Source organism: Drosophila biarmipes, unplaced genomic scaffold (assembly GCF_025231255.1).
Source record: "Drosophila biarmipes strain raj3 unplaced genomic scaffold, RU_DBia_V1.1 ptg000017l, whole genome shotgun sequence".
NCBI classification, from domain to species: Eukaryota; Metazoa; Arthropoda; class Insecta; order Diptera; family Drosophilidae; genus Drosophila; species Drosophila biarmipes.
In genome coordinates, this window is record NW_026114535.1 from 3,379,287 (window position 1) to 3,523,465 (window position 144,179).

General features: G+C 37.0%; 1 protein-coding gene and 1 long non-coding RNA gene across 5 annotated transcripts; both read left to right on the forward strand.

Moving 5' to 3' along the window:
- The first annotated feature begins 5,850 nt into the window (after positions 1-5,850).
- LOC127012064 (uncharacterized) lies at positions 5,851-55,356 on the forward strand. 4 transcript variants are annotated; one of them, XM_050890248.1, is made up of 6 exons: positions 5,851-5,966; positions 6,028-6,087; positions 6,289-6,690; positions 54,626-54,674; positions 54,736-54,792; positions 55,059-55,323. In XM_050890248.1, exons 3-6 carry the CDS (start codon positions 6,625-6,627, stop codon positions 55,112-55,114), a joined length of 228 nt encoding a protein of 75 aa, XP_050746205.1. In that variant the 5' UTR covers positions 5,851-5,966; positions 6,028-6,087; positions 6,289-6,624; the 3' UTR covers positions 55,115-55,323. The 4 variants fall into 4 exon arrangements, 3 of the variants coding, with proteins under 3 accessions (XP_050746205.1, XP_050746203.1, XP_050746204.1); XR_007765510.1 differs by lacking the exons at positions 54,626-54,674; positions 54,736-54,792; positions 55,059-55,323 and adding an exon at positions 6,746-7,002 and having other exon boundaries at positions 5,872-5,966; XM_050890246.1 differs by lacking the exons at positions 5,851-5,966; positions 6,028-6,087; positions 6,289-6,690 and adding an exon at positions 53,541-54,018 and having other exon boundaries at positions 54,605-54,674; positions 55,059-55,356.
- On the forward strand, positions 12,060-19,778 carry LOC127012066 (uncharacterized). The gene is made up of 3 exons (XR_007765512.1): positions 12,060-12,523; positions 14,071-14,159; positions 19,666-19,778. It is a non-coding gene; the product is annotated as an uncharacterized LOC127012066 (long non-coding RNA).
- Positions 55,357-144,179: the final 88,823 nt, after the last annotated feature.

Consider the following 144,179-nt stretch of genomic DNA (forward strand, 5'->3'; position numbering starts at 1 on the left):
ACCTAGCAGCTATTTAAAATTGTGGTTATAAGGGTGGCGTCAGATTTAGGTATTTTGGTCATTTGTGGGCTTCAGAGTGGGCGTGGCACACTTTTTTGAAGTCAATCGATAAGGTTAATACATTTTAGTTAAAATTATTTTACTAGCATGAAATCTGTGAAGCCCAGAGTTTTGGTAGGTTTTAGGCATGTAGTGTGGAAAGAAAATCATTTGAAAAATGATTTATAAATTCTGTCTTACGATAAAAATATGTATTAAGACACATAAAGGTTTCCACTTTTTATATTCTTGGGAATACGAAGTGTGTTCAAAAAGTAAGGTGACTTTTCAAATTTTGCGGGCAACATATTTTTGATTATCTATTTTTTTGTTTTGTTATGTTGGTACACTCTTCCCTAACATCTGTACCAAGTTTCAATTGAATCCCCTTTTTTGTTTAGTTGTGAGAGGTGTAAAAATAACAAGTTGTTTTGCGTGCTCAGCGATTTTTTGCTCTCGAAAAGTATGGATCAAAGGATTTGCATCAAATTTTGTGTAAAAAATAAAATTAAGTGCTCCGAAACACTTGAAATGTTGACAGTGGCATACGGTGAAACTGTTCTGAGTAAAAAAATGTTTACAAGTGGTACAAACTCTTCCAAGATGGCCGGGAAGATGCCAATGACGAGCCTCGCTCTGGACGCCCAAGCACGTCAACAACTGATGAAAATGTTCAAGCAGTGAAGAAAATTGTTTTGGAAAATCGTCGAATCACTATCAGAGAAGTTGCTGAAAATGTCGGTATATCGCTGGGCTCGTGCCATGAAATTTTTTCAAACGTTTTGGGCATGAGTCGTGTGTCAGCGAAGTTTGTTCAAAAATTGCTGAATTTTGACCAAAAGAACCGTCGCATGAGCATCGCTCAAGAGCTGTTGGATGACGTCAACGACGACCCAGATTTACTCAAAAGGGTTATAACTGGTGACGAATCATGGGTATATGGTTATGATATCGAAACCAAAGCCCAATCGTCACAATGGAAGAGCCCAGGTGAGCCAAGACCGAAAAAAGCACGCCAAGTTCGATCATATGTCAATGTTTTGATCACTGTATTCTTCGATTACCATGGCGTGGTGCATCAGGAGTTCTTACCATATGGTCGTACGGTCAATAAACAGTATTATCTGGAAGTTATGCGCCGTTTGCGAGAAGCAATACGAAAGAAACCTCCAGAATTGTTGAAAAACAATTCATGGCTTTTGCATCACGATAATGCCCCTGCTCACTCATCTTTGCTGGTGAGAGATTTTTTGGCCAAAAACAACACCACAATAATGCCTAAGCTACCATATTCAAGAGCTCAAGGCTATACCGAAAAGTACTTATGGAAAGTGCTTTGAGGATTGGAAAAACCGTTGGCATAAGTGTATTGTATCTGAGGGGGATTACTTTGAAGGGGACAACATTAATATTAATAAATAAATTAATAGTTTTTCTTGAAAATACAAAGTCTCCTTACTTTTTAAACACACCTCGTATTTTAGAAATAATTTGTACTTTAATTTTTAGATAAATAAATCAAAAGAAAATAAACTAATACAGATCGTTAAAACAAATTACCTCTTATAATATATATACTTTTAATATTACATAGTACTAATTATTTCCTACGTTTTCTTCCATTTAGATAATAAAAAAGAGAGAACGCGCCGTTACTCAAATAACAAACTTTTAGAAAATATCGAACTTTAACAACATTTTTAAACTCCATGTTCCCCAAAAATTTTGTTTATCCGTACCATACGGAAGGCATTATTATTTACATTACGATATTAATTAAAATATATATTTTATATTTTACTTACTACAGAATACTTAATAATAATATAACAAGCTATGTTAAATTGGGCGTGGCACATTTTTACGACTACGACTAACAGGTATAGAAATATGTATTTAACACTTTGATTTTCCATCAAAAAACTTTATAAAACTAATTTTTAATTGTTGCCAACTAAGTTAGTAATATAGGTTTCACATAACTATTTATTTTATCAATAACCATTCCTGTTTTCTGTCAAAAAGTTAATTAAATAAAATTGTATTTTTGAAACTATTTAATTCTCAGCCAGTAAAGTAGTAGTATTAAAAGTGGGTAACTACTTTTAATACTAATGGCTGCTAACCCCCAAAACAGATTTATATTTTTTTAATATGGATTACAAGAACATCCATTTTTAAGATATTTCCATTCTTCTCTATCTAATATCCTTCTTTATTTAAATTGATTTAAAAATGTTTTGCATATTTCGGCCCCTAGCCACACCCACATTGTAACAGATTTGACTTTTTAAGTGACTCTCCCTGATTATGACCTCCCGCTTTTAAAACTTCCTCTTTTTTATTTTCAATATACTTCAAAAAGTCCTTACTGTAATGTTTTTTTTTTGTTTTTAAATTTAGGGTTTTTACTTATTAATTCATTCATCTAAAATACTGATTTGATTAAAATTCCAAACACTGAGTAGAAGACATCAAGATGCACATATAATATTTGTAGTTACATTTTCTATTCACAAATTTTCGCTGGTGATTATTATTTTTTATCAAGAATGGAATGAATTTTCTCCTGCATTGAAAACTGGTTTACAATGTAATAGAACTAACTTTAAAGGTATCTGTACTGCACAAATATTTACATCTCTTCTAATCACTTTTTACAAAAAAATTCAGAAAGCTCATCATTATCATTTTCTTTTGTATTGCAACATGATTGTAGATATAAAACTCTAAAAATATAGTTTTACGTGTATTTTAAACAACTATCAATTTCCATCTCCGTTAGCACACTAAAAAAATGTTAGTTTTAGACAACTTTAGGTTTTTCTAATCTCATTAACAAAGGGATTGCTTTAACTAGAACAATTTCAGACGTCAGTTATATGGCACATTACATTGGGGCTCTTACCCAAACAACATAGAGCCGAGAGCTAATTTCCAAATAACTCTTACAGACCAGAGATATATGCGTAATCAGCTACTTCTGTCAAGTACTCCTCCAAATTATTCCCACTCAAATCAGTATCACTCAATCTTTTTTGAACGGAAGCTGAATACATACAAGCCGATATTGTAAACATAGGATATTGTGAACATAAAAAAAGCTCCCAAGAGCTAAGAGATCATGAAGATCCCTAAAGTCCACTTATGTTAACACCAATATGCGGATGAATTTAGATTTCAGATTTAATTTACAAATTGCATCATTCTTATTTGGGACTCTTTTGAGTCGAGCAGAGCAATCCGTTTTTGAGTACCGAATCGAGCAGTTGAATAAATCGAGTTAAAGTAAAAGAAAAGTAAATAAAATAAGTTTGATCTATTAAAAATTTTTACTAGGGAATAAATATTTATAAAAATAAAAAAATAAAATTTTTATCAAATAAATTGGCGGTCAACGTGGGGCCGAGTGATTAAAATATTGGAAAACAAAGCTTTAAAATATTTGCTAAACTAGTTTTAAAGTGAAAAAGGAATTTAGCGCGGCAAAAAACTAGATACAATCGACTAAAATATAAAGCTTTTTTGATAAAAATAAGGAGGAATACCCTTAAAATTGAAAGAACAGACAAATAATAAAATAGTTTGTGTTGATCAATAAAAGCTAAATAATCCCAAATGACAAAATAGTGATCGTAAGAAGAAAATCACTGCTCGGACCATATATAAAATAAAAATAAACAAAAACCATCAAAACATATAAGAATCAGTAAAAAACCATTTGATTCAACAACATAAACAAAAACCATCAAAACATATAAGAATCAGTAAAAAACCATTTGATTCAGAAAAACCATCGGCAAACAAAATATTTAAAGAAAACAGGCTGAAGCGCAAACTCTCACGAAAAATAAAGATTGAAAAAGAAGGAAGATCCCAAGTAAAAAATCTGTAAGCCAAAAAAGATGGACGACCACATGTAGAATCATCAACCAAAGAGGGATGATCCCAACAGGATCAGCTAACAACAAGAAGAAAAATCAGCAGGACAATTCGTATGTGATAATATTTATACCCTTGCACAGGGTATAATGATTTCAGTCAGAAGTTTGCAACGCACGTTTCCGACACCATAAAGTATATATATTCTTGATCAGCGTCACAAGACGAGTCGATCTAGCCATGTCCGTCTGTCCGTCCGTTTCTACGCAAACTAGTCCCTCAGTTTTAAAGCTATCGGGCTGAAACTTTCCCAAAAGTCTTCTTTCTATTGCAGGTAGTATAAAAGTCGGAACCGGATCGGACAGCTATATCTTACAGCTCCCATAGAAACTATCGGGGAAAAATTAAAAAAAAAATTATATCTTTCGTGTTTTTTAACATATACCTTTCTATGCTTGGATATAACATTTTTAAATTAGTTCTTAATTTCGAATTAAATTGTATCAAAATCGGACGACTATATCATATAGCTCCCATAGGAACAATCGGAAAATTTGTGGTAAAATAATATTGAAAAATTATATCTTCGGTGTTTTTTAACATATATACTCCTACGCTTGGAAATAACATTTTTTATTTGGTTTTGAACTTTGAATTAAATTTTATCAATATCGGACGACTATATCAAATAGCTGCCATAGGAACGATCGGAAAATTAGTAGGAAAACGTGAAATAAAAATTATTTCTTTTGTGTTTTTTAACATATAACCTTATAAGCTTGAAAATAACATTTTTTAATTAGTTCTGTCATAGGAACGATCGGATAATTGGTGGGAAATTATGTGAAACAAATTATATCTTTGGGGCTTTTTGACATATTATCTTATTATATTGGGAATATAAATTTTTATATTTTTAAGAATTTCGAATTCAATTTAATAAAATTATTGATTATTTTTTATAACTGCAAGGGTATACAAACCTAAGCTTGGCAAAGTTAATTTCCTTTCTTGTTTTTTTTATTATAGTTGAAATTTTCATGTTTAAATATGCAAAAGTCACATATATAATTATGCAAGCATACATACATATATATTTTCTTAAATGGATGTGTATAACTAGTAGACGCATATTCCAATGTGCTCTAAGTGTGCATTTTCATTTGTTCATTGCGGGTTGTCTGGTTAATACTTAAATGTATTACTTATTTATTAACAAAAACCATGGGTTATTGGCCCAGACTTGAATAAATAGTAATGCTTTGACTGTTACCATGTAAAAGTGTATAACAGTGAACTAGTGATATGTGTGTGTGTGCATACAAATATGCAATTCTACATATGTATGTACATATATGTACATGCGGAGCAGTCCATAAACAAAAAGAAACGATTACTGACCAATAGAAAAAATTAAAAATTGAATTGTTTTTGTTTAATTTTTGATAACGCTGCGACAAATTCGCTGAAAAACATTTTTTTCTACTTACACAGAAGAAGCACGCATACATTTAACCATTCCGCCGGGATCTTTCTAGAGGCGCTTCGACAAATTTGCCGCGAATTTCCGCTTTGCGGTGGGACGGTGTTACCAGACAGTGCTGCTGCTGAAAGACATTGTTGCTGGACAGTGTTAAGAAATATTATTGCTATTGGTAGAAATTGTTCCAGTGAAAAGTTGTTGGAAATTATTGCTTTAAAAAGTTGCTTGAAATTGTTGCTGAGGAAAGTTGCCAGGTAGTTGTTGCGTTATAAAGGGAAAATAAATATCAAACCGTTTGACGGTGACAAATATTCAATATTTTAGAGTAAGAGCGCTGTTAAAAGAGCATAGATGAAACGCATTAAGAAGTGACTGATGAGATAAAAAAAGCAGAACGAAAAGCAAAAAGTTTAATAATTGAATACTTAAGTGATAAGAGGTGCAAAAAACATCGATGAAAACATCGATGCATCGATGTTTTTTGAATTTTCCAAAACATCGATGTTTTTTTGACCATCGATGTTTTTGTGCTGTCACTATCAAGAAAACAAGCAAAGAAGACGTACGTAAATGAGCAGATTTTGTTATTTTTGAAATATATTATTAAAGTTATTCTTTTGCAGGAATAAAACAATCGATTAGTGGTGCAGGCGACGGCAGAAAGATGGACAAATTCCTGATGCGTAAGTATTGTTTAAAGTAACTTACAATTTGTGCAAATGCAGTCACATGTCGTACATATTTGCGTTTATATGTATGTGAGGCAACTGCGCCTACATTTTACATGTGACTGCTCTTATGTTCTTGTTTGGTTAAGAACTGAACCGAAGTGCTACATATATGTATATATAAGCTATTACTGAAATACATTTTGTATGTTTTAGAATCAACAAAGGAAAACTGTGACGCTCCTTCTCATTAATTATTCCCATGAAATGCGAAATGCAAATGCAAATTTCAAGTCTAAAGAACACTTTTAAAACACCGGAAGTGATACTAGCTTTTGATGCCATAGATGGACGTTTTACAGAGCGTTTTGCCCACTATGAAACCCGCACCGTGCCACAGATTGCCACTATAATTGACCTTAGGTTCAAGAAACTTGGTCTGCACCGGAAAACCCTGCACCAACAAATCCGGCCGAATCTTCTGCTTTTTTCCGAAACTTGCAACCGAAATTGCATCCCAAAACAGGTACAGCTCGTTCTGAAGCCATTGTGATGCTCAGGCAGCATATGGAAACTGCGAACGAACCTGAAGTCTGCGAGCCTTTGCAGTATTGGAATGTAAGTTTCAAAATTGTGTTGCCATTATTTTTTTATTAATTATTTATACTTTCAGGAGTCTTCGAACAGTATGGCGGCCTTCAAAGAGAGAGTAAAAAAAATTTATGTGTGTGCCTGCCACGTCCTGCGAGTCTGAAAAAGCCTTTAGCAAAGCTGGACAAATTATTTCCGACCGCAGGACCAGCCTTAACCCAGATATTGTTGATAAATTAATGTTTATCAACAAAAATTACCAATATCTGAATAACCAATGATCTCATTTGTTGTTATTAATTAAAGGCAAAAGAAATAAATATTTGTTTTTTAACCGTATGTCTATTTATCTATTTAACTTATTTAAAAAATATTTTTTTAATTTTTAATAACATCGATGTTTTATCGATGTTTTGGGAAAAACATCGAAAAACATCGATGTCACCATACATCGATGTTTTTGCACCTCTATAAGTGATGCCTTCTTATCTTTTGGTAACAATGAGAGCACTGCTAAGCAGATTTTTGCAAATTCAAATGCAATTTACGAGAAAAGAAGCTTGGCTTTGCAACTATATCTGCGAAAGAAACTTTAAGCCATGAAATTAAAAGGTGGCTCTTCACCCCTCAATCATTTTAACTTCTTCGATGTCCTCATTACTGAACTTATCGCATCATGAGCTAAATGATATGAATAAAATTTCCAGTTATGATGCACTTATAACGGCAATAGAGACTCTATCTGAAGATAACTTTACATTAGCTTTTGTAAAAACTCGACTTCTTGCCCAAGAGATAAAGCTTAGAAGTATTAGTAATGATACGAGTGTTAAAGTCTTGCAAGCAGTATGTAAAAAAGAGTTCAAAGATATAAAATTTAAAAATAATCCAACGCAGAAGTTCAAGAAAAAACTGTTCAAGCCAAGTTTCAACCCGAAACCAAAATGTTTTGCATTGCGGTAAGCCAGGTCATTTAAAGAAGGATTGTTTCTTTTTAAAAAGGCAGCCAAATCAGAATTTTTATGAAAACAAAAGAAAGGAAGGGCAGTCTCAGATGGCAACAGCAGCAACAACCCAACCAGATAGTAGTTTTGTCTTCATGTTGAGAAATGCAACTTCCAATACAAGGACAAACGAGCCTGCGTTTATACTAGACTCAGGAGCATCAGACCGCCTAATAAATGACACAGCATTGTTCTCCGAATATGCCATCAAATGTGAAAATCGAGATTGCCAAACGCAGAGAGTTTATCTACGCTGCAGCCAAGGAAGTTGTCAATATTACCAGCTGCGGAAACCAATTCACCTTGCAAAACGTTTTGTATTGCAAGGATATCCCACACAACCTACTACCGGTAGAGAAAATGCAGGATACAGGCATGACCATTGAATTTAAACCTGGAGGTGTAAATATATCTTAATCTAAATTGGCCTTTAATGGAATCTTTGAGTACAATGTACCTATTATACAATTTCAATTGAACAGTAAAATATTTACGTCTTAAATTTCAAATAGTGCTGAGTATCGATTATGGCATGAAAGATTAGGTCACATTAGGTCAAATTTTTAGAAATACAACGAAATAGTCTTTTTAAAGATACTAATATTTTAAGCAATATTAATTTAAACCATGAATTATGCCATTTATATGGCAAGCAATCAAAGCGAAGAGCGAGGCTCAGTTCGGAAAGTTTGTAACAGGTAGAAGAAAGCGTTTTCGACCTTATAAAGTATATTGATTCTTGATCAGGATCACTAGGCGAGTTGATCTAGCCATGTCCGTCTGTCTGTCTGTACAAAAATTTTAACTGAAATGTATTTGTCTCATCAATACCTATCGATTAACCCAACAAATTGTGCCACGTTCACTGTAACGCCTACCAACCGCCCAAAACTGTGGTGGCTACAATTGTCGCGATAGAAAATTTTTTTTTGCTAAAACGTATTTGTCTTATCAATACTACCGATTGACCCAAAAAAAAATTGGCCACGCCACTCTAACGCCGACAAACCGCCACAGTTGCCATTCTAGAATTCTTTTTTTTGACGAAATTTATTTGTTTCATTAAAATCTTTCGATTGACTTAAAAAAATATTTGGCACGCCCACTCTAACGCCCCAAACTGCTAAAAACGCTTGAAGCTGTCTGCCGCCATAACATATACCAAAATAGCCGGTAGATGGCGATTTAGATTATTTCTTTGCTGCTTATATATCTCCATTTTAATTTTTCTCCCTCAAGCTCAGTGACGGGTATCTGATAGTCGAGGCACTCGGCTATATCATTCTTCTGACGAAGCCATTGCCAACTGCACGGTTTATTTCCCTAAGAAGCCAGCTGTGACTTTCTGAATAAAATAATTACTAACTATGTGAACTATTGCTGAAAATGCATCACCTTTTGTTGTTAATTTCAATTTTCATACTTACTATGTCTTAAGTAATTGAATCGAATTCGTATACTTGGTAATTTTTTTAAGTTGATGTCATGAAGTTCTTGTCATTAATTTCAATTTTCATATTTGCTAATAATCTCAAGTAATTGAACTGAGTTTATATCCTGTTTAATTCCATTTATCCAAACCTTTACTTATGTTAACTTTTTTGGCGAATGAAATAAAGAAACAAATTAAAACTAAAGTACAAACTCGTGTCAAGAATCGAAGTGATAATCAATGTAACTTTTGATTCGGCGTGTTGAAATTTGCGTGCTCAAATATGCAAAAGTCACATAGATAATTATGCAAGCATACATATATATTTGCCTAAATGTATGTGTAAAACAAGTAGACGCACATTCCAATGTGCTCCTTCTTTCTCGCCTGTTCGTTGTTTTTTTGCCCTCTCGATATTCTTACTCACTTCTTTTCTGGCGTTGAGAGCGTGCAGTTCAAAAAACCTAAGTGTGCATTATTATTTGTTCATTGCGGGTTGTGTGGTTAATACTTAATTGTATTACTTATTTATTATCAAAAACCATAATTATTATATAGAAAATTTGTAAAAAAAAAGAAAATAAAAAACGAAGTGGAAGAATTAATTTATTATTTAAAAAAAATTCTGAAGATGTCACAATCTTTAAACAGTTGGTCTGAAACAACTACAAGACTCCACATGAATCCGCCTCAAGAACTAACCAATTATTTAACGGTAATAGGATAATATGCCAGAGGGAGTGAAATATTTCGTTTGTGCCCAATCGGAGGGGGTAGGCGACTGCTGAATGTCTCCTTGATACAAGGGGGTGTAATGAGCACCTTGTCGCTGGCACGGGGTTGCGCGATAGGTTTGTTAAACGGGGTATATGATAGTTAGAACATTTCGCGGTACAAGGGCTTATCGTGATCGCCTTGTCGCTGTCACGGGGATGCAAAGGATGATCCGGGATTTGGACGCGGGTTAAATCGCTCCGCTAGACATGGGGGGTAGTGAGCACTTTATCGCTGGCACGGGAATCGGATATACGGACAATCTCGTCGATGCCTTTATTGTTCTGTTGATTAGGGCTTAAATATGATTTGACCTAACGTTAGTATATAAGATATCTGCTGTGTACGTCGTTCACGTTGAGGGCAACTTTGGTCTACTTTGGTTGACCGACCGAGGTGACCCCATTTCTTTTTGATGACTGTGTAAGCGGTGCTAAATGTTACCACCTGCTGCTGTGTCAACAATACCCGGGCTGGTGATGTCTGCGCTTTGTTGTGGCTGGTCGTTGTTCCGTGTAAGCAGTGCAGTGATGACGATCTGAGTCAAATGATATACGTCGTATTCTTCCTCGTCAACTAGTGGTACCTTTCTATAGAATATCAGAGTTTCGTCTAACTCCTGGACTTCGGAGACCATCACCTGACATTTCATCCGTAGTGGTTTTCATCACATTTATTGTACTATCTAAGATTGACGTCTAATTTTTCAGTAAATGTGTATTGTATCTTGAGAATGACATCCTCCATATTTTGTGCATACTTAGAGTCCAGCACCCCAAATAGTCCATTGGCGAGATTCTCCACCTGATTTAGAGCTCCTCTCCGTTGCCGATGATGATCGAACAGTTGTTGGTCATCATATAACTCGCTTGCCTCTTGTTTGACTAAATTAACTACTGTTGGGCGGGATACGCTACAGCCTTACTAGAGTCTGCCATAATTGCCACAGCACGGGTGGTGTTGGCCAGGCATTATGAGTCGGCACATAACCTTGGGCATCTTCGAACAACTTCTTTAAATATTCAGCTGCCTACCTGATCGTCCAGTGGTAGTATTGCCAGTCGATGAATTGCTTTCGTGAATTCTTCTGCTGACATCCGGAGGTTGACGACTCTGACTTTCCCGTTCTTTCCAGTGTGTACCGTTACCACTCTTACTAGTGGCCATTGCAATGGTGGTATATCATCTTTAAGTCTCCTACGGTCACTGCCTTTCGTTTCCTTGTCCATTTTGATCGATTTCAAAAATCCTGCCTGACCTTGTCTATCTGTTTCCATCTGGTTATCTTATTTCCTTTATATGAATATCGGAAGATGCAGTCAGAGTACCTTGTCGCTGGCACGGGGTTGCGCGATAGGTTTGTTAAACGGGGTATATGATAGTTAGAACATTTCGCGGTACAAGGGCTTATCGTGATCGCCTTGTCGCTGTCACGGGGATGCAAAGGATGATCCGGGATTTGGACGCGGGTTAAATCGCTCCGCTAGACATGGGGGGTAGTGAGCACTTTATCGCTGGCACGGGAATCGGATATACGGACAATCTCGTCGATGCCTTTATTGTTCTGTTGATTAGGGCTTAAATATGATTTGACCTAACGTTAGTATATAAGATATCTGCTGTGTACGTCGTTCACGTTGAGGGCAACTTTGGTCTACTTTGGTTGACCGACCGAGGTGACCCCATTTCTTTTTGATGACTGTGTAAGCGGTGCTAAATGTTACCACCTGCTGCTGTGTCAACAATACCCGGGCTGGTGATGTCTGCGCTTTGTTGTGGCTGGTCGTTGTTCCGTGTAAGCAGTGCAGTGATGACGATCGGAGTCAAATGATATACGTCGTATTCTTCCTCGTCAACTAGTGGTACCTTTCTATAGAATATCAGAGTTTCGTCTAACTCCTGGACTTCGGAGACCATCACCTGATATAAGGCATGCAGGGTGTCCTGAGTCACAGCTAGCCGTCTTCCTTTTGGCAGTTCAGCCTGAATCTTTATAAGCTCTTCTCGCAGTTGCGTTACGGAGATTAGAGCTGTGCTAACTACACCTCTTGTTAGCTCAGTTACGATATTAATCTCGGCTGTATGCGCCCTCTTGATGTGGCCTGCTATTAGTGTTAGCTCTGATGTTATTTGGGCTATGATTCCAGTCCTTATAGTATTCTCTAGATTAGTGACTTGTGCTTTCATGTGTCTAATCCTATGTTACATTTCATCCGTAGTGGTTTTCATCACATTTATTGTACTATCTAAGATTGACGTCTAATTTTTCAGTAAATGTGTATTGTATCCTCCATGTTTTGTGCATACTTAGAGTCCAGCACCCCAAATAGTCCATTGGCGAGATTCTCCACCTGATTTAGAGCTCCTCTCCGTTGCCGATGATGATCGAACAGTTGTTGGTCATCATATAACTCGCTTGCCTCTTGTTTGACTAAATTAACTACTGTTGGGCGGGATACGCTACAGCCTTACTAGAGTCTGCCATAATTGCCACAGCACGGGTGGTGTTGGCCAGGCATTATGAGTCGGCACATAACCTTGGGCATCTTCGAACAACTTCTTTAAATATTCAGCTGCCTACCTGATCGTCCAGTGGTAGTATTGCCAGTCGATGAATTGCTTTCGTGAATTCTTCTGCTGACATCCGGAGGTTGACGACTCTGACTTTCCCGTTCTTTCCAGTGTATACCGTTACCACTCTTACTAGTGGCCATTGCAATGGTGGTATATCATCTTTAGGTCTCCTACGGCCACTGCCTTTCGTTTCCTTGTCCATTTTGATCGATTTCAAAAATCCTGCCTGACCTTGTCTATCTGTTTCCATCTGGTTATCTTATTTCCTTTATATGAATATCGGAAGATGCAGTCAGAGTACCTTGTCGCTGGCACGGGGTTGCGCGATAGGTTTGTTAAACGGGGTATATGATAGTTAGAACATTTCGCGGTACAAGGGCTTATCGTGATCGCCTTGTCGCTGTCACGGGGATGCAAAGGATGATCCGGGATTTGGACGCGGGTTAAATCGCTCCGCTAGACATGGGGGGTAGTGAGCACTTTATCGCTGGCACGGGAATCGGATATACGGACAATCTCGTCGATGCCTTTATTGTTCTGTTGATTAGGGCTTAAATATGATTTGACCTAACGTTAGTATATAAGATATCTGCTGTGTACGTCGTTCACGTTGAGGGCAACTTTGGTCTACTTTGGTTGACCGACCGAGGTGACCCCATTTCTTTTTGATGACTGTGTAAGCGGTGCTAAATGTTACCACCTGCTGCTGTGTCAACAATACCCGGGCTGGTGATGTCTGCGCTTTGTTGTGGCTGGTCGTTGTTCCGTGTAAGCAGTGCAGTGATGACGATCGGAGTCAAATGATATACGTCGTATTCTTCCTCGTCAACTAGTGGTACCTTTCTATAGAATATCAGAGTTTCGTCTAACTCCTGGACTTCGGAGACCATCACCTGATATAAGGCATGCAGGGTGTCCTGAGTCACAGCTAGCCGTCTTCCTTTTGGCAGTTCAGCCTGAATCTTTATAAGCTCTTCTCGCAGTTGCGTTACGGAGATTAGAGCTGTGCTAACTACACCTCTTGTTAGCTCAGTTACGATATTAATCTCGGCTGTATGCGCCCTCTTGATGTGGCCTGCTATTAGTGTTAGCTCTGATGTTATTTGGGCTATGATTCCAGTCCTTATAGTATTCTCTAGATTAGTGACTTGTGCTTTCATGTGTCTAATCCTATGTTACATTTCATCCGTAGTGGTTTTCATCACATTTATTGTACTATCTAAGATTGACGTCTAATTTTTCAGTAAATGTGTATTGTATCCTCCATGTTTTGTGCATACTTAGAGTCCAGCACCCCAAATAGTCCATTGGCGAGATTCTCCACCTGATTTAGAGCTCCTCTCCGTTGCCGATGATGATCGAACAGTTGTTGGTCATCATATAACTCGCTTGCCTCTTGTTTGACTAAATTAACTACTGTTGGGCGGGATACGCTACAGCCTTACTAGAGTCTGCCATAATTGCCACAGCACGGGTGGTGTTGGCCAGGCATTATGAGTCGGCACATAACCTTGGGCATCTTCGAACAACTTCTTTAAATATTCAGCTGCCTGCCTGATCGTCCAGTGGTAGTATTGCCAGTCGATGAATTGCTTTCGTGAATTCTTCTGCTGACATCAGGAGGTTGACGACTCTGACTTTCCCGTTCTTTCCAGTGTGTACCGTTACCACTCTTACTAGTGGCCATTGCAATGGTGGTATATCATCTTTAAGTCTTCTACGGCCACTGCCTTTCGTTTCCTTGTGCATTTTGACCGATTTCAAAAATCCTGCCTGACCTTGTCTATATGTTTCCATCTGGTTATCTTACTTCCTTTATATGAATATAGGAAGATGCAGTCAGAGTACCTTGTCGCTGGCACGGGGTTGCGCGATAGGTTTGTTAAACGGGGTATATGATAGTTAGAACATTTCGCGGTACAAGGGCTTATCGTGATCGCCTTGTCGCTGTCACGGGGATGCAAAGGATGATCCGGGATTTGGACGCGGGTTAAATCGCTCCGCTAGACATGGGGGGTAGTGAGCACTTTATCGCTGGCACGGGAATCGGATATACGGACAATCTCGTCGATGCCTTTATTGTTCTGTTGATTAGGGCTTAAATATGATTTGACCTAACGTTAGTATATAAGATATCTGCTGTGTACGTCGTTCACGTTGAGGGCAACTTTGGTCTACTTTGGTTGACCGACCGAGGTGACCCCATTTCTTTTTGATGACTGTGTAAGCGGTGCTAAATGTTACCACCTGCTGCTGTGTCAACAATACCCGGGCTGGTGATGTCTGCGCTTTGTTGTGGCTGGTCGTTGTTCCGTGTAAGCAGTGCAGTGATGACGATCTGAGTCAAATGATATACGTCGTATTCTTCCTCGTCAACTAGTGGTACCTTTCTATAGAATATCAGAGTTTCGTCTAACTCCTGGACTTCGGAGACCATCACCTGACATTTCATCCGTAGTGGTTTTCATCACATTTATTGTACTATCTAAGATTGACGTCTAATTTTTCAGTAAATGTGTATTGTATCTTGAGAATGACATCCTCCATGTTTTGTGCATACTTAGAGTCCAGCACCCCAAATAGTCCATTGGCGAGATTCTCCACCTGATTTAGAGCTCCTCTCCGTTGCCGATGATGATCGAACAGTTGTTGGTCATCATATAACTCGCTTGCCTCTTGTTTGAGTAAATTAGCTACTGTTGGGCGGGATACGCTACAGCCTTACTAGAGTCTGCCATAATTGCCACAGCACGGGTGGTGTTGGCCAGGCATTATGAGTCGGCACATAACCTTGGGCATCTTCGAACAACTTCTTTAAATATTCAGCTGCCTGCCTGATCGTCCAGTGGTAGTATTGCCAGTCGATGAATTGCTTTCGTGAATTCTTCTGCTGACATCCGGAGGTTGACGACTCTGACTTTCCCGTTCTTTCCAGTGTGTACCGTTACCACTCTTACTAGTGGCCATTGCAATGGTGGTATATCATCTTTAAGTCTTCTACGGCCACTGCCTTTCGTTTCCTTGTGCATTTTGACCGATTTCAAAAATCCTGCCTGACCTTGTCTATATGTTTCCATCTGGTTATCTTACTTCCTTTATATGAATATAGGAAGATGCAGTCAGAGTACCTTGTCGCTGGCACGGGGTTGCGCGATAGGTTTGTTAAACGGGGTATATGATAGTTAGAACATTTCGCGGTACAAGGGCTTATCGTGATCGCCTTGTCGCTGTCACGGGGATGCAAAGGATGATCCGGGATTTGGACGCGGGTTAAATCGCTCCGCTAGACATGGGGGGTAGTGAGCACTTATCGCTGGCACGGGAATCGGATATACGGACAATCTCGTCGATGCCTTTATTGTTCTGTTGATTAGGGCTTAAATATGATTTGACCTAACGTTAGTATATAAGATATCTGCTGTGTACGTCGTTCACGTTGAGGGCAACTTTGGTCTACTTTGGTTGACCGACCGAGGTGACCCCATTTCTTTTTGATGACTGTGTAAGCGGTGCTAAATGTTACCACCTGCTGCTGTGTCAACAATACCCGGGCTGGTGATGTCTGCGCTTTGTTGTGGCTGGTCGTTGTTCCGTGTAAGCAGTGCAGTGATGACGATCTGAGTCAAATGATATACGTCGTATTCTTCCTCGTCAACTAGTGGTACCTTTCTATAGAATATCAGAGTTTCGTCTAACTCCTGGACTTCGGAGACCATCACCTGACATTTCATCCGTAGTGGTTTTCATCACATTTATTGTACTATCTAAGATTGACGTCTAATTTTTCAGTAAATGTGTATTGTATCTTGAGAATGACATCCTCCATGTTTTGTGCATACTTAGAGTCCAGCACCCCAAATAGTCCATTGGCGAGATTCTCCACCTGATTTAGAGCTCCTCTCCGTTGCCGATGATGATCGAACAGTTGTTGGTCATCATATAACTCGCTTGCCTCTTGTTTGAGTAAATTAGCTACTGTTGGGCGGGATACGCTACAGCCTTACTAGAGTCTGCCATAATTGCCACAGCACGGGTGGTGTTGGCCAGGCATTATGAGTCGGCACATAACCTTGGGCATCTTCGAACAACTTCTTTAAATATTCAGCTGCCTGCCTGATCGTCCAGTGGTAGTATTGCCAGTCGATGAATTGCTTTCGTGAATTCTTCTGCTGACATCCGGAGGTTGACGACTCTGACTTTCCCGTTCTTTCCAGTGTGTACCGTTACCACTCTTACTAGTGGCCATTGCAATGGTGGTATATCATCTTTAAGTCTTCTACGGCCACTGCCTTTCGTTTCCTTGTGCATTTTGACCGATTTCAAAAATCCTGCCTGACCTTGTCTATATGTTTCCATCTGGTTATCTTACTTCCTTTATATGAATATAGGAAGATGCAGTCAGAGTACCTTGTCGCTGGCACGGGGTTGCGCGATAGGTTTGTTAAACGGGGTATATGATAGTTAGAACATTTCGCGGTACAAGGGCTTATCGTGATCGCCTTGTCGCTGTCACGGGGATGCAAAGGATGATCCAGGATTTGGACGCGGGTTAAATCGCTTCGCTAGACATGTGGGGTAGTGAGCACCTTATCGCTGGCACGGGAATCGGATATACGGACAATCTCGTCGATGCCTTTATTGTTCTGTTGATTAGGGCTTAAGTATGATTTGACCTAACGTTAGTATATAAGATATCTGCTGTGTACGTCGTTCACGTTGAGGGCAACTTTGGTCCACTTTGGTTGACCGACCGAGGTGACCCCATTTCTTTTTGATGACTGTGTAAGCGGTGCTAAATGTTACCACCTGCTGCTGTGTCAACAATACCAGGGCTGGTGATGTCTGCGCTTTGTTGTGGCTGGTCGTTGTTCGGTGTAAGCAGTGCACTGAACAACTGGTCGTGTAAAAAAACGAGAATAAGCTTTAATTTTTTGCCAGTTGTTGATATGTTGCTCGTTCCGTATACTTATCTACTGTTTCAGTTTGCATACGGGAGGACGACCCGTCTGCCACAAGGATTTTATCGCATTTATCCTGGTCCAAGCTGCTTCGTCGGGGACATGTACTGTGCACCCGTAGTCCGATTGACTTCAGTGCCTCCTTTTACTGGATGATGGGTCCGTTTTGGTTTTAGGACGTGATGTCGTGTCCCTTCACCGTAGTATCAGCTCTATCTTGCGTGCCGACGTGTCCTGGGATGATGATTCAGATTCTGGTTTTGAATGAATCCGATCCATATGTACTTAAACTTAATAAAGTTGCTGAGTTTTCCTACTCATTTATGTCTTCTTTCCCTCTTTTTTTCTGAGGTTTCATATATCATCTAAAATGCCCGTGTTATGCCCGTTGCGTTTTATGGAACTTGAACTCTACCTGTATCTCCAATTCTTGCTCTTTACTGACTAACACTCCTGGGTTTTATATATGCTACCACCATCTTACGGTCTTGATTAGTTCTTCATGTGGACCTGTTATAGATGGCCTGCGTGGCCAGTGACGGTGGAACCTGGCTCGGTTATCTTTCTTCCTCAAGGCCGTTTTGCTGTTGTCCGGTTGGCCGTGCTTGCTGTTACCCTGCGTGATCGTCCAGTGCCTGTTGCTGATCCGCTGGCTATGTACTACGATTTGTTCAGTGACTCGGGTCATGAGCTATGTTCCTCCTTTTTTTTTTAATAAATATATAAATAATAAATATATATTTTGTTCTATTCTGTATTCACTTATGTGTGTACATGATGATCTGTTTCGTGGTGATCTTTTGAAGGATCCTTTTTGTTTCCCTAGACTTGTTGATGAGGACAACAACTGCTGCTTGGTATCTCAATTGAATGGGTGACCATTGTTGCCGTGCTTTTTTCTATTGTCTATTGGATGGACGGGTAACGTAATCACAGGACTCGTCGCAATGCAGTCGGCCTTGATTGTCAAGATTCCACCATTTCGGACCTGTATTTTTCTTCATTCTTAACTACAAACATAGGCTAGCGTTGTTTTCTTTGTGTTACCAAAAATCCATGCGTTTGGAACATCGAGAGGATACTATATGCATGTTGTGTTGATTTTTTAGGGACCACAAACCATTTTTTGTCCACCGTGAATTGCCGCCAGCGTTCATTTTAATTATTCGTGTGATGTCCCTTACGTTGTTTTCCTTACATTGCACAATACCGGTCCTCTTGAAATTTTTGTGCATTGATTCAAGTCATTCATGGTTAATGCAAATTGATGGTCCCTATCACCAATCGCGAGATACTTAGTGTCTGTCTTTCTTTCAAGTATCTGACCTTGGATGACGATCGGAGTCAAATGATATACGTCGTATTCTTCCTCGTCAACTAGTGGTACCTTTCTATAGAATATCAGAGTTTCGTCTAACTCCTGGACTTCGGAGACCATCACCTGATATAAGGCATGCAGGGTGTCCTGAGTCACAGCTAGCCGTCTTCCTTTTGGCAGTTCAGCCTGAATCTTTATAAGCTCTTCTCGCAGTTGCGTTACGGAGATTAGAGCTGTGCTAACTACACCTCTTGTTAGCTCAGTTACGATATTAATCTCGGCTGTATGCGCCCTCTTGATGTGGCCTGCTATTAGTGTTAGCTCTGATGTTATTTGGGCTATGATTCCAGTCCTTATAGTATTCTCTAGATTAGTGACTTGTGCTTTCATGTGTCTAATCCTATGTTACATTTCATCCGTAGTGGTTTTCATCACATTTATTGTACTATCTAAGATTGACGTCTAATTTTTCAGTAAATGTGTATTGTATCCTCCATGTTTTGTGCATACTTAGAGTCCAGCACCCCAAATAGTCCATTGGCGAGATTCTCCACCTGATTTAGAGCTCCTCTCCGTTGCCGATGATGATCGAACAGTTGTTGGTCATCATATAACTCGCTTGCCTCTTGTTTGACTAAATTAACTACTGTTGGGCGGGATACGCTACAGCCTTACTAGAGTCTGCCATAATTGCCACAGCACGGGTGGTGTTGGCCAGGCATTATGAGTCGGCACATAACCTTGGGCATCTTCGAACAACTTCTTTAAATATTCAGCTGCCTACCTGATCGTCCAGTGGTAGTATTGCCAGTCGATGAATTGCTTTCGTGAATTCTTCTGCTGACATCCGGAGGTTGACGACTCTGACTTTCCCGTTCTTTCCAGTGTATACCGTTACCACTCTTACTAGTGGCCATTGCAATGGTGGTATATCATCTTTAGGTCTCCTACGGCCACTGCCTTTCGTTTCCTTGTCCATTTTGATCGATTTCAAAAATCCTGCCTGACCTTGTCTATCTGTTTCCATCTGGTTATCTTATTTCCTTTATATGAATATCGGAAGATGCAGTCAGAGTACCTTGTCGCTGGCACGGGGTTGCGCGATAGGTTTGTTAAACGGGGTATATGATAGTTAGAACATTTCGCGGTACAAGGGCTTATCGTGATCGCCTTGTCGCTGTCACGGGGATGCAAAGGATGATCCGGGATTTGGACGCGGGTTAAATCGCTCCGCTAGACATGGGGGGTAGTGAGCACTTTATCGCTGGCACGGGAATCGGATATACGGACAATCTCGTCGATGCCTTTATTGTTCTGTTGATTAGGGCTTAAATATGATTTGACCTAACGTTAGTATATAAGATATCTGCTGTGTACGTCGTTCACGTTGAGGGCAACTTTGGTCTACTTTGGTTGACCGACCGAGGTGACCCCATTTCTTTTTGATGACTGTGTAAGCGGTGCTAAATGTTACCACCTGCTGCTGTGTCAACAATACCCGGGCTGGTGATGTCTGCGCTTTGTTGTGGCTGGTCGTTGTTCCGTGTAAGCAGTGCAGTGATGACGATCTGAGTCAAATGATATACGTCGTATTCTTCCTCGTCAACTAGTGGTACCTTTCTATAGAATATCAGAGTTTCGTCTAACTCCTGGACTTCGGAGACCATCACCTGACATTTCATCCGTAGTGGTTTTTATCACATTTATTGTACTATCTAAGATTGACGTCTAATTTTTCAGTAAATGTGTATTGTATCTTGAGAATGACATCCTCCATATTTTGTGCATACTTAGAGTCCAGCACCCCAAATAGTCCATTGGCGAGATTCTCCACCTGATTTAGAGCTCCTCTCCGTTGCCGATGATGATCGAACAGTTGTTGGTCATCATATAACTCGCTTGCCTCTTGTTTGACTAAATTAACTACTGTTGGGCGGGATACGCTACAGCCTTACTAGAGTCTGCCATAATTGCCACAGCACGGGTGGTGTTGGCCAGGCATTATGAGTCGGCACATAACCTTGGGCATCTTCGAACAACTTCTTTAAATATTCAGCTGCCTGCCTGATCGTCCAGTGGTAGTATTGCCAGTCGATGAATTGCTTTCGTGAATTCTTCTGCTGACATCCGGAGGTTGACGACTCTGACTTTCCCGTTCTTTCCAGTGTGTACCGTTACCACTCTTACTAGTGGCCATTGCAATGGTGGTATATCATCTTTAAGTCTCCTACGGCCACTGCCTTTCGTTTCCTTGTGCATTTTGACCGATTTCAAAAATCCTGCCTGACCTTGTCTATCTGTTTCCATCTGGTTATCTTACTTCCTTTATATGAATATAGGAAGATGCAGTCAGAGTACCTTGTCGCTGGCACGGGGTTGCGCGATAGGTTTGTTAAACGGGGTATATGATAGTTAGAACATTTCGCGGTACAAGGGCTTATCGTGATCGCCTTGTCGCTGTCACGGGGATGCAAAGGATGATCCAGGATTTGGACGCGGGTTAAATCGCTCCGCTAGACATGGGGGGTAGTGAGCACCTTATCGCTGGCACGGGAATCGGATATACGGACAATCTCGTCGATGCCTTTATTGTTCTGTTGATTAGGGCTTAAATATGATTTGACCTAACGTTAGTATATAAGATATCTGCTGTGTACGTCGTTCACGTTGAGGGCAACTTTGGTCCACTTTGGTTGACCGACCGAGGTGACCCCATTTCTTTTTGATGACTGTGTAAGCGGTGCTAAATGTTACCACCTGCTGCTGTGTCAACAATACCAGGGCTGGTGATGTCTGCGCTTTGTTGTGGCTGGTCGTTGTTCGGTGTAAGCAGTGCACTGAACAACTGGTCGTGTAAAAAAACGAGAATAAGATTTAATTTTTTGCCAGTTGTTGATATGTTGCTCGTTCCGTATACTTATCTACTGTTTCAGTTTGCATACGGGAGGACGACCCGTCTGCCACAAGGATTTTATCGCATTTATCCTGGTCCAAGCTGCTTCGTCGGGGACATGTACTGTGCACCCGTAGTCCGATTGACTTCAGTGCCTCCTTTTACTGGATGATGGGTCCGTTTTGGTTTTAGGACGTGATGTCGTGTCCCTTCACTGTAGTATCAGCTCTATCTTGCGTGCCGACGTGTCCTGGGATGATGATTCAGATTCTGGTTTTGAATGAATCCGATCCATATGTACTTAAACTTAATAAAGTTTCTGAGTTTTCCTACTCATTTATGTCTTCTTTCCCTCTTTTTTTCTGAGGTTTCATATATCATCTAAAATGCCCGTGTTATGCCCGTTGCGTTTTATGGAACTTGAACTCTACCTGTATCTCCAATTCTTGCTCTTTACTGACTAACACTCCTGGGTTTTATATATGCTACCACCATCTTACGGTCTTGATTAGTTCTTCATGTGGACCTGTTATAGATGGCCTGCGTGGCCAGTGACGGTGGAACCTGGCTCGGTTATCTTTCTTCCTCAAGGCCGTTTTGCTGTTGTCCGGTTGGCCGTGCTTGCTGTTACCCTGCGTGATCGTCCAGTGCCTGTTGCTGATCCGCTGGCTATGTACTACGATTTGTTCAGTGACTCGGGTCATGAGCTATGTTCCTCCTTTTTTTTTTAATAAATATATAAATAATAAATATATATTTTGTTCTATTCTGTATTCACTTATGTGTGTACATGATGATCTGTTTCGTGGTGATCTTTTGAAGGATCCTTTTTGTTCCCCTAGACTTGTTGATGAGGACAACAACTGCTGCTTGGTATCTCAATTGAATGGGTGACCATTGTTGCCGTGCTTTTTTCTATTGTCTATTGGATGGACGGGTAACGTAATCACAGGACTCGTCGCAATGCAGTCGGCCTTGATTGTCAAGATTCCACCATTTCGGACCTGTATTTTTCTTCATTCTTAACTACAAACATAGGCTAGCGTTGTTTTCTTTGTGTTACCAAAAATCCATGCGTTTGGAACATCGAGAGGATACTATATGCATGTTGTGTTGATTTTTTAGGGACCACAAACCATTTTTTGTCCACCGTGAATTGCCGCCAGCGTTCATTTTAATTATTCGTGTGATGTCCCTTACGTTGTTTTCCTTACATTGCACAATACCGGTCCTCTTGAAATTTTTGTGCATTGATTCAAGTCATTCATGGTTAATGCAAATTGATGGTCCCTATCACCAATCGCGAGATACTTAGTGTCTGTCTTTCTTTCAAGTATCTGACCTTGGATGACGATCGGAGTCAAATGATATACGTCGTATTCTTCCTCGTCAACTAGTGGTACCTTTCTATAGAATATCAGAGTTTCGTCTAACTCCTGGACTTCGGAGACCATCACCTGATATAAGGCATGCAGGGTGTCCTGAGTCACAGCTAGCCGTCTTCCTTTTGGCAGTTCAGCCTGAATCTTTATAAGCTCTTCTCGCAGTTGCGTTACGGAGATTAGAGCTGTGCTAACTACACCTCTTGTTAGCTCAGTTACGATATTAATCTCGGCTGTATGCGCCCTCTTGATGTGGCCTGCTATTAGTGTTAGCTCTGATGTTATTTGGGCTATGATTCCAGTCCTTATAGAATTCTCTAGATTAGTGACTTGTGCTTTCATGTGTCTAATCCTATGTTACATTTCATCCGTAGTGGTTTTCATCACATTTATTGTACTATCTAAGATTGACGTCTAATTTTTCAGTAAATGTGTATTGTATCCTCCATGTTTTGTGCATACTTAGAGTCCAGCACCCCAAATAGTCCATTGGCGAGATTCTCCACCTGATTTAGAGCTCCTCTCCGTTGCCGATGATGATCGAACAGTTGTTGGTCATCATATAACTCGCTTGCCTCTTGTTTGACTAAATTAACTACTGTTGGGCGGGATACGCTACAGCCTTACTAGAGTCTGCCATAATTGCCACAGCACGGGTGGTGTTGGCCAGGCATTATGAGTCGGCACATAACCTTGGGCATCTTCGAACAACTTCTTTAAATATTCAGCTGCCTGCCTGATCGTCCAGTGGTAGTATTGCCAGTCGATGAATTGCTTTCGTGAATTCTTCTGCTGACATCCGGAGGTTGACGACTCTGACTTTCCCGTTCTTTCCAGTGTGTACCGTTACCACTCTTACTAGTGGCCATTGCAATGGTGGTATATCATCTTTAAGTCTCCTACGGCCACTGCCTTTCGTTTCCTTGTGCATTTTGACCGATTTCAAAAATCCTGCCTGACCTTGTCTATCTGTTTCCATCTGGTTATCTTACTTCCTTTATATGAATATCGGAAGATGCAGTCAGAGTCCCTCCGATCAAGAAATGTTCAGGAGTTAAGACAGCCAAATCGCATGGGCTGGAATAGATGGGAGTGAGAGGCCGTGAGTTTATGTCGATAACAACTTTTTTTAGTTCTTCATGTGCCAAATCTGCCGTTGATACCAAGCGAATTAATATATGTTTTGCAGACTTCACTTCCGCCTCCCACAGACCCCAACAATGAGGAGAGATGTTAAAGGGTCGTGAAATTTGTACTCTATCTGTAGGTAATCGACTCAAAGCCTGTCCTAACAACCTTGGCCGTGCCTGACAACAGGTATAACAGATGAGAGTTGTTTTCCCTTTATCGTTCAGAATTACTGTCAAATTAAGCTGCCGATGTTTGTTCTCAAATATAAGGCGTGTTTTTTCGTGGGAAGCTGAAAGTTTTTCATCAAAACATAGATTGCAGTTTTGTAACCGTCCTCCAACTCGCACAACCTTGGTGTCCAGAAATGGGTCTAACGAACGGTACGTATCTGAAACTGCCACACAGTCGTTCTTTTGCAGTTGAGCATAGTAGGCTGGAATGCTATTAATTGTATGGGTTGCATTATTCGTTGTGATGCCCGTGCTCGTTGTTTTTGCGTTAATGGTCCTGTCTCTTTTAGGGAGTCTGGCCGGCAATTGTTGCAAAAACGTAAAATCCAAGATGTTATTCCTACCAAGGTGTCAAACTATCCGCGGTGATTGATTTCCGTGGTCCAATCTGTGACCTTGAATTGACACAGAAATTTATAAGATATGTTCATTTGTTCTGGATTCCTTTTGCTCAGTATGTGCCTATGTTGTGATATCCAAGACTCTTACCGTTTTGTTAAAGAAGCCGGGCCATGGAACCACAAGTCATTCTGTTTAAGCTGAGTTGCTGAGCATCCACTGGAAACAAGGTCTGGTGGGTTGTCCTCTGACGCTACATGTGCCTATTGCTCAGGACTTTTTCGTTCGTGGATTCGAGAAATTCGGTTTGCCACAAACGTGTGAAACGACGATGCTGTTGCGTTTATCCATGCTAAAACTATAGTTGAGTCAGTCCAGTATTGCATGCTATGGATCCATATCCTTAGATCCTTTTGGATTCGTTTAGATTATTTAGCTCCTATCACAGCTGCACACAGTTTCAGTCTGGGCAGCGTTTGTTTTGCTAAGGGCGCCACGTAAGACTTTGCACACAGCAGGCTACTCTCCATTTTCCCCGGTAATTGTGACTATGCAAAGATGCGCAGTCGCAATAGGCGACTTCTGACGCATCAGAAAATACATGAAGTTGAACTGATGTTGGGTTTTCATGAGACAGGGGACATCTTAGAAATTCAATGGTAGCCATTATATGACTATTGTTTCGAAAGATCTGCAAGTGGGCTGTGTCTTCCTTGTCGAATCCAGTATCCCAATATAACAACTTTTGCCATAGTTTTTGCATGAATATTTTTGCTATTGTACTTATGGGGAAGAGTAGGCCTAGTGGATCAAATATTTTGGCCAGCTCGGAACAGACAATCCGTTTTGTGACCGTTCCTTGTTCATAAGGTGTCGCGCGCCCTTGGAGTTTATCCTCCTTAGGATTCCAAATTATTTCTATTTTTATAGCTTCATCCGAAATCGAGATCCAAGGCCTGGTCACTTCTTGGAATATTCTCAAGTAACTCTGGATGGTTTGAACACCATTTCCTTTGCCTGAGGTTTGCTGACTCTAGGATAGTGCAGATCTGTTCTCGTTGCCTTATCGCCTCCTCCAATGAGTCGGCTGCGGATAAACAATCATAATCATAAACGTTTTGTAGAATTTCTGACTTGTGGGTGCTACCTGTGCTAAGTGTTGTAAGCATTTTGTTGATAAGGGGGTCCTGTACTTGAACGTGATTAACTAAAAACAACGCTTTTTACCCAGTGGGGCCTTTCGCCATAGTATGAGTTGGTTTTGCTTGTCTTCAGGATGGACCCAAATCTGTCGATACATTTTTTCAATGTCCGCTGTAAACACGAACTGGTGAGTTCGGAATCGTAACAGAATTGGCAGCAGCTCACTCTGAACTGTCGAGCCAACCCTTAGGATGTTTTATAAACTTTTCCCTGTTAAAGCATCAAAGACCACTCTCAATTTTGTGGTGGAGCTGTCTGGTTTTAGCACACAACGGTGAGGAATGAAATAATGATTCCTTGGTACACCAAATAATGGTATCTCAGTCATGTGATTCATGCGTTCATATTCATCCATAAAGGTCACGTAACCTTCTAGAAGTACCAAATTTAGTTGGAGTCGACGTTCTAGATTGGCGAACCTTCGTTGAGCCAGAGCCATAGCTGATGCCAGCAATCAGATTCAGATGGATGGTTTTCCATTTAATCTGGTAAAATACAGCATTCGATTTTCATTTGAAAACTTGTCGTCAGGGATGACAACACTGCACACTGCTTGTGATGACTGCGTACGCAGTTGATTCTGGAAGTTTTATGCAACATGGAATGGTTTCGTTAATGACAAAACCAGCAGGCTAGTGAGGATTGGCAGCTGCTTGTCTTCTGGTAAGTATACAAGCAGTTGATACACCCAGCAATCCTTGTTATTGCCTGACGACGGTTGTCAGTATCCATTCATCGCAACATGTTGCACGATACCAGGCGGTGTAAACCTGTGTTGCACATTTTACAGCTGCTGTCTCCTGACACTGCTGCCTTGAGCGTCGTTCCAAAAAGGGTAAAACACCTTTCAGCAATGGGACCTCTGTCAGTAAGTTGGCTAAATCTTCGAGTGCCACTAGAGTATACTAGTCCAGTTTTCGACGCACAAGAAAACCTATGATTGGATCCCAGGTTTTTGTACAGATGTCCAAGTTTTTTAAGGTACTCATCGAGTTTTCAAATGACACTTTTAATGCTCTTAGTTGACGTGAAGACCCATATATAGCGGAAAATACTAATATTTTTCCATTTTGATACCGGGCCTTCAAACGTGACCAGGTGTCATCATAACCACCTTGTGAGAAGGCCATATCTGTAAAAACGTTTCTTGCCTCACTACGAAGTGAGCTCTGTAGAATATGTAGCTTTTGACCGGCCGGAATACGGTTTATTATGGACCAAATCCATAAATAAATTATGGAATCGCGGCCAGATTCTGCTTTGATTTGTTTGCTCTATGAACGAGGTCGACATTGCTGTTTCTGTGGCTCCAAAGCTAGACTTGACCGATAAATTTGTAAGGACTTCTTACCTGTTCAATGCGGCCGAGTGTTGGAAGGCTTGGGTTGCTGAGGTGTGATCCTTTGTTGGCGTACTTTTTTGTTACATACTTTTCGACGAAAATAGTATACTTTTTTACTCTACGAATAACGGATATAATAAAAGGGTATTAACTGGAACTGTTAACTTACCGGCTAACAAAACTATAAGATTAAATAAAATAGAGCAAAGTTATTTTTAAGGCTAACGTCAGGACCTTACCCTACTTAATCATAAATGACACAAAAATAAATAAAAAGTTAATAATATTTATTGCCACTGGGGCATCAAAGTTTGAGAATTAAAAATCCTGAACACACCGTTGTCGAATTATACAACCAAAACAATGTTTCTTCTCAACCGCAGTATGCACTTCTAGTCACGCCGCGGTAGAATGCGTTATAGTGAGCGCCTTGTCGCTGGCACGGTGACGCTTTGATGGCGTCACGACGATGGACGAAGAGGCGATGCGGGCACTGCGCTGAGGTTTGAGCTGCCGGAGTTTAGCCGCTACTTGAGATGTGTTACGAGGCCTATTCCCAGAAGTAGAAAGTAGAACCGAGGAGCTATGAGAGCGTTGATAACTGAAGTTGGTAATTGCTTATATACTACTTTGAACACGGAAGTTTAATGACATGAGTTATATTCTAGAGTAGGTCAGTGGTTTTCGATGAATATAACATGTTGATCAGCAATTCTCAGTGGGTGACGCTGAGCGCCTGGTACTGATTTGTTGGGTGCTGGTCATGTTGAGCTCCCTTGGGTGCGAACATTCTCCCCCCATAGAGCTCTTCGCCCAATTAAGGCGTGATGTCTGTTAGCCCTTGACAGAATTGCATTGAAAGCAGCCAACAAATTATTGATCGCCAATAAGCCCTACTTAGACTGCGGAAGTTCCTGAGTATGATTAACATCCTCCATATCTTCTCGATGCTGCTTCACGCTCCCTTTTATGCAAAAAACTGCCTTGTTGTGGCAGCTGTGCCCATGCAGAATTTGATCTTCTTTCTTTAGAAAACCGTTGTGTACATAGTCAAGCTTAGTGCCTTTCGCCAGAGGTTTATTAGGTACTAAACATAGAAATTCAGCAGTTATTAACTTGGCGTACAGGATAACCCCTAAGTTGAGGTCAATGGCTCCAGCTTATTGTTGTTATTTTTCTTACGATTCCAGAGATTTCAATCGGTAAGGACATTTCTTTAAGAAATGGCAGATCTGCCATCCTCCTTGAGATAAGATTCATGTGTGACCCGGAATCTATTACAGCGCGTTGACCGGTAGGTCCTTTTAATAATACACTTGCGGTCGCGAGCAGAACGTGTACTTTATTGCTAGTTAGTCCTTTGTTAAACATTGAACGACGCCGTTGATGGCAGTCTCGACAAGTCGACAGTGTCCCATAGTTTTCAACCTTATGAGCTGCAGTCAAACAATTTGTGTATGTTCTTACTTGGTCCATTTCTTTAAACGGCTACTCGACCTAAGGTGATGTGGTCCTAGTTAAGAAATCTTGCAGCTCTCGTCGCTGCGGAATGGCTGATAGCGGAACGTTCACCAATGTTTTTTCCCAACCGATGTAGTCACGCCGCGGGACAAGGGGGTTATAGTGAGCGCATTGTCGCTGGTACGGTAACGCTTTTATGGCAGGATGATCGCGTCACGACGATGGACGGAGAGGAGATGCGGGCACTGCGCTGAGGTTTGAGCTACCGGAAGTTAGCTGCTTGTTAAGATGTGTTATGAGGCCTATTCCCAGAACCGCGAAGCTATGAGTGTCTTGATAACTAATTTATTCTTATGTTGGTACTTTTTTATATACTATTTGGAATACGGAAGTGTACTAACATGAGTTATACTCTAGAGTATACTTAATAAAAATACTATACCTCATAGATATTTAATGCAGGACCTATTAGTCATCTTGTCAAATGTAGGAAAAGTCAAATACTTTTTAACAATAGACTTTGAATGTGGATTTTATCAGATTTTTATGAATTAAATAAACATTCAGAAAACCTTATTTTTAATAAACCATGAAAAATATAAATTAGTAAGAATGCCTTTCGGTTTAACAAACGCTTCTAGAATATTCCAACGAGTGATGGATGATTTTTTAAGAGAACAAGTGAGTAAAAATGTCATGTTTATATGGCTGACAATATTATATTTTCAAAAACAATTGAACAACATTTCATTAATTAAAATTTTGCTAAAGGCAAACATGAAAATTTCGATTTAGAAATCAAAGTTCTTTAAATAATAAACTAACTTTCTCGGTTACGATGTTTTTGACAATGTGATCAAACCCGATACCGCAAAAATTTATAGAGTTGCAAAATATCCAATCCTTAGTCCTCGTGCAAAAATTACGCAAGATAGCTAAACCCTTAACAAAATATTTAGAAGTCCAAAATGGCAAAGTATCAAAAAAAGCAACTCGTAAAACTTTAAAGTTTGCCGATTCGGCTGAAGGAGCTTTTAATGAGCTTAGTGAAATTTTAATTGCACAAGTAAAACTATACAGCCAGACTACAACAAATTTACCCTAACAACTGATGTGTCTGACTTAGCTATTGGTGCTGTTCTTTCTCAGGAAGGAAAACTAATTATATATTTTAAAAACCCTAACCAACCCTGACAAATATGCATAGCAAATAAAAAGAAACTTTTATCGATAATATGGGCTTTTAAAAATCATCAAATTACTTATATCAATCACGAACCTCTTTCATATTCTATTATTTTATTACTATGTTAAATAATTATTGCACCCAAAATATTCTTGTTTTATCTGATTACTGAAAAGAGAAAATTCTTTCTTATACAGAATTTTTAGTATCCGAATATATTATATCAAATGATTCGGAACTCTCATTCGATACTATTAACATACTAAATTTTTTTATTGAAACAAACAAACTTAAATACAATCCATGGCAAGAAATTGAACCAGAAAGCAATATTTCCGATAATGAAATAAATAATATTCCCGACGATAAAAATACCCTAGCAGAAAATATCATTGGAAAAATCAATTACATTCAATATACCCATTAGTTCCAATGAATCCCAACAATAAAAATACCATAGCATAAAATATCATTGGAAAAATCAATTAAATTTAATATACCCATCAATTCTAATGAATCGTGACGATTCAATTTAGAACGGGGGAGTTATATTACACATTTTTATGGAATCTTACCAAATAATAACCAACTTTTATCGGAGAGCTAATTTCCAAGTAACTCTGACAGACCCGAGATAAATCAGTGGTCAGCTAATTCTGTGAACTATTCAAATTATTCCGCATCGAACGGATGCTGTAAACATCCAAGCGGAAACAAAAAGGTCCCCGGAGCGATTCCTAAAGTCCTTTAATGTAAATACCAATTTCCGGTCGAGATTACTACTATACTATTTTTCGACTCTTTTATCAATAGTTGGGATAAATCCCTTAAGACGAGGTTTGATTATTGATTATTGTACTCGAGGCAGGGCAGTCTGTTTTAAAGTACCGAGTCGAGCACTGGAATAAAGTTTGTGGAGATTAAGTAAAAGAAAATGAATAAAACAAGTTCGACCTATTGAAAAATTTCAATAGTGAATTAGTGTTTATAAAAATAAAAATAAATTTTTTACACTGTCTCAAAATGAGAAAAGGAAAATACAAAAGAAAACAGAAATCAAAGGAAAAGCAAGATTTTTAGCCAATACAAAAATAATATTCAGTGTGTATAAGTGTATGTGTATTTATGCTTAAGGCTACTATATAATCTAAGCGTAAATACTAATAGGATTGCTTAGGGGTGTTACCACTCCATCATCCTGACCGACTAGGATCCCCTGATCCTGGTTTAGTTATTCTTTTATTTTGATCTTGCTTCTAGATGACCGTAAATAGTTGCACACAGATGTCATAATGACCTAATTAGCATAATTAAGTAATAAAAGTGTGGGAAAAAGGGGGAAAAATAGGGGTGGGGGTGACCGTTAGGATGCACACAGGTGTCATAATGACCTAATTAACATAAAAAGGTCACTTAATTAAGTTAGAAAGGGTGTGAGGTGTGAGCATCACCACAAAGAAATGGCGAAAGTGGGTGGGATGTTTTGTCATGTCTTGTCTTGTCTTGTTTTTTTCTCACCCCAAAGGTGTGTGTGAGGAGTGTTTTCTCATGCGTAAAAATGTGTGGTTGTTTAGAGTGATCTTTAGCCTATTAGGTTGTGTAGGAGTGTGTGAGAGGGGTGTTTTGTCATGCGTTTGAACTTGTGATTGCTTGTGTGTGAGAGGGGTGTTTTGTCATGCGTAGAATTTGTGGTTGTTTAGAGTGATCTTTACCCGAAAATGGTGTGTAGGAGTGTGAGAGAGGGGTGTTTTGTGATGCGTACGAATTTGTAAAACGATATTTAGGTTGAGTAGTAGGAGGAGTAGGAGGAGGAGAAGGGAGAAGGAGGAGGGGGAAGTATGTTATATTATGCGTGTCCGTTTTGATGATTCAATTAGGTTTGTTGATGATATCTGTTAGTGTAACCTGTCTTCAGTGGTCTTGTGGTCAAAAGGTGTTAGTTTGAGGGATAATAGACCGCATACTTTTGTGGTGTGAAACAAGCGTGAGTTCGAGAACTTCCCCATCTTTAGCGAGCATTAGCGAGCAATAGATGGGAAAGTGAGCATTAGCGAGCAATAGATGGGAAAGTGAGCGTGAATATCTTCTTACTTGTATCAAGTTAAGGGGAGGGCAATCATAAATGTTTCAATTCTATAGTGGAGGTGGTGGTGGTGGTTCCTATCAGAATATACACAAAAACAAATAAGATCGTTTATTTAATCAAATACGTGTTTATTTAATCATACTCTTCATACTCTTCATACCCAATCATTAATTTCCATTGAGTTTTTCAAACAATACATGTATCGTTACATCAATTTTAAGGCAGATTCTTTTTTCTTTTTAACATGCATACACCTGCAGCTGTAAGGTACGACTTTACAATCATCATATGCCCATGCACAGGAGGATAGGTGTTCCCCATACTTGGAATGAATTACCGGGGTGGCTTCAACATCTTTAAAAAATGTATGAAATGATTTCAACTTCGAAACATGTTCCTTGAAGATCTCACTCCCATGCTTCTTTAAAAACTCTTCAATTTTTGAGGAAATAATTTTTTTTTCTTTCAACGTAATAGGCTAAATATTTATCTTAACCTAAAGTGTGGTGGATATAAATCTTTGTATTATACTTAGAAAAAAGATGTTAAATAATGCAACAGCTGTTGATAGACCCACCGTCGAAAACAAATTCAAAGCAATAGATTTATTTTTTTTTTTGGAATTTCAATGTATGATGAAATTAATTTTCTAACTTTATATTGTTGAATTACAAAATGAAAACAAGCACACGTTTCTATATTATCATTAGAAAATGTACATAAATTTAAATGTTCTCCAAATGTTGTTTTTATAAACTCCTTTACGTCAATACTCATGAACATGTCTCTTGACTCCAGCAGTAATTTTAAGTCCTCTTTTGATATCAAATTTCCAAATGTATTAATAAATTAATTAATTTTATTTATCAAGGAAGAATAATTCGGTATATTAAGATTGTTATTGGAATCCGACATATCGTAATCTTCTTTTCTCGACTCTCAAATTGTGAATGTAAGAATGAATGGTGAAAAGTTGTTGTTGTTAGCAGTTTTCCTTTATGTAAAAGTTTAAGATTTTATGAGCATTGTTGAGTGAGCAGACACCATCTCGAGCATGTAATGAACAATATGGGAAGTGGTTTCCATCCATTATTTTTAGAGAGGGACATCCAATTTCATCAATGTTAATTACATCATCATTTTTAAAAAATTTTTGTAGGAAAACCCATTTTTGATATCCCTTATAAATTATTTGTTTATTTCTATTTATTTCTCTTAAATGCATTTGTGTTTCTTTAAAAAAGTATACACCATCGTTCCAATAAATTGTATGATTTTTTTGTTAGCCAAGTAGCTGTTTTTCTACATTTTTTATTCAATTCAATAAAATTATGTGGAGAGTGTATGAGAAAATTGGAGTTCAAGATTACATTAGATCAAGAACTAGACCATTCAACGCGTTATATTCAACTAAACGATCATGTATCAGCACGCAATATACTTGAACATTTTCGATAGCGGGCTTGCTAAGTTAAATTAAAATCCAAACATCAATGGGTCCCGATTTAACCATTTCATTTTGATATGATAAGTCTATTACGATAATAGCAGCTTTAGTTTAAAATTCTACAGGTGATAGTAAAGGAGATTCAATTCGATTATAGTAACTACTTTGAAACTTGCAATACATTTCATATAGGTGAGCAAATCGGTTTTTCTCATAGTCCAAATTCAAGTCATCGTAGGGATATGTTTCAGAGTTTATGTAGACCTTTAGATTCTTAAATTTTTTGTAATCAGATGGTGATTATCTTTAAATACAATTAAAGCAAATCGTGGACGTTCAGGGTTAGCAGCTAATTTAACATTCCAAACATGATGTGTTCCGTTACTCAGTTTAGGATTAATGTATGTATCCCAACTGCGGAATGCAATCGGTAGATTGGACATTTTATAAAATCATACATTTTAATTTTCGTTGAATCGCTGGGTGTTATATGAGGAATTTTCCAGGTAATATTAGTCATTTTGAGATGATGTTTTCCGACTCTTTGTGCATTCTCAGTTTTATCTTCCTCAAGTACATCATTTAAATTTTTTTATATCAATAGTACTAGTTCACGTTTACAATTTAATACAACTTTTTTGAAATCTTCAGCAAATCCAAGTAGATTTTTGAGGGGTTAAAAAAAGTTACAGTTAGGGCTTAAATTAAAATCGGATCCTCCACTCCATCCAGAATTGTAAAGTCTCTTGCTTTCAAATTGATTTAAGAAAACAAAGTTTTTTATTGTAGAAGTAATACCACTAAACCTTGTTCCGTCTATCTCAACACCATTTATTTCGTAGCGTACTTCATCTAAAAAGTATGTCATGCAATTATTTCTTATCCTCCCAATAACATTTTGTGTTTCTCCCAATAACATTTTGTGTTTCTACCCTTAATTAGGGTAATATCTCCTTGAAAATTTAGAAGACTCTCATGGGGGAGTACATATAAATCTTGATTTTGAATTGTAATACTTATCTCATTATTCGGTTTAAATGATTGTTGATACGGTGAATAACTGTGATATTCTTTCTTCGATATACTATCATCAGAGAAAGCTTTTTCTTTCATTCCACCCCATAATTTTGCCAATATTTCATTCAACCCCATAACTTTAGTTAAACTCGTACTTTGAAGCCCAGTGATTTAAGAATTAACTTGTTTTTTAATGTAAGTGTGTGTCTTTTTACTTTTGATCCTCTCCTTATAATTTATGTTTTAAAGTGTGCTGATGATGGTAGGTGTCACCCCTTTTATTATATATAATCACTGTATTAGTCTTAAATGTAAACGAATTGTATAATTTTCACCGCATCAATTAATAAGTTCACCGTTCTGATCAGTTATGTGTATAGAGAGTGTACTTATTTCTCTAGTGTTGACTGTTTTTTTCTTTTTTTTAGTGGTGGTTTAGTAGTGGTCGGAGCTGTGTTAGCTTACCGAAGTCTGGGACTCTAACCCAGTAAAAACTCCACCCCCTCCCCGCTTCACCGGCGGTATTGCCGTTAGGTATAGGCCATGTTACGAGGTGTGTTCAAAAAGTAAGGTGACTTTTCAAACTTCGCGGGCAACATATTTTCGATTATCGATTTTTTTGTTTTGTTATGTTGGTACACTCTTCCCTAACATCTGTACCAATTTTCAATTGAATCCCCTTTTTTGTTTAGTTGTGAGAGGCGTAAAGGTAACAAGTTGTTTTGCGTGCTCAGCGATTTTTTGCTATCAAAAATATGGATCAAAGGATTTGCATCAAATTTTGTGTAAAAAATAAAATTAAGTGCTCCGAAACACTTGAAATGTTGACAGTGGCATACGGTGAAACTGTTCTGAGTAAAAAAAATGTTTACAAGTGGTACAAACTCTTCCAAGATAGCTGGGAAGATGCCAATGACGAGCCTCGCTCTGGACGCCCAAGCACGTCAACAACTGATGAAAACGTTCAAGCAGTGAAGAAAATTGTTTTGGAAAATCGTCGAAGCACTATCAGAGAAGTTGCTGAAAATGTCGGTATATCGCTTGGCTCGTGCCGTGAAATTTTTTCAAACGTTTTGGGCATGAGTCGTGTGTCAGCGAAGTTTGTTCCAAAATTGATGAATTTTGACTAAATGAACCGTCGCATGAGCATCGCTCAAGAGCTGTTGGATGACGTCAACGACGACCCAGATTTACTCAAAAGGGTTATAACTGGTGACGAATCATGGGTATATGGTTATGATATCGAAACCAAAGCCCAATCGTAACAATGGAAGAGCCCAGGTGAGCCAAGACCGAAAAAAGCACGCCAAGTTCGATCATATGTCAATGTTTTGATCACTGTATTCTTCGATCACCATGGCGTGGTGCATTAGGAGTTCTTACCATATGGTCGTACGGTCAATAAACAGTATTATCTGGAAGTTATGCGCCGTTTGCGAGAAGCAATACGAAAGAAACGTCCAGATTTGTGGAAAAACAATTCATGGCTTTTGCATCACAATAATGCCCCTGCTCACTCATCTTTGCTTGTGAGAGATTTTTTGGCCAAAAACAACACCATAATAATGCCTCAGCCACCTATTCACCGGATTTGGCCCCATGTGACTTTTTCTTATTCCCAAAACTAAAGAGACCTATGAAAGGACGGAGATTTGCAACGATTGAAGAGATAAAGACTGCATCGCTGGAAGAGCTAAAGGCTATACCGAAAAGTGCTTATGGGAAGTGCTTTGAGGATTGGAAAAACCGTTGGCATAAGTGTATTGTATCTGAGAGGGATTACTTTGAAGGGGACAACATTAATATTGACAAATAAATTAATAGTTTTTCTTGAAAATACAAAGTCACCTTACTTTTTGAACACACCTCGTACATACAGCGGGATGGCTACCGATGCATTGCAAACATAAACCATTAATAAGGCTCCTATTGAGTATGTAAAAACTGCAATTAATCTAGGATTCACGGTTTATTCAAACATTGACGTGGGATGATCACATTAATATATCTGTGGGAAAAATGTAGACCTTACTTGACCAACGACTTCTTACCGACCAAAATAATAGGGACAATTACGAAAGTGTACACCTCATAAAATTATAAGAAGACAAGAGCCGTCGAATGTTTATGAAAAACTTATTTTTAGTTCGTCAAGAAGAACCAAAAACATAATGAACTTTAAGTATAAGTACCTATGCACAAGGAGGCAGTTCCTTGTAAATGCTGTTCGCGCTTGAAACCAACTGCCAAACACTATCAAGGCTATTAGTAACGAAACTCAATTTATAAACGCACTGCAAGACAATTTAAGGGCACATCTGACTATTAAACTGCATAATTTAGCATGTTGGATTTTAAATATAGAGAATATAGAAAATAGAGAGAATTGAAAAGTAAAAATTAAAATTTTAAAGCTTAAATTAGCAAATTAAAATAAAAATAAATAAAATTAAAACCTAAAAATTAAAAAAAAAAAAATAATAAAATTAAAATTATAATAACAATGAAACTGATTATATATCTAAATTGTATTCAGTAAGATTAGTAATTATTTGTCCTCTGATGATTTGGGCAGATGCCCAAAATTATAGAGGTGTTTCTAAATTGTCGGCAATTCCTAAAGCATTTGAACGTATTATCACTTTTCATTTGCAACATTTATGTTCCTCGCTTATATCACCGTGTCAGCATGGTTTTGTTAAGCGAAGATCGACCACCACCAACCTTCCGTTAACCACTCTCTTCTTTTGTTAGTGGTGGTTTAAAGCATCGAAAGCCAACTCGGAGCTGTGCTAGCTTACCGAAGTCTGGGACTCTAACCCAGTTAAAACTTCACCTCCTCCCCGCTTCCCAGGCGGCACTGCCGTTAGGTATTACTCCGCCGGGGGGGAATGCCCTAAGGGCTCTCTAGGATTCTATCCTAATGGAATTTCGCAGTCTTTCTGCGATGCGTAGTTTTTTTTTTAGAATTATTGGCCATGTTACATACAGTGGACCAATTTACTTCTGATTCAAGCATAATTTCCACCAGGTTACAAACGGCTGGCGTCCTTCCAACCCTTATGCTCAGATCTCGACGTTCATTTTCAAATCTCGGACAGACAAAAAATACGTGCTCTGCGTCTTCATTATCCGACTCGCAGAGTGGGGAGTGCGGATAACGTTCATGCTTAAACCTATTCAGAAAGTATTTAAAGCATCCATGTCCTGTCAGCAGTTGCGTTAAGTAAAAGTCCACATGTCCATGCTTCCTTCCCAGCCATCTCTGCAGTTGTGGGATAAGCCTATGCGTTCATCGTCCCTTGCTGCTATTTGCCCACCTCTCCTGCCACTTTTCAATGGTAAGTTGTCTGCACCTTTTTCGTAGGGACTCGACACTTTTGACCCCTATGCTACCTGCGAGGATACCCGCTGACTCCACTGCTAGCAAGTCCATCGGTATTACTCCTGAAATAATAAGCGCCGCGTCGTGGGATACCGTGCGGAACGCACAGCAAACCCTCAGGGCACACAATCTGATCTCTGTACGGAATCACCCTCCTGCAAATAACTCCCATTTTTTGTGGCTCGGGCCCATATGGGAGCAGCATACATCAGCGTCGATGTGACAACGCTAACCAGTAATCTACGTCCTGGTTGCCTCGGTCCACGAGTGTTCGCCATAATTCGCAAAATTGCGGTTCTTCCTGCGTTGCCACTAGCGTACGCTAGACGCTCTTTGAAAGAATGCCGGTGGTCGATCATGACACCCAAGTATTTTAAGCTCGCGCGAGATTTTATGGTGGCTTCTCCAATTTTAATAGTGGCCGATTCCACTTTCTGCCTGCTACTTATCAGGACTGCTTCGGTCTTATGAGCTGCCAAGGCGAGACCCTTAGAGTCGAACCATGCGCTTCCCAGCTTCATTGCAGATTCTTTCCGCGTCTGGGAGTTTCTTGGCCGTAACTAATATGGCTACGTCATCCGCGAAACCAATGAGTAGTGCCCCTTCGGGCATCGTGATCCTAAGGATCTCGTCGTACATGACATTCCACAACAAAAGGCCTAGGACTGATCCTTGGGGGACTCCCCCGGTGTCCCTGTGAGTCGATTGCCCGGATTCAGTTTCGTACAGGAGCAGGCGGCCTTCGAAGTAGCTCGCTATTACTCGCATTTAGTGTGTGGTGCCAGCTGGCGGAGTTGAATGCGTTTTTAACATCCAATGTTGCCGCTATGCAATACTGCTTAGTGCCGTAAAACCACCTTTTTCCCTCAATGGATTTGTCTGCGATCTCGCACAGTTTACTAATGGCATCGATTGTAGATAGTCCCTTTCGAAAACCATACTGCATCTCAGAAAGGCCGTTGGTTCCGACAAGGGCACCTTCGGGACCAGGAGTGGATTATTCTTTCAAGAATTTTACCCACCGTATCCAGCATGCAGAGTGACCTATACGAAGAAGGCTCCTCCGCTGGCTTGTCCCCCTTTGGTATGAGTACCAACCGCTGAGTTTTCCAGCGACTAGGGAACACACCTTCTGTTAGGCATACATTATACATGTCAACATACTGTTTTATGTTTGCTTTTATGGCTATTTTTAGTACTTTATTCGGGATTCCATTAGGTCCCGGTGCCTTGTCGTCCTTTATTGTCTTCAGAACCTCAAGGACTTCTTCAGGACTTGTGAGCTTTATGCATCTCGTGTCTACGATCTGTGCTATACGCGCCATACCCTCTTGCTCAAGGAATAGTGTTTAGACTACCCTTCTAGGATGACTGGGCATGTCGGCGACGGTCTACTAAATGCCCGAAGCCGTTTTGTGACGAGTTTATATGCGAAGCCCCAAGGGTTGGAGTCTATTTCTTCGCATATATTATTAAAGCACCTGCGTTTGCTTTCTTTTATGAGTTTTTCTAGGGCTCGTTTTTTTGTCATGTAGTATATCTGTAGTGCCCTGAATTCGAATCTTCCTCTTGCTCGTTGGTATGCGCGTCTTGCTTTATGACATTCTTTCCTGGGTTCCGCAATGGATTGGTTCCACCAGTATGCCGGTCTTTTCCTTGATGGGAGTTTCCCCTTCCTCTGCATAGATGCATCACAGGCTACCTTTGTGTAATCTGCGATGCGGTTTGCCCTTTCGTCTGCTGATTCGTTTGTAGAGAGGTCCTCGAACAACAGCTGCACCATCTCCACGTCTAGCGTTTCTACTTTGTACCCTGCCACGGTCTTTGGAACGCGTGGTGGGCCATTTGTGGACTTAATCGTGCAAATTATTGCCGCATGATCACTACCCATATAGGCGTCATTAACCTCCCAGCTGGAGCCCGAAGCCAGTCCAGCGCTCACAAATGTGAGGTCAATGATGGAACTTGTTCCGACTCTAGAGAAAGTCGGTTTTGTTCCAGAGTTCAGCAGTACTAGCTCAAGTGCGGCGAAGCTCTCCAATAGCGCCCTTCCCCTAGCAATTGTTAGGGGGAGCCCCACGTAGCCCAGGCGTTAAGGTCCCCGATTTTCCCGGGCGTCTTCTGCAATCTCTTCGAGCACAGTTATTGCCTGGGGGAGGCATAGGCTTGGCGGCAGGTAGCAGCTATAGAAAGCTATACTATTCACATGGGCCCTGGCGAAGCAATTTCCGCTTTTTTTCCTGCTAATCTGGCGCCTTGGGTTTCCGCAGCTCCATATTGCCGATTTTTTTGCTACTATTTGCTGGCCATACACCGGAGTTTTTATTTCTGTATTGCTCGCTTATGAGTGCCATGTTTACGTTTTGCTTGATGACATTTTGCTTCAGCAATGATTGGGCAACCTCGCAGTGGTTTAGGTTGATCTGAAGAATCTTCATTAGCCCCTAAGCCCATGCAAAGCCCTCCTACGGACATTTTCCACTCATTGTTGGGTGGTCATAGTCCTTCTCCTTTTTGCGCTTGCAGAGCATACAGCAAGCCTTTGCTTTGCAGCCTCTGGCTTGGTGCTCCTTCGTGCCGCAGTTGTAGCAACATTTAGAGCAGTCCTCCTGGGATCTGCAGTTTTCTGCTATATGGTTGAACTCCATACACTTAAAGCACCTTTTGCGTGTTATCTTTGACCGGATTCTGCACCAGGTCCATCCCAACCTGAGTTTTCCCTTTTCCATGAGACGCCTCCTTATGTCGGACATAACTCTAACTCTGTGGCGGTTTGGGTGCCCCCGTACGCCGCCCGTAGTCCTACCACCGCAGATTCTGGCAGTTCCACATCAAACTTTGACTTAACCGCTTTTGCTCTGAAGCTTTGCGGTTTTTGGGTCAAAGACCTTGTTTAGGACCTTGTTAACAGGTTGATCCGATATACTCGTATATGTTTTTTTTTCAGGTCGGGGTAGATTATTTTTTTATTGAAACCAAGCAATTGTCCAATAGAGTTGTTTCTATTAAAATAAATAGGTTCCTTGGTAGTTGTAATATGAACTTGAAGTGTGTTATTATTACTTTCCATTTGAAATGTTTTCTCAAGATCATAATCTTTTAGTTTATTTTTTAGAAAATCATAAATATCATTGAGTAAATATGATCCTATGGGGAGTTGAATAACTTTATAACCAATATGAAATAGATTATAATTTATATCAACATTGGGTATAGAGTTGTACATATGAAAGTCAATGAGTGCACACTCATAGTCACCATTCGTCAGTTCAATGGGTGGGAAATAAGTTATGTTTGTAATGGGTTCATTACCATTTAATGTAAGAGTGAATGACCTACTCATTTTGGAATCTAATCATGAACTGTAAAAATATATATTCAGCACTTTTGACAAATTTTCATAAATGTATCATAGGACATATCAGAATTTACATTATCACGATATATATGTCGCATATTTAAATCATCTTGTTTAAACATTGTTATCATATTCGCGTTATCACGTATTAGATGTTTTGGAGTATGAGTATATGTTTGACATATGTAAAAAGAATTTATATTTTTGTGACGTCCCATACAAAAATATTCTTTCATATTTGTTGTTTTGTTTTTCACAAGCAACATCATCAAAAATCATAACAGAGTTTTCTATAGCCTTAGCGGGCGGTAAAACTTCTTCATTTTGTGAGAATATATAATATGCCATACCTTTTATCGGTTTAAATAGTTTCTCTAAATACTCATACTTTGGTTGATATAAACTCTTTGAGAATACATATATATTCTCAAATTTAAGTCCGTTTGCACTTTCAATAAGAAAGAGCATAACATTTGTTTTTCCACAGTTTGACGGACGGACAATCAATGCTCCTATTGTATTAGGTAATAAAGAACTATGTCGTGACACTGAATTTTTAAATGATTGATCACCACCCTCGATATTTCTAACACAGATATCTTGTTTTTGACGTATTAAACGCATATTCACGTGTGTAATGCAGTTCATTTGATAAGAAATGCTCCTTGATTAAACATTGTATAAAATGGGTAAAAGTTTTAGTTTTTTAGTGTTGCAGTCAGAGTTCAAACTTTAAACGAGGTAGTGGTATTATCAGCAAAATAATTAACACACTTCCATTTGAAGCACATATTCCTGGCTATAGTTTTTGTGGACCTGGAACAAAGCTTAAACAAAGGTTGGAGCGCGGTGATCGTGGGGTAAATCAATTGGATGAAGCTTGTAGATTATATGATATTGCATATTCACAAAATAAGGATCTAGCTGAACGACATAAGGCTGATGCAGTATTAATTAATAAAGCGTGGGAACGTGTTGGATCAAAAGATAGTAGTATTGCAGAGAAAACAGCAGCATACTTAGTTACAAATATTATGAAAACAAAAAGGAAATTCGGGATGGGTGTGAAGAAGGGAACAAAAAGAAAGTGTAGGAAGACGAGATCAAAGGTAAAAAGTTTTTCAAATGTTATCAAGACAGGAAGACGAGCAATCAAGGTTGCGCCTAAAGCAGTCAGTAATCAATTGGTAGAAATAAAAAAAAATTAAGATTCCTCCTGTCATTAATGTACCGAAAATTGGTGGTGTTGTACCCATTTTGACTGCACTAAGTGCATTAGGTAGTCTTGCCTCTGGTAGTGCAGCCATTGCTAAAACTATTAATAATGCAAATATTAATAATAACAATTAGAAGAGAGTAAACGACATAATAAAAAAAAAATTGAAAGTATTAAGGTGGGTGAAGGTATGTTTCTATAACCTTATAGAAAAGGTTATGGATTATATCTTGATCCATTTAGAGGAAATCCAAAAAACTGATTTCTATCAAATTTTTTAATTTTGAATTTTGACAAAAGTATATTCCACATTTACGAGGTGTTTTTAATACTACCAACTGTGGACACCTGTCCCTCCAATTCTTATCTCTCTATCCCTCCCTAACTTTTTCGTTATGGTCAAGTAATTTCTCAATTCTAAATCAAGAATAAGATAGAAAAAGGAGGGTTAGTTTACCTTAAGGTATAAAAACTCGATCAACAGTTATTTTAACTCACAATTAAAAACCACCTGTAAACAGTCTCAAGTCAAAAGTTTCAAGTTAAAAGTATAAACCTAGATCATCTCACAAACAACAAAACAATAAAACAACAAAAACAAAAACAAACTGCTTAAAAACAAGTACAAATGGTCAATCCGGAAATGATGAAGGTGCTCAAGGAAAACCTCTTGTGAAGCAGTTGAAGAACTGTAGGAATTCATTAAAAAGATGAATTAAAGCAAATAAAAACTGAAAACGTATCAAATTCGCAGGAAACTTTTAAATCTATAACAGAACTTTTACATGAATTACTCACTGAAAATAAAAATCTAAATAAGACAAAAAGTATATTAATGATACACGCAATGTTAAGACTAAGTTCAAGAAAGAGAAAACAAGAGTACCTAAAATTATTAAAAGGGTACAGGAGAGAGTAATTAAAAGTGAAAGTGATAGTGATGCTTAAGTTGATGCTTACTTACAACACTCTCATATAGATGAATCTGTTATTTCTCATCAATCTCTTATAGATGAATCCGATGTTCTGTCTTATATATCTGGTTAAAATGAAAGTGTATATGAAGAAACCGTGGTGAAATATAATATCAACATTAATCAGTTAAAAAAAGAAAAGATTTTAGTTAATAGCTATGGACCAAGAGAATAAAATAATATTTTAATGTCGGGTAATAGTTAGTTTAATTTTTCATAACAGTCCTAATGATTATACTAAGAATGATTTAGAATTATAAAAAAACATTTTAATTAAAACAAGTGCTCACAAAAGAAACTATCAACCAGATGGTCAAATAAAAAGAAATCGTTCAAAAAAATATTCTTCAATTATTAAGCCATTAATATCGTCGTCTTCAGTAAATGAAGAATGTACTGGTTCTGGTTATATGAGACAAAAATTACCACCAAATTATGTATATTGGGATAAACTATATCTAAATCATTTCAACTACGAAGTAAAAGAGTATCTGAGTTGGAAAGTAAAGAAATAAAAATGATAACTCAAATGGAGTATATACATAAAACATTAAAAGAGCTTTTTGATAAATTGGAAAATCTTAACAATATCATAAACGTAAATTTAAAAAAAAACCGCACCAATCATTCGTTCTGATCAGATACAAAGAGATGGAACGATACTTCGAAGTAGTCCATTTTCGCGTCGTAAAAACGAAGAAGAGGTCTTAACAATTAATTTGGATCATACATAAATATACCGTTCTTTCATTATTTATTTTATAATGTCAGTTGATAAGTTTGGTTATTTTTTAAATAAGAAAGAGTACTCAAGAGATATAACAAAAAGTGTAGAAAAATTCCAAAGTATACTCAATGATTATGATGGACATTGATAAGTTTGGTTGTTTTTTAAATGAAGAAGAGTACTCAAGAGATATAACAAAAGGTGAAAAATTCCAAACAAAATTGCAACCAAATTTTATGTTGATGAAAACATGAGTAAACTAAAAACAAAACAGAAACAAGAAATCTTTAGATTAAGACATCGGATCAATAATATTGAGGGAAAAGTTAGTAATATTTCTAAAAAATTGATATTTCTCTTGCAAACTATTAATAAGATAGTAGATAGTAAAAAGTTTGTGAGTAAACGAGATATTGTAAATGAGTTACATCGACCATCATTAAGGGTATTAATGCATATGCATCACGAATAAAGGCTTAAGGTATTTATTAAAAGTAATAGATACCTTTTCTAAATATCGATAGGGTGAAGCAATAAAATCAAAAAATGCGGGAAAATGCAATGGAAAATTATTAAAAATTAAATTGAAATTAAAATTAATCATTACCCAGCATTTAGTACTCTTAAAGTATCTATTGTGGAACGTTTTAATAGAACACTAATACAACTTATGTGGCGTGAGTTCAGTTTTAATGGAAAATACACATGGCTTCAAATATACAAAGAACTGATTAATATAATAATTATAACAGTAGGAAGCATAGAACAATTAAAATGAAACCCATTGATGTGAATGTTAAAAATGAAAAACAGATTTTGATGAGATCCTACAATCATCTAAAAATATTCACAAATGGAGTGTTTAAAGAGGGGGATCATGTACGAATAAGTAAATATAAGCATGTATTTGAAAAAGGTTATTCTCCAAGCTGGACAACGGAAATTTTTCGAATTCGGAAAGTAAAAAAATACATCCCCCACCACATATTTACTTGAAGACCTAAAGGGTGATCCAACTCATGGTGGCTTCTATTAACAAAAAATTAAAAAAACAAAATTCCCTAATAAAAGGGAAAAGATTCTGAAACATAAAGGTGATTATGTGCTTGTACGTTGTCTAGGCTTTTCAAAATCAGAAGATAGTTGAATTCACAAAAAAGACATTCTGTAAAAAACAAGCGAAGGCATAGAAAAATTAAAATGAACGCATTGACGTCTATGCGTGAAATCAAAAAATAGTTCTTCACACCCACAATTTCTATTTATAAAGTGTGAAAAACAAGTTAAGATAAGAATTCGAATGGAATTGATTATATGCCTGTGTGTTGAGTAGGTTAAGAGAGCGTGCGTGTACAGATAAGAATTTTGTATGGAACGTGAACTCTAAAGATTCTAAAACGAAAAGATGATTGTATAGTTACGCACTGTGTATGCTTTTTTAAAATCAGGAGATAGTTGTATTCACAAAAACAACAACAACAACTTGAAGCATAGATCAATTAAAATGTACGCATTAACGTCAATGCGTTAAAAATACTCATGTATATATTTATATATAAACATATACAAATCTGGAGGTTATAAAGGGAAAGAATTTCAAAAAGGTATTCAGTTTTCGTCTATTCGTTCACGCAAGTCAATTTCAGGATCGTTTATTCGTCCGTGCGTGCGTGCGTTGGTTTGTTAAAAAAAATGTCGTTTTTGATAATATTTTTTATAATTTCACTATTCAAAAATAAATCCGCTTTCGAAAATGATACTGGTGCCCAGTGAAATGACGATTTTTGAAAACCCATCATCGACTTCAAATAATTCGATAGGATTATTCATCAATATGCCGAAGTTGAAAAATATTATTAAAATTGATTTGAAATTTGAGATCTTGGATGATAGCCATATTTTTATGGATCTTATAAATAAAACAAGTGAAGAAAGTAATGAAACAAATTTAAAAAGTTTACTCGACATAAAAATAATTAATAATAATAATAAAAGTACTCATCAACTGCAAGCACAACTACACCAACAACATCAACTACATCTGCACCTACAGCAACATCTACAACAACAACAATATCTGCAACAAAAACATCAAACTCACCCAATCTTTTTGATTTTAAAAGTAAAGACACAAGTGTTGAGAAAATAGAAAATAAAAACATAGGAGCTGAAAAATCACAAAAAATTGTTGTGGGTATCAATGATAGTGAGGCAGAATTTCAAAACGTAAGTCGACCACCTAAAATTAGTAATTCATCTCAAGAAATCAATGATAGTGATACCGAATTTGAAAGTGCAACACGAGTTCCTATAAAAAGAAATGCAGGTAAAAAATTAAAAAGTACTGAAAACCTCTCAAATAGAATTTACAAAGAGAGGAATAATAGAGAATTTTAAAAACCAATTTTTTAAACCAATTACAGGTTTAAATCTAGATACTGTTGGTCACATAAATGTTTAGAAGAAAAGAATTAAAAACTCTTCAAAACCAATAAATAAAAATGATTTGGCTATTACATTTTATGTAGATGAGAAAATTAACGAAGCAAAATCACAACAAATGGAAACTATAACTAAATCATTTCATCTACGAAATAAAAGAGTATCGGAGTTGAAAAGTAAAGTAATAAAAACTCAAATGGAGTATATATATAATACATTAAAAAAGCTTCTTGATAAATTGGAAACTCTTAACAACTTTATAAAACCAAATTAAAAAAAGCCCGCACCAGTCATTCGTTCTGATCAGATACAAATAGATGGAACGAACCTTCGAAGTAGTCCATTTTCACGTCGTAAGAACGAAGAAGAGGTCTTAACAATCAATGTGAATGATACATAAATTCGAGTATACCGTTCTTTAATTATTTATTTTATAATTAAAATTTCAGTTGATAAGTTTGGTTGTTTTTTAAATGAGAAACAGTACTCAAGAGATATAACAAAAGATGTAGAAAAATACCAAAGTATACACAATGATTATGATGGACATTTAAATATTTAGAGGAAACGATTTAAAAATTCCCTACCCCCCATTCATGAAAATGATATTGCAATGAAAAAGGTAAACTAGTACAGAATACATCTAATGAAATTTCTAAACGAAATCTTTAGATTAAGAGCTTGAATCAATAATATGAGGGAAAAGTAAGTGTAATCTCTAAAGAATTGGAATTTCTCTTGAAAACTATTAATAAGATAGTAGAGGAAATAAATGAAATAGAAAGTAACATTTTCAATTATATCATTGCACCGACCGCAGTTTTAAAAAGTGAAAAAAGTCTTTAGAGAAGAAACCATTTGTACCAAATAAAATAAAGTAATGAGTAAACGAGATATTGTAAATGAGTTACATGGACCATCATTCAAGAAATTTCGAAGACGTAGAGTTATAGTAATTTGATTTGGTTGAATGGGGGGCATAAGCGTCATCGAATAAAGGCTTTAGGTATCTATTAGCAGTAATAGATACCTTTTCTAAATATGCATGGGGTGAAGCAATAAAATCAAAAAATGCAGAAGAAGTTACAAGAGCAATGGAAATAATAATAAAATCTGGTCGTAAGGTACCAAAGAGTTTACAAAAAGATAATGGAAATGAATTCTATAATAAACAATTAAGAGAATTGATGAAACGGTATGAAATTAATCATTACCCAACCCTTAGTACACTTAAAGCATCTATTGTGGAACGTTTTATTAGAACACTAAAAGAACTTATGTGGCGTGAGTTCAGTTTTAATGGAAAATATACATTGCTTCAAATATACAAAGAACTGATTAATAATTATAACAATAGGAAGCATAGAACAATTAAAATGAAACCTATTGGTGTTAATGTTAAAAATAAAAAACCGATTTTGATGAGCTCATACAATCATCTAAAAATATTCACAAATGAAGAGTTTTAAGAGGGGGATCATGTACGAATAAGTACAACAATGCAGCGAAATCTTTTAGAATAGTTGAAAAAGTTTGAATTAATTATAAAGAAAATTTGATGAATTGAAGCAAATAAAAATTAAAACGTATCAAATTTGCAGGAAACTTTTAAATCTATTACAGAACCTTTACATGAATTACTAAGTGAAAATAAAAAATTAAAAAAGAACAGAAAGTATATTAATGATACACACAGAATAAGTTCAAGAAAGAGAAAATAAGAGTACCTAAATGTAATAAAAGGGTAAAGGAGAGAGTAATTGAAATTACTCAAAACACTCTCATATAGATGAATCTGACATTTCTCATCAATCTCTTATAGATGAATGTGATGTTTCACAACAGTCTCATATAGATGATTTAAATGAAAGTGTATATGAAGAAACCGGGGTGATGTATGTAAACATAAATCAGTTAAAAGAAGAAAATATTTTAAATAATATTTATGGACCAAGAGAAGAAAATATTATTTTAATTATTATTAGAATTAGGAAGTTGAAATTTATGGACTCTTCCCTGGTTTATACTCTTTAATTTTTCATAACAGTCCTAAGGATTATACCAAGAAGAATTTAGAATTATATAGAAACATTTTAATTGAAACAAGTGCTCACAAAAGAAACTATCAACCAGATGGTCAAATAAAAAGAAATCGTTCAAAAAAATATTCTTCAATTATTAAGCCATTAATATCGTCGTCTTCAGTAAATGAAGAATGTACTGGTTCTGGGTATATGAGACAAAAATTACCACCAAATTATGTATATTGGGATAATGTTAATGAACTTGTTGAAAGATTGCAACTCTTAATGGCATCAAAAGCTGCTGATAATAAAAACCATACTAATGAAATTCTTTCAATATTAGAAGAATTGCGTGAAGCAAAAGTAATATATTAATAAAACGGAAAACATTTTCTCATTTTGTTTAATAGCAAAATGTCTATTGACAAGTTTGGTCACTTTTCAAATGTCAGAGATTTTTCCTCACTTTTCAAAAGGGAAGTTGAGAGTCTTACAGGTATAAATCTATGTACTGATGGTCACATAAATGTTCAGAAAAGAGAATTAAAAACTCTTCAAAACTAATAAATGGAAATGATTTGGCTATTAATTTGTATGTAGATGAAAAAATTAATGAAGTGAAATCACATCAAATGGAAACTATATCTAAATCATTTCAACTACGAAGTAAAAGAGTATCTGAGTTGGAAAGTAAAGAAATAAAAATGATAACTCAAATGGAGTACATACATAAAACATTAAAAGAGCTTCTTGGTAAATTGGAAAATCTTAACAATATCATAAACGTAAATTTAAAAAAAAACCGCACCAATCATTCGTTCTGATCAGATACAAAGAGATGGAACGATACTTCGAAGTAGTCCATTTTCGCGTCGTAAAAACGAAGAAGAGGTCTTAACAATTAATTTGGATCATACATAAATATACCGTTCTTTCATTATTTATTTTATAATGTCAGTTGATAAGTTTGGTTGTTTTTTAAATAAGAAAGAGTACTCAAGAGATATAACAAAAAGTGTAGAAAAATTCCAAAGTATACTCAATGATTATGATGGACATTGATAAGTTTGGTTGTTTTTTAAATGAAGAAGAGTACTCAAGAGATATAACAAAAGGTGTAGAAAAATTCCAAACAAAATTGCAACCAAATTTTATGTTGATGAAAACATGAGTAAACTAAAAACAAAACAGAAACAAGAAATCTTTAGATTAAGACATCGGATCAATAATATTGAGGGAAAAGTGAGTAATATTTCTAGTAAATTGATATTTCTCTTGCAAACTATTAATAAGATAGTAGATAGTAGTAAGTTTGTGAGTAAACGAGATATTGTAAATGAGTTACATCGACCATCATTAAGGGTATTAATGCATATGCATCACGAATAAAGGCTTAAGGTATTTATTAAAAGTAATAGATACCTTTTCTAAATATGGATAGGGCGAAGCAATAAAATCAAAAAATGCGGAAAAAGTTACAAATGCAATGGAAAATTATTAAAAATTAAATTGAAATTAAAATTAATCATTACCCAGCATTTAGTACTCTTAAAGCATCTATTGTGGAACGTTTTAATAGAACACTAATACAACTTATGTGGCGTGAGTTCAGTTTTAATGGAAAATACACATGGCTTCAAATATACAAAGAACTGATTAATATAATAATTATAACAGTAGGAAGCATAGAACAATTAAAATGAAACCCATTGATGTGAATGTTAAAAATGAAAAACAGATTTTGAAAAGGTTATTCTCCAAGCTGGACAACGGAAATTTTTCGAATTCGGAAAGTAAAAAAATACATCCCCCACCACATATTTACTTGAAGACCTAAAGGGTGATCCAACTCATGGTGGCTTCTATTAACAAAAAATTAAAAAAACAAAATTCCCTAATAAAAGGGAAAAGATTCTGAAACATAAAGGTGATTATGTGCTTGTACGTTGTCTAGGCTTTTCAAAATCAGAAGATAGTTGAATTCACAAAAAAGACATTCTGTAAAAAACAAGCGAAGGCATAGAAAAATTAAAATGAACGCATTGACGTCTATGCGTGAAATCAAAAAATAGTTCTTCACACCCACAATTTCTATTTATAAAGTGTGAAAAACAAGTTAAGATAAGAATTCGAATGGAATTGATTATATGCCTGTGTGTTGAGTAGGTTAAGAGAGCGTGCGTGTACAGATAAGAATTTTGTATGGAACGTGAACTCTAAAGATTCTAAAACGAAAAGATGATTGTATAGTTACGCACTGTGTATGCTTTTTTAAAATCAGGAGATAGTTGTATTCACAAAAACAACAACAACAACTTGAAGCATAGATCAATTAAAATGTACGCATTAACGTCAATGCGTTAAAAATACTCATGTATATATTTATATATAAACATATACAAATCTGGAGGTTATAAAGGGAAAGAATTTCAAAAAGGTATTCAGTTTTCGTCTATTCGTTCACGCAAGTCAATTTCAGGATCGTTTATTCGTCCGTGCGTGCGTGCGTTGGTTTGTTAAAAAAAATGTCGTTTTTGATAATATTTTTTATAATTTCACTATTCAAAAATAAATCCGCTTTCGAAAATGATACTGGTGCCCAGTGAAATGACGATTTTTGAAAACCCATCATCGACTTCAAATAATTCGATAGGATTATTCATCAATATGCCGAAGTTGAAAAATATTATTAAAATTGATTTGAAATTTGAGATCTTGGATGATAGCCATATTTTTATGGATCTTATAAATAAAACAAGTGAAGAAAGTAATGAAACAAATTTAAAAAGTTTACTCGACATAAAAATAATTAATAATAATAATAAAAGTACTCATCAACTGCAAGCACAACTACACCAACAACATCAACTACATCTGCACCTACAGCAACATCTACAACAACAACAATATCTGCAACAAAAACATCAAACTCACGCAATCTTTTTGATTTTAAAAGTAAAGACACAAGTGTTGAGAAAATAGAAAATAAAAACATAGGAGCTGAAAAATCACAAAAAATTGTTGTGGGTATCAATGATAGTGAGGCAGAATTTCAAAACGTAAGTCGACCACCTAAAATTAGTAATTCATCTCAAGAAATCAATGATAGTGATACCGAATTTGAAAGTGCAACACGAGTTCCTATAAAAAGAAATGCAGGTAAAAAATTAAAAAGTACTGAAAACCTCTCAAATAGAATTTACAAAGAGAGGAATAATAGAGAATTTTAAAAACCAATTTTTTAAACCAATTACAGGTTTAAATCTAGATACTGTTGGTCACATAAATGTTTAGAAGAAAAGAATTAAAAACTCTTCAAAACCAATAAATAAAAATGATTTGGCTATTACATTTTATGTAGATGAGAAAATTAACGAAGCAAAATCACAACAAATGGAAACTATAACTAAATCATTTCATCTACGAAATAAAAGAGTATCGGAGTTGAAAAGTAAAGTAATAAAAACTCAAATGGAGTATATATATAATACATTAAAAAAGCTTCTTGATAAATTGGAAACTCTTAACAACTTTATAAAACCAAATTAAAAAAAGCCCGCACCAGTCATTCGTTCTGATCAGATACAAATAGATGGAACGAACCTTCGAAGTAGTCCATTTTCACGTCGTAAGAACGAAGAAGAGGTCTTAACAATCAATGTGAATGATACATAAATTCGAGTATTAAATATTTAGAGGAAACGATTTAAAAATTCCCTACCCCCCATTCATGAAAATGATATTGCAATGAAAAAAGTAAACTAGTACAGAATACATCTAATGAAATTTCTAAACACTCACTGAAACAAGAAATCTTTAGATTAAGAGCTTGAATCAATAATATGAGGGAAAAGTAAGTGTAATCTCTAAAGAATTGGAATTTCTCTTGAAAACTATTAATAAGATAGTAGAGGAAATAAATGAAATAGAAAGTAACATTTTCAATTATATCATTGCACCGACCGCAGTTTTAAAAAGTGAAAAAAGTCTTTAGAGAAGAAACCATTTGTACCAAATAAAATAAAGTAATGAGTAAACGAGATATTGTAAATGAGTTACATGGACCATCATTCAAGAAATTTCGAAGACGTAGAGTTATAGTAAAGGGTATTAATGATTTATGGCAGGCTGATTTGCTTGAAATGGGGGCATATGCATCATCGAATAAAGGCTTTCGGTATCTATTAACAGTAATAGATACCTTTTTCTAAATATGCATGCGGTGAAGCAATAAAATCAAAAAATGCAGAAGAAGTTACAAGGGCAATGGAAATAATAATAAAATCTGGTCGTAAGGTACCAAAGAGTTTACAAAAAGATAATGGAAATGAATTCTATAATAAACAATTAAGAGAATTGATGAAACGATATGAAATTAATCATTACCCAACCCTTAGTACACTTAAAGCATCTATTGTGGAACGTTTTATTAGAACACTAAAAGAACTTATGTGGCGTGAGTTCAGTTTTAATGGAAAATATATATTGCTTCAAATATACAAAGAACTGATTAATAATTTTAACAATAGGACGCATAGAACAATTAAAATGAAACCTATTGGTGTTAATGTTAAAAATAAAAAAAATTTTGATGAGATCATACAATCATCTAAAAATATTCACAAATGAAGAGTTTTAAGAGGGGGATCATGTACGAATAAGTAAATATAAGCATGTCTTGGAAAAAGGTTATACTTCAAACTGGGCAACGGACATTTTTCGAATTCGGAAAGTACAAAATACAATACCCTCCACTTATTTACTTGAAGACTTGAAGGGTGATCCAATTCAAAGGGGCTTCTATAAACAAGAAATTGTGTAGACTTTTTTAAAATTAGCAGATAGTTGGATTCACAAAAACAACAACTTGAAGCATAGAACAATTAAAATGTACGCATTGACGTCAATGCGTGAATAGACTCATGTATATATTTATATATACATATATAAATCCAGAGGTTATAAAGGGAAAACATTTCAAAAAGTTTTCAGTTATCGTCTATTCGTTCACGCAAGTCAATTTCGGATCGTTTATTCGTTTGAGCGTGCATTCGTTAATTTATTCAAAAAAAAAATTAAGTTTTTGATAATATTTTTTATAATTTCACTAATGAATGCACTTGTGAAAATGTTTCCGGTGTCCAGTGAAATGACGATTATTGAAAACCCCTTTAATTCGAATAATTCAATTGGACTATTTATCAATATGCCGAAGTTGAAAAAAAAAAATAAAAATTGATTTGAAAGTCGAGATCATGGAAGAAAAATAAAATTAATACTAATAATAGTATTAATGAAAACTACAAGCACAGTTGAAGAAAAAATAAAAACAGCTACACCTACAACATTAATATCAAACCAACCTACTTTGATAAGTAGTCTGGAGAAGAAAGAAGAATCAAGTACCCCAACATCTACAACAACAACTACATCTGCAACAACAACTACATACGTAACTATAGCAACATCTGGGGGTTAAATAGATTCTTCACCGTAACATATAAAAGTGCTACGGTAGGTGTTAAATGTCGCTAGAATAATATATATAGAAGATCGCATGTTAAACGTAGTGTAAGTAAATCTAAACTTAGGATTACAAAACATATAACTACTCCTCACCACCAACGAAAATCTAAACGAAATATTAATACCCCCTAGCAACATTAAGAATAAATTGCTTTGATGTTGCTGAAGTTTTAACACATTACCTAATACATGCAGAGAGACAGAAAGATAGGAAAGTATATGAAAGAATTTCGAAAGATGCTGATCTTCTTTCTATACAAGAGAGTAAACGGGAAGAGATAGGAGATGTAGAACCAGGATATCTTAGCGATGGCCCACAAATAAATGAAATAGGTATCGAAACAGCAGAAAAAATTAATGGAATACATTTGAGAAAGTAAAATTTTAGAATCTCAAATGCTAATTGAGTATTTAAATAAACAAGAAAGTGAGATTAGTACAGACAAAATTCTAATTAATGACATTAATGACTTCAAAATAATTAACAGTGATAATATAATATGATTGAGTAGGGAAATATGTTTGTTTTTCAGAATTTAAATAAAGAAGTTGCCAATACTATTTCAAGTGGAGTACAAAAAGGTGAGTTGAAAAATATATATAAAATAATATTTATATATACTAATAATGTTTATATTTTCAGAATTTTATAATATTAATAAAAACGTTAGTAATACCTATTCGAGTGGAGTACAAAAAGGTGAGTTGAATATAATATATAAAAAAAAATATTTATATATACTAATAATATTTATATTTTCAGAATTTCAAAATATTAATAAAGAAGTTACTAATACTATTTCGAGTGGAGTACAAAAAGGTGATTTGAATTATATATACATATATAAAATAATATATATATATATATATATATATATATATATATATATATATAATATATATATATATATATTACTCTACACTAATAATATTTTTATTTTCACAATTTCAAAACCTTAACAAAAGAGAGGTTAAAGACGACACTCTGGTTTTGTATGGTGAGCATGATGATGATGATGTGATGATGACCACGATGTGAAAATTTTCGATTAGGATAATCCAGATAAGATCACCTAGTGAGGACGAAACTATTCTTGTTGAAGGTGGAATAAATAACTACGTACAAACTATTCCTTTAAATTTAGATAAGGATAACGATGAATACATAAAATCAATTCCTTTAAGTAATGACGATGATAAAATCTATATATTAGAGGGTGGTATAAATAGTTATGTACAAACTATACCACTAAATATAGAAGAAAGTAAGCAAATTGAATGTAATTCGAAGAAAACATTTTAATTGTTCTTTAAAATAAAAATTTTATATTATATAAATTTTAACATTTACCTCTAATAAGCAATGTATGTTCTTTAACTTAAAAAAAAATTGTATAATCTTGTTTTTAATTGTAATATTAACCTCTAAATAAAGCAATGTTTGTTCTTTAAAATAAAAATTGTATAATGCTGTTTTGATTTATAATATTTCGTTAATATATTACCTTAAATTAACTTTTAAATAAGAAAGCGATGTTTGTTCTTTAAATTTAAAATTTCATTGCTTTATTTATAATTATAGATTACATTTATTCTTTTTCACAATTTAGTTAATTTAATTATAATTCTGTATAAAACATTTAAATGTACAATCATAAATATTTTTCTTAAATATTTCTATTTTAATGTCTTGATTATTATTTCTATTAGGACAATTCTCTATTTCTTTTATTCCTTGTTCGTAAACATAAACATTTGCATTTATTTCATCATGTTTATTTTCTAATTTGTTTTCTTCTATTTTATAATGTCCATATTGTAATGTATCAATTTTATTTTTTTGTATAACGAGCTTTGTATCCTTCCTCCAGTAGCAACATATTTATGGAATTCTTCCTCACTTCAGGGGAATAGAATATGGGTCCAAAAATAGCTCCATCGTCGAATCCGAACAGTGTTATATTAATTTCTTTATTTATTTCATCACTCAGGTTTTTAACATTTATTGTCGCTTTTTTATTTTCTAAGCAAGAGGGTAGTTTAATATACGATGTTCCTCTTAAATGTGAATATTGATTAATATTCATTGCCAATCGAATGAGATGAATCAATGTACATCCACTATCACTTTCTTGGAATTCCTCCATCCTCACCAAAATTTTTGTGCTCCTTGTATTCGGTTTCTATATTGGAATAGGCAGTGATTATTATCATTCTACTTTGAAATGACTTTATTTCCTTACATTTTTTTTCTTCCTTCAGGAGTGCGTATTTTCCAAAAAGTTAAAGGTAATTTTTATTGATGCATAAATCTCCAACAATGGAAACAAGTAAGGGAGAAAAACTTCTCCTGATACCTCCATAAATCGTGCTGGATAAATCTCATCATTGTTGGTATTTTCATATAGATACTGAATAATCCTTCCTTGGAATCCCGATCTGAATTTTTTTAAATTTTTAAATCCACTGGCTAGATGACATTTCTTTTATGCTGCTCCGTCCGCAGATGATGACTCCATGAAATGTTACCCGACAGGGTAATTCATTTTGATTTGTTATGTTTTTTTTTGTTTTTTAAGTATATTTTGTAATTTTATTTTTTTTACTTCTTCTTTTCACTTTATTATACTTTACTTTAACTGTAAAGTATTTTAACTTAGTTTTTAGTTAGTTTACACAAATTGATTTCAGTTTGCTCACACACACACACAACTCCAATTTGGGAATTTCACAAGTTAGTACATTTTTAGTTAATGTTTTAATTTTTATAGCTAAGATAAGTTTTCTTTAACTTGAAATTTCCGGAGGGTTCGCACGACGATTTAATATGATTCGCTCAACTCGGATAGTTTTCTTAAACTGAACTACTTTCCACATTTCTCCTTAACACATGACTTTTTTGAAAACTTGGAGAGTAACCGTTTTTCTTTTATAATATAAATTTATGAGAAAAAAATGACGTTTTTGACTAAATAAACGACCTCATTTGTTTTTGTGTATATTCTGTTAGGAACCACCACCTCCACTATAGAATTGAAACCTTTAAGATTACCCTCCCCCTTAACTTAATACAAGATAGAAGCAACATACTTTAGATATTCACGCTCACTTTCCCGTCTAATGCTCGCTAAAGATGGGGAAGTTCTCGAACTCACGCTTGTTTCACACCACAAAAGTTTGCGGTCTATTATCCCTCAAACTAACACCTTTTGACCACAAGACCACTGAAGACAGGTTACACTAACAGATATCATCAACAAACCTAATTGAATCATCAAAACGGACACACATAATATAACAACTTCCCCCTCCCCCTCCTCCCTTCTCCTCCTCCTACTCCTCCTCCTCCTACTCCTCCTCCTCCTACTCCTCCTCCTCCTACTACTCAACCTAAATATCGTTTTACAAATTCGTACGCATAACAAAACACCCCTCTCTCACACTCCTACGCACCATTTTCGGGTAAAGATCACTATAAACAACCACAAATTCTACGCATGACAAAACACCCCTCTCACACACAAGCAATCACAAATTCAAACGCATGACAAAACACCCCTTGTGAGGAGTTGAATAACTCCCCACAAATCCCAGCAGCAGATGGCCGGCCGCTCACCAGGTACGCGGCGAATTCGCGTAGTGGCGGCGCGGCGAAGAGCGAGGACGTAGAACGAGAGAGTTTGGAGATCGAGGACGGAGAACGAGAGAGTTTGGAGATCGAGGACGGAGAACGGGAGTTTGGAGAGGAAGAGAGTTTGGAGACAAGAGTTTGGAGAGCGAGAGAGTTTGGAGAGGAAGAGAGGTTGGAGACAAGATTTTGGAGAGCGAGAGAGTTTGGAGAGCAAGAGGGTTCGGAGACCAAGAGAGTTTGGAGACCAACAATGGAGACGGAGAGAGCGGAGACTTGCCGTGTGCAAAAAGGAGTAGCGGGACGCCGCCGGACTTTGGACTTTGGAAAGAAGGTGCCACATCTCAGCAGCGGTGCGGCACACAAACATGTCGCATGCGTCTCCGGGATCAGCGGGACGGCGGCATCAGGCTGGACGGAGGCGGGAGGCAGTGCGTCAAGGACAAGAGGGTCAAACAGAAACCATGGACTTTGGACCCGATGTGGAGAGTTTTGGCGGGCCGTGTGCAAAAGGGAAATACCGGTTCCCAGAGGCCCAATATAAGCCCGCAGGGCGCTGGCAGCGAGATCAGTCAGTCAAGATCAGTCGTTGAGATCAGTCAGTCAAGATCAGTCAGTCAAGATCAGTCATTGAGAAGAGTCAGTCAAGATCAGTCATTCAGCATCAGTCATCCAGTGGAGAGCATACAGTCAAGAGCGAGCAGTCAGTCGAGAGCAAGGAGTCGTCGGAGGCAGCGCCGTGGGAGCCTACGAGGAGCAAGATCGTCACGTCGAGACGTTCGGGATTGGGAATACTAGGAATCTCCGAACTGAGACACAGGTGGCTGAGGTCTAAGGAGGCGCCACACGGCCAAGTTCTGTTCTGCCCTGCCGACGAAGTCCTGGCGGTACGCCTGGAGGGTCTACTAGACTGAGATTTGAAATCGAGAGTAGCAAGCCAGAAGGGAGAGAAGTCCCGGAGCGGCGTAACAGAACCCCTAGAGTAGCGAGCCAGAAGGGAGAGAAGTCCCGGAGCGGCACAACAGAACCCTGAGAATCACGAGCCAGAAGGGAGAGAAGTCCCGGATCGGCGTATACCCTCGAACCCAGCACAGAAGTCAAGACCTACAGCCACCTGTCAGGAGTAGTTCGCAGGACATCGCCACCAGCAAGCAGGACACCACACCGCAACGGCCACGCAAGGAGGATCGAGCCCGCAGGAACGGCACGGACAGTACGCGGAAGGGTGAGGCTAGGGTGGAACGTTCGTTTACACGAGGCACAGAAGCGAAGTGAAAAGCGAGACAGCTTCCTGGCGTTTTGCCTTGACTGTCCGCACGATCTGAGCGGAAGCCCGTGGGACCATCCGGGACAGAGCAAGGGACAGGCGGTCGGGTATCGAGAGGAGTGATCCTGGAGAGCTCGTCAGTCTGTTCACCCTAGTCTGAGAACGGTGACGCTTCCCTAAGCCCGCACGGCTGACCCCATAGCGAGTCTGCGTCGTGGCCTAGCAGTCACCGAGCCAGCCACGTCAGGAGCAATCAGCGGTCAAGGATCTTCGAGGAGCGACAAGACAACCAGCCACGTCAGGAGCAATCAGCGGTCAAGGATCTTCGAGGAGCGACAAGACGACCCACACCGTCGGAGACAGCGAGACGAGCAAGTTTTCAAGCCGACTGCAGTTATACCCGCAATAAACCCACTCCGAACCCGAGAATTATGTGCTTTTTCACTGAACTACTGGGCGGTCACGCTTATATAAATTTGGTGGGACGAACACACACAATCTACTGAGCTAGCCGCACAAATACCGTAGCGAGCAGAAACCGAAGAAATCAGTTCGTTACATCTGGCGCCCAAAACGTGATTATCCCAGCGGTGAAAGCAAAATAAACAGAATGGGAAAGAAGTGGATTTACCGCCTTAAGAAGGAGGACTTCGCCCATGTCGCACAAAGGCTTAATGTCGTCCTGGACGGCAGATTAGAGGACATGAGGAGGACATTGTCGGAGTATTACTCCGAAACAGAGAACGACCCACAACTTGCCGACATCTGGGCTGAGCTGGAAGCCATGTATTACAACAGAACCGGCCCGAGTATCACGCTAACTAACGCTGAAGGGGATAACCTAGTAGCAAGCCTGAGCGTCGACAACATGCAAAGGGAGGCCCACAGGAGAGAGTCAAGCCAGGACAGGAAGACAACGGTGCTGACCTCTAGACACAGCCAGGAGGATTATGCAAGGGTCGCAAAACAAGTCCGCGAGTGGTCATTCAGGTTCGACGGGGCGGAAAACCGTTCGACTTCCTGGAACAAGTCGAATGGTCCACCAACACCTACGGTTTAGACCTAGACATGATCCCCCGAGCAATGCCGGAGTTGCTGAAAGGAAGGGCGTTGAAGTGGTTTATCGCCAACAATAAACAATGGAAAACCTGGGCCGAGTTCATTGAGAGCTTCCATCTCTACTTTCTGCCGAGAGATTTCTTTACAAGGCTGTCGGATCAGGTCAGACAACGAAAGCAGGGTTTCAGTGAGTCATTTAAAGACTACATGATCGACATGCAGACGATGTCGACGCCACTAAACTATTCTGCGAAAGACACCTTAAAGATCATAAAGAAAAACTGCACCCCAAGCCTAAGGATCTTCTTAAGGGCGTACAAAGGGCCGGACATGGACACGTTGATGCTATTAGCCGATGAATACGAAGAACTGGAAAAGGAGCGGGAAGCGTTCGCCCAAGAAAACAAGTTCTCAAAGGCAAAGTCGTCACCACCAACACAGGTCACGTGCAGAAGATGCGAGGAGACAGATAGCCAGGAGACACGGAGAGATGACCAATTTTCACCGCCGCAACGAGTCCCACGACAGCAGGCAACAGGAGCACCACGAGGAGGCCAATGGACGCCACCACAGCAGCAACAGATACAACCATCGAACACGGTGTGGAGACCGCCAAACACAACACAGTGGCCGCGGGGCACGACACACATTGCAGATCCCCATGAGGCCTGCCGAAGGTGCGGCGGCCACGGACACTGGGCACGAGGATGTCGACTCCAACGCCTGCTGTTCTGCTGGGTGTGCGGGAGAATAGGTGTCAGGAGCGTCGAGTGCTGCCAGCAGGCGGGAAATGCCCAGCGACCTCAGCCGCAGAGAGGCGAGCCGGGGTCGCAAGATGCTACCTCTCCAAACTAACAGGCAAGCTAATCGAGGAGGAGCAGCAGTTGTCCGCAGCGGTGACGATTGGAGGAGGCACGTACATGGCCACGATCGACACCGGGGCAACAGCGAGCTTTATAAGCAAGGAACTGGCGGACAACTTGGCTGCCCTCGGGAGGATTACGAGGACACGGCGGCAAGTTAGGTTGGCAGACGGAAGGTGCGGCGGAATCGATGAACAGCTGGAGGTGGAGATCGCATTCGGGAACAAGCGACTAACCATGAACCTGTTGATACTACCAGGGGTAGTGGATTCATTGGTGTTAGGATGGGACTTTCTAACCCAAGTCGGAACCGAGATAAGGTGCGCTGGACACGAGGTGAGAATACCGGCCAGGAACCGACACAATGGGTGGTTTGAGGAGAGGCTATCGGTAGCAGTCGTACAGCAGGAAGCAGAGTATGACGACACAACGAAGTTCCTGGAGGCAGAGATAGCCAGTTTTAAAACCATGACAGGAACGTCGAACATGGCAGAGCATCAAATAACGATGAAGGACGACAAGCCAATAAAACAGCGATACTACCCGGAGAATCCGAAAGTTCAAGGGGAGATCAATGCGAAGGAAGATAGAGCACTCAACCAGCCCATACAGTTCTCCCATCGTGATGGTTAGGAAGAAGACGGGCAAGTGGAGACTGTGCGTCGACTTCTGGCAGACCAAATCGATAAAGGATGCCTACCCGATGCCTCGAATAAATTATATCCTCGACCAGCTGAGAGAGGCACGGTACATAAGCAGCTTGGACCTGAAGGATGGCTACTGGCAAATCCCGCTGAAAGAAAGCAGCAGGCAGTACACTGCATTTACAGTGCCGGGAAAGGGCTTATACCAGTGGAGAGTAATGCCGTTCGGACTCCATTCGGCATCTGCGACCTTCCAGCGGGTGTTGGATCGGGTAATTGGTCCCGAGATGTCGCCGCACGCATTTGCGTACCAGGATGATATCATAGTGATCGGACGCACACTAGAAGAGCACAAGGCAAACTTGAAAGAGGTATTCCGGCAACTGAACATCTGAGATTAAACCCCGAAAAATGCCAGTTTTTCAAGAAGGAGCTGCTGTATTTGGGTCATAGAGTGACTAGCGACGGCATGGTATCGGCGATTTGTACCTGACTTCGCAAAAATAGTCAAACCACTCAACGATCTGCTGCGCAAGGGCAACAAGTGGGTGTGGACACAGGAACATCAGTCGGCATTCGAAGAGGTAAAGGCACGGCTGGTGGCAGACCCTGTACTGGCGTGGCCGGATTTTGAAAAACCATTTGTCCTGCAGACGGTCGCAAGTGATTACGGTATTGGGGCTATTTTGACCCAGGAAACCGAACGTGGCGAAAAGGTGATCTCTTACTCAAGCCGAACGCTTAACGGGGCTGAGAAAAACTACACCACGACCGAGAAGGAGTGTTTGGAAATAGTCTGGGCGATCCGGAAACTGAAGCCGTATTTGGAAGGGTACCACTTCAAGGTGGTAACCGACCACATGGCGCTGAAGTGGCTCAACAGCATCGAGAGCCCTTCAGGAAGGATCGCCAGATGGGCCCTGGAGTTGCAGCAGTATGACTTCGAAATAGCGTACAGGAAGGACGCAGCCACAAAAGTACCCGGACTACGTAATGGAGGGAGACACTTTGTACAGGAACATTCCACACAGAGCAGGCATTGAGGATGTCGCGACTTGGAAGATGTGCGTCCCGAAAGCTCTCCGAGAAGCGGTGCTGAAAGAGAACCAGGACTCACCGGCAGCTGGCCATGTAGGAAGCAGAAGGACAATATCACGTCTGGCAGCCCGGTACTACTGGCCAGGCATGCACCGAGACGCTCGAGCCCACGTAAGAGGATGCGAGACTCAAGCAAATTAAATGCAGGCAGCTGGGAAAATGCTAACGCAGGTGGGCTACAGTGTGCGCAGACTTCGTCGGACCTCTGCCGCGTTCAAAACACGGCAACCAAATGCTGCTGGTGCTGATAGACAGGTTCTCCAAGTGGACTGAATTGGTGCCGCTGCGGAGCGCGACAGCCGAGTCCCTAAAGAAAGCGTTTAGGAGGCGCATCATCGCAAGGTTTGGGGTCCCTAAGGTAGTCATAACGGACAACGGAGTGCAGTTTAACAGCAAAATCTTCAAGAGTTTCCTGGCAGAGATGGGAGACAAGCAACAGTTCACGGCTCCATATACCCCGCAAGAGAACCCGACAGAAAGAGCAAACAGGACCGTGAAAACGATGATAGCGCAGTTCACAGGGCAGGATCAGAGGAACTGGGACGAGAAAAGGCCTGAGATCATGCTGGCAGTAAATACGAGTGTTTCGGAATCCACAGGATACACGCCAGCGTTTGTTACTCAATGCAGAGAACCGAGACTGCCGAGCGCCCTATACGACAGAGAGACCTTGGGAACAGGACGACCCACTGAGACCCCAGGGGAGAAGGCAAACAAACTCGGGGAAATCTTCGAGATTGTAAGGCGGAATCTGGAAAGAGCCTCCCAGGATCAGGCTAGGCATTACAACCTGAGGAGGAGACAATGGACACCAGCGGTGGGAGACGTCGTGTGGGCCAAGGAACATCATTTGTCGAAGGCGGCCGAGGGGTTCGCAGCAAAGTTGCCCCCAAGATACGACGAACCTTACCAGGTCACGGATTTTGCGTCACCAGTAATCTGCAAAATACGGCACGTGAACACAAAAAAAGAGAGGACCATCCACGTGAGCGAGCTGAAACAACAACAAACACAGAACACCAGCGAGCAGCTACAAACAGATACGGTAGACAAAAGGCAAGGATAGCTCCAAGGATACCCGGAGGACACAAGGAAAGGGGTCCAAGGATAGCTCCAAGGATACCCAAAGAACACGAGGAAAGGGGTCCAAGGATAGCTCCAAGGACGCGAGGAGAAGGTCTACAAGGATCTGATTAGGACTGGCAGCAGCAGTCTGCCGAAGGAAGGGGGAGGTCGGCACAGCTGAGAGAGCTGTACCGAAAGTGGCCAACCATCACGGAGAACAGAATACTTACGTAGTGGCAAGGACAAGTGGAAACGCCGGGCTGAGGGGTAGAAAAAAACTAAACTTCTGCCGACAGGTGCACGGGCATAAACAATTTGCAAAATCACCATTCAACAGGGAAGGGGGCGCCTCGATAGGCGGTCGATTGGCACTAGACGATAGTGCGATCGATGGGCACAAGAAAATGGAAATATCGGTGATGATGAACATCGCGGCTCGCAAGTGGCAACGCCGCACCTGCGATATCGATATCGTGAGCAGGCCCTCTGGGTATCGATAGCTGATTAATATCGGTGCCCAGTGGGAACAGATGGAGGATCGGCGCGGGAGATTCGAAATTGCGATACGGAGGACGACCGGCGCTGTGGAAAGGAAACAAGATGGAAAGCGTCGAGGGAGCAACGAGGGAGCACCGAGGGAACCGGAGCGAGATGCGCCCTGACTCAATGGCTAGGATATACAAGGGAACGCCGGAGAGTGGGAGCGCTGAGTTTTCTTAATCTTTCCCGAAGTAAGGGGGGAATGTGAGGAGTTGAATAACTCCCCACAAATCCCAGCAGCAGATGGCCGGCCGCTCACCAGGTACGCGGCGAATTCGCGTAATGGCGGCGCGGCGAAGAGCGAGGACGTAGAACGAGAGAGTTTGGAGATCGAGGACGGAGAACGGGAGTTTGGAGAGGAAGAGAGTTTGGAGACAAGAGTTTGGAGAGCGAGAGAGTTTGGAGAGGAAGAGAGGTTGGAGACAAGAGTTTGGAGAGCGAGAGAGTTTGGAGAGCAAGAGGGTTCGGAGACCAAGAGAGTTTGGAGACCAACAATGGAGACGGAGAGAGCGGAGACTTGCCGTGTGCAAAAAGGAGTAGCGGGACGCCGCCGGACTTTGGACTTTGGAAAGAAGGTGCCACATCTCAGCAGCGGTGCGGCACACAAACATGTCGCATGCGTCTCCGGGATCAGCGGGACGGCGGCATCAGGCTGGACGGAGGCGGGAGGCAGTGCGTCAAGGACAAGAGGGTCAAACAGAAACCATGGACTTTGGACCCGATGTGGAGAGTTTTGGCGGGCCGTGTGCAAAAGGGAAATAACGGTTCCCAGAGGCCCTATATAAACCCGCAGGGCGCTGGCAGCGAGATCAGTCAGTCAAGATCAGTCGTTGAGATCAGTCAGTCAAGATCAGTCAGTCAAGATCAGTCATTGAGAAGAGTCAGTCAAGATCAGTCATTCAGCATCAGTCATCCAGTGGAGAGCATACAGTCAAGAGCGAGCAGTCAGTCGAGAGCAAGGAGTCGTCGGAGGCAGCGCCGTGGGAGCCTACGAGGAGCAAGATTGTCACGTCGAGACGTTCGGGATTGGGATTACTAGGAATCTCCGAACTGAGACACAGGTGGCTGAGGTCTAAGGAGGCGCCACACGGCCAAGTTCTGTTTTGCCCTGCCGACGAAGTCCTGGCGGTACGCCTGGAGGGTCTACTAGACTGAGATTTGAAATCGAGAGTAGCAAGCCAGAAGGGAGAGAAGTCCCGGAGCGGCGTAACAGAACCCCTAGAGTAGCGAGCCAGAAGGGAGAGAAGTCCCGGAACGGCGCAACAGAACCCCTAGAGTAGCGAGCCAGAAGGGAGAGAAGTCCCGGAGCGGCGCAACAGAACCCTGAGAATCACGAGCCAGAAGGGAGAGAAGTCCCGGATCGGCGTATACCCTCGAACCCAGCACAGAAGTCAAGACCTACAGCCACCTGTCAGGAGTAGTTCGCAGGACAGCGCCACCAGCAAGCAGGACACCACTCCGCAACGGCCACGCAAGGAGGATCGAGCCCGCAGGAACGGCACGGACAGTACGCGGAAGGGTGAGGCTAGGGTGGAACGTTCGTTTACACGAGGCACAGAAGCGAAGTGAAAAGCGAGACAGCTTCCTGGCGTTTTGCCTTGACTGTCCGCACGATCTGAGCGGAAGCCCGTGGGACCATCCGGGACAGAGCAAGGGACAGGCGGTCGGGTATCGAGAGGAGTGATCCTGGAGAGCTCGTCAGTCTGTTCACCCTAGTCTGAGAACGGTGACGCTTCCCTAAGCCCGCACGGCTGACCCCATAGCGAGTCTGCGTCGTGGCCTAGCAGTCACCGAGCCAGCCACGTCAGGAGCAATCAGCGGTCAAGGATCTTCGAGGAGCGACAAGACAACCAGCCACGTCAGGAGCAATCAGCGGTCAAGGATCTTCGAGGAGCGACAAGACGACCCACACCGTCGGAGACAGCGAGACGAGCAAGTTTTCAAGCCGACTGCAGTTATACCCGCAATAAACCCACTCCGAACCCGAGAATTCTGTGCTTTTTCACTGAACTACTGGGCGGTCACGCTTATATAAATTTGGTGGGACGAACACACACAATCTACTGAGCTAGCCGCACAAATACCGTAGCGAGCAGAAACCGAAGAAATCAGTTCGTTACACCCTCTCACACACTCCTACACACCCTAATCGGCTAAAGATCACTCTAAACAACCACACATTTTTACGCATGAGAAAACACTCCTCACACCAACCATGCGTGACTAATTAGGGCCATCCCCTTTTTCGACATTATCTATTATCTAGTGAGCCAGGACCCGTAATATCCTACTACTCCTGTGTGACAATCGAAAATCTTTACTAAAATATAATCTCCTTGCTCATATGGTGTTGCCTTTAACCGTTTGCTATTTTTCGTTGCCTCATTAATGTTTTGCAAGTGAGATTCCTTTTTGTGAAGACTCTCTTATAATTTTAATTTTTTTGCTTTTCCTTTGTCTCATTTGTTAATTTTCTTTAGAACTCCGAATATCGTTATACCTCTATGTTAGTTAATCATTCTATGAACTGTGTTTTTTTTTTGCATAATCAATTTCGCCCAGTTCTTTTTCAAAACTCCAACTCGGCTCTAGAGCATCGGACTAGTGCTTCTCTCTATTACTGTTTATCTATTACATTGTAGAGTAGAGTCTTACAAATTTTGTAGTTATCTACAGTAACTAAAATATGTAGCTCTTCAAAAGGTTTGATTGGCTTCTTTTTCAAAACTTCAACTCGGCTCTAGAGCCTCGGACTAGTGCTTCTCTCTATTACTGTTTATCTATTATATTGTAGAGTAGAGTCTTACAAAATTTTGTAGTTATCTACAGTAACTAAAATATGTAGCTCTTCAAAAGGTTTGATTGGCTTCTAAATGTTATGAAAATAGCCTTCGTGCTTGCCCTTCGTTGTTTATACAATACATTCTAAACAATTTCTAATACGTGGTCCTTTCTTTTTAAAGAGTTCATTCGTTTCCATATCTTTAGGAACATAAAATAATAAGGAGTGAGATTGTGTTCAGTATCATATATGTAGAACAGTTTTTGATAAGCCTGCGAAAGTATGAGCAAAGTTCTAGAATGTGGTGTACCTATCTGATTTTTTAGGAACAAGAAAGTATTTTACAGCGACTATACCCTTCCCATCAGATACTTTCCGTTTGAAAAAACTCACACTAGCTAGGCCTCAGTTCTAAATAGTTTCTTGTTAGTTTATTGAATATCTCTTTCATTGTCTACGTTACTTTCTATACCCTTTGTCGTTACGATTATGTGGTCTAAGTACACAATATCCTTCCCTTCTTATATTAGACTATTTAATTTTCTGAAATCAATACATATTCTAACTTCACCTGACGCCCTCTTTACTATTGGTGACACGAATTCAGACTCTCTTGGTCTAATTTATAATTAAACAATGTACTCATCCAAAATCTTTTAAAACTAATTTTTTTCACCATAAGAACGTCGTCAAAGGCTTATGCTAAATGGCTAGCATTAATGCACACCACGGAGCAACAGACACTTAAAGGCCTTACCCAATCACGTGGTCGTCTAAAGGAGATGATGCTATGGTGGCACGGCTAAATCAAGCATTCAAGAGCCTTGAGGAAATAACTGACGAAATGCACTTGTACGATAACGTTGAGGGTTTCAAGGATCCTACCGAAGACTTCCAAGCGTATGAGGAGAAGTACCTGCGCGCGCTTAAATTATTCGCGTCGTTAAAGAGCGACCTTCAGCCAAGCGCCATATCTCAAACGGATCACAACATAGCCACATTGCTGCAACAGCAATGTGAGTTCTTTCAGCGACTGTTGGAGAACGGAGCTCCTACCTTGGCCACTCCGCCGCCTACTGCAGTTTTTTAACTGAAAACCCATTGCCGAAAATCCACATCAAACCCTTGGAGCACCGTCCATAACTAGACCCGCCTGGCAAAGATTCAAAAGTTTCACTACCTTAAGTCTTTCATAATTGGTGATGCGGCCAATCTTCTCAGCCACATGTCCATTACGGAATCAGCGTATGATTCAGCATGGGAACGCCTCAATGAACGCTATGACCGCCCGAGACATATTGTGAACTCCTTACTGGACACATTTATGGGACTGGCTGCTGCCCCCAATGGCGGCAATGAAATCATTCGTGGGCTAGACGCAGTTGGGGAGACCAGCCGTGACTGCCGTGTGATTCATCTTGTGCTGGCTAAAATTAATCCCGACTCTAGAAGGAAATGGATAGAGGACACCATAGCTGCTGCGACACCAACCGTTACAGACTTGTTCAAATTCCTTGATGATCGTTGCGAGGATTTTGCCCACAGTTTTGGTGCATGTCCAAAATTATAATGGAACTTACACAATTTGCCTTTTGCTATAGGATAGCGGCTCTGAGCTATCCTACGTTTTTGAACGCACTTGGGCTCGCACGTTCACCATCAAGGATACTAGTTTCCGGAATATCTTCCGTCAAGGCCGAAACTACCAGAGTGTCACTGCATACGATTGTTGTCGCAACTCATGTGCTCGGCAAAATCACATCATCACTTCAACGGGACGACATTGACGAAGCAGCTTTAAGGATCTACGATGGACTCCAGTTAGCCGATACTTCGTTAAACACATCTCCACCTGTAGACATTTTACTGGGAAATTAACAGTTTTGGTCCGTCCTGTCAGGTGATAAAAAATATGAAACCGATGGAAATATTATTGCCATCAGCTCGATCTTTGGATGGATAATCACTTCTGTTGCAATGCCGCATCCATTAAACGCCAACAAGCTCATGGCTACTGTTGACATAAACGCCTCTCTTCAACGCTTTTGGAGATCGAGGATAACACTGAGCATACACAATGAGACCCTTCGCACGAGAAGGTGGAGCAGCACTTTCTGACCACACATTTCCGAGATCCAGACGGCAAATACATCGTTGAATTACCTTTCAAACTCGAATGCCAAGAGTTCGGAGACAGCCTGCAGGGCTCAGTCTCCCGCTTCTATGGTGTGGAACATCGCCTACAGCGTGATATGGAGCTACGCAAGCAATATTCAAAATTTATGAACGAATATCTAAGCCCAGGTCATATGCGTAAGCTGGCCCCAGAAGAATGCAATACATCAGCCAAAACGTTTTAAATGCCACACATCCAGTTCTAGGAAAGAAGCTGCGCGAGGTATTTGACGGCTCATTTGAAGACGTAAACGGCCACGCTCTAAATGTATGCTTTTCGGCGGATATAGTAAAAACGTTTCGCCATATCTGGATCATATGAAGAGATACTCCGAATGATCCTCTTCAACACTTTCAACTCTGTACACTCACCTATGGAACAAGCTGTGCACCGTTTCTTGCTGTCAGAGTACTGGAACAACTAGCGCGAGACCACCATGTTGAGTGTTCCATAGCGACAAAAATTGTGATTGAGGACTTTTACGTAGACGATGTCCTCACCGGCGCTGAAACTAAAGACGAATTACTTCGCCGCCGCGACGTACTCATCCAGCTGATGTACAAGGCTAAGCTTGAGCTTGGCAAATGAGTGTCTAACAGCGACATCATCCACACCCGGCAAGACGAGTTCCACATAACCAGTGCGGTTAAGGCTTTAGGAATGCAATGGAATCCCCAAGAAGACTTCCTGTCCTACAAAGCTTCACTTTCTACGGAGCCAGATGCTACTAAACAGCCAGTATTGTCAGATGTCTTACGAATTTTTGATCCTTTAGGTATTCTGGCGCCTGTGGTAGTACAGTTCAAAATCCTTTTTCAAGAACTCTGGCTACTTGACCTGGACTGGGATTCAAAACTTCAACCGAAGCTGGCTGAGTGGTGGCAGACCTGTCGCGACGATATCAATTACATAACAAACCTGAGGATTCCACGTTACACACAACGAATCGCGACAAATCTAATTACATGGATTTTCAGATGCATCTATAAAGGCATATGCCGCTATCGTATACAGCCGTGTAAGCAACGCAGACGGCTCCTGTTTGATGCATGGTGCATAATTGTGGATGCTTGGTGCTATTCCATGATTGTCCTTTCGTGGCTGTAGCATACCCCATCAAAGCTGAAGACCTTTATAGCCAACCGTACTTCGGAGATCCTGGATGTCATACCACGCAACGCATGGCATCACGTTAGCTCAAAGGAAAACCATGCCGATTGTGCATCGGGGGGAATGCTAGCAGCCGATCTCATGAGCTTTAAGCTCTGGTGGAAAGGTCCACATTGGCTACACCTCAACGATCTGCTTGCTTCAAAGCTCCGTAGTGGCAACAATCCCAACACAATTTTGGACACGCCCATAATGGATGGGCTAAAATCCTTTTCACTAATCCAGCCGTATAGAATCTGAACGTCCCCGATTGAGTGTTTATTGCTTCGAGTTTCCTTCTGGACCAAGCACTACTTATGTTATACGCATTATAAATCGAAGCATGGTGAAGAAGCGGAACCCGTCAAACCACACACTCACGTTTGAAGAAATCAGCGAGGCCCGCATTTATTGTCTAAGGCAGGTTCAAGGAAGCTTCTCATCCGATCTATACCTGTAGCAAATGAAGGAGGTTAAGCATCCTATTATTCTTTCGAAACATCATCGCAATTCTCTGCTTATTTGGGAACTCCAGCAGGATAAATCTTCATCCAGGTGTGACAGCACTTAATATTGGATAGTTGGCCCACGGAATAAGATTCGCAAGCTTACACATGATATTCACAAATGTTTTCGCCACCGCCACAAAACAACTGATCAATACATGGCGGACTTGCCAGCTGATCGGGTACGTCAAGCATACCCATTCGAAAATACTGAGTGCAACTATGCCGTACCGCTTCTGCTCAAGGTGCACAAGAGGCGGAATCCACGAAAGGAAAAGGGATACATTAGTCTACTTGTCTGCCCAGTGACCTCCGCAATTCACTTGGAGTTGGCTACAGATCTCAGCACGGAGACATTTCTCGTCGTTTTATCTCCCGTCGAGGCAAGTGCATCCACATCTTCAGCGACAACCGTCGCAAGTTTGTAGGAGCAAAGAAGGTGTTAGACGATATGCATAAGCTCGTCCTGACGCAGCAGCATAACACTCAAGTAACCCAAGCGCTCCGTAAAGCTTCATATGCGTCGTGTCATCGGAAAGGTCACACGCACACCTGCTGATTGGACGCCCTTATACATCAGTTCCAGAAGGTGATCTTGGCCACATAGCAGTTAACCGACTGGATTACTGGCAAAATGTACAGGCAATGCTACAAGGCTTTTGGAAAAGATGGCATCAAGAGTACATCACTCCCCACTCCCTAAGTGGAATAACGTTACTACTGGGAATATGGCGATCTTAAAAGATTCAAACACACCCCCCGCCGCTTGGAATTCGGCGCGCGCAATTGAAGTATATCCAGCAAGGACGGGCTGGTACGTGCCGTAAAGCTGCGAACTTCATTAGGAGAACTTGTCAGACCCATTTCCAAAATTGCCATTCTGCCTAATTCAGAAACTTAATATCAGGGTGGGCCGGGATGTTGAGGAACCTCATAACTAATTACAATGATTTGGTATATTAAATAGCATTTAAAATATTCCTTCTTGAGATGGTCTGGTCTATTTCTCTCTCTCTCTCCCTCCTGAACACGAGTGGTCAACATGAATAAAGCGTAACTTATTGTGAAATAATTGAGTATTAGCAACCCAATTCAAAAGTGGTCTTACAAACCATTTAGCGTGATCTATTCACCATCACCGCTAAAGAATAATTAATTTTATATTATTATATATTATAATCGGTAAGACTTTATAAGCAATATTTTAGTATTATCGGGACTTTTCAATCCCAATGTATTGTTAGATACAAAAGGCGACACCGGGCAAGGAAAACCAAAACAATATATTTATAATGTAGTATATTTTTATTTCTACATATACTCGTATTTCATTTGCTTAAATTTGTCCTCTCTTAAGGCGTTGAGCTAAATACGGATGAACCCATTAAGATCGATGTCGCTTTTTATTCTCTTCGTTATAACTAATGCTCTTAGAACAGTAGCTATTACAACATTTATTTTTATTCTATATACAGGTATTAGTTAATATATTTTAGATATAATAGAAGCTATAATATTACTTATATAATGATACTGATATATATTGGATTTTTATTTCCAATACGACGATTACAAAGATTTAAGAAAAACTTTTTTTTTTTTGAGACTTAAAGGCCGTCCAAAAGCTTCATCCAAAATGTTGCCACTCAAAATGTTGGGACTATTTTTTATATAATGTTTTTGATTTTGGACGACTTTTTGGTGGGTTGAATGCTAAGCCTTACTCTGCAACTTTAAAAACTTAAAAAAGTTTACTATTGACAAGATGACATTGGATTGCTTTAATGTTGGTTTCAGTATATTTAATTTTAACTAGCTGCTTTAAGATATTTGATAGTTGATCACAATATGATTGTGGGTGAATTGTTATGGAATTTTATTTGTCAACAACTTTTCGATTTTTGGGAGTTTAGTATTGACAAGATATCATTGGTTTGCTTTAATGTTGGTTTTGGTATATTTAATTTTAACTAGCTGCTTTAAGATATTTGATAGTTGATCAATATATGATTGTGGGTGAATTGTTATGGTTTCTATGATCGATATGAGTCTGGTTTGCTAATATATATTATAGACTTGGTTTAGGGTGATATGTATGTGTTGTTTTAATAAAAAGGATTTTTTTTTTCGTTTTAGGAAATAGTTAAAGTCAAGCTAGACTTGATATAGGGGTTGTTTTGAAGTAATACAGAAGTTGGTTTAAGATGATATTAACTTTTGGTATGGTGATATTGTGTTTATTTGTATTTGTGATGTAATACGTTGGTTCTTTTGAGGTTATATGGAGTTTATCAAGGTGTTATGGACCTTAATTTCCGAATATACATATATAAACATTTACTTTCATTTGGCTTTGATGCATTATGGTGAGTAGAAACAAGTGGCCGCTACGACACCAAGCAATGCTTGTTACGCGCAGAGCCCTAAACGAAATCGCGAACAAAGAAAAAGACAATTTCACAATTGACAATTAAAAAATACATGCAGGTCAAAATACGAACAGTCATGATACATAAAGTAAAACTAATTAGTTGCTAAGTAGAATAGTATTATCCCAAGTTAAGTCCTCGTAAGGCAAATATTAAAAAGTTATTTTGCACAGACTCAATCCAGTCTATATGCACCCCATATTGGGGATTCCAAACTGGAGCGCAGAACTCAAGAAATGGTTTTGAAATAAACAAGGTTTTGTGACATAGGGATCATCGAATTCCTTCGACCTCCTTTTGATAAATGCAAGCACGCCCCTGGCTTTATTTACCATGGTAGTAATGTGATCAGAAAATTTAAGTTTAGGATCCAAGTAGACTCCAAGGTCAGCTTGCCTTATTCTATCTAACATACAACCGCTAAAAGAATAAGTTGAATAGAATTAAATTTAATTCCTTATTCATGCACCATCTTTGAAATGCATTGAGATATGATAAAGAGTTTTTAAAAATGACCCTTTGAGTCCTGCCATTCAAATAACTTAAGATCCACCTAAGAAGATCATCAGGAAACCCTTAAAGGTCAAATTTCCGAACTAAAATCGGATGGTTAACAGAATCAAGGGCCTTACTGAAATCAGTATAGACCACATCAGTCTGACTATTTTTCCTAAAACCATTTAACACAAATGAAGTAAACTCCAAAAAGTTGTTTGTCGTCGACCTACGTTTTATAAAACCTTGTTGACAAGAGGAAATAAGAGGCCTACAAATGTGTTGCAAATGGGGAGTAATAATGTTCGCAAAGAGCTTCGGAATACAATTAAGAAGCGGGATAACAAACGATTCCTTCTATCTATGCGAGAAATCTGACCTTTCTAAAGACAAAGTAACAAGTTTGTGCAATGGTCTACAAAAAGTCTCAGTGCAATACTTGAGCACACATCCAGGGCCTCCATCAGGACCGAGAGAGTAGACTGGTTTGACCCTTTGCAAATATAAAAGAAGTGAACTTTCACTTATAACAAGAACCAAAATAATATTTGATTTACGAATGTAATATGGGTAAGACTGATCTGACGGACTTAATGTTGAATAGGTGGTTTGGAATAACTGTGCAAATAGATCGGCTATGGTCTGATCAATGTTTGCGGCAGAATTTTCAAATTGAAGTGTTAATGGGTTACCTGCAGAATTACGCTTTGTTATAAAAAAAATTATAAAAATGTTTAGGATTCATTGTAAACTATGTCTTGCAACGAGCTAAAATTTTTTTGAAATACGGTAAAATCCGGCCGAGCACTTAAGTATCGGGAAAAGGCAACTTGTGATCCAGAAGCTCTAAACTTTTTGTAGAGTCTAGACTTCACATTTTTAAGTCGGAGGTTGGTTAGAAATTTTATGATAATGCATAGAAAGATGTAGTATAATTCGTTTAATGCAATTTAAAATATGTTAACAGCTTCAGTCATATTAGTACATAATTACGGATTAGACCAATCCGAGCAAGCAATAAGTCTATTGATAAGTGCAAAGCTTGCTCTACGAAAGCAGGGGATGCGTTTAGCTGACTTTTCAGATATTTCATTTAATTTTGTACCCGTGTCAATATTCAGTTCCAGCGTTGGGTGATATGGTTATTCGGTTTAAGTAATTGCAGAGGTTCTAACTATGCAGACACAATCTGGACTTGAACATAGCATTGATCCAGTGATCGTCCTAGCAAATTTCAAACATGGTTTACTAAATCAACTGCAATTAAAACTCCACCCCCACGATGAAGTCTGTAAGTTGTGAACTTACTTGGAAAGACAAGTTTCTGTAAACACAATAACATGGGAAGACAAGAAAAAACTATCAGTACCAAATTGTAGGTCAGCTTACTTTGTAAACCTGTCGTATTCTGATAGGCAAGCAGAAGGAAACAATCTAGTTTTTTGAGACAGATAAAGATGAAGACCTTGATGGCTCTTTAAATAGATTTTCAACTTCCTTTGAACGAACTTTCTTTGTTCTAGCTTCGTACTCTTTAACAAAAATGTCTGCAGACCAAAGATTGGCTGGGCACATCGTTGCAAAATGAGCACAGGGAAAACTGATCTTAAGTGATGAGAGTTTCCTAGCATATGGAAAATTAAGTTGTTCGACCTTTAGATCATCAATCTGAACTTTGTTACTGATATAGGCCGTAATGTTCAGGGATGAAAGGTCAGGATTCAGCCGAAAAACAAAAATTTGTTTCCGCTGCGGTACACAGGTAACTGTACCACACATGTGACAGGTTTTGGTACTACAGCATTTACGGCTGCACTAACAGTTCCAGTCGGTACTCCAGACGTTAAGTCAATATGCGGCGTTGGAATCATTTCTGAATTATTTTCAACAGGTGTCTCATGCTGCAAAATCTTACGTCCTTTACATTCAGAAACCGAATCTTTTTTAGCTTTCTTTAGCTACCATTTGTGCGGGCGCTGAGATCGACTGCTGTGCTGCAGACCCCGGATCGCCAGAGAGATTTCTTTTTACGCTTAGGAGAATCGGGATAGGACAACATACGGCTAGTGAGCTGCGACTTAAGCGCCACAAGCAGATCTACGGCTGTTTCGAATTAATTCCGTTACAGTGCTTTTTGTGAGCCATTTAATAGAGATTGCCTGGGTTTTATAAACAATACATTCTTCACAATAGTAACGCTAGCCACTTCTCATGTCGATTGCATCGCGAACCAAGCCCGAAAACACTAATACTACGCGCAAATAACAAGGAATGCTTTGTTGTCCAGCCAAAATCAACAACTTGCATTTCTTTGAAGAACAGACAGCCATTATCGCGATATTCCGAACAATAGTGCAAAGAGAAGAAAGCTACGAAAGTAAGGGAGCGGGAGAGAGTGAGCAGCAGTGAGTAAGCGGGGGAGCGTTAGTTTTAGTGAAACAACAACGTTTTATGTGGGAGTGCGGGAGATCGGGTAACTACCGAATAGATTCTTACCGCTCCGAATAGCGTTTGGTAGAAAAGGCGAATGCAATTAGATAAAACAATAGCAACAAACATTGCACAGAGACTAGGGGTGCAACCTAATTTTGTTAGTTTAAACACAAAACACTCACTGTGCATTCGCGATGCGATCAAATGTTGTTAGGGACATACAAAAAACTATATAAATGTAAGAAAATTTTAATTAAATTCCGATGGTTTAAGGAAAAAAAAAACAAAAATACGGAGCACAAGCCAAAAACACGACCGTTCACTGAAAGAGCGAAAGCTTGTTTGGCTTAAAGTGATATGGAGTTTTTTTAAGGTGATATATCATATCGATATATGGTTCGATATGGATCTGTTAAATGTGATATAAAAGTATTTTTTGTTGAAAAAATGTTTTTATTATAGCAAATTTAGCTCGTTAATGAGATTATAAAAAAAAAAACAAAAGCCCTTTAAAATTCGAATAGAAAGTCTAACGATGTTTTAAATCAATATTTTTCTGGTGTGGTAAGGAAGATGAAGAGGGGTGTTTGTAAAGCTATTTTTTAGAGTTTGAAAACTGCAATCATTTTCGGCTACCTGCAAAACAATACAAAATGATAAGGTGTAAAAAGAACTAAAATCATTTTTTGAATTTTGTTAAAAGTGATTGGAAGAGATGTAAATATATTGTGCTTTACTGTACTAGGTTCTATAAATTCTGCACTTGGGTATTTATTTTATTGATTTTTATTTGCTTATAATGTGGACTGATAAATGTGCATTCAGTCGGGGTTCATTTTATCAATGTTCCCGCTTGACTTAAGAATAAGTTGGCTTAGCCTAAAATTCACATAGCTGCGCGAGCAGCGCCGCGGCCAACGCTTATATATTTAAATATGTATATTAATATTTGTGTGTCGCTGCTGAGCAGCGGTCAATGCTTATGCATCAGTGTATATAAGCGGCGCAAGTAGCGGCCGCGCAAGAGAGAGAGAGTGTTATGTTCACATGGTAACCGAATGGTCGGCCGCGCATGCAGACATGCTGGATCAGCATTTAAGATGTTTATAACATTGTTGTGTGGGTCGAATTACTCCGCACTTGAAGTGCTGGGAATATTAGGACATAAGCAATTGCCACAATGTTATAGTGATATAAGTGGTACAGTGTGTACCCGATATGTGAGCATACTACATCTCCCTCCCTTTTAAAAATAACGTAATCTATGGAGTTATTTTGAATGAATAATATATATATATATATGTTTATACAAATTAGAAAAATAGATAATATTAATAAATTTTTTTGGTAGGTAATATAGTAGAAAAGTAAGTAAAATCAAAACTTAAAAAAATTTATGCGACTATTTCTTATTATTTATTATTATATATATGTTTTTTTTTGTAATTGCATTCATTATTATAGTTAAAATATTAAAATTTTTTGAAAATAAAAATTTGATGTAATTTTATTTTTTTCTTATGAATGGCCATCCTACAAAATATATTCTATAAACTTTTTTAATCTATCCTTGTGAACTGTCTGAGTTTTGTTTTTTGTATTTAAAATTGTTATATTATTATTAGGTTCTATCTTCTTTACCGTATAGGGTCCCGTTCATTTCAAGTCTAGCCTATGGTTAGTTTCTAGCATTATTCTAGCTCTTTTATATGCCTGATCTAATCTAAATTTAAATTCCTTAGCATAATCTTCTATATTATATAACGGTTCTATTCTATCTATGCTATGGAAATGGTTTGGTAAGTTTGAAGTTTTCCCAAATACTAATTCGTATGGACAATAATCATATGCCATAAAGGGAGTTGTTCTAAAGCAGTATACGAAGTATTGTAGCAATACATCCCAATCCGTTTTATCAACTGAGATGTAGGAGCGTATGAATTCGTTAAGTGTTATGTGGCTTCGCTCCGCTGTTCCGACAGTCTGGTGATGGTGTGCAGTAGAATTTATGTTATTGATATTTAAATTTTACATAAATCTTCAATTATTGAATTCTTATATTCTGTTCCCATGACCGTAATGAACGTCTTCATTGGATCGTACTTCAGAATAAAATCTTCAAATATAGCTTTGGCTATTGTTTTTGCACTTTTATTTGGAATTGGGATTGCTACAAGGTATTTTGTTAATTCGCAGATTAAAGTAACTTCCCTTGTTCAGACTTAGGCAGTGGACCGATCGTGTCCACGATTATCCTGTCGAAAGCTGTTCGTGGTGTTTTCGCTTTCTGGCATTTTAGACATTTTTGTATGTACTCTTTAATATATCTAGTCATACCTTTCCAAAAGTAATGTCTTTTGACCTTGGCCAAGGTTTTGGTAATGCCAGTATGATCTCCTTGAGTTGGTTCATCATGGTATGTAGACATAATAGCTTCTTTTTCTTTTCGGAAAATGCTACTCTCAATGATTTTAACGTTTTATTACCCATTTTCTTGAAATTATGCCACTTTGAGTTGGCTGATTTTATGTATACCGGCTTGCGTCTCAAGCCTTTGGAAAACCTCAGCTAAGTCAAGGACTCCATTGGTATATAAATCGCTAACATCATATCTTGCAATCATTTTTTGTCCCTGTTTAAATAGACATAGCATATTTTTTACGTACAAGGTCACTAATTTGCGTGCTTTATCATTGTTTAGGACTCCGTATACGTTGGGCTTTATTTCTTTTTCTCCTCCGCAGGTTTTCTGTCTACTTCGGTATCTTGTAGTGACTTTATTTATATTTCTGGTTATATTTTGTAGTTCTTTGATGGTTATTCTTGATAACGCATCAGCTACGAAATTTTCTTTCCCCTTCGAATACTCATTCGTGAAGTTGTGTTCTTCTAATTCTAGCCTCATACGTGTCAGTTTGAGACTTGGGTTAGTCATTGAGAACAAGTATGTTAAAGGTCTGTGATCCGTTTTGATGGTGAAATGTTTGCCATAAATGTATAGTCGAAAATGTAATATTGCCCAGTGTATTGCAGCTACTTCCTGTTCGGTAGGACACTTATTACTTTTTCCCTTGGTAAAGGCTCTTGATGCATATGCAATGGGAAATTGGAGGCCGTTATGGCTTTGAGTTAAAACCGCTCCACACGCTTGCTTACTTGCATCAGTAATTATACAAAATTCTTTACTGAAATCAGGATATTGTAGCAAGGCAGGTTCCATAAGTTTTTTTTTTAAGTATTCGAATGCGTTTTGGCTTTCAGCCATCCATTCAAAAGAAATAATCTTTTTACATAATCGTGTTATGTGCCGTAAATAGTCGGCGAAATTTTTTATGAATCATCTATAGTAATTGCAGAATGCTACAAAACGTCTTGCGCTGTTTGCATCAATCAATGTTTGCGGCAGAATTTTCAAATTGAAGTGTTAATGGGTTACCTGTAGAATTACGCTTTGTTATAAAAAAAATTATAAAAATGTTTAGATTCATTGTAAAATGTGTCTTGCAACGAGCTAAAAATTTTTTGAAATACGGTGAAATCCGACCGAGCACTTAAGTATCGGGAAAAGGCAACTTGTGATCCGGAAGCTCTAAACTTTTTGTAGAGTCTAGACTTCACATTTTTAAGTCAGAGGTTGGTTAGAAATTTTATGATAATGCATAGAAAGATGTAGTATAATTCGTTTAATACATTATAAAATATGTTAACAGCTTCAGTCATATTAGTACATAATTACAGATTAGACCAATCCGAGCAAGCGATAAGTCTATTGATAAGTGCAAAGCTTGCTCTACGAAAGCAGGGGATATTTCATTTAATTTTGTACCCGTGTCAATATTCGGTTCCAGCGTTGGGTGATATGGTTATTCGGTTTAAGTAATTGCAGAGGTTCTAACTATGCAGACACAATCTGGACTTGAACATAGCATTGATCCAGTGATCGTCCTAGCAAATTTCAAACATGGTTTACTTGAGACAGAGAAATATCAAGCAAACGAACAAGAAAGTCATGCTGCTGCTGGTAACAATATATTCGATGTTCAACGGTGGACCATGTCGCCCTAGGTATGTTAAAGTCACCTAAAACAATGAACTGATCTCTATCTGATAGTTTACTTGAAATAAACTGGATAGCAGACAGATGATTTGCATATATTGGGAATTCAGATGACGGCGGAATAAAAGAACAAGTTATGTATATAGAAATACCCGGAAGGGATAAGTTTACACACAGAAATTCAATGTTAATTATTTCGGCGGACGTTATTTTCTCAGACGTTAATTCTGAATCAACTGCAATTAAAACTCCACCCCCACGATGAAGTCTGTACGTTGTGAACTTACTTGGAAAGACAAGTTTCTGTGAACACAATAACATGGGAAGACAAGAAAAAACTATCAGTACCAAATTGTAAGTCAGCAGAAGGAAACAATATAGTTTTTTGAGACAGATAAAGATGAAGACCTTGATGGCTCTTTAAATAGATTTTCATCTTCCTTTGAACGAACTTTCTTTGTTCTAGCTTCGTACTCTTTAACAAAAATGCCTGCAGACCAAAGATTGGCTGGGCACATCGTTGCAAAATGAGCACAGGGAAAACTGATCTTAAGTGATGATAGTTTCCTAGCATATGGAAAATTAAGTTGTTCAACCTTTAGATCATCAATCTGAACTTTGTTACGGATATAGGCCGTAATGTCCAAGGATGAAAGGTCAGGATTCAGCCGAAAAACAAAAATTTGTTTCCGCTGCGGTACACAGGTAACTGTACGACGCATGTGACAGGTTTTGGTACTACAGCATTTACGGCTGCCCTAACAGTTCCAGTCGGTACTCCAGACGTTAAGTCAATATGCGGCGTTGGAATCATTTCTGAATTATTTTCAACAGGTGTCTCATGCTGCAAAATCTTACGTCCTTTACATTCAGAAACCGAATCTTTTTTAGCTTTCTTTAGCTACCATTTGTGCGGGCGCTGAGATCAACTGCTGTGCTGCAGACCCCGGATCACCAGAGAGATTTCTTTTTAAGCTTAGGAGAATCGGGATAAGACAACATACGGCTAGTGAGCTGCGACTTAAGCGCCACAAGTAGATCTACGGCTGTTTCGAATTAATTCCGTTACAGTGCTTTTTGTGAGCCATTTTATAGAAATTGCCTGGGTTTTATAAACAATACATTCTTCACAATAGTAACGCTAGCCACTTCTCATGTCGATTGCATCGCGAACCAAGCCCGAATAGCCAAGGCATTTAGCATGAAAAACACTAATACTACGCACAAATAACAAGGAATGCTCTGTTGTCCAGCCAAAATCAACAACTTGCATTTCTTTGAAGAACAGACAGCCATTATCGCGATAGCGATAGTTTTAGTGAAACAACAACGTTTTATGCGGAATAGATTCTTACCGCTCCGAACAGCGTTTGGTAGAAAAGGCGAATGCAATTAGATAAAACAATAGCAACAAACATTGCACAGAGACTAGGGGTGCAACCTAATTTTGTTAATTTAAACACAAAACACTCACTGTGCATTCGCGATGCGATCAAATGTTGTTAGGGACATACAAAAAACTATATAAATGTAAGAAAATTTTAATTAAATTCCGATGGTTTAAGGAAAAAAAGAACAAAAATACGGAGCACAAGCCAAAAACACGACCGTTCACTGAAAGAGCGAAAGCTTGTTTGGCTTAAAGTGATATGGAGTTTTTTTAAGGTGATATATCATATCGATATATGGTTCGATATGGATCTGTTAAATGTGATATAAAAGTATTTTTTTGTTGAAAAAATGTTTTTATTATAGCAAATTTAGCTCGTTAATGAGATTATAAAAAAAAACAAAAGCCCTTTAAAATTCGAATAGAAAGTCTAACGATGTTTTAAATCAATATTTTTCTGGTGTGGTAAGGAAGATGAAGAGGGGTGTTTGTAAAACTATTCTTTAGAGTTTGAAAACTGCAATCATTTTCGGCTACCTGCAAAACAATACAAAATGATAGGGTGTAAAAAGAACTAGAATCATTTTTTGAATTTTGTTAAAAGTGATTGGAAGAGATGTAAATATATTGTGCTTTACTGTACTAGGTTCAATAAATTCTGCACTTGGGTATTTATTTTACTGATTTTTATTTGCTTATAATGTGCACTGATAAATGTGCATTCAGTCGGGGTTCATTTAATCAATGTTCCCGCTTGACTTAAGAATAAGTTGGCTTAGCCTAAAATTCACATAGCTGCGCGAGCAGCGCCGCGGCCAACGCTTATATATTTAAATATGTATATTAATATTTGTGTGTCGCTGCTGAGCAGCGGTCAATGCTTATGCATCAGTGTATATAAGCGGCGCAAGAGAGAGAGTGTTATGTTCACATGGTAACCGAATGGTCGGCCGCGCATGCAGACATGCCGGATCAGCATTTAAGATGTTTATAACATTGTTGTGTGGGTCGAATTACTCCGCACTTGAAGTGCTGGGAATATTAGGACATAAGCAATTGCCACAATGTTATAGTGATATAAGTGGTACAGTGTGTACCCGATATGTGAGCATACTACATCTCCCTCCCTTTTAAAAATAACGTAATCTATGGAGTTATTTTGAATGAATAATATATATGTATATATGTTTATAAAAATTAGAAAAATAGAAAATATTAATAATTATTTTTATATAGTAGAAAAGTAAGTAAAATCAAAACTTAAAAAAATTTATGTGACTATTTCTTATTATTTATTATGTTTTTTTTGTATTTATTTATTTGTATTAGTTTTTTGAAAATAAAAATTTGATGTAATTTTATTTTTTTCTTATGAATGGCCATCCTACAAAATATATTCTATAAACTTTTTTTAATCTATCCTTGTGAACTGTCTGAGTTTTGTTTTTTGTATTTAAAATTATTATATTATTATTAGGTTCTATCTTCTTTACCGTATAGGGTCCCGTTCATTTCAAGTCTAGCCTATGGTTAGTTTCTAGCATTATTCTAGCTCTTTTATATGCCTGATCTAATCTAAATTTAAATTCCTTAGCATAATCTTCTATATTATATAACGGTTCTATTCTATCTATGCTATGGAAATGGTTTGGTAAGTTTGAAGTTTTCCCAAATACTAATTCGTATGGACAATAATCATATGCCATAAAGGGAGTTGTTCTAAAGCAGTATACGAAGTATTGTAGCAATACATCCCAATCCGTTTTATCAACTGAGATGTAGGAGCGTATGAATTCGTTAAGTGTTATGTGGCTTCGCTCCGCTGTTCCGACAGTCTGGTGATGGTGTGCAGTAGAATTTATGTTATTGATATTTAAATTTTACATAAATCTTCAATTATTGAATTCTTATATTCTGTTCCCATGACCGTAATGAACGTCTTTATTGGATCGTACTTCAGAATAAAATCTTCAAATATAGCTTTGGCTATTGTTTTTGCACTTTTATTTGGAATTGGGATTGCTACAAGGTATTTTGTTAATTCGCAGATTAAAGTAACTTCCCTTGTTCAGACTTAGGCAGTGGACCGATCGTGTCCACGATTATCCTGTCGAAAGCTGTTCGTGGTGTTTTCGCTTTCTGGCATTTTAGACATTTTTGTATGTACTCTTTAATATATCGAGTCATACCTTTCCAAAAGTAATGTCTTTTGACCTTGGCCAAGGTTTTGGTAATGCCAGTATGATCTCCTTGAGTTGGTTCATCATGGTATGTAGACATAATAGCTTCTTTTTCTTTTCGGAAAATGCTACTCTCAATGATTTTAACGTTTTATTACCCATTTTCTTGAAATTATGCCACTTTGAGTTGGCTGATTTTATGTATACCGGCTTGCGTCTCAAGCCTTTGGAAAACCTCAGCTAAGTCAAGGACTCCATTGGTATATAAATCGCTAACATCATATCTTGCAATCATTTTTTGTCCCTGTTTAAATAGACATAGCATGTTTTTTACGTACAAGGTCACTACTTTGCGTGCTTCATCATTGTTTAGGACTCCGTATACGTTGGGCTTTATTTCTTTTTCTCCTCCGCAGGTTTTCTGTCTACTTCGGTATCTTGTAGTGACTTTATTTATATTTCTGGTTATATTTTGTAATTCTTTGATGGTTATTCTTGATAACGCATCAGCTACGAAATTTTCTTTCCCCTTCGAATACTCATTCGTGAAGTTGTGTTCTTCTAATTCTAGCCTCATACGTGTCAGTTTGAGACTTGGGTTAGTCATTGAGAACAAGTATGTTAAAGGTCTGTGATCCGTTTTGATGGTGAAATGTTTGCCATAAATGTATAGTCGAAAATGTAATATTGCCCAGTGTATTGCAGCTAGTTCCTGTTCGGTAGGACACTTATTACTTTTTCCCTTGGTAAAGGCTCTTGATGCATATGCAATGGGAAATTGGAGGCCGTTATGGTTTTTAGTTAAAACCGCTCCACACGCTTGCTTACTTGCATCAGTAATTATACAAAATTCTTTACTGAAATCGGGATATTGTAGCAAGGTAGGTTCCATAAGTTTTTTTTTTAAATATTCGAATGCGTTTTGGCTTTCAGCCATCCATTCAAAAGAAATAATCTTTTTACATAATCGTGATTTGTGCCGTAAATAGTCGGCGAAATTTTTTATGAATCATCTTTAGTAATTGCAGAATGCTACAAAACGTCTTGCGCTGTCTGCATCAATCAATGTTTGCGGCAGAATTTTCAAATTGAAGTGTTAATGGGTTACCTGTAGAATTACGCTTTGTTATTAAAAAAATTTTAAAAATGTTTAGGATTCATTGTAAAATGTGTCTTGCAACGAGCTAAAAATTTTTTGAAATACGGTGAAATCCGACCGAGCACTTAAGTATCGGGAAAAGGCAACTTGTGATCCGGAAGCTCTAAACTTTTTGTAGAGTCTAGACTTCACATTTTTAAGTCAGAGGTTGGTTAGAAATTTTATGATAATGCATAGAAAGATGTAGTATAATTCGTTTAATACATTATAAAATATGTTAACAGCTTCAGTCATATTAGTACATAATTACAGATTAGACCAATCCGAGCAAGCGATAAGTCTATTGATAAGTGCAAAGCTTGCTCTACGAAAGCAGGGGATGCGTTTAGCTGACTTTTCAGATATTTCATTTAATTTTGTACCCGTGTCAATATTCGGTTCCAGCGTTGGGTGATATGGTTATTCGGTTTAAGTAATTGCAGAGGTTCTAACTATGCAGACACAATCTGGACTTGAACATAGCATTGATCCAGTGATCGTCCTAGCAAATTTCAAACATGGTTTACTTGAGACAGAGAAATATCAAGCAAACGAACAAGAAAGTCATGCTGCTGCTGGTAACAATATATTCGATGTTCAACGGTGGACCATGTCGCCCTAGGTATGTTAAAGTCACCTAAAACAATGAACTGATCTCTATCTGATAGTTTACTTGAAATAAACTGGATAGCAGACAGATGATTTGCATATATTGGGAATTCAGATGACGGCGGAATAAAAGAACAAGTTATGTATATAGAAATACCCGGAAGGGATAAGTTTACACACAGAAATTCAATGTTAATTATTTCGGCGGACGTTATTTTCTCAGACGTTAATTCTGAATCAACTGCAATTAAAACTCCACCCCCACGATGAAGTCTGTACGTTGTGAACTTACTTGGAAAGACAAGTTTCTGTGAACACAATAACATGGGAAGACAAGAAAAAACTATCAGTACCAAATTGTAAGTCAGCAGAAGGAAACAATATAGTTTTTTGAGACAGATAAAGATGAAGACCTTGATGGCTCTTTAAATAGATTTTCATCTTCCTTTGAACGAACTTTCTTTGTTCTAGCTTCGTACTCTTTAACAAAAATGCCTGCAGACCAAAGATTGGCTGGGCACATCGTTGCAAAATGAGCACAGGGAAAACTGATCTTAAGTGATGATAGTTTCCTAGCATATGGAAAATTAAGTTGTTCAACCTTTAGATCATCAATCTGAACTTTGTTACGGATATAGGCCGTAATGTCCAAGGATGAATGGTCAGGATTCAGCCGAAAAACAAAAATTTGTTTCCGCTGCGGTACACAGGTAACTGTACGACGCATGTGACAGGTTTTGGTACTACAGCATTTACGGCTGCCCTAACAGTTCCAGTCGGTACTCCAGACGTTAAGTCAATATGCGGCGTTGGAATCATTTCTGAATTATTTTCAACAGGTGTCTCATGCTGCAAAATCTTACGTCCTTTACATTCAGAAACCGAATCTTTTTTAGCTTTCTTTAGCTACCATTTGTGCGGGCGCTGAGATCAACTGCTGTGCTGCAGACCCCGGATCACCAGAGAGATTTCTTTTTATGCTTAGGAGAATCGGGATAAGACAACATACGGCTAGTGAGCTGCGACTTAAGCGCCACAAGTAGATCTACGGCTGTTTCGAATTAATTCCGTTACAGTGCTTTTTGTGAGCCATTTTATAGAAATTGCCTGGGTTTTATAAACAATACATTCTTCACAATAGTAACGCTAGCCACTTCTCATGTCGATTGCATCGCGAACCAAGCCCGAATAGCCAAGGCATTTAGCATGAAAAACACTAATACTACGCACAAATAACAAGGAATGCTCTGTTGTCCAGCCAAAATCAACAACTTGCATTTCTTTGAAGAACAGACAGCCATTATCGCGATAGCGATAGTTTTAGTGAAACAACAACGTTTTATGCGGAAGTGCGGGAGAGCGGGTAACTACCGAATAGATTCTTACCGCTCCGAACAGCGTTTGGTAGAAAAGGCGAATGCAATTAGATAAAACAATAGCAACAAACATTGCACAGAGACTAGGGGTGCAACCTAATTTTGTTAATTTAAACACAAAACACTCACTGTGCATTCGCGATGCGATCAAATGTTGTTAGGGACATACAAAAAACTATATAAATGTAAGAAAATTTTAATTAAATTCCGATGGTTTAAGGAAAAAAAGAACAAAAATACGGAGCACAAGCCAAAAACACGACCGTTCACTGAAAGAGCGAAAGCTTGTTTGGCTTAAAGTGATATGGAGTTTTTTTAAGGTGATATATCATATCGATATATGGTTCGATATGGATCTGTTAAATGTGATATAAAAGTATTTTTTTGTTGAAAAAATGTTTTTATTATAGCAAATTTAGCTCGTTAATGAGATTATAAAAAAAAAAAACAAAAGCCCTTTAAAAATCGAATAGAAAGTCTAACGATGTTTTAAATCAATAATTTTCTGGTGTGGTAAGGAAGATGAAGAGGGGTGTTTGTAAAACTATTTTTTAGAGTTTGAAAACTGCAATCATTTTCGGCTACCTGCAAAACAATACAAAATGATAGGATGTAAAAAGAACTAGAATCATTTTTTGAATTTTGTTAAAAGTGATTGGAAGAGATGTAAATATATTGTGCTTTACTGTACTAGGTTCAATAAATTCTGCACATGGGTATTTATTTTATTGATTTTTATTTGCTTATAATGTGCACTGATAAATGTGCATTCAGTCGGGGTTCATTTTATCAATGTTCCCGCTTGACTTAAGAATAAGTTGGCTTAGCCTAAAATTCAGATAGCTGCGCGAGCAGCGCCGCAGCCAACGCTTATATATTTAAATATGTATATTAATAGCGGCCGCGCAAGAGAGAGAGAGTGTTATGTTCACATGGTAACCGAATGGTTTATAACATTCTACAAATTAGAAAAATAGATAATATTAATAAATTTTTTTGGTAGGTAATATAGTAGAAAAGTAAGTAAAATCAAAACTTAAAAAAATTTATGTGACTATTTCTTATTATTTATTATTATATATATGTTTTTTTTTTGTAATTGCATTCATTAATATAGTTAAAAAATTAAAATTTTTTGAAAATAAAAATTTGATGTAATTTTATTTTTTTCTTATGAATGGCCATCCTACAAAATATATTCTATAAACTTTTATTAATCTATCTTTGTGAACTGTCTGAGTTTTGTTTTTTGTATTTAAAATTGTTATATTATTATTAGGTTCTATCTTCTTTACCGTATAGGGTCCCGTTCATTTCAAGTCTAGCCTATGGTTAGTTTCTAGCATTATTCTAGCTCTTTTATATGCCTGATCTAATCTAAATTTAAATGCCTTAGCATAATCTTCTATATTATATAACGGTTCTATTCTATCTATGCTATGGAAATGGTTTGGTAAGTTTGAAGTTTTCCCAAATACTAATTCGTATGGACAATAATCATATGCCATAAAGGGAGTTGTTCTAAAGCAGTATACGAAGTATTGTAGCAATACATCCCAATCCGTTTTATCAACTGAGATGTATGAGCGTATGAATTCGTTAAGTGTTATGTGGCTTCGCTCCGCTGTTCCGACAGTCTGGTGATGGTGTGCAGTAGAATTTATGTTATTGATATTTAAATTTTACATAAATCTTCAATTATTGAATTCTTATATTCTGTTCCCATGACCGTAATGAACGTCTTTATTGGATCGTACTTCAGAATAAAATCTTCAAATATAGCTTTGGCTATTGTTTTTGCACTTTTATTTGGAATTGGGATTGCTACAAGGTATTTTGTTAATTCGCAGATTAAAGTAACTTCCCTTGTTCAGACTTAGGCAGTGGACCGATCGTGTCCACGATTATCCTGTCGAAAGCTGTTCGTGGTGTTTTCGCTTTCTGGCATTTTAGACATTTTTGTATGTACTCTTTAATATATCGAGTCATACCTTTCCAAAAGTAATGTCTTTTGACCTTGGCCAAGGTTTTGGTAATGCCAGTATGATCTCCTTGAGTTGGTTCATCATGGTATGTAGACATAATAGCTTCTTTTTCTTTTCGGAAAATGCTACTCTCAATGATTTTAACGTTTTATTACCCATTTTCTTGAAATTATGCCACTTTGAGTTGGCTGATTTTATGTATACCGGCTTGCGTCTCAAGCCTTTGGAAAACCTCAGCTAAGTCAAGGACTCCATTGGTATATAAATCGCTAACATCATATCTTGCAATCATTTTTTGTCCCTGTTTAAATAGACATAGCATGTTTTTTACGTACAAGGTCACTACTTTGCGTGCTTCATCATTGTTTAGGACTCCGTATACGTTGGGCTTTATTTCTTTTTCTCCTCCGCAGGTTTTCTGTCTACTTCGGTATCTTGTAGTGACTTTATTTATATTTCTGGTTATATTTTGTAATTCTTTGATGGTTATTCTTGATAACGCATCAGCTACGAAATTTTCTTTCCCCTTCGAATACTCATTCGTGAAGTTGTGTTCTTCTAATTCTAGCCTCATACGTGTCAGTTTGAGACTTGGGTTAGTCATTGAGAACAAGTATGTTAAAGGTCTGTGATCCGTTTTGATGGTGAAATGTTTGCCATAAATGTATAGTCGAAAATGTAATATTGCCCAGTGTATTGCAGCTAGTTCCTGTTCGGTAGGACACTTATTACTTTTTCCCTTGGTAAAGGCTCTTGATGCATATGCAATGGGAAATTGGAGGCCGTTATGGTTTTGAGTTAAAACCGCTCCACACGCTTGCTTACTTGCATCAGTAATTATACAAAATTCTTTACTGAAATCGGGATATTGTAGCAAGGTAGGTTCCATAAGTTTTTTTTTTAAATATTCGAATGCGTTTTGGCTTTCAGCCATCCATTCAAAAGAAATAATCTTTTTACATAATCGTGATTTGTGCCGTAAATAGTCGGCGAAATTTTTTATGAATCATCTTTAGTAATTGCAGAATGCTACAAAACGTCTTGCGCTGTCTGCATCGTGTGGGTCTGGATAATTCAGTATGAACTTATATTTCTTGTCATCTGGAAGTATTCCATTATCTGTGCATTTATGACCAAGAACATTTTTTAACTATTTTTAAACCAAAAGGTTTGAGCTTTTTTCAAGTTCTATTTGGTGAAATCCTGACATTAAATCAAGACATGAAAAGTATTTTTTGTACTCCACCTAGTTGACCTAAAATAGGGAGTGGAAATTTATCGGAAAGTAGTTTTGTATTAATCTTACGATAGTCAACTACTAATCGCCACTTCTTTTCTTTGGAACCTGGAGCTGATTTTTTAGGGACAAGTAATAATGGGCTATTGTATTCGGATACAGAGGGTTCGACAATCCCGTCGGTGATTAATTTTCCGACTTGCTTCTGAATTTCGTTCGCCTGACTATGTGGGCTTCTTTAGATTTTTATGTATACGGGTTCATCATCTTTTAACCTCAGTTTTTGTTTGTAGAAATTATTCGTGCTAATTGGGATTAGAAACAATCCGAATATGTCATTATATTATTTACATAAGTTTGAGAGTTGTGATTAGAATTGTGGGGGAATTTTTTTGACAATTGGGATAATACAGACTTTTTACTAATTTCTTTGTTTCCTTCGACTACTTCCTAATTCAAAAGTGATTCACATGCTAAATTATTCGCACTGACCACTTTATCTTTGTCTGTTGTATTCAGTAGTCTTATGAAAGCATTTTGTGTTGGAACTATAGAACTTGCTGTATATATTTTGAATTTAATTTTATTTTTCTAATGACCCGTGATCTTGCTGGCAAAAGAATAGAGTTATTGCCAGAACTGTTTGCTATTGGAACATAAATTGGACATATGAAATTTTTTGGTCTTATTATAAGCCAATCTTCAGGTGGCTGAAAGCCTAGTTTGCAGTTGTATTTTTTAATGAAATCAATTCCTAAAATGACATCACAAGGGACAGCTAAGTGTAAGTCTACGATATGAAAATCATGTGGAATTATTTTCTTGGTAGTCTGTATTTCAATTGATGTTAAGCCTTTGGATTTAGTAATTTTTTGGCTAGATAGATATTATGATATTATCTTGTCGGAATTTTTTTTTACTAAAGAGATTTCGGTACCTGTGTCTAACAAAAATACAAGTTCTTTTTCGGTAGCCACATGGGTGAATGAGACGAATATATTCTGGCTGAGATTAATAGTATGAACTCTTACGCTCTCTACTGTTGAGTATTTCAAGGGGTTTGGGAGTTTTCCGAAGTGTCATTGGCTACTCTTACATTATTTGTATTATTGTTATTGTAGCCTCTGTTCGAGTTGCCACGGCCTCTTGAGTTTGCTCTGTAGTTGCCGCGGTTGGTATTGTTGTAGTAACTATAATTGTTACTATGACCACTGAAATATAAATATATATAACTTCCACGTCCGCGGTTTCCGCCACGCTGTGTATAGTTATTGTAGTAAAGAACCGAGTTTGGTTGTCTTGTTGTTTTTGTGCAACTGTTTAAGAATTTTAAAACCGCGTCATTCATTATCAATCGTGCAGTTTTTAGTCATTGCTTTTACTGCATGCTGTGTACAATAACTTCTTGCTAGTTCTAGTGTTAAACCGTCTGTTATGTACGCACTTTCTAAGGCCTTTGTCATCTGCTTAATCTCTGATGTGTATTGATTGGCAGTTTTATTGCGTTTCTGTAGATTCATCAATCAGCTTTGCTGACAATACTTCTACATTCTCGCCTTTGACGTTACTTTTTAATTTAGTAATTACTTCAGCTACCGTTATTTCATTTCCAATCAGATTTTTTGCTACACCCTTTAGTTTTGCCTTTATTATAGAGACAGCTGGTTTTTTATGCTCGCTTTTATTGACTCTATTATATGTATTGCATCAATGAGGCTGGTTAAGTTTTCTGCTTTACCATCGAAAACCATTTTGAAGTTGTTGTTCTCAGTTATGCTTGCGATTGGGTCTGAGTCTGAGTCTGTTGTATTATCTACGTTTGATAATAAAATGGCTGGGATAGTACGATTATTTAAATTCGCGTTGAACTCTTCTGACTTTGTCTGACCAACGCCAGTTTACTCTTCTTCTTCATCGGTTTCAACTGTTATTGCAGTATAAAGAGTGGTTGGTACAGAGATGTCTAAGTTAAATTTTTTTATCAATATCAGATTTTCTCTGAGCCTTTTTAAAAATTTTGATACTTCTGACCAATTATCATCATTTAGTTTTTCTCGTCGCCCATATATAAATATATGCGCACCTCGTTAAAGTAGTTTACTATTATTTCTGCATGTTTCTTGGTCTATTTTGATTAAGAGATTTGTAGGATTTATCGAATTAAATTCAATATTCAATTTCGCAGAAAAATCATTCCATTCCATGGTAATCTTATCTATGTAGTTTTACCATAAGAATCCTGGTTTCACTGAGTATAAGAAGGTATTCCAAGACCTCCTTTACTGAGACCTAGGGCAAAGTATTTAAGATTAAACCCTTTATTTTTTTATTGCAAGCAAACAAATGGCTGAAATCCAAATTGTACTTTTCCATATAGTCATATTCAAATTCAGTAATGGGAATGAAGTTTTTATGACCATGAAGAATGGTTAATGCCCGCATTCTGAATTCTGGTTCTTTAATTATTATTTCATCAAGACAGCTATCTAATTCTATAGTATTAAATGCCATGAGTTTATTTTTAAAAATATTTTCTTTTTGTTTTTATGTTTTATTTGACGATTATTCTGATTTAAATCTTGCTAAAATCATTGGCCACATAATTAAGGCAAATTTAACTCTCTAACCTATATTTTTTTTAGATCTTATCTAAATCGTTTGATCTGTTTAAATACTTCTTCTTTAAACATTTATTGTGCAACTTGTATATTTTGTAAAAAATATTTTCGCTCATTATTACAACGATTATTATTAATATATGCACCCAATATAGGTCAATATTGTTCTATGGTCTTTGGTTCTACTTTGTTAATAACGTTAGCAGTGGAGTCCACTGACTTAACGTCTACAATTCCCATTTTGGGTAGATATATTCCTAATATAAAAGTATTATTATAATTACTTTGATTTTATATAGATAATTTATTTATTTTATTGTTATTCATTCATTTAAAGAAATTTTAAATAGATATATGTAAATATTCCTGTTTTTGTATATTTTCCTGCCTATCTTTCTTTTTGATTTTAGGGCCACTGAGAAACACTCAGCAAAAATAAAATCAACAAAAAAAATTTTGCATTTATAACAGGAATTTAGGAATTCAAATTTGGTTAATTAAATAAATATATTACAATTTTTGCTGCCATATCCCATAAATTTCCTTTCGATAATCAGAGTAAAAACAAAAAAAAAGGTTTTTTTTAGTTTTCATATAACTGATTTACAATATTTTGGTCTATATAAACCAATATCAGTTATAAGTTGTTAGTATATGGTTAGTATTTTTCGAGCAGCGTTTTGCCGCATCGACTCGGGTTAGAAGTTTAAAATTAAAGGCAACTTAGGCATTGGCATAATGCACCCCTTGTTGCGTTACTTTTCTCGTTTGCAATATATTTTATCCAATTCTTTAATGTTCCGTGAATGTGCTTCCTTCTCCTGCGAGGTCGTTTCAATATTCCTATAGTCCTTTAGTAGTCTTCTTTGCTGAAGGTGTTTTACCCTTTTTCCACTTCTTTTCCGTTTGTGGATGGGTTTGCTGGACCCCCGTCGTGCCCTGTACTCAGCTATTGTGAGGGGGCGAGGTCCATTGTTGGGACACAACTCTAGGACCTCTTGTAGGCTTGGTGCGTCTCTTTGCTCGACAGGAGCAGGCGCCTTCCATGATGGTGCAGAGGGTGTATTACCTTCCGCACTCATATGCCTCCTGCGTTGGTGTGGTCGGCGGTTTGCCTACCACACTTTATTTTCCTGCGTTGGCGTAGAAGGATTTGCCTTTCCTTCCACACTTTTTCTGGTTCTGCTGCTTTTTGATTCAGGCGGTGCCGGTCATTTTGCAGGCTGATGATTTTTATTTTTGTATGGAAATATTTTAGTTATTTTTGTTGTCCGGGCCTTTTGGACTCAGGCGAAGCCGGTGCTGGTCATTGCACAGGCTGAATACAATTTTTTTTTTAATTTTTCCTTAATTCACATTTTTTTTTTTTAATAATCCAATTTCCAATACTTTATGATTTTTCTTTATATTTGCAGTTTGGATTTCAATCCGATGATCGCACTATTCAGGGTCACGCCATGTACTAGGTTCAATCAATTCTGCACTTTGGTATTTATTTTATTGATTTTTATTTGCTTATAATGTGCACTGATAAATGTGCATTCAGTTCGGGGTTCATTTTATCAATGTTCCCGCTTGACTTAAGAATAAGTTGGCTTAGCCTAAAATTCACATAGCTGCGCAAGCAGCGCCGCGGCCAACGCTTATATATTTAAATATGTATATTAATATTTGTGTGTCGCTGCTGTTTTCGGAAATCTGTGATGTCTCTTCTACTCAGTATGTGGAATTTATGGTGCTCAATAATCCCAATAAATATTAATAGTTTTATAACCTTAATTAGTTTTTAAGATAATAAGTAAAAACAAGAATCTACAAACAAGAAGAAAGAGATCGAAGTATAAAAATAAATAAGAGCAAGTCAATAAAGTGAGAGGTCAGAATCAGTTTTATAATTGTGTTCCTTGCTCAAAAAAGAAAAGAAATTTTAAATGGACATTTCAGGTAGCTGAGAATGTCATTTCAAAAGTCGAATCTGTTACAGTGTGGGTGTGGTTAGGAGCCGAAGTATGGAATACATAATGAATAAATAATAAATAATTAATACAAATTTAAGCGAAAAGGGATATTAGCTAGAGAAGGATGGAAATATCTTAAATATGGTGTTGGCAAACATCATTATTAAAAATGGGCATTTTCTACTTCATCATCATAAACAATTTTAAAAATAATCAGCTTGAGGGAGCAAAATAAAAATGAAGTCATATAAGCAGCAAAGCGATATGGAAAAGCGCCACCTAGCCGATATTTCAGTATATGTTGTGTGGGTGGCATATATATTTAAGCGTGGCAAACTTGTTTTAGGTCAATCGATAGGTAGTGATGAGACAAATACATTAAAGCAAAAAATATTTCTAGGATGCAAACTGTGGCCACCACAGTTTTGGGCGGTTTGTGGGCGTTAGATTGGGGGTCGTCACAATACTTTACAATGGAACAACTATATAGCCAAAGCGGCGGAACGTACAACTTTCATTCTTTATATCGTCCCTAGCTGAGGAAGTTATATTATTAATCGCCAAAGTAATGAACATGACCACTCTTTTTTATGGCATAGAAATTATTGTCCGTTATATGTTTAACTTAAGTAGATTTACACATGTACTTTACCTTAATTTCTAATCACCCATCTCAAAGAACCAAAAGTTACATATGCCCCCAAACACTGTGTTCGAAAAGGCAATTTTTCATTATCTATTTAACAGTCTACCTTACCAATACAAAACAATTAGAAGCGCAACTCAATTTTATAAGAAAGTTAAAACTCTCTTAAAAATTAATATTACTTAAAATAAGTTAGAAAAATTGTTTTAATAAAAGAATAATAATATAATTGTAAGTAGCTCTGTAATAAAAATAAATATAATTAATTTAAAAATTTATACTTTTTTTCATGTTGGTATAATATGTCAAGAATTTTTCATTTACATCGATCTTTGCGCCTGTGTTGAGTCATAATAGCATTCCTTAACACCTCCACGTTTTGTATTGTAGGTAACCAGCTAGACTCTGGGATTGTGGTACGGTTAGCAACGGGTGGGTTGTTTAATGGGATTTAAATTATCGGTGAAAAATTTATAAGTGAAAGTCACAGACATTTTGGTAAAATTGATTATTCAGGTATAGGTACACATTTGTTATGGTGATAGAAATGGGATAATTACGGAGTTACACAAAAGCAATACAGAAAGAAATACTTAAGTACATTGTTTTTGAGTTTAGAACATTCATTCCTAAAAATGTGTAAAAATTACATTCTTATATCAATGCTATGTGTAAAAGAAATGGTAAATGAAACACAAAATTCAACTGAGTTTATTTAACAACTTTTTGATAACTATACACTACTGGCAGAAGTCATAGTTTAATGGTTGAGATAAACAATGTAAACACAATCCTGACAAGTTAAATTTTAATAAATATTAAATATTTTTTACTTCTAAAATATCCTTCTATTTTTTTAAACTTTTTTTACTGTTGATTTTTTTAACCAAAGTTAAAAAATAAACTTATTGTTTCTTATTATATATTATATTGTAGGTAATAACTCAGGTTTCGTATGTAAGGCTACCTTTCGAACCTGAATAGAATTATAGAATGAGAAAAAAATAAAGGTTATATACCCGTTAGTCGCTGACTATACTAGATTCGTTGAAAAGTATGTAACAGGCAGAAAGAGGCGTCTCCGACCCCATAAAGTATATATTCCTGTTCAGTATCGCTAGCCGAGTCAATCTAGCCATTTCCGTGGAGCTTAACGTTATCTTTTTGCAGCGTATATATCTCCATTTGTCTTTTGCTACTTACGGGTATCTGATTATCGAGGCACTCGACAATAGCGTTCTTCATTGATTTTTATTATCTTACTTTAGTGTAAGAATTTGCTGTGCTATTGTTAAACCTGATAACATGAACAGAAATTGCTTATCACTACAATAAAACTACTTATACCAATGTAACGTACCTGAACGTTACATATTCTACAGCTTTCAAACCATTTTGTATACAAAGTTTACAAATAGAACAGAACTTATAACTTCAATAGATGTGAAGACATTAAGTCAAGAAAATACTTTTTATCCTTAGGCATTTATTACCAGAACTCGGCATTTGGTTCTATATCGGAGTGCGTCAGTCGACCGCCCTTTTGCGCACTTGAAGAAAAGGATGATTAGAAACTGCAGCAACAATCTGGGTGCTTACTTCGTTTCGAGTGGACTTTCGAGGGACATTGCAGTCAAGTGTTTGTTTACTGGCGAATGGGTCGGTAGACGGCCTTCAAACCAAAGCGACGATATGGGATCATTGACCATAAGCAATAGTGCTCAGACGATAAATTTAAAGGGGGTCTTGTGGTGTTACACTCCAGTTTATAAACGTAACCTATCTAAGTGTCCTATTTAATACTACATAATGCATACTACATAATACATATCTACATATTTTAGTGAATTTTTATGTAGCTTTGTGGTCGGAGAGCGGCGAAATATTGCTGGACCGCTTTGCCGCTTTGCTATTTAATTTTTAACATCTGAATTATTTGCAGGTCATAGCATTGCAAATATAAACATTCCTAGATATCGCACGCGTTACGGGTAGTTTCTTGACTTAACTCTAGTTATATAATTTTTATTCCGATCTGTTCTAACAATTCGTTTGTGTCTTGCTTCAACTTCCAAACAGTGTGACCACAAACTTTCCTTTCTTAGGTATCTTAAGTGTTTAGTAATAGGTATTGCAATGCTGCTACTGCCAATCGAATGTCTTCACTTCCCTTACGTACTGGAAAGAACCTGCCGAACTATACATACTATAAAAAGTCAAGTCGAGGCAAGGCAGCTTAAGTAAGACCGAATCACCGCAACATGGTAAATGTGTATGTATTCGGTATGGTCCTTAATGCGATTGATTACTGAGAGCCTAATGAAATCATGATGTGTACGTACAAGTTATAGTAATAAAGTTTGGAAATACTTAAGAGTTAATTTAACCGTCGGTGTGGGATGTGGATCGCTGTGCGGGCTCTCCTGCGACGGGAAGATAAGGAATAAACCGAATAATTTTTCCTCGTCGTGGGTCACAGTTTGGCCAGGCATAGGTTTTGCAGTGGCCTTGTACTTAGGAATATCTATGATTATACATACGTCTGATAATAACGAGAGTGTTTGTGCGGCTTGGCCATAAGAATATTATGACACTTGCATTTTTCATAAGTTAGAGCCCAATATATGGCGCTTTTTAGGTGATCGTGATTAAGGTGGAGTTAAATGATCGGACATTTATGTTTAAGGAGGTGCAATTCAATACAATGTTGGCATTGGCACAGGGAGTACTCGTTAGAACGATAAATGCTAGATTCGTCTGAGTATGTAACAGCTAAAAGAAAGCGACTCCATAAAGTATATATATTCTTGATCAGGATCACTAGCCGAGTCAATCTAGCCATGTCCGTCTGTCCGCGCGTCCTTAGGACCGTAAAGACCACAATCAGTTTTTAAGATAGAAAAAAAATTGTACTGAAATGTGTTTGTCTCATTAATTCCTAACTGATCAAAAAAAGGAGCTACGCCTATTTAAACGCCCACAAATAGTGCAAACGCTTTAATCTTTTTGCCGCTCTCATAATTTAGTGAGGGTATTTTCATATATTTCAGATTCGGATGCGCTGCCTAATGGGTGCTCTGACGCCGAATTGTAGTCTAGCTTGCCGCTATATGATGCACCGATGTCGAAAGAGAAGACGGGGCTAAAGATGCACGCGATGTGCAAGCCAATGGACTTGAAATTTTGGCATTGTGTAAAGGCTCATTGCTTAGCCGTTATCAGCCGTTTGCGTTTAATTCTAAAATTTTTAGTTCAAAGAAGGAGAATTCAGTTGGAGGGAGTTGGAGAGAGAATGGAAAGAATGTTTGGAGAGAAGGAACGGAATGAGGCGAGAAAGCGCCGCCGTGCCTTGACCGAACGACTTTGGTGTGGTGGTCTGAAAAGGAGGGTCCAAGGTCCAGCGCAGGAATCTGGATCAGTCGTCGTTCGGAACTGGGACTTAGGGAACATCCGAATTGAGGCACAGGTTGCTGAGGTCTGGAAGGCAGCTCACGGCTATGTCAACGTGTTTTGTTTCTCAGACTAGGGTGAATAGACTGACGAGTTCTCCAGGATCACTCCTCTCGACACACGACCGCGTGTCCCTTGCTCTGTCCTGGATGGCCCCACTGGGGCTTCCGTTCAGATCGTGCGGACAGTCAAGCCGGAGCGCCAGGAAGCTGCCTCGTTCTTCTACGCCTTGTGTAAACAAATGTTCCACCCTAGCCTCACCCTTTCGCGTACTGTCCGTGCCGATCCTGCGGGCTCGATTCTCCTTGAGTGGCTGGTTGCGGTGTCCTGTGAACTGCTCCTGACTGGGTGGCTTTACGTCGCGTGACTTCTGTGTTGTGTTCGTGGGCATACGCCGATCCGGGATTCCTCTCTCTTCTGGCTCGTTACTCTCGAGGTTCTGTCGCGCCGCTCCGGGACTTCTCTCCCTTCTGGCTCGTTACTCTCGGGGTTCTGTCGAGCCGCTCCGGGACTTCTTTCCCTTCTGGCACGTTACTCTCGGGGTTCGGTTGCGCCGCTCCGGGACTTCTCAAGTCGGAACCGTGGGCTCTCCTGGAAAATTCCACTCGAGACCCTACCGGTCGACCGCTCTCCCTTCTGGCTGATCGCGCCAGGACCTGCTCAACTTCACTGGGCGCACGGGGCTCATGCCGGGACACACCAAAGTAGTGCTTGGAGCGAGGTACACTGGGGTTCGACGGGCTTACCCCCGAGCTCACGATTTCATGTCGCCGGCCTTCACTACTCCAAGTCTGGTAGACTCTCCAGGCTTAACGCCAGGACTTCGTTGCCAGGAATAAGCAGACCGCCTTGACTTAGCCGTGTGGCGCCCCTTTAGACCTCAGCCACCTGGGTCTCCATATAGTCCCGTTCCCGAACGTCTCGACTTGGCAATCTTGCTCCTTGTAGGCTCCCACGGCACTGCTTTCGATGACTCGCCTTGTTGTGGCTACTCTTAGTTTACTTGGTTGGTTTTCTGTTCACTCGGTATTTGATCGACTGCTTGTCTTAACTCTTCGACTCTTCTCCTCGACTGACCGTAATCGACTGATCGTGTTCGACTGACCGTAGTCGACTGCCGTGCTGCCAGCTCCCTGCGGGTTTATATAGGGCCTCTGGGAACCGTTATTTCCCTTTTTCGCACGGCCCGCCGAAACTCTCCACACCGGGTCCAAAGTCCATGGCTTCTGTTTGACCCTCTTGTCTTTCATGCGCTGCTTCCCGCCGATGTCCAGCCTGATGCTGCTGTCCCGCTGATTCCCGTGACGTATATGGCATGCTTGTGTGCCGCTCCGCTGCCGAGATGTGGCACCTTCTGTCTCGGCCCAAAGTTCACGGTCGCGTACAAAGTCCGGCGGCGTCCCGTTACTTCCTTTTCCTTGGTCTCCAAACTCTGTTGATCTCCAAACCCTCTTGCTATCCAAACTCTCTTGCTCTCCAAACTCCCTTGATCTTCAAACTCTCACGTTCTCCAAACTCTCTCGTTTTCCGTTCTTGATCTCCAAACTCTCACGTTCTCCAACCGCTCCTTGCCGCACCGTCACTATGCGAATTCGCCGCATACCTGGTTAGCGGCCGGCCATCTGCTGCTGGGATTTTTGTAGAGTTATTCAACTCCTCACATCAGATAGCCACCTCTCTACTACGAGGAGGTGATTGGCTAGCTGTGACGTTTCTTGGCCTGGGCATCTCGAGCGAACGTGGATGTTCGCTTCCTTGCGAGATCCCAGCTTCGATAATGTAGTCTGATGTAGTTGGGTTGCACCTTACTGTGAAGGTTCAGTTGTAGATATATGACTCAAAAAGCTTGTGAATGTAATCAAGCTAGTGTGGTTTGATTTTAGGCTTGAGGTAATTGAGCCATACTCGATCGAAGGCGTGAGATACATTGAATATGGTAAGCAAGTTTCGGAGGTGTGAAGCAAAAGTTTTGGCTCAATCTTCGACACTGTCCGAACTTATTAGAGTAACTGTTTCGATTGGTTCAGCTCAGACTCGGGTGAGAGGATGATTGATACTAGTTGGTGAAAACTTCTCAATGGGGAACATAGCCTAAATTGTTGCTTGGTTCTATGATTCCATAATATAATTGCCTTCCTTTGGGAGTCACAAGTAGTGATCCCAAGTGCATGTGTTCGGTATTATGTTCCCCTGCAGCTATAAAGCGATCCCCAAATAAGTTTTAAGAGTCCATGAATTGTCCTTCAGAAATTATAATGGAGAGGTTTGATTTATCTGCCTGCACTTTGATAGAAATGGTCTGCAAGAAATTCGTTGTAAACCTTTGGTGAAAGTGCTGATTGATGCGTTTTCTGATAAAGATGCCGGTTCCGCCGTAGGCCTTATCATATGAATGATCTGTTCCGTAGAAGGTGTGGCCTCTTATTTGGGATTATAATTGTTTTTGAGGTTCGTCTCTCGAGTAGCAAAATGTCGATATGGTTTTCATTCAGGAACTGCGTTACTTTATGCCGTGAAACGCAATCTGCGTTCTCTATTGTTATTCTCAGATTTGCCATCCATTATTTGGACTGCAAAACTGGAAGCAGCTGTAAGACCGTATTCTGGTTCTGAACCAGAATTTCTAAGGATGACATGAATTAGATCATATTTTGTTGGTGACCATCATAGCTTCCAGGGTGCTATGTGACTGTACTTGGATTTGCTGATCGTTTTTAGATACGGTTTGAGTTGGTTTTTGCCGCCCTGATCGAAGGGCATCGGCGTATGAGAAGCCCTTCTCGGTATTTATTTGACCAACTGAGGATCTTGCAGCCGAGCCGAGTGTACCCCGAGTAGCTGAGTATACGCATTTTAGGTATTCTGATGGCGCGTTGCTATCACTCTTTGCATGCAGTCCTTCATCTTCTTGTATATTGGACTGCCCCTGTAGTTTGTTTACAAATTTTGTCCTTGTTGGCAGGGCAATTGGCCGAATTGTGAAAGTCTCCACAAGTTACAGAGACTGTGAGCTGTAGAGCCTTGTGCTACCATACTCTTTTCAATTTGTGCATTGCACTGGGACTTTACTTCTTTGAGACTCTTCCACCTTAATTCTTTGGTGCAATAGGTATTGCAGGTTATAAATGAGGTGAAATTCATGTTTCTTTAAGACTCTGCTGTGTGGCTCCAACTTAACCCTGAAGTTTTTACGGCTGCTTTTGAAAATGTTTCTGACGTTCTTTTTAGAAAATTCGTTGAGAGCTTCGATAACTTTCTTGGGAGTTACATCGGTCTCGATTCCTTTTAGTACCACATGCAAGACCTTGAAGCGTAAATCTGATACTGTTGGATCTCCCAGTTAATTTATTATGTATTTGGACACAGCTTATTTTAAATTGGTTTTATTGCCGTAGCTGTAGTTATTGCTAATAAATTTAAATTTGGGTAAAAGGTGAGCCTTGGCAATGTTGACTCCATGCACTTCGCTTTCACGCGTTGAGACATACGACAAGTAACCGTCTATTCGGTTCGCAGAGCATTACCGTGATTTAGAGATTTTAAAACTAAGTTTCTTTGTGTTTAAGTATCTTTTCCTTTTTCCATTGAAACTATCATCACCTTGGGATTTTTAGGTCTTCCAAGACCTGACGTAAGTATTCTTTCCATGGTTTGATAAACATAAAAACACAGTCAACAAGTATGGGTACCCATCATTAGATTTTAAAAAACCTCACATTTCAGTCAAATCTGTTTGCCACATATCATTTATCCCCTTGTAAACACTTATCTTCATTAACAATTTTTTCGAGATAGTTTGTGCAATTTATTTACAATTTCTTGCTTAATCCTCTTAATTCCTCTTATAGGCTGAAAAGCGAGACTTTCTAACTTGATTGTGTTTATTTGGTAATGATATAAGTTTTGTTTCAAACTTAAATATATAATCCTCAGTGGTTTTAATGTTTGCCAAAATTTGGGTAACAATTTGGTCGTCGCTTATTATACAATTCAATTTTATTTTCTAAGTTAGAAGTTTTCTTGACTCAAACTATTAATAGAGCTAGAATTTTGCTAAATCTTCTCCCGACTTTCCGATGTTCTCATCTGTATAAATAATAATAATAATTAATATAATAATAAATATTAAAATATAATTCTTTCCTGACGCAACTCTCTAATTTTGAAAATATTCCATTATTGTGAATGGTGTTACCCGCTGCTTTTGATCCAACCAAAATTTTCGATTGCTTGAATAACTCATTAACACCATTCGAGTATACAAAGTTTGCATTTGATTTCTGAAGAGTCATGTAACCAAAACCTGTTTTAAGCGAAGTGGAGTATACGTTATAGGACTTAGATCATTGTCGATCACCTACATAATAATATGGCTACACTTGATCCCTTTATTTGGTTATTAGGAAAAGCCAAACTCTATGTATATTCGTTTCTAATATAATTATACCCGTTACTCGTAGAGTAAAAGGGTATACTAGATTCGTCGGAAATGTATGTAACAGGTACACCATAAAGTATATATATTCTTGATCAGGATCACTTACCGAGTCGATCAAGCCATGTTCGCCGAGATCTCGGAAACTATAACCGTCAGACTTGGCATGCAGATTGGGGTTCCTGCGCAGCGCAAGTTTGTTTCAGCGAGGTGCCAATATAACGCCCCCAAACGGATATAACGCTTAAAGCTATCTGCCGCCCACATAATATATACCAAAACAGCCGGTAGGATGCGCTTTGGAATTATTCTCTGCTGCTTATACATCTCTATTTTTATTTTTCTAAGTAACGGGAATCTGATAGTCGAGGCGTTCTTTCTTGTTTTTTTTTTTAATTTTCAAATCTTGACCATCATAGCTTTTAGGTTTACTAAGAACAATTAGAGAGTACATATCAGAAGTCAGATCACAACTTATTCTCCTAGAAAATGTTATTTTATTGTCTTTAAATTTTAGTTTTTTACTTGCCAATGTTATTTTTTTGCAATTTTTAATGTCCATGAGCTCTTACCCATTTCCTCTTGACATAAGTTATATCATAATTATTATCATCCACACCCATCCACACCCAAATCGGTCTCTTTTGTATTCTTAACTTTTTTCCGTACCCTTTTCCCCTATTTTTATACCTTTCTCTACATTCATCTATGAAAAGAGTTCGTTTTAGGAATTACTATAATCAGAAGACCTTCTGAAGCTTAAATTTTTATTATATTTTTGAGATCTTTCTCTTTAGTTATAAAGTATAAATCATCCAATTTTATTCAATTCACGTTTTACTTTTTGTTTTTATTTTCTTTAACAAGTTCATGTAAGGGTATGGTAATTTTTTACTTGTTTGATATAATTGAATTTGCGCTTCAATGGGAATCCAGCTATTGTTAAGTAAGACAAAATATTCATCATGCCTTTCTTGCGAGTACGGGATGTGCTCCTCCAATTAGCTATGAGGTTGTGAAAATATGAACAGTGTGTCCCCATATGAAATTAAATAGGCTGCTGTAAGAGCCATAAATTTTTATTCGCTCGCAAAAGACCACCATTTTTTCATATATTCCGCTGCTGTCGTAATAATATTTTATCCCTCCTGATTGGTTAAGTTTTTATTTACTTTATATGGGGCGAAAAAATTTGACTGAGTTTTATTCTAGTTCTTTTTATTGTAACCAATTCACCTACACCACATTGAGATTCTAACTTCCTTTTTTCGTTTCAAGAGGTTAAACGAAAGACTTCCTGGCTCTGTTGCTTTTTACCCAAAGAAGGTCGCTTAAAGGTTTTGCTGTGGCGTTGTCTTTAATGAAGCGCCGCATATATGACGTCAGACCTAAGTACCGCTGCAAAGCTTGTCTGCTTTGAGGAATAGGAAAATTGTCGATTGCTTTAATCTTCTCGTTAGTGGGTGCTAAAGTTCCGTTCTCAATAGTGTAGCCTAAAAAATTAAACTTGACCTTGAGAAATTCATCTTTTTCCCACTTGGTTCGTAATCCAGCTTTCGAAGCTACGCCCAGTACGTTCTCCACCGCCTTCAGTCTTTTATATTCGTTCTTACTTGGCATGATTATGTCGTCTACATAAACAACGATCGTTTCCGTATGAATGAGCTCCCTCAACGAAGCAGGACAATGTGTGATATCAAACGGTACATGAGGAAATTCGTACTGCCCGTTATGCGTCACCAACTCTATGAACTTCCTGAATTCTTTCCCAATCGGCCCATGAAATATTTTGTGAATATTTTTGACTTGTCGAGAACATCGTCAATTAGACTCAACGGAAAATTGTTCTTTTTGATTTTTTGATTGAATCGACGACAATCGCAGCAAAATCGTCTGGATCCGTCCTTTTTAACTACCAGGACCACTGGCGAAGCATGATCTGACGAGCTGGATACAATAATTCCCTTTTCCTGAACTTGCTTCTCTATGAAACACTTGTTTTCGTATGTCGTGTATTGTAACAAGCTGCTGTACTTTTTGGCTGATTGAGATAAATTAATTTCATTAAGGACAGAACTTTCCTCGATTATCTCCGTGACACACATTCTATTAAACTTCGTACAAAGCCTCCCTCCTTTACAATGAACTCGACGCCGTTTTAACTGAAAATAAGGTCGACCGATTGTAGCACATCGTTTCCCACAATCGCAGTATACTCGAATTCATACTGTTTAGCGACATGGAAAGTTACTGAGAAGCATACGCCATCTGCTTCAAGGTCGACGTCAAATCATCCTAACGTCACAAGATCGCCCTTACCCATACCTCCCAGGTGCTTAACTTTTGGCTTACCCATACCTCTCAGGTGCTTAACTTTTGGCTTACCCATACCTCTCAGGTGCTTAACTTTTGGCTTAATAAACACAATTCACATCCCTCAGAAGTTTTCACTTCCAGCACTTTTGTAACCTGTTTGTATATAGTTGATTTATTCTCATCTCAGTTTTTCCTGTTCGTTTCCTGTTGCACTTGTACATATTACTTCGCCCTTGCAGTCCTTAGCAATATGGCATTCGCTGTTAAACTTAAAGCATTTTCTTACAAAAATTATCTGATTCTGTATACCTGCATATTCCTATTAAAATTGTCTTTAGAACTGTCTTTAGGATTTCGCTCGATACAACCCTACCTTCTTTACCTTGCTATCTGGGATGCCACCTACGAAGTACGATCCTAGACCTCCTCTTCTTGTTCGGAGCCTCAAAATCATGAAGCACTGTCCTGAATATCGCATAGGGTTAACATTAAGCAAATATATATATATATATATATATATATACGTGGATCGTTCTAGCATCCATGGTAATGCATGGTAAGCCGTTTACAAACAGTGGTACAATTCAATATTTAAATATTTTAATACAGATTAACATTATCATTAACGTTAAAAAAATCGTGTGATCAAAAAAAGTTCAAAACAGATAAAATATGTGAAATCACCTCAGTCACTATCTACTCCCAATTGGATATTTTTGTCTTCTACGACTTCTTGAATTTTGCCAATTTCAGTCCACTCAGCTTCTCCACCTCTTACTCTTCTCCAATGTCGTAACACCGCACTGCTTGCAAGTTGGGTCGTTTCCCTTTTTACCATAGTGAACTTTTTGTTGTAGCAAAATTAGAAAGTGGCCACTCCATAGCTTTATATCGTCCGTCTCTTCTCTCGTCAACAACACCCCCTGGTCTTCGTCGCAAGAATCACCTCATCGTTTTCACCTGTGACCGTGTTGTTGAAATTCAATCACAGGCACTGCATTTCTACATTTTTTACATTCGTCACGCTGCAATTCTATATGTCAGTGCTTAGTTGTTTAATGTATTTATTTAGTAAATCGTATATTAAATTTTCTTCAAAAAAGTTGATATCAGAACTTTTGTTTTTTTAAGGTGCAGCTCGTCAAAAGCTGTTTTTGTTTGAAAAATACACACATACAAAAAATACTCAGAGAAATTAAATTGTTCGCTTTTTAATCTCATTCGTTCAACTTTAATTACACTCATAATGTCTATTGGTTTTTGTTTTTTTTTTTTTTGTTTAATGTCTTAATAGCAGCATTAATAAGAGCTGAAAGGTTTGTTTTCTTCATTGTATTACTCCTTATCGTTTTCCTCCCCTTCTTTTGCGTTTTATTCAATCCTATACCATATTTATTTGTCTTTAGTATATTTGTTACAATAATACTACTGTTTTTTTTTTGCTTTCTAGTTCCTTAACACGCGACCAGCACTTGTAAATCAATATCGAGTGGGCTCTCGAGTGCGCTTACTAAATGAATTGCGTTGATTATAAGAGTATTTCCCCATTTTATTGAAATAAATCAAACGGATAAAGGAATGAATTCTCCCATAATGACAGTGAAGCTAAACACAATTACATTATGCTGCTCTAGCTTTTATAGATCTCAGCGAGATCTCGGCGTTCATATGGACAGACGGACGGACAGACGAAAAGACGGACAGACGTACATGGTTCGATCGACTCGGCTTGTGATCTTGATTAAAAATATATATCCTTTATGGGGTGGGCAACACTTCCTTTTGCCTGTTACATACTTTCCGACTAATCTAATATACCCTTTTACTCTATAAGAAACGTGTATAATAATATCCACTCTTTTTATTTACATCAAACATATAGTCATATACCGAAACATTTGATTCGTGACAATGACAACTTTATGTTAATGTTTAAACAAGATGATTAAAATATGCGGCATATACATTGGGACCATATTAACACTGATGAAACCTTTCTGAAATTCGGTAAAAAATATTGGTAGGATTTATATGTATTTGATGGAAGTTGATACACTTCGAGGGGCCCTATTATAAAATCTGCCAAAAAATGGGAGTTCGCGAGGAAGATACATAAAACAAATAGACAAACTTAAATGCTCAATGTAGAATGAAGCATATGAGTTAAAATATTATATTTTTTAATACCAGGATGGAAGTTAAAGTGCAATTTAAATGATAATGGTCGTTAAAATTTGGCAAATCGTGCCAAACTTACAGGTTAATAAATTCGTGTTAGCCTAAGAGAAACGTTAAAAGTTAGATGGTTTAGATTTCTACAAAATAAATATCACCTCTTATAAGATTTTGCATAAATATAATACCAAGCATTGTCCTACGAATTACAAGTGTAGATATACTAAACAATAGTTATCTACTCTAGTAGGAAGGTGGCCTTACGTGTTGATCCCAGTTCAAACTACAAAAGGCAAATGAATAGATTTTTGGTTCCGACTCAATACGGTCAATATCCACTTGTTATTGTGGACTCCAAATCGAAGAAGAATATTCCAAAATAGGACGGACAAGGGAGGTAAATAATTATTTGGTTGCATAAGGGTCATCAAATTATTTTAACCAACGCTTTTTAACACAAGAACACTCATAGCTTTGTTGAGTCAGTCAAATTTAAGTTTTGGGTTCAGAAGAACACCTTAATCATTAGCTGAATGGTGGAATGGGGTATTTTGAAGAATGTAACTAATAAACGTATGAGTACCCCTTAAAAAAGTGATAACGTTGCATCAATGTTACTCACACCATCCATGAAAACAATCAATATCTGACTGTAAATTGAAACCCGACTCTATATCATTATATGATAAGCAAAGCTTAACATCATCAGCATATATTAGTACACGAGAATGTCTTATGATAGAGGAAAGATATAGTATAGATATAGTACAGCTTCTGTGATATTTAAAAAATATATAGTTCCTTATTTATTTGACCGTTTCTTTGACAATTACAGTCATTCGATTTTTATTAAATTTAATTCGAAATTTTAAAAAAATATATATAGGATAATATGTCATAAAATCGAAACTTTAATAAGTTTTGTTTTATTTTCCCAGCAATTTTCCAATCGTTCCTATGACGGCTAAATAATATAGTCGTCCGATTTTGAAAAAATTAAATTCGAAATTCAGAACTAATTAAAAAATGTTATTTTTAAGCGTAGGAGGTAATATGTTAAAAACACCAAACTCCGACTTATATACTAGCTGCAAATGAAAGAAGACTTGTGGGAAAGTTTCAACCAAAATCGTTTTGAATTTAACCCTCTGAGTCCTACCATTCAAATAATTTGAAATCCAAGTTGATAGATTACTTGGAAACCGAAGCTAATCTAATTTGAATAAAAGAACTACAATAAAATAGAAAATTCAAGAAGGTTGGTGGTGGTCAATCTTCGCTTAACAAAATCATGCTGATACGGTGATATTAGCGAGTAACATGAATGTTGTAAATGAGAAGTGATAATACGTTCAAATGCTTTAGAAATTGTCACAATTAAAGAAATACCTCTATAATTCTGGGCATTCGCCTTCGCATAATTTTTGTGAAGTGGAATAATAAAAGAGTCCTTCCAGATATAAGGAAACACTTATGATGAAATAGACAAATTTAATGAATCGGTTTACAAACGGTCCATGGATTCTTATTAATTAACATGGAAAACGAAATGGATAGCTGGTGATAAAGAAAATAATTTAATAATTTTATTATGATCTAAGGAGTGATATCAATGAAAGCTGGGTAAGATACTTACAACCCCACATTTTCTGATGATTTTTATATGTCTAGATCTCTCTCATTATCTTTGAATGAAAGAAGTTCCACTAAAGGTACAATCTTTTTCCCACCTATCGAATTGAATGGTCAAAATGAATGCGCACTTGTCGACTTTAATATGTACAGTTCATACGAATTTCATATCAAAAAAAAACATTTCAATTTCAAAGGAACAATACACACTTAAAAATATACACTTAAAGTTAATATAATTACTCGTATAGTAATATTACTTTAATACGGAAAGATCGGTTGGTCTTCATCAATAAGTACTAGAACCACATTTTACAAAAACCTATCAATCAGATCAGACTGCGAACATATTAAAAATTACTACAAGTCGTTTGGAATTTAATATAATCAGAAGTTCTCTTCTAAATAATTCACCCAATCACAAGTCTTATATGTTTTTTCCGCTGGGTATAAAACGACAGTAACACCACTTAACTGAGCGGTCGCATTTATTGCGGTATTAAACAATTGCGTATGTTCGGAAAGCTCTTGCTAAAATCTTTGTTATAACCCATTTGTGGAAAGGAGAGAATTTTTAAATTTGCCAGTGAAACGTTTTATTCGGTGACAGTGGGCCCAATCCCACTAGTCTAACTCGTATAGTTTCCGAGATCTCAGCGTTCATATGTACCGTAAATGGCTAGATCGACACTACTGTCGCCGTCAGACTACTGATGAAAATAGAAGTCTTGTCTTTGAGAACCACCAAGCAAGTCTGCTTTTGTGAGAAACGAGTCTGTAGAGGGAGGGAGAGTGTGAGAAAGAATTTGTAGCAAGTGGTAGTCTTAGTTATCTTGTGCATCAATAACTCAGACAGGCTTAGTTTTAAGATCTCAAAAAATGTTAGCGTTTCTTGTATAGTATGGTGTATGTTCTATAATTTTATTTTGGCAGAATTTATTTCTCATGTGATTGACAATCCACTGCCTAGGGCTAAAAAGCCATCTCATTTTCTCGACTTTTACCTTGTGGAATTTTACTGAGTCGGATTTTAAGTGAAGTCTAAACAAAAGATAATGCGATAAGTGTTCAGCCTGTTCAAGAAAAAGAATGCGCACTAAATAGACTTAATTCCTCGAACATCCACCGAAAATATTCTGCTAAAAATAAATAAGCGGACGAGATAATAGAATATTGGACAAAATGGGGTTCAGCTAAAAGATTAAGCCGCAGTGTCAGTCTCGATCGAAGGCTGTCCTAACATATAAAAATACTCCGCAACAATACTTTTATGATCCCTCGGCCTATTTTCTCCGCAGTATTTGCGACTCTATAAAGTATACATACTCTTGATCATGATCGGACAACTAAATTATATAGATCTGAGAGGAATAATTGGTAAAAAAAAAATTTTAACAAAAAAGGAAGTTGTCTTCGACAAGCCGAAAATTGTATACCCCTGCAGTATAAGAAATAATCCACGTTAGTAGCACCATGTTACCATTTTTAATTTTTAAGCATTGTTCCTAGCTTCAATGATACCAAAAAAAAAATTATCTCAATATTTCACTGACACTGACATTTCTTTGACAGATGCCTGGGCTTTCCGCGCAGTGCAAATTTGTTTGCTTTCACTTTTCACACTTTTAAAAAAAATTTTTTTTAAAAATTCTAAAAATAAATTGAATTATTTTTTTAAGTTTTAGATTTTTAGTGTTCTTTTCTAGCTATAAAATTTGAAAGCATTTGAAAGTAAAGTTTCATTCATTACTAAAAAGATCGATTTTACGGAGCGTATACAGCGGTTTTTCACATAAAAACCGAAAAGGCCGCGCATCATCCATTACTCGCTTAAGTCTGTATGTCACCCACATGATACACACTGAAATAGCGGGTAGGTAACGCTTTTCTACATCGCTTTGCTGCTTTCAATTTTTCTTCTGCTTCCTTAAGCTGAGTAACGGGTATCTGATAGTCAAGGCACTCGATTTTAGTTTTCTTCCTTGATTATTCTTAAGACACACGTAATACAAAATTATAAAATTTAAATTAGCTTCGAGAAATTTGCAGGTATTTCCAAAGTGTTAGAGCCTACATTTTTTATCGAGCAGTTTAACATAATTTTATTAAGAAAGGAAGTTGACATCGGAAAGCCCAAGTTTCTATACTCTTGCACGGCAACCGACCAATAATACCAACAATTGTTAATAGTTTTATACATATATTTTTGCACGCTGGTCTGTTTACTGCGGCTCAAAGAATTAGATTAGAAAACAAAAATAGATGAGAATCAAAGAATAGTCTTATTAAGAGTCATAATGATTCGATCTCTCGCTCTCAGGAGCAGGTTTCCACATCCCTCCCTTATTGATGAGCTTCAGCTTCAATCCTTAACGGGGTGCCGGTGCCATCTCAGTAGTCGATTCCATCTGTTCTGATTTATGCAGTGTCCTAAAATTGGAAGGCTGCAGAACGTCACCTGTGCTTTGGGTGTGTGAAGAGTGATCACCGGTCTCAGCTGAAAACTGTGTTTGTGGAATCTTTTTCGCATGGTTCACATTTCTTGTCAAAGTTTTTCCTCCACCTTTTATTTTTTTAATATCTTCCCCTCTTTCTTCTACGACGTATGGTGTGGTGTTAAAACTTGGGGTAAGTTTGTGGCGATGTTACTTGCTCAATTTCGCATTGCTTACAGTATTACTTAGATTCTGCACTAACATATTGTCTTCGGTTGTCAGTCTTTAGCTTTTTAGGATAGCCTATTCTGGTGAAAATTTCTTTCATGGTAATGATTAACGACATTGATGAGATCTATTTTAGAAACTTGTATTCCATATACCTCGAATAATATTCGATAAAAACTAGGATGTGTTCTTTGTTTTGTCTGTAGCTACAAAAACCCATGGTCCTTCTGGGAATATGAGTCGTTTCATAGCAGTGGCGTTTAATGCTTGCGATACCATTATGCAATCTTTGCATGATTTGACGAATTTCTCCGCGTCTCGATCTATCTGTGGCCACCATACCTTGGACCGTAATCTTCGCTTCATAGCTTAGTTAGAATCGCCTGTCTTAACGCCGATGGAATATTTATGCGGGTTCCTCGCATCATAACAGATCCAATAAGTGAAAGTTTATGTCTGAACGGAAACAGGCTGTTTAACGATGATGAGTTTCACGATTCGTTCTGCAAGCACGACATTGCATCTACGATCTCCTCGTGGTGAATGCTTTTCTCTGCAAGAAGAATGCTAATTAAGTTTCTCACTAGTGATTTAATTTAAAAAATTTATTTTTATTTATTAATCACTTAATCACTACTACAATTTTTTAATAGGTCGAACTTAGTTAATTTTACTGCTCGTTTACTTTTACTCGATTTGTACTACTGCTTTATTCGGATCTCAAAAACGGACTGCCTGATCTCTAGTTCAATGATCAATAATCAAACATCGGCTTAAGAGATTTTATCCCAAAAAATTGATAAAGAGAATGGCTCAAGAGAGTCGGAAAATAGGATGATGCAATTTGCCAATTAAATTTGAAGTCCAATCTTGGCCGGAAATTGGTGTTTACATTAGCGGAGTTTTAGGGACCGCTTTGGGGATCTTTTTGTTTACGTTAGCGGACTGGATGTTTACAGCATCCGTTTGATTTTGGCTGCGTGAAATTGATCTGGGTGGGAATGATTCGGAGGCCTGCTTGAAAGAAATAGCTGACCACGGGTTTATCTCGGGTCTGTCAGAGTTATTTGGAAATTGGCTCTCGGCTGAAAGTTGTTTATAAATTGGGTAAGAGCCCCTAAATAATGTGTCATATAACTCCCCCCATTCTAAATTGAATCGTCCCGATTTATTGGAACTGATGGGTATATTGAATGTAATTGTTGGGTTAATTCGACAATGATATTTTCTTCTAGGGTATTTTCATTGTCGGTATATTATTTATTTCATTATCGGAAATATTATTTTCTGGTTCAATTTCTATATGATTTTGCCATGGTTTGAATATTAAAAATTTTCTGAATTTGATAATAATCATAATAGTTAAATTTATAAATGTGAATATGATTAATATTAACGAAACTGGTATTTGAGTTTGTTTAATTTGAATAAATGGATTTAGTATGTTAATATTATCGAATGTGAGTTCCGAATCATTAGATATAATATATTCGGATACTAAAAAATCTGTATATTTTCGAGCTGTGATGTATTCCAATATCTTATTGTCTACATTGGTGTAGGAAATATTATTAATTTTAGTGGTGCCATTAAAAGTTATAAAATATGACCCATTTAAATAAGTGTCATTAACTGTATTTTCTCCATTTACAAAAATGGCTCCATCTAGGATTACATCTACATTTTTATTTTTTTCTCGGATTTTGATACAAAAGGATTTTTCTCCATTTAGTAATCTAGTGAAACAAGAGCCTTCTGGGTTAAGTGTGCAATAATTATTAAATATTTCTGTCTTAAAATTAGACATTACATGGTACTTATTTCTACATTTTGCGACGTGATTATCAATTAATAATTTTTCATCATTATGTGAAATGGATCTTGAATTGTAAACGTCACAACGATCGGTAATAATAGAGTATTTTATGTAAATTATAATAAGATCTTGATGCGAAGCGATTTTAAATTCAGATATATCTAAAAGGTCTGTTATAACTACAGGTCTATCTTCGTGTTTATAAATTTCTAGTATATAATCATTGTTTAGAATTTTAGTATTAAATACATCAATTTTGGCAAGTGTAATTGTGTCCATTAAATTCAAAAGATCGTAAGTAAGCAAACGCAGACGATATTTTCTAAGTGGAATTTCTTGATTTTTAAAGGATGTTTTGAATTGTTCAGACAAAGATTTTATCTCTTTAAATATTTTAGAATTAATAACGAATTGATCGTTATTATTTTGTATTAAATCATCGATTTTATTTTGGGCTGTTATGAAATCATCATGATCTGGTGTTCCCGCTATCCATTTCCAAATGGTGCCTATTTCATTAATGCCTCTTTTTGATCTACTGGGTATAACTTGAGAGATAAGTATTTTGATAATTTCTAAATCGTGGGATATTTCCCAAAGAAAATTGTCGTGACCCTTTAGAAATTCTGTTTCAAGATTAATTATTTCTCTATAAAAACTTATATTAGTTATATGAAATAAATCTGCGTGTGATTCATAAATAAGAACATCTTTGGTATCCTTGTAAAGAAGGAAATCATGGTTCGTGTAATCCATAATTTCGGATTTGGTTGTTGCTACCAGCAATAATAAGTACATTATTGAAATCATTATCTGTAATTTGAAACAAGTTATTTAATATTATCTTTATGAATCGTACGGTTTTTGTTATTTATAATAACTTTATTTGGGAGGTTTTCCTTAACTACTTGTTTTTTATATCTAGAATTCAGCTTGTTCCTTTCCCCATATTTCTTTTCGTAAATTACCTCTCCTACGAGATAATGTAACATTTTTTCTTGGGCTTGCTGCAATAATTTAGGAATATCATCGTGTTTGATTTTATTAAATAATATATCAAAAGGTCGATGATTAGTTATTGAATGAATTGTTAAATTATATTTTTGTGCTGCTCTAATTATAATTTCGGAATAATCAATTAAATTAAGCTCATCTTTAATGCAGCGAGCAATTTCTGTTAAGGTAGAGTGTGCTCTTTCTATTTGTCCGTTAGACGTACTATGTCGAGGATCTGCAAAGAATAAAGATATCCCATTTCTTTGTGCAAAAGATTTAAATTGGGATGAAGAAAAACTTGGTTCGTTATCTATCATCAAAGATTTGGCTAATGGAAATTGTTGTAAAATTTCTGAAACTTTATTTTCTATATTCAGTTTATTAGGGATTTCTTTTACCACTAAGTATTTTGAATACGAATCTATACAAGTAATGAATACAAGATTTTGGGCGTAAAATATGTCAAGATGCAAATTCTCATCTTCTCTTTCTGGAATTGGTGCTTGACCGATAGGAATCTGTACTGGGTGCCTGTTGTATTTGTTTTGATTGCAGATAGTGCAATTCTTTATAAACTCCTTAAGCTTTTTGTATAAATTTGGCCAATAATAGAGTCTAGTTATTTGTTTATAATTTTCATCTAGCCCTCTATGAGCTCTAAAATCAGTTTCTGTGATAAAAAGATATCTATCTTCAGCGTTCTCGACATCCTGGACAAATGTCCTTGTGTATAAAAATTTTTTTATAAAATTGTCCTTAAGTGGTTTTTGAATTCTGTAAAAATCTTCTAGAGTACAGTGAACTCCTATTGTTATATTGGTTGGAATATATTCCCTTAAGATTGATACTAAATTTTCTGGAGTGTCATACTCTATTATATGTCTAATATTTCCGAATACATTAATCGACTCATGTATTGTATACCTCCCCGTTGCTATTAGCAATTGTTGCTTAAACTGGTTTAAGGGTTTTCGGGTTTCTTGTATTACATTCTCAAAACTACTCTCTGCAGAATGCTGAGTATTTTGATCTGAGACCGATTCATTACTTTCCGTTAAATTATTTATTTGAATCCTAGATAAAGCGTCCGCAACAACATTTGTTGCTCCTGGCTTGTAAATAATTTTGGGTGAATAGCTTTCAATAAAAGAATACCACCTTCTCATCTCAATATTTGGATTTTTTTAAGAAATGGAAAATGAAAGAGGCTGATGATCAGTATAGATCTCGATGTTGTTAACCCCATATAAGTAATTTCGAAGATTTTAAAAGCCCATACAATGGCTAAAAGTTCCTTTTTATTGGTTGCGTATAATTGTTCGGTTTTTGTCAGAGTTTTTGAAATAAATGTAATTGGTTTTCCTTCCTGAGAAAGAAGAGCACCAATTGCTAAGTCTGAAGCGTCCGTTGTTAGAGTAAATTTTTTATTATAGTCTGGTTGTACTAGTTCTACTTGTGCAATTAAATTTTCTTTGAGCTCGTTAAAATCTCTTACAGCTGAATCATCAAACTGTTCTAAAGTTTTACGTGATGCCTTTTTTGATACTTTGCCGTTTTGGCCTTCTAAATATTTTGTTAGAGGTTTAGCTATCTTTGCGTAATTTTGCACAAATTTTCAGTAATATCCTGTAAGGCCTAGGAAGCTTCTAAGCTCTCGAATATTTTTAGGTATCGGATATTTTACGATAGTAGAAAATTTTTCGGGATCGGTTTTTATCACATTGTGGGAAACAACGTAACCGAGAAAATTGGTTTCTAATTTAAAGAATTTTGATTTTTCAATTGAAATTTTCATGTTTGCGTTCAGCAAAATTTTAATAATGAGAATTACATCTTTGTAATGTTGTTCAATTGTTTTTGAAAATATAATTATGTCATCCATATAAACGTGACATGTTTTACCCACTTGTTCTTTTAAAATATCATCCATCGCTCGTTGGAATATTCTTGGAGCGTTGGTCAAACCGAAAGGCATTCTTAGGAATTCGTATTTCCCGTTGTTTATTGAAAATGAGGTTTTCTGAATGTCTGGTTCATTCATGAGAATCTGATGAAATCCAGATTCCAAGTCAATTGTTGAAAAGTATTTGGCTTTTCCAAGATTTGACAAAATCACTGAAGGGTCCTGCATTGGATATCTATCTGGTATTGTATTTTCATTAAGTTTTTTATAATCAATTACGAGTCTGAGTTTTGGAGTTCCATCTTCATTGAAACCCGTTTTTGGTACTACTAGTACTGGTGAATTATAAGGACTTCTACTTGGTCTTATAATTTCTTCATTTAACATTCGATTTATTTCAGAATTCACAAAATCTGAAGCTGATTGAGCATAAGGGTATTGTTTGCTGTAAATGGCCCTATCATTTACGGTGTTTATTTCACCGCGGATATCTGTCCTAAATGGGATCTCCATATTTATTTTTGAATGCTCTTCATTAATAATATTTAATATTTCTTTCTCCAGATCTTTTCTTTGATCTGCAGATGATATGTTTATGTTATTTATTTTTTGATTGTCGGATAGTACAACGACGGCGTGTTCAGAATTTTTATATTCCAAACTTTTATTTTTGTCGGATTTCTCAACGACGGCGCGTTCAGGAGTTTTAATTCCCAAACTTTTATTTTTGTCGGATATTTCAACGACGGCGTGTTCGGAATTTTTGAATTCCAAACTTTTGTTTTTGTCGGATTTTTCAACGACGGCGTGTTCAGGATTTGTATATCCCAAACTAGATTCGCTTTGATTACCCATTTCAGATTCGGATCTGATTTGAGCTTTGTCATCAAAGTATTTTTTTAATATAAATTCTTTTAATGGAAGAATGGTGTTTTCTTCTGTTAAAGAATGTTGGTTTAATATGTTTCCGTTATCATAATTTAATTTTTCTTCTATTCCATTATATTTAATTACTCCCCTAGCTCTATCAATTACCGCTCCTATTTTTTTTAATAGGTTATAGCCGACCAGTAAATCTAAGTCTAGCCCATCTATTTCATAAAAAGTATATCGCGTATCAAAAATAGTTATTATATGATAATTTTTAATTATTGAATATCCATTCACTGTAGATACTCTTTTGTAAATTGGAAGCTCGTTCTGATTTTTATAAATTCCTGTTCTTATATAACACGAGGCTGCCCCAGTGTCAATTAATATTTTTAATTTTTTATTTATTTTTGGATCTTTTCTAATTAAGTAGGGTAAGCCTACTCCTGACTTTTGTCTAAAAAATGGTTCTCCTGAATGTTATTTAATCTCATCGTCTTGTTAGCCGGTTGGTTAACAGTTCCAGTTGGTACCCTTTTATTTTGGGCTTGGCCTTGCTGAGTGTTCTGGGTCTCAAATTTTTTTGTTTGATCCCACTTGTTCTGACTATAATTATTATTTTGATATTTATTATAGCCGTGATTATAGCCGTTGTAAGCCTTATTCTGAACCTGGATAGACTCGTCTACCTCCATTGGTTCCGGATTATTTTGTGGCTGCCTATAGTTGTTCCACTGTTTTTGTTGGTTATTATTAAATCTACCCTGGTTCCAAGAATTATTTTTATTCTGATTATAATAACCGTAAGTATTTTTGTTCTGGTAGTTGTCATGGTTAAACCTTAAATTATTATTGTTTCGCTGGTTACTATAACTATTGTTTTGCTGTCTAGTCGTGTGGTTGAAATGTGTTTGTCCATTTCCACCAGAGTTTGGCTCGCTATGTTTTCTCTGAGTAGTAGAGAAGCTATTTGCGAAATGAGCCCTCATGTTGTTGCTTTCCAGTTCCTGAACTATGACCATTGCATTTGGTAGGTCAGGTGGATTCATTGAGAAAATAGTATCTGAAATTTGGCCGTTGAGGCCGGTAATGAAAACTCTAAGAGCTGTCTTCCTATGTTTCTCATTCATTTCCGCTGTTATAGGTTTGTTTCTACCGTAGGCCATAATAGTTTTATTAATTAGCAGAGTTAATTTTCTATTAACTGTACCATAATAATCCATTATGGATAATTTTCCCTGACTCAATACACTTAATTCCTGTTCAATAATGTGAATTGGTCGTTTGTCGCTAAAGACGAAGTCAAGTCTGGCCATTATGGCATCGAAATTTAATACCGTACCGTTATGGGTTAAGGAGTCGTTTGCCATTCCTGTTACTTTGTTTCGTAATATAGATAAGGCAGAATAAAATCTTTCACTCCCTCTGGCATATTGCCCCATGGCTACTTCTGCCGATTCTCTCCAGCTTACATATTTATCCTCTTCACCTTTATATTCCCTAACAGATTTGATAATCTCATAAGATGTGTCGCATTTTATATTCGGATCTACAACCTCTGTCTGATAATCCTCAACCGTTTTAATTTTGTGAGAAAGCTGCGATCTTAAGTTAACGATCTCCTCCTTTAATGGATTTAATTCAAGATTTACAATTTGCTTAATTAAATCTCCTACATTTAACATTGTGTTGTTTGTTATTGCCTGATGGCTTGTATTTTCTTGTGGATTCATGTGGAGTCTTTTATTTGCTGCAGTCTGGCTTGTTGAAGGTTCTGGCATTTTGAGAACTCTTTCAAAATTTGAAATTAACTCTTCCACTTTGTATATTTCCTTTCTTACAAATTTTTTTTAAAATAATAATAATAAAAAATTGTATGATAAAAATAGTATCGCTCACGAATCGTCCTTATTTTTTTCTCTTCTCGTTGTTATTTTTCCTGTTGGGGTCGTCCTTATCCTGAATGATGATCCTGATTGGGGTCGTCCTTCTTTTTTCTATTTTTAAATTGTCTCGGGGTCTTCCTTCTTTAATTAGGTCTTCCTTCTTTTCCAATATTTGGCGAGGGATTGCCCTTCAGCCTGTTTTCTTAGAATGTCTTTGTTGCTGATTTTGAAGATTTTTTTTTTAAATTGTTTTTCACAATGTTTATTTTTTTTGCATGTAAAATTTTTTGTCGCTTTTTGATTTTTATGTTGTCCGAGCAGTGAATTTATGTTACGATCACTATTTTGTAGTTTGAGATTTTAAGGGGATTATTTCATTAATTAATTTCCACCTTAGTTTTTTGATCAACACAAACTTTTTATTTATTCGTCGGTTTTATCAGGTTTTATTGGCCGCGCTAAATTCCTTTTTTCACTTTAAAACTTTTTTGTTTTTATTTTAAAGCTTGTTTTTGTAGAATTTTTTAATCGCACGGCCCCACGTTGGGCGCCAATTAAGTTTCTCACTAGTGATTTAATTAAAAAAAATTATTTTTATTTATTAATCACTTAATCACTACTATAATTTTTTAATAGGTCGAACTTAGTTAATTTTACTGCTCGTTTACTTTTACTCGATGTGTACTACTGCTTTATTCGGATCTCAAAAACGGACTGCCTGATCTCTAGTTCAATGATCAATAATCAAACCTCGGCTTAAGAGATTTTATCCCAAAAAATTGATAAAGAGAATGGCTCAAGAGAGTCGGAAATTAGGATGATGCAATTTGCCAATTAAATTTGAAGTCCAATCTTGGCCGGAAATTGGTGTTTACATTAGCGGAGTTTTAGGGACCGCTTTGGGGATCTTTTTGTTTACGTTAGCGGACTGGATGTTTACAGCATCCGTTTGATACGGGCTGCGTGAAATTGATCTGGGTGGGAATGATTCGGAGGACCGTGTTGTTGAAATTCAATCACAGGCACTGCATTTCTACATTTTTTACATTCGTCACGCTGCAATTCTATATGTCAGTGCTTAGTTGTTTAATGTATTTATTTAGTAAATCGTATATTAAATTTTCTTTAAAAAAGTTGATATCAGAACTTTTGTTTTTTTAAGGTGCAGCTCGTCAAAAGCTGTTTTTGTTTGAAAAATACACACATACAAAAAATACTCAGAGAAATTAAATTGTTCGCTTTTTAATCTCATTCGTTCAACTTTAATTACACTCATAATGTCTATTGGTTTTTGTTTTTTTTTTTTTTTGTTTAATGTCTTAATAGCAGCATTAATAAGAGCTGAAAGGTTTGTTTTCTTCATTGTATTACTTCTTATCGTTTTCCTCCTCTTCTTTTGCGTTTTATTCAATCCTATACCATATTTATTTGTCTTTAGTATATTTGTTACAATAATACTACTGTTTTTTTTTTGCTTTCTAGTTCCTTAACACGCGACCAGCACTTGTAAATCAATATCGAGTGGGCTCTCGAGTGCGCTTACTAAATGAATTGCGTTGATTATAAGAGTATTTCCCCATTTTATTGAAATAAATCAAACGGATAAAGGAATGAATTCTCCCATAATGACAGTGAAGCTAAACACAATTACATTATGCTGCTCTAGCTTTTATAGATCTCAGCGAGATCTCGGCGTTCATATGGACAGACGGACGGACAGACGAAAAGACGGACAGACGTACATGGTTCGATCGACTCGGCTTGTGATCTTGATTAAAAATATATATCCTTTATGGGGTGGGCAACACTTCCTTTTGCCTGTTACATACTTTCCGACTAATCTAATATACCCTTTTACTCTATAAGAAACGTGTATAATAATATCCACTCTTTTTATTTACATCAAACATATAGTCATATACCGAAACATTTGATTCGTGACAATGACAACTTTATGTTAATGTTTAATCAAGATGATTAAAATATGCGGCATATACATTGGGACCATATTAACACTGATGAAACCTTTCTGAAATTCGGTAAAAAATATTGGTAGGATTTATATGTATTTGATGGAAGTTGATACACTTCGAGGGGCCCTATTATACAATCTGCCAAAAAATGGGAGTTCGCGAGGAAGATACATAAAACAAATAGACAAACTTAAATGCTCAATGTAGAATGAAGCATATGAGTTAAAATATTATATTTTTTAATACCAGGATGGAAGTTAAAGTGCAATTTAAATGATAATGGTCGTTATAATTTGGCAAATCGTGCCAAACTTACAGGTTAATAAATTCGTGTTAGCCTAAGAGAAACGTTAAAAGTTAGATGGTTTAGATTTCTACAAAATAAATATCACCTCTTATAAGATTTTGCATAAATATAATACCAAGCATTGTCCTACGAATTACAAGTGTAGATATACTAAACAATAGTTATCTACTCTGGTAGGAAGGTGGCCTTACGTGTTGATCCCAGTTCAAACTACAAAAGGCAAATGAATAGATTTTTGGTTCCGACTCAATACGGTCAATATCCACTTGTTATTGTGGACTCCAAATCGAAGAAGAATATTCCAAAACAGGACGGACAAGGGAGGTAAATAATTATTTGGTTGCATAAGGGTCATCAAATTATTTTAACCAACGCTTTTTAACACAAGAACACTCATAGCTTTGTTGAGTCAGTCAAATTTAAGTTTTGGGTTCAGAAGAACACCTTAATCATTAGCTGAATGGTGGAATGGGGTATTTTGAAGAATGTAACTAATAAACGTATGAGTACCCCTTAAAAAAGTGATAACGTTGCATCAATGTTACTCACACCATCCATGAAAACAATCAATATCTGACTGTAAATTGAAACCCGACTCTATATCATTATATGATAAGCAAAGCTTAACATCATCAGCATATATTAGTACACGAGAATGTCTTATGATAGAGGAAAGATATAGTATAGTTATAGTACAGCTTCTGTGATATTTAAAAAATATATAGTTCCTTATTTATTTGACCGTTTCTTTGACAATTACAGTCATTCGATTTTTATTAAATTTAATTCGAAATTTTAAAAAAATATATATAGGATAATATGTCATAAAATCGAAACTATAATAAGTTTTGTTTTATTTTCCCAGCAATTTTCCAATCGTTCCTATGACGGCTAAATAATATAGTCGTCCGATTTTGAAAAAATTAAATTCGAAATTCAGAACTAATTAAAAAATGTTATTTTTAAGCGTAGGAGGTAATATGTTAAAAACACCAAACTCCGACTTATATACTAGCTGCAAATGAAAGAAGACTTGTGGGAAAGTTTCAACCAAAATCGTTTTGAATTTAACCCTCTGAGTCCTACCATTCAAATAATTTGAAATCCAAGTTGATAGATTACTTGGAAACCGAAGCTAATCTAATTTGAATAAAAGAACTACAATAAAATAGAAAATTCAAGAAGGTTGGTGGTGGTCAATCTTCGCTTAACAAAATCATGCTGATACGGTGATATTAGCGAGTAACATGAATGTTGTAAATGAGAAGTGATAATACGTTCAAATGCTTTAGAAATTGTCACAATTAAAGAAATACCTCTATAATTCTGGGCATTCGCCTTCGCATAATTTTTGTGAAGTGGAATAATAAAGGAGTCCTTCCAGATATAAGGAAACACTTATGATGAAATAGACAAATTTAATGAATCGGTTTACAAACGGTCCATGGATTCTTATTAATTAACATGGAAAACGAAATGGATAGCTGGTGATAAAGAAAATAATTTAATAATTTTATTATGATCTAAGGAGTGATATCAATGAAAGCTGGGTAAGATACTTGCAACCCCACATTTTCTGATGATTTTAATATGTCTAGATCTCTCTCATTATCTTTGAATGAAAGAAGTTCCACTAAAGGTACAATCTTTTTCCCACCTATCGAATTGAATGGTCAAAATGAATGCGCACTTGTCGACTTTAATATGTACAGTTCATACGAATTTCATATCAAAAAAAAACATTTCAATTTCAAAGGAACAATACACACTTAAAAATATACACTTAAAGTTAATATAATTACTCGTATAGTAATATTACTTTAATACGGAAAGATCGGTTGGTCTTCATCAATAAGTACTAGAACCACATTTTACAAAAACCTATCAATCAGATCAGACTGCGAACATATTAAAAATTACTACAAGTCGTTTGGAATTTAATATAATCAGAAGTTCTCTTCTAAATAATTCACCCAATCACAAGTCTTATATGTTTTTTCCGCTGGGTATAAAACGACAGTAACACCACTTAACTGAGCGGTCGCATTTATTGCGGTATTAAACAATTGCGTATGTTCGGAAAGCTCTTGCTAAAATCTTTGTTATAACCCATTTGTGGAAAGGAGAGAATCTTTAAATTTGCCAGTGAAACGTTTTATTCGGTGACAGTGGGCCCAATCCCACTAGTCTAACTCGTATAGTTTCCGAGATCTCAGCGTTCATATGTACCGTAAATGGCTAGATCGACACTACTGTCGCCGTCAGACTACTGATGAAAATAGAAGTCTTGTCTTTGAGAACCACCAAGCAAGTCTGCTTTTGTGAGAAACGAGTCTGTAGAGGGAGGGAGAGTGTGAGAAAGAATTTGTAGCAAGTGGTAGTCTTAGTTATCTTGTGCATCAATAACTCAGACATGCTTAGTTTTAAGATCTCAAAAAATGTTAGCGTTTCTTGTATAGTATGGTGTATGTTCTATAATTTTATTTTGGCAGAATTTATTTCTCATGTGATTGACAATCCACTGCCTAGGGCTAAAAAGCCATCTCATTTTCTCGACTTTTACCTTGTGGAATTTTACTGAGTCGGATTTTAAGTGAAGTCTAAACAAAAGATAATGCGATAAGTGTTCAGCCTGTTCAAGAAAAAGAATGCGCACTAAATAGACTTAATTCCTCGAACATCCACCGAAAATATTCTGCTAAAAATAAATAAGCGGACGAGATAATAGAATATTGGACAAAATGGGGTTCAGCTAAAAGATTAAGCCGCAGTGTCAGTCTCGATCGAAGGCTGTCCTAACATATAAAAATACTCCGCAACAATACTTTTATGACCCCTCGGCCTATTTTCTCTGCAGTATTTGCGACTCTATAAAGTATACATACTCTTGATCATGATCGGACAACTAAATTATATAGATCTGAGAGGAATAATTGGTAAAAAAAAAATTTTAACAAAAAAGGAAGTTGTCTTCGACAAGCCGAAAATTGTATACCCCTGCAGTATAAGAAATAATCCACGTTAGTAGCACCATGTTACCATTTTTAATTTTTAAGCATTGTTCCTAGCTTCAATGATACCAAAAAAAAAATTATCTCAATATTTCACTGACACTGACATTTCTTTGACAGATGCCTGGGCTTTCCGCGCAGTGCAAATTTGTTTGCTTTCACTTTTCACACTTTTAAAAAAAATTTTTTTTTTAAATTCTAAAAATAAATTGAATTATTTTTTTAAGTTTTAGATTTTTAGTGTTCTTTTCTAGCTATAAAATTTGAAAGCATTTGAAAGTAAAGTTTCATTCATTACTAAAAAGATCGATTTTACGGAGCGTATACAGCGGTTTTTCACATAAAAACCGAAAAGGCCGCGCATCATCCATTACTCGCTTAAGTCTGTATGTCACCCACATGATACATACTGAAATAGCGGGTAGGTAACGCTTTTCTACATCGCTTTGCTGCTTTCAATTTTTCTTCTGCTTTCTTAAGCTGAGTAACGGGTATCTGATAGTCAAGGCACTCGATTTTAGTTTTCTTCCTTGATTATTCTTAAGACACACGTAATACAAAATTATAAAATTTAAATTAGCTTCGAGAAATTTGCAGGTATTTCCAAAGTGTTAGAGCCTACATTTTTTATCGAGCAGTTTAACATAATTTTATTAAGAAAGGAAGTTGACATCGGAAAGCCCAAGTTTCTATACTCTTGCACGGCAACCGACCAATAATACCAACAATTGTTAATAGTTTTATACATATATTTTTGCACGCTGGTCTGTTTACTGCGGCTCAAAGAATTAGATTAGAAAACAAAAATAGATGAGAATCAAAGAATAGTCTTATTAAGAGTCATAATGATTCGATCTCTCGCTCTCAGGAGCAGGTTTCCACATCCCTCCCTTATTGATGAGCTTCAGCTTCAATCCTTAACGGGGTGCCGGTGCCATCTCAGTAGTCGATTCCATCTGTTCTGATTTATGCAGTGTCCTAAAATTGGAAGGCTGCAGAACGTCACCTGTGCTTTGGGTGTGTGAAGAGTGATCACCGGTCTCAGCTGAAAACTGTGTTTGTGGAATCTTTTTCGCATGGTTCACATTTCTTGTCAAAGTTTTTCCTCCACCTTTTATTTTTTTAATATCTTCCCCTCTTTCTTCTACGACGTATGGTGTGGTGTTAAAACTTGGGGTAAGTTTGTGGCGATGTTACTTGCTCAATTTCGCATTGCTTACAGTATTACTTAGATTCTGCACTAACATATTGTCTTCGGTTGTCAGTCTTTAGCTTTTTAGGATAGCCTATTCTGGTGAAAATTTCTTTCATGGTAATGATTAACGACATTGATGAGATCTATTTTAGAAACTTGTATTCCATATACCTCGAATAATATTCGATAAAAACTAGGATGTGTTCTTTGTTTTGTCTGTAGCTACAAAAACCCATGGTCCTTCTGGGAATATGAGTCGTTTCATAGCAGTGGCGTTTAATGCTTGCGATACCATTATGCAATCTTTGCATGATTTGACGAATTTCTCCGCGTCTCGATCTATCTGTGGCCACCATACCTTGGACCGTAATCTTCGCTTCATAGCTTAGTTAGAATCGCCTGTCTTAACGCCGATGGAATATTTATGCGGGTTCCTCGCATCATAACAGATCCAATAAGTGAAAGTTTATGTCTGAACGGAAACAGGCTGTTTAACGATGATGAGTTTCACGATTCGTTCTGCAAGCACGACATTGCATCTACGATCTCCTCGTGGTGAATGCTTTTCTCTGCAAGAAGAATGCTAATTAAGTTTCTCACTAGTGATTTAATTTAAAAAATTTATTTTTATTTATTAATCACTTAATCACTACTACAATTTTTTAATAGGTCGAACTTAGTTAATTTTACTGCTCGTTTACTTTTACTCGATGTGTACTACTGCTTTATTCGGATCTCAAAAACGGACTGCCTGATCTCTAGTTCAATGATCAATAATCAAACCTCGGCTTAAGAGATTTTATCCCAAAAAATTGATAAAGAGAATGGCTCAAGAGAGTCGGAAAATAGGATGATGCAATTTGCCAATTAAATTTGAAGTCCAATCTTGGCCGGAAATTGGTGTTTACATTAGCGGAGTTTTAGGGACCGCTTTGGGGATCTTTTTGTTTACGTTAGCGGACTGGATGTTTACAGCATCCGTTTGATTTTGGCTGCGTGAAATTGATCTGGGTGGGAATGATTCGGAGGCCTGCTTGAAAGAAATAGCTGACCACGGGTTTATCTCGGGTCTGTCAGAGTTATTTGGAAATTGGCTCTCGGCTCAAAGTTGTTTATAAATTGGGTAAGAGCCCCTAAATAATGTGTCATATAACTCCCCCCATTCTAAATTGAATCGTCCCGATTTATTGGAACTGATGGGTATATTGAATGTAATTGTTGGGTTAATTCGACAATGATATTTTCTTCTAGGGTATTTTCATTGTCGGTATATTATTTATTTCATTATCGGAAATATTATTTTCTGGTTCAATTTCTATATGATTTTGCCATGGTTTGAATATTAAAAATTTTCTGAATTTGATAATAATCATAATAGTTAAATTTATAAATGTGAATATGATTAATATTAACGAAACTGGTATTTGAGTTTGTTTAATTTGAATAAATGGATTTAGTATGTTAATATTATCGAATGTGAGTTCCGAATCATTAGATATAATATATTCGGATACTAAAAAATCTGTATATTTTCGAGCTGTGATGTATTCCAATATCTTATTGTCTACATTGGTGTAGGAAATATTATTAATTTTAGTGGTGCCATTAAAAGTTATAAAATATGACCCATTTAAATAAGTGTCATTAACTGTATTTTCTCCATTTACAAAAATGGCTCCATCTAGGATTACATCTACATTTTTATTTTTTTCTCGGATTTTGATACAAAAGGATTTTTCTCCATTTAGTAATCTAGTGAAACAAGAGCCTTCTGGGTTAAGTGTGCAATAATTATTAAATATTTCTGTCTTAAAATTAGACATTACATGGTACTTATTTCTACATTTTGCGACGTGATTATCAATTAATAATTTTTCATCATTATGTGAAATGGATCTTGAATTGTAAACGTCACAACGATCGGTAATAATAGAGTATTTTATGTAAATTATAATAAGATCTTGATGCGAAGCGATTTTAAATTCAGATATATCTAAAAGGTCTGTTATAACTACAGGTCTATCTTCGTGTTTATAAATTTCTAGTATATAATCATTGTTTAGAATTTTAGTATTAAATACATCAATTTTGGCAAGTGTAATTGTGTCCATTAAATTCAAAAGATCGTAAGTAAGCAAACGCAGACGATATTTTCTAAGTGGAATTTCTTGATTTTTAAAGGATGTTTTGAATTGTTCAGACAAAGATTTTATCTCTTTAAATAGTTTAGAATTAATAACGAATGGATCGTTTTTATTTTGTATTAAATCATCGATTTTATTTTGGGCTGTTATGAAATCATCATGATCTGGTGTTCCCGCTATCCATTTCCAAATGGTGCCTATTTCATTAATGCCTCTTTTTGATCTACTGGGTATAACTTGAGAGATAAGTATTTTGATAATTTCTAAATCGTGGGATATTTCCCAAAGAAAATTCTTGTTGTCGTGACCCTTTAGAAATTCTGTTTCAAGATTAATTATTTCTCTATAAAAACTTATATTAGTTATATGAAATAAATCTGCGTGTGATTCATAAATAAGAACATCTTTTGTATCCTTGTAAAGAAGGAAATCATGGTTCGTGTAATCCATAATTTCGGATTTGGTTGTTGCTACCAGCAATAATAAGTACATTATTGAAATCATTATCTGTAATTTGAAACAAGTTATTTAATATTATCTTTATGAATCGTACGGTTTCTGTTATTTATAATAACTTTATTTGGGAGGTTTTCCTTAACTACTTGTTTTTTATATCTAGAATTCAGCTTGTTCCTTTCCCCATATTTCTTTTCGTAAATTACCTCTCCTACGAGATAATGTAACATTTTTTCTTGGGCTTGCTGCAATAATTTAGGAATATCATCGTGTTTGATTTTATTAAATAATATATCAAAAGGTCGATGATTAGTTATTGAATGAATTGTTAAATTATATTTTTGTGCTGCTCTAATTATAATTTCGGAATAATCAATTAAATTAAGCTCATCTTTAATGCAGCGAGCAATTTCTGTTAAGGTAGAGTGTGCTCTTTCTATTTGTCCGTTAGACGTACTATGTCGAGGATCTGCAAAGAATAAAGATATCCCATTTCTTTGTGCAAAAGATTTAAATTGGGATGAAGAAAAACTTGGTTCGTTATCTATCATTAAAGATTTGGCTAATGGAAATTGTTGTAAAATTTCTGAAACTTTATTTTCTATATTCAGTTTATTAGGGATTTCTTTTACCACTAAGTATTTTGAATACGAATCTATACAAGTAATGAATACAAGATTTTGGGCGTAAAATATGTCAAGATGCAAATTCTCATCTTCTCTTTCTGGAATTGGTGCTTGACCGATAGGAATCTGTACTGGGTGCCTGTTGTATTTGTTTTGATTGCAGATAGTGCAATTCTTTATAAACTCCTTAAGCTTTTTGTATAAATTTGGCCAATAATAGAGTCTAGTTATTTGTTTATAATTTTCATCTAGCCCTCTATGAGCTCTAAAATCAGTTTCTGTGATAAAAAGATATCTATCTTCAGCGTTCTCGACATCCTGGACAAATGTCCTTGTGTATAAAAATTTTTTTATAAAATTGTCCTTAAGTGGTTTTTGAATTCTGTAAAAATCTTCTAGAGTACAGTGAACTCCTATTGTTATATTGGTTGGAATATATTCCCTTAAGATTGATACTAAATTTTCTGGAGTGTCATACTCTATTATATGTCTAATATTTCCGAATACATTAATCGACTCATGTAATCGACCCATTCTAAATTGAATCGTCCCGATTTATTGGAACTGATGGGTATATTGAATGTAATTGTTGGGTTAATTCGACAATGATATTTTCTTCTAGGGTATTTTCATTGTCGGTATATTATTTATTTCATTATCGGAAATATTATTTTCTGGTTCAATTTCTATATGATTTTGCCATGGTTTGAATATTAAAAATTTTCTGAATTTGATAATAATCATAATAGTTAAATTTATAAATGTGAATATGATTAATATTAACGAAACTGGTATTTGAGTTTGTTTAATTTGAATAAATGGATTTAGTATGTTAATATTATCGAATGTGAGTTCCGAATCATTAGATATAATATATTCGGATACTAAAAAATCTGTATATTTTCGAGCTGTGATGTATTCCAATATCTTATTGTCTACATTGGTGTAGGAAATATTATTAATTTTAGTGGTGCCATTAAAAGTTATAAAATATGACCCATTTAAATAAGTGTCATTAACTGTATTTTCTCCATTTACAAAAATGGCTCCATCTAGGATTACATCTACATTTTTATTTTTTTCTCGGATTTTGATACAAAAGGATTTTTCTCCATTTAGTAATCTAGTGAAACAAGAGCCTTCTGGGTTAAGTGTGCAATAATTATTAAATATTTCTGTCTTAAAATTAGACATTACATGGTACTTATTTCTACATTTTGCGACGTGATTATCAATTAATAATTTTTCATCATTATGTGAAATGGATCTTGAATTGTAAACGTCACAACGATCGGTAATAATAGAGTATTTTATGTAAATTATAATAAGATCTTGATGCGAAGCGATTTTAAATTCAGATATATCTAAAAGGTCTGTTATAACTACAGGTCTATCTTCGTGTTTATAAATTTCTAGTATATAATCATTGTTTAGAATTTTAGTATTAAATACATCAATTTTGGCAAGTGTAATTGTGTCCATTAAATTCAAAAGATCGTAAGTAAGCAAACGCAGACGATATTTTCTAAGTGGAATTTCTTGATTTTTAAAGGATGTTTTGAATTGTTCAGACAAAGATTTTATCTCTTTAAATAGTTTAGAATTAATAACGAATGGATCGTTTTTATTTTGTATTAAATCATCGATTTTATTTTGGGCTGTTATGAAATCATCATGATCTGGTGTTCCCGCTATCCATTTCCAAATGGTGCCTATTTCATTAATGCCTCTTTTTGATCTACTGGGTATAACTTGAGAGATAAGTATTTTGATAATTTCTAAATCGTGGGATATTTCCCAAAGAAAATTCTTGTTGTCGTGACCCTTTAGAAATTCTGTTTCAAGATTAATTATTTCTCTATAAAAACTTATATTAGTTATATGAAATAAATCTGCGTGTGATTCATAAATAAGAACATCTTTTGTATCCTTGTAAAGAAGGAAATCATGGTTCGTGTAATCCATAATTTCGGATTTGGTTGTTGCTACCAGCAATAATAAGTACATTATTGAAATCATTATCTGTAATTTGAAACAAGTTATTTAATATTATCTTTATGAATCGTACGGTTTCTGTTATTTATAATAACTTTATTTGGGAGGTTTTCCTTAACTACTTGTTTTTTATATCTAGAATTCAGCTTGTTCCTTTCCCCATATTTCTTTTCGTAAATTACCTCTCCTACGAGATAATGTAACATTTTTTCTTGGGCTTGCTGCAATAATTTAGGAATATCATCGTGTTTGATTTTATTAAATAATATATCAAAAGGTCGATGATTAGTTATTGAATGAATTGTTAAATTATATTTTTGTGCTGCTCTAATTATAATTTCGGAATAATCAATTAAATTAAGCTCATCTTTAATGCAGCGAGCAATTTCTGTTAAGGTAGAGTGTGCTCTTTCTATTTGTCCGTTAGACGTACTATGTCGAGGATCTGCAAAGAATAAAGATATCCCATTTCTTTGTGCAAAAGATTTAAATTGGGATGAAGAAAAACTTGGTTCGTTATCTATCATTAAAGATTTGGCTAATGGAAATTGTTGTAAAATTTCTGAAACTTTATTTTCTATATTCAGTTTATTAGGGATTTCTTTTACCACTAAGTATTTTGAATACGAATCTATACAAGTAATGAATACAAGATTTTGGGCGTAAAATATGTCAAGATGCAAATTCTCATCTTCTCTTTCTGGAATTGGTGCTTGACCGATAGGAATCTGTACTGGGTGCCTGTTGTATTTGTTTTGATTGCAGATAGTGCAATTCTTTATAAACTCCTTAAGCTTTTTGTATAAATTTGGCCAATAATAGAGTCTAGTTATTTGTTTATAATTTTCATCTAGCCCTCTATGAGCTCTAAAATCAGTTTCTGTGATAAAAAGATATCTATCTTCAGCGTTCTCGACATCCTGGACAAATGTCCTTGTGTATAAAAATTTTTTTATAAAATTGTCCTTAAGTGGTTTTTGAATTCTGTAAAAATCTTCTAGAGTACAGTGAACTCCTATTGTTATATTGGTTGGAATATATTCCCTTAAGATTGATACTAAATTTTCTGGAGTGTCATACTCTATTATATGTCTAATATTTCCGAATACATTAATCGACTCATGTATTGTATACCTCCCCGTTGCTATTAGCAATTGTTGCTTAAACTGGTTTAAGGGTTTTCGGGTTTCTTGTATTACATTCTCAAAACTACTCTCTGCAGAATGCTGAGTATTTTGATCTGAGACCGATTCATTACTTTCCGTTAAATTATTTATTTGAATCCTAGATAAAGCGTCCGCAACAACATTTGTTGCTCCTGGCTTGTAAATAATTTTGGGTGAATAGCTTTCAATAAAGGAATACCACCTTTTCATCTCAATATTTGGATTTTTTTGAGAAATGGAAAATGAAAGAGGTTGATGATCAGTATAGATCTCGATGTTGTTAACCCCATATAAATAATTTCGAAGATTTTTAAAGGCCCATACAATGGCTAAAAGTTGCGTATAATTGTTCGGTTTTTGTCAGAGTTTTTGAAATAAATGTAATTGGTTTTCCTTCCTGAGAAAGAACAGCACCAATTGCTAAGTCTGATGCGTCCGTTGTTAGAGTAAATTTTTTATTATAGTCTGGTTGTACTAGTTCTACTTGTGCAATAAAATTTTTTTTGAGCTCGTTAAAAGCTCTTACAGCTGAATCATCAAACTGTATTAAAGTTTTACGTGATGCCTTTTTTGATACTTTGGCTTTGGCTTTTGGCCTTCTAAATATTTTGTTAAAGGTTTAGCTATCTTTGCGTAATTTTGCACAAATTTTCAGTAATATCCTGTAAGGCCTAGGAAGCTTCTAAGCTCTCGAATATTTTTAGGTATCGGATATTTTACGATAGTAGAAATTTTTTCGGGATCGGTTTTTATCACATTGTGGGAAACAACGTAACCGAGAAAATTGGTTTCTAATTTAAATTAAATTTTTCAATTGAAATTTTCATGTTTGCGTTCAGCAAAATTTTAATAATGAGAATTAAATCTTTGTAATGTTGTTCAATTGTTTTTGAAAATATAATTATGTCATCCATATAAACGTGACATGTTTTACCCACTAGTTCTCTTAAAATATCATCCATCGCTTGTTGGAATATTCTTGGAGCGTTGGTCAAACCGAAAGGCATTCTTAGGAATTCGTATTTCCCGTTGTTTATTGAAAATGAGCTTTTCTGAATGTCTGGTTCATTCATGAGAATCTGATGAAATCCAGATTCCAAGTCAATTGTTGAAAAGTATTTGGCTTTCCCAAGATTTGACAAAATCACTGAAAGGTCCTGCATTGGATATCTATCTGGTATTGTGTTTTCATTAAGTTTTTTATAATCAATTACGAGTCTGAGTTTTGGAGTTCCATCTTCATTGAAACCCTTTTTCGGTACTACTAGTACTGGTGAATTATAAGGACTTCTTTTTGGCCTTATAATTTCTTCATTTAACATTCGATTTATTTCAGAATTCACAAAATCTGAAGCTGATTGAGCATAAGGGTATTGTTTGCTGTAAATGGCCCTATCATTTACGGTGTTTATTTCACCGCGGATATCTGTCCTAAATGGGATCTGCATATTTATTTTTGAATGCTCTTCATTAATAATATTTAATATTTCTTTCTCCAGATCTTTTCTTTGATCTGCAGATGATATGTTTATGTTATTTATTTTTTGATTGCCGGATAGTACAACGACGGCGTGTTCAGAATTTTTATATTCCAAACTTTTATTTTTGTCGGATTTCTCAACGACGGCGCGTTCAGGATTTTTAATTCCCAAACTTTTATTTTTGTCGGATATTTCAACGACGGCGTGTTCGGAATTTTTGAATTCCAAACTTTTGTTTTTGTCGGATTTTTCAACGACGGCGTGTTCAGGATTTGTATATCCCAAACTAGATTCGTTTTGATTACCCATTTCAGATTCGGATCTGATTTGAGCTTTTTCATCAAAGTATTTTTTTAATATAAATTCTTTTAATGGAAGAATGGTGTTTTCTTCTGTTAAAGAATGTTGGTTTAATATGTTTCCGTTATCATAATTTAATTTTTCTTCTATTCCATTATATTTAATTACTCCCTTAGCTGTATCAATTACCGCTCCTATTTTTTTTAATAGGTTATAGCCGACCAGTAAATCTAAGTCTAGCCCATCTATTTCATAAAAAGTATATCGCGTATCAAAAATAGTTATTATATGATAATTTTTAATTATTGAATATCCATTCACTGTAGATACTCTTTTGTAAATTGGAAGCTCGTTCTGATTTTTATAAATTCCTGTTCTTATATAACACGAGGTTGCCCCAGTGTCAATTAATATTTTTAATTTTTTATTTATTTTTGGATCTTTTCTAATTAAGTAGGGTAAGCCTACTCCTGACTTTTGTCTAAAAAAATGGTTCTCCTGAATGTTATTTAATCTCATCGTCTTGTTAGCCGGTTGGTTAACAGTTCCAGTTGGTACCCTTTTATTTTGGGCTTGGCCTTGCTGAGTGTTCTGGGTCTCAAATTTTTTTGTTTGATCCCACTTGTTCTGACTATAATTATTATTTTGATATTTATTATAGCCTTGGATAGACTCGTCTACCTCCATTGGTTCCGGATTATTTTGTGGCTGCCTATAGTTGTTCCACTGTTTTTGTTGGTTATTATTAAATCTACCCTGGTTCCAAGAATTATTTTTATTCTGATTATAATAACCGTAAGTATTTTTGTTCTGGTAGTTGTCATGGTTAAACCTTAAATTATTATTGTTTCGCTGGTTACTATAACTATTGTTTTGCTGTCTAGTCTTGTGGTTGAAATGTGTTTGTCCATTTCCACCAGAGTTTGGCTCGCTATGTTTTCTCTGAGTAGTAGAGAAGCTATTTGCGAAATGAGCCCTCATGTTGTTGCTTTCCAGTTCCTGAACTATGACCATTGCATTTGGTAGGTCAGGTGGATTCATTGAGAAAATAGTATCTGAAATTTGGCCGTTGAGGCCGGTAATGAAAACTCTAAGAGCTGTCTTCCTATGTTTCTCATTCATTTCCGCTGTTATAGGTTTGTTTCTACCGTAGGCCATAATAGTTTTATTAATTAGCAGAGTTAATTTTCTATTAACTGTACCATAATAATCCATTATGGATAATTTTCCATGACTCAATACACTTAATTCCTGTTCAATAATGTGAATTGGTCGTTTGTCGCTAAAGACGAAGTCAAGTCTGGCCATTATGGCATCGAAATTTAATACCGTACCGTTATGGGTTAAGGAGTCGTTTGCCATTCCTGTTATTTTGTTTCGTAATATAGATAAGGCAGAATAAAATCTTTCACTCCCTCTGGCATATTGCCCCATGGCTACTTCTGCCGATTCTCTCCAGCTTACATATTTATCCTCTTCACCTTTATATTCCCTAACAGATTTGATAATCTCATAAGATGTGTCGCATTTTATATTCGGATCTACAACCTCTGTCTGATAATCCTCAACCGTTTTAATTTTGTGAGAAAGCTGCGATCTTAAGTTAACGATCTCCTCCTTTAATGGATTTAATTCAAGATTTACAATTTGCTTAATTAAATCTCCTACATTTAACATTGTGTTGTTTGTTATTGCCTGATGGCTTGTATTTTCTTGTGGATTCATGTGGAGTCTTTTATTTGCTGCAGTCTGGCTTGTTGAAGGTTCTGGCATTTTGAGAACTCTTTCAAAATTTGAAATTAACTCTTCCACTTTGTATATTTCCTTTCTTACAAATTTTTTTTAAAATAATAATAATAAAAAATTGTATGATAAAAATAGTATCGCTCACGAATCGTCCTTATTTTTTTCTCTTCTCGTTGTTATTTTTCCTGTTGGGGTCGTCCTTATCCTGAATGATGATCCTGATTGGGGTCGTCCTTCTTTTTTCTATTTTTAAATTGTCTCGGGGTCTTCCTTCTTTAATTAGGTCTTCCTTCTTTTCCAATATTTGGCGAGGGATTGCCCTTCAGCCTGTTTTCTTAGAATGTCTTTGTTGCTGATTTTGAAGATTTTTTTTTTAAATTGTTTTTCACAATGTTTATTTTTTTTGCATGAAAAATTTTTTGTCGCTTTTTGATTTTTATGTTGTCCGAGCAGTGAATTTATGTTACGATCACTATTTTGTAGTTTGAGATTTTAAGGGGATTATTTCATTAATTAATTTCCACCTTAGTTTTTTGATCAACACAAACTTTTTATTTATTCGTCGGTCTTATCAGGTTTTATTGGCCGCGCTAAATTCCTTTTTTCACTTTAAAACTTTTTTGTTTTTATTTTAAAGCTTGTTTTTGTAGAATTTTTTAATCGCACGGCCCCACGTTGGGCGCCAATTAAGTTTCTCACTAGTGATTTAATTAAAAAAAATTATTTTTATTTATTAATCACTTAATCACTACTATAATTTTTTAATAGGTCGAACTTAGTTAATTTTACTGCTCGTTTACTTTTACTCGATGTGTACTACTGCTTTATTCGGATCTCAAAAACGGACTGCCTGATCTCTAGTTCAATAATCAATAATCAAACCTCGGCTTAAGAGATTTTATCCCAAAAAATTGATAAAGAGAATGGCTCAAGAGAGTCGGAAAATAGGATGATGCAATTTGCCAATTAAATTTGAAGTCCAATCTTGGCCGGAAATTGGTGTTTACATTAGCGGAGTTTTAGGGACCGCTTTGGGGATCTTTTTGTTTACGTTAGCGGACTGGATGTTTACAGCATCCGTTTGATTTGGGCTGCGTGAAATTGATCTGGGTGGGAATGATTCGGAGGCCTGCTTGAAAGAAATAGCTGACCACGGGTTTATCTCGGGTCTGTCAGAGTTATTTGGAAATTGGCTCTCGGCTCAAAGTTGTTTATAAATTGGGTAAGAGCCCCTAAATAATGTGTCATATAACTTGCATAGAGAATGCTATGTTCGCTTTTCATGACGTAGTAATATCCTGTATTTAATTTACACAGCCGAGAAAAGGAATCCGCAATGTTCTCCTTTCCGGTTATATATTTTACTATGAGTTCTACAGCTTTGAGGCGGAGAAGCCATCTTTCGATTCTCTAAATAATTCTAAAAATAGTCTCTAGTGGCTTATAATCGGTTATTAGTTCGAACTCTAATCCAGATAGATAGTAGAAGAATTTTTCCTTTCTGTCTGTGAATAGCGCTTTTCGACATCTGTCAGGCTTCGACTAGCAAAAAATATTATTTTCGGTTCATTGTCTCCATAAAATTTTACCAATACGGCTCCTAATGCAACCGGACTGGCGCCTGCAATTAGGCTGCTCAAGCCTCCTTTGGAATATCTCTGGTGCCGAGTTGACTCCAAACATCAATCGCTTATAACGAAATAATCCTAACGGAGTTATAAATGTTGTTATTTCTCGGCTTTGCTCATGTAGCTCTAGTTGATGCTATGCATCCTTCAGGTCTAGCCTGGAAAAATATCTAGCACCTCTGAGTTGAGTTATGAACGCTTCAAATGTTGGTAAGGGGTGATTTTTGCTCAAAATGGCTTGATTTGCACGTCGTCGTGTCCAGGCATAATCGAATGTCTCCATTTTTTTTTTTTTTTTTGAAAATCAGAACCATTGGTGAAATCAAGGTACTTGGTCCATTTACAGGTTAATTAATATCTCGCCTTAGAGCATCCTGAATCTTTTTTCTTCTAATGCGATTGTTATCCTTCGCATGGGCTGTTGTACTGGTTTTATGTCTTGATTTATTGCCAATTTGACACTGTCCTCCTTCCACTTCAGAAAAACTGATACCTCCTCAATATGATTGGGTTGGGGCGAACATTAAATATTGTGACCTTATTCCTTTTTAGAGTAGACCAGTCGTCTTGACAGATGAGATTATAGCGAGACCCCGAATCAATGATAAAAAAAATGTCTGCTCCCCCGATTTTGCATTTAATCCATCCTTCTTGGTCTAGCAATTAATTTTGAAACAATCCTCCGTTTTTGGCTTTTTAGTGTAGTAGCACGCTTCATCTTGGTGGATCTCAAGTGGAAAAGTTGTCTTCTTAAATTCGTCCTACATTTTCGTCCAAAATGGCCAAGGCGACCGCACAGATTACACTTCTACTGTCGAGATAGACAAAAAGGACAGTCATCTTTGTGGCCAGAACGTCCACATCTCCCGCATTCGAAATTTCGAGTATTTCCTTGTCGTGACTCCATTTACCGGTTCCTCTGTATTCTTTGTCATCATCACTGATTCTTTTCTTATTTCCTCGTCAACTTAACAAGCTTCGAGTATTTCCTCCAGTGAATGTTCTTTTTCTAATAGTTTCCTTTTTAAATCTCCGGACGCCCATACGTCGATTACTTTATTTTTTAGACAAATCTCTTCAATACAGCTTTCGTTGATCCAAAATCGCACCTCTTAATTTGTTGCCTTAGGCGCAGAACAAATTTATCAAAACTTTCATCGCCAGATGGAATCAAGCTCCTGAACATATGTCTTTCGAATGACGAGTTAACGATGTTAACTTGTCCATGAATAGCTTAAATTCATCATTTTGTTTAACTTCGTCAAAGTGAAGTGAATACGCTACTTTTTGCAGCAGTGTTCCACCTAGATGGAGTAATTTAGTTATCTTTCGCATGCACGCAGTGATTTCCTCTGATTCAGCATAGATCTGAAATGCTCTCAGCCGTTTCTCCCACTCACAACGAATCAGTGCTTTGTCAATGTTTTCACACAAGAATGGTTCAATGGGTAATATGTAATTTATTTAATGAAACTTCAGTCAGTTCGTATCATACATACATAATTTGCTAAACGTATGTACATACGTATGTTTTTTTTCTCTCTCTCTCTTAACTGCGCTTTTTTATTGTTACTGTGTTTGACCTCTGTCAGCTTATTATATTTATTATTATATATAAATTATATGACAAGGTATTTCCCCCGTGGGTGTGCGCATCCCGCGCAACCGTCCAGTAGAAGGGGATATCCATATGCTGCCTTTAGGCTTGTGGGCGCGGTGCGACCCCGAGCGGTGACTGCAACTATAAAGCGGTCGGGTTGCTGGCCGCTGGCAATTTTGTAGGCGCGAGGCCACATAGCGGCCACGCAAATATGCTGTGCTTGCAGGCTATGCATCCGGCCAGACGCTGTGTCAACAGTTCTTGGGCGTTCGGTCTTCGCCGTCGCCATGTTGACTTAGTCAACTTAGACGTATATTGCTAACCACTTCTGAAAACTTTTTTTCAGATTACTTCTTATTTTTCCTATTATTATTATTACTGTCTCTGACTTTTGTTAGCTTTATTTGTGGCTAACTGCCTCTGAACTTTGTCAGATAGTCTTTCACTTCCGCACATTTTTATTTTAATTTGCACACATATGTAAATACATATATGTGTATGGCGGTGTGGCAACGCCAGTAATATGCCTACGTGACGAACGGTGCAATTGAAAATTGTATGTGCTTGTCATGCGTATATTTTTTTCGTCCTTGTTCTGCGACCGTACCAATAATACCAATAACACAATAATAATAACAATTTTTAATCGTTTTATACATATATTTATGTGCGCTGCTCTGTTCACTCCGGTTTCTTTGAGACTAGAAAACAAGAATAGATTAGAATCAAAGAATAGCCTATTAAGAGTCATAATGATTCGCTCTCTTGCTTTCAGGGATCATCGCAGGTGCAGGTTCCCACACTTATTAACACCATGTTAAATTTTTAAGGATTGTTGCTAGCTTCAGTGTTATTAAAAAATATAAATTTTTCATTATTTCTCTGACCTTTTCTTTGGCAGACATAAGTTATAGTCGTCCGATTTTTATTAAATTTCATTCTAAATTCTTAGAAGTATAGCTATAATTTGTTTCAAATTATTTTATTAGCAATTTTCCGGCGGTTTCTGTAAAAGCTATATCGTTCGATTTTGTTAATATTAAATTCGAAATTCAGAACTAATTAATAAATGTTTTTTCCAAGCGTAGGAGGTTGTATTTTAAAAAACGCCAAAACATAATTTGTTTTATAATCGTAGGAGGTTATATGTTATAAAAACAACAAAGTGTTTAATTTAATCTCAGTAATTAAAAAATACCAAGTACCTTTGTTTAAGCTATAGCTTCTGCGACCCTAAGCTATAATGTCAAAATAATATAACATATATGATAGTAAATTGAAATGGGACGTTACCTTAATATTTCTGTAAGTGGTTTATAGTTTTCTAAAATTCGAAAAGCTCCAACGGAAACAACCTGCAAGGTTAGGCTTCGCCTTCCCGAAATAAGCTTCCTCTCTTGTCAAACCCGTTAGTCGTAGAGTAAAGTACTAGATTTGTCAGAAGGTATAAAACACATTGAAGGAAGCGTTTCCGACATATATGTAGATAGTTCTTAAGATAGGGAAAAATAATTCGCTCTAAGCTAGCGTTTGCTTCCAATGTGCTAGAACCAAAATTTTTAATGTACATGTCGCATATTGTTTTGGAAATACAAATTATAACGATTATTTGTTGGTACACTCTTGTTTTACTTCTTATTGTTTCTCGGTTCTTTCGTGCGAGACGGATACTCAATTCCGTCAGCGTAGTCTGGGCGTGGGCGTGAGTGAGACAAATAGTGTTCGCCATAACTCACCACACTATGCGTGTGTATTCGAGGGTAAAGGAAATGAGAGGGGAACGAACGTGAGTTCGAGCGGCAGACTAAAAAGTGAAGCTGGAGATCATGCCACGCGCCAGAAAACGCTTCGCCGAAAGTCCAGTCGAGGACTTTGATACTGGATCTTCGTCATCAGAAGTGGGTTTACCTCCGCCTCCATCCAATGACGCAAATCTCCTAGCAATCCTGGAATTGCAAAATCGTAATTTCGCCGAACTGATAAAACAAGTGCAGTGCTCTCAAAATGAGCCAAAAGATATCAAAACTATTGCACTGCCAAAGTTCAACCCCGATCGTGCAGGATAAGACGCGCTGTCCTGGTGTTCAACAGTCGACTACATTGCATCAGGCATCAGGAACTCAAAGCCTTTTCGTTTGACGCCAGACAGAGCCAACATAGAGACAACGTACCAGTACTACAAGGAAAAAGAATCAGCGCTATGCCTCACATCACGTGTTACAACTGTGGCAAACCCGGCCACAAGAAGACGGAATGTCGCTTTAACAAAGACACAACCCAGCGCCAGCAGCCCCGTAATCAACAATCTGGATATACTGGAGGAAGAGATCGATCATGCGTCATCTGTTACAAATGTGGAAAAGCTGGACATGTATCTACTGTCTGCCCGGATCGTCCGCCAGTCAAAAGCAACACCATCAAAGATGTGAATATATGCACCGTACTTGAGCCCTTAGGAACTTTACTGCAGTCTGGTGAGTCGTTACGATTTTACTTCGACTCCGGAGCCGAATGCTCACTCATCAAAGAGACTGCATCGCTGAGATTCTCAGGCACTAGAATAAACAACGTAGTGACATTAAGGGGTATAGGTGGTAACTCCGTTTGTAGCACTTTACAGATTATGGCAAATGTTTTGATTTGTGAGCGTTCACCTGAAATCTTATTTCACGTAGTTTTAGATAATCATATTAAATACGAAGCTTTGATTGGTCGTGAATTTTGAGCCAGGGCATCGGCGTGACAATTACATCAAGCGCGCTTACTTTATTTAGTGAAAAGTCTATATTACCTGTCGCAGTCTTCGAATGTACTCCTGACCTGGCCGATGTTGACACCGATTTGCATGGACCAGATAAAGATAGACTGCTATCAATATTACAAAAATTCTCAAATTCGTTCATAAACGGTATTCCACAGAGCCGCGTGATAACGGGACAGCTAGAAATTCGCTTGATTGATAGACATTTTATTCAAGAGCTGTTGGATGCGAACATTATAAGACCAAGTTCCTCTCCTTTTGCGAGTCCAATGTTACTTGTCCGAAAGAAAAATGGAACAGATCGTCTCTGACTATCGGGAGCTTAATGCCAATACTGTTTCCGACAAGTATCCGTTGCCACTTATATCGGACCAGATAGCTAGGTTGAGTGGGGCTAGGTTTTTCACGTGCATTGATATGGTTTTCATCAGATTCCAATACATGCTAACTCTATCGAACGGCTTTTGTAACTCCAGAAGGACAGTACGAGTACTTGGCTATGCCTTTTGGTCTTAAAAGTGCGCCTTCGATATTCCAAAGGGCTATTAATCGTGCCTTAGGTGATCTGGCTTACAAATATGCCATTGTTTATATGGACGATGTAATGATAGTCGCACGTACAAATGAAGAAGCTTTTGAGCGATTACAAATCACCCTGCAAACACTAGCCCAAGCAGGATTTTCTTTCAACATAAAGAAATGTTCCTTTCTAAAAACTTGTGTCGAATATTTAGGTTTTGAAGTTAGAGCAGGTGAGATTCGACCGAATCCTGGGAAAATACGATCTCTAGTAGACTTACCGCCCCCGCAATCCGTCACTCAACTGAGACAATTTTTGGACTGGTCTCGTATTTTCGTCAGTTTGTACCTAAGTTTTCACAGTTGCTAAAACCCCTCTATGTTCTTTCTTCAAAAAGTATAACATTTGTATCGAAATTAGAGCATCAGCAGATACGACAGGAAGTGATTCGTATCCTGACTATTGAACCCCTTCTGACTATTTTCGATCCCCTATTCCCTATTGAACTTCATACAGATGCGAGTGCTGATGGCTATGGCGCAATTTTTTTTACATAAAATCGAACCCAAGCCTAGAGTTATCGAATACTTTAGTAAACGGACCTCGCCAGCGGAATCGCGTTATCATTCATACGAACTGGAAACACTTGCAATTTACAATGCTATTAAGCATTTTCGCCATTACCTACAGGGTCGAAATTTCGTCGTGTTTACTGACTGCAATTCGCTCAAAGCCTCTCGCACAAAAGTAGAACTAACCCCTAGAGTTCATAGGGGGTGGTCATACATGCAATCTTTTGAGTTTGATATTCAGTATAGGCCAGGTGAAAGAATGGCTCACGTAGATTTTCTGTACAGAAATCCTATATCAAAAGATTGCGTCAAGTCAAAAGGTACAATGGAAAAACATATAGATTTGACAGAGATCACTGACAATTGCTTGTTAGCTGAGCAGCAACGCGACGAGGAAACGTCGTCTATTGTTTCTGAATTGCGTAGCGATGATCTTGCTGAGGATTTGGCCGAAACATATGAATTAAGGGCAGAAACACTATATAGAAAAATTCAAAGGAATTGGAAAACTCGTTGCCTCCCTATTATCTCATAGCCGTTTAGGTGGTCTGCCGTTAATAATGTGCACGAGTCCAATATGCACCTTGGGTGGGAGAAAACCCTTGAGAAAATGTATGAGTATTATTGGTTCGAAAGGATGTCCAAGTATGTTCGCAAATTTGTCGACAACTGTATTACATGCAGACTGTCAAAATCTCCATCTGGCAGGGTACAAGCTGAATTGCATCCTATACCGAAAATAGACATCCCGTGGCATACAGTCCACATGGACCTTACAGGGAAGCTTAGTGGTAAAAATGATCAGAAGGAGTATATAATCGTATCAATAGACGCGTTCACGAAGTTTGTTTCTTTGTCCCATACAGTGAGGCTGGATACAGAAAGTTGTATTAAGGCTTTAAAGTCCCTAATATCATTGTTTGGTTTCCCTTCTCGTCTGATTGCAGATCAGGGACGGAGTTTTTGTTGTACAGCATTCCGTGATTTCTGCTGTTAAAAATTGATTTACATTTGATCGCCATAGGCGCTAGTCGGGCCAATGGCCAAGTAGAGCGAGTTATGAGTACTCTTAAATCTATGCTAACGGCGTACCTATTGTCGAAAATAAAAATGTTGTTGATATTGACCAAGTTATA

Excerpts from the sequence above, each read along its gene's own strand:
- LOC127012064 (XM_050890246.1), top strand. The coding sequence starts at position 53,860 with ATGAAAACTACAAGCACAGTTGAAGAAAAAATAAAAACAGCTACACCT. Across the intron at positions 54,675-54,735 it reads TTCAAGTGGAGTACAAAAAG|AATTTTATAATATTAATAAA; the intron begins GTGAGTTGAAAA and ends TTATATTTTCAG. Across the intron at positions 54,793-55,058 it reads TTCGAGTGGAGTACAAAAAG|AGAGGTTAAAGACGACACTC; the intron begins GTGAGTTGAATA and ends CCTTAACAAAAG.